General features: G+C 39.3%; 1 long non-coding RNA gene, 5 pseudogenes and 3 gene segments (V, D, J or C); 5 read left to right on the forward strand and 4 right to left on the reverse strand.

Annotated features, from left to right (window-relative positions):
* Nucleotides 1–4,840: 4,840 nt before the first annotated feature.
* LOC134318041 (uncharacterized) lies at nt 4,841–5,157 on the reverse strand. The gene is made up of 2 exons (XR_010013322.1): nt 5,093–5,157; nt 4,841–4,992 (listed from the first exon to the last, which is right to left on the reverse strand). It is a non-coding gene; the product is annotated as an uncharacterized LOC134318041 (long non-coding RNA).
* Nucleotides 5,158–11,655: 6,498 nt separating this feature from the next.
* Nucleotides 11,656–13,415, reverse strand: LOC134325481 (uncharacterized; annotated as a pseudogene).
* Nucleotides 13,416–15,440: 2,025 nt separating this feature from the next.
* On the forward strand, nt 15,441–19,303 carry LOC134325488 (uncharacterized; annotated as a pseudogene).
* An 11,335-nt stretch (nt 19,304–30,638) lies between these two features.
* LOC134317677 (Ig kappa chain V region 3381-like) lies at nt 30,639–31,191 on the forward strand. The segment is given in 2 exon segments: nt 30,639–30,729; nt 30,836–31,191. Coding segments are annotated over 2 exon segments (408 nt in total).
* Nucleotides 31,192–32,873: 1,682 nt separating this feature from the next.
* On the forward strand, nt 32,874–118,249 carry LOC134317429 (Ig kappa chain V-III region MOPC 63-like). The segment is given in 5 exon segments: nt 32,874–32,922; nt 33,050–33,361; nt 49,362–49,370; nt 116,493–116,531; nt 117,789–118,249. Coding segments are annotated over 5 exon segments (729 nt in total).
* LOC134317413 (Ig kappa chain V-III region MOPC 63-like) lies at nt 50,216–116,257 on the reverse strand. The segment is given in 4 exon segments: nt 50,216–50,596; nt 51,850–51,884; nt 115,769–116,081; nt 116,209–116,257. Coding segments are annotated over 4 exon segments (717 nt in total).
* LOC134318098 (NLR family CARD domain-containing protein 3-like) lies at nt 62,857–67,999 on the forward strand (annotated as a pseudogene).
* A 15,457-nt stretch (nt 118,250–133,706) lies between the features above and the next one.
* Nucleotides 133,707–135,466, reverse strand: LOC134325497 (uncharacterized; annotated as a pseudogene).
* A 2,025-nt stretch (nt 135,467–137,491) lies between these two features.
* LOC134325506 (uncharacterized) lies at nt 137,492–141,036 on the forward strand (annotated as a pseudogene).
* The last annotated feature ends 3,143 nt before the right edge of the window (nt 141,037–144,179 follow it).

The following is a 144,179-nucleotide window of genomic DNA, read 5'->3' on the forward strand; positions in this document are numbered from 1 at the left end:
GGACCTTGAAATGCTTTTTATGGAGCCACTCCTTCGTTGCCCGAGCGGTGTGTTTGGGATCATTGTCATGCTGGAAGACCCAGCCACGTTCCATCTTCAATGCTCTCACTGATGGAAGGAGGTTTTGGCTTAAAATATCACGATACATGGCCCCGTTCATTCTTCCCTTAACACGGATCAGTCGTCCTGTCCCCTTTGCAGAAAAACAGCCCCAAAGCATGATGTTTCCACCCCCATGCTTCACAGTAGGTATGGTGTTCTTGGGATGCAACTCAGCATTCTTCTTCCTTCAAACACGAAAGTTCCATTTTGGTTTCATCTGACCACATGATATTCTCCCAATCCTGTTCTGGATCATCCATATGCTCTCTGGCAAACTTCAGACAGGCCTGGACATGTACTGGCTTAAGCAGGGGGACACGCCTGGCACTGCAGGATTTGAGTCCCTCTCGGCGTAGTGTGTTACTGATGGTAGCCTTTGTTACTTTGGTCACAGCTCTCTGCAGGTCATTCATCAGGTCCCTCCGTGTAGTTCTGGGATTTTTTCTTACAATTGCTACCACAGTTGATTTATTCACACCAACCTGCTTGCCTATTGTAGTCACTCTTCCCAGCCTGGTGCAGGTCTACAAATTTCTTCCTGGTGTCCTGCGAAAGCTCGTTGGTCTTGGCCATGGTTGAGTTTGGAGTCTGACTGTTTGAGGCTGTGGACAGGTGTCTTTTATACAGATAACGAGGTCAAACAGGTGCCATTAATACAGGTAACGAGTGGAGGACAGAAGAGCTTCTTAAAGAAGAAGTTACAGGTCTGTGAGAGCCAGAAATCTTGCTTGTTTGTGGGTGACCAAATACTTATTTTCCACCATAATTTACAAATAAATTCTTTAAAAATCCTACAATGTGATTTCATGGATTTTTTTTTTCTCATTTTGTCTCTCATAGTTTAAGTGTAGCTATGATGAAAATTACAGACCTCTCTCATCTTTCTAAGTAGGAGAACTTGCACAATCAGTGACTGACTAAATACTTTTTGGCCCCACTGTAAACTATTTTGTTCACAGAGGAAACATCCATCAAAGCTGAAGGCCTTTAGTGACCTTGTGACAACACGGAAGCGAACCCAGGAACCACCAGACACCCCATGCAAGCAAGCAAAAATAAATGATGTGATGGCAGTGGGTGCAAACAGACACGTGCTACAGGCAAAGGTTGACAGGCTCATTATTTACTTTATTTGTGAGGGTCTTCATCCATTTTCTGTGGTTGAACAACCTGCTCTTAAAGAACTTATATTGACACTGAACCTGCAATGCAAGGTCATTTCCAGACCCACTGTCCGGACCAGAACAGAGGAAGCTGCCCAGTAGATGAGGAAGACTTTGATGTCACACCTTAGTAAAGTCAGCTATGTCGCCACCACTACAGATTGTTGGTCAGCACACCAGCAAAGTTCCATAGGGGTCACAACTCGCTGGATAGATGAGGAAACCTTGGAGAGGAAATCTGCTGCACTTGCTTGCAAGAGGTTGAAAGGGTCCCACACATTTGATGTCTTAGCAAGTGCCCTTAATGACATTCATTGCCAATACGAAATAAGGGGGAAAGTGGTAAGAACCACAACAGACAGTGGCTCAAACTTCATTAAAGCATTTAGTGTGTTTGGTGAGCAAAGCCAACCTGAGGAAGCAGAGTCAGACCAAGACTCTTCTTCTGAGGAGTCCAAAGCTGAATACATGGACGCATTCAGCATCCTGGAACAAGACAACGGTCTTGAGTACCAGCTTCCTCCACATCAAAGATGTGCCTGCCACCTGTTAAACTTAGTTGCGACTACAGATGCTGCCATGGCAGAAGAGAAGAATGATACATACAAACGGCTATCACGTGCAGCCTTTGCGAAATGCCAAGCAATCTGGAACAAATCGGGTCAGTCATACATGGCAGCAGAATTTGTGGAAGATAATTGCAAGCTCCATCTCATTCGGCCATGTCCAACTCGGTGGAACTCTCCATACATGGCTGTGGAGAGAATCATACGTATCATAGAAGAGAAGGGGGAGGATGCTATTTGACTAGACATTCCACATCTATTCCTGCAGGAAATTTACTACAAGTTGTCTACATTTGCTTTATGTCATACAGGTTGAGTCCAGTTGAAGTCGCTTTCCTGACTGAGTACTGTCCTGTGATGAAGCCTGTGGTGCAGGCTTTAAACATCCTTCAGTCTGAAACCAACACGCACATGGGTTGGCTCCTGCCAGTGATCATCCAGCTACAAGCAAAACTCAGCAGACTGGAGACATCCTCCAAGATGTGCCCACCACTCATCAGAGCTATTCAGGGTGGTGTCCAAAAGCACTTTGGTGGGATGATGGAAGACCCTGAACTGATTGCTGCAGCAATTCTTTTGCCAAAGTTCAAGACCACCTGGACTGAGAGGGCTGATATCAGAGAAGCAGGTATGATTTTTTTTATTAATCCTTGTCCTGTCCACTTTGTTTCTTTTGTAATAAATGCATCTAGTCTTTCTGCACAAGTTGTAGTTATTATAATTTCTGTATTATGACAAACTCTTGTTGCCACATTAATCAACTTAATTGTCAGAACTCTTCAGTGTGTGGTGTTGTGTGTTCGTCACTCAACAGCTCTGGTCTATGTGAGACAACACCTTGACCAGATGGCAGAGGCTGTGTTGGAGCAAGTCAGGCAAAATTCATCAGATGAAGATGATTTTTTCTTCTTCTCATTAAAGTCCAAAAAGTCACAAGGTACAGGAGAACTGGATGGGTACCTTGCCTGTACCTCAAATAAGATAGATCTGCTAAATTCATTTCCACACATCAAAAAGCTTTCTCTAAAACTCAACACTGGTCTGCCTGCCTCAGCCGCCTGTGAGCGTCTCTTCAGCTGTGCTGGACTACTGTTCACTGAAAAGCCAACAAGGATAAACTCGACTAACTTTGAAAATCGACTACTGCTCAAATTTAACACGAATTTCAGAGAGTAGTTCTCTAAAGATGGACACAAATAAAGGAGCAGTAATCTAGTTGTCAACCATATAACATCTGTCCTACCTCCATCACTTGATCCTTTTCAGTTTGCCTACCGCCCTTGCCGGTCTACTGATGACGCAATTTCAACTGCTCTTCATCTAAGCCTGGAGCACCTGGAGAAAAGGAACTCACATGTACGGATGCTGTTTGTCGACTTCAGTTCGGCTTTTAACACAATAATCCCCCAGCATCTGGCCAGCAAACTGGTCACACTGGGACTAAACACCACACTGTGCAATTGGATTCTGGATTTTCTCACAGACAGACATCAGTTTGTGCATGTAGGCAACAACACATCAACCACGGTCTCACTGTCTACTGGATCTCCACAAGGATGTGTGCTGAGCCCTCTACTGTTTACTCTGATGACCCATGACTGTCGTGCTAAGTCCAACACAAATCACATAATAAAGTATGCAGATGACACAACAGTTGTGGGACTCATTCTGGACAACAACGAGACTGCATACAGAAAGGAGGTGAGACTCTTTGTGGAATGGTGCAGCAATAACAACCTGGTCCTGAATGTTGATAAAACCAAAGAGATGGTGATTGACTTCAGGAAAAAACAGCCCATTCACACCCCGACCTACATCAATGGCACGCCGGTTGAAATTGTCCAGAACACGAAGTTCTTAGGGGTTCACGTTACGGACAACCTGACCTGGTCCTTGCACACCTCCTCTCTGGTCAAAAAGGCTCACCAGCGATTGCATTTCTTACGCCGATTGAGGAGGGCCCATCTCAGTCCACCCATCCTCACTACTTTCTACAGAGGCACAATAGAGAGTGTTTTAACCAGCAGCATCTCTCTCTGGTATGAGAGTTGTAACATCTCAGAAAAAAAGGCCCTCAGGAGAGTGGTTAGGACAGCAGAAAAGACCATAGGGGCCAGACTTCCACCTATTGAGGATCTGGCTCAAAAGCACCTCTTGTCAAAAGCCAGGAGCATCATTAGTGACTCCACTCACCCCTGTCACAGACTGTTTACCCTTTAGCCCTCGGGTAAAAGGTACAGTAGTCTACGCTGCAACACGGACCGGTTCAGAAGAAGTTTCTACCCAACTGCCATCAGACTTCTGAACAGAACAAATTAACCCAAATCTGATAAATATTTTCATCTATGGGTATAACATGTGCAATATCCTTAAATCTTAACAAGCAGTAACAAAATGTGCAATAACAAAATGTGCAATAATTATCATTATGTATAACCACTGTGAATTTTTCTGCATGTGCAATACTTTAACTACAATGTGCAATTTTCGTAATGTCAGTATTATTATTAGTAGTATTATTTAACTTTACTATTCTATTACTATTCTATATATATTTCTTATTTTTTAAACCTGTGGTGTTTTTAACGTGAACCAATGCACGTAATCTCGTTTTTTCTGTACACTTCGGTGTACAGTAAAATGACAATAAAGTAAATCTTGAATCTCTTGAATCTTGAATATGTTTTTGTTTTTTATTATTATATTTTAATTAAAAACATTTATTGTGAGATGTATATCCACTTGTCTTGTTTGCATTACACATGAGACACCCCCCATCCCCCCGCGCTGTTAAAAAAAAGTAACGAAGTAACGTTTACTCTGAGTACATTTTAAATGAGTTACTTTTTACTTAAGTTGATTTTTAGTCTAATAACTTTACTCGTACTTAAGTAAGAATTCATCCAAGTAATAGTACTTTCACTATTTTACTTTACTCTTTCCACCTCTGCTATTTAGTTGGTTTAACCCTCAATACCCAACGTACACAAAATCAAACCAACCAACATGTTCATGAAGGCACTTTATTGTTATTTTGATGTTGGAAAAGTCGGCGTGTGATTGGATGATCTCCGGATCGTCACCACCTCAGCTTCAGACGTTGAAGAACTGGAACCGTTTGGTTCTCAGGCTGGTTCTCCTCGACTTCGGCATCGGGACACCTACACAGCAACACAGAGCCGACATGCACACGTGTTAGAGGAAACTCCAGCGTTACTCCACCTAGCGTGTATAACGTGTATTTCTGAATCTAAACCAGACCTTCATCTTCACACGCGGTCTCAATCAGAGCCCCGGACTCTTCAGGTTGGGCTTCGGCGATGGGAACAGCAACACAGAGCCGAGTTTTTTATTTAACTCTACACAAGATATAACCTACACTGGGTTAGTGTTAAAATAACACTGTAGTTTTTTATTTAACTCTACACAAGATATAACCTACACTGGGTTAGTGTTAAAATAACACTGTAGTTTTTTATTTAACTCTACACAAGATATAACCTACACTGGGTCAGTGTTAAAATAACACTGTAGTTTTTATTTAACTCTACACAAGATATAACCTACACTGGGTTAGTGTTAAAATAACACTGTAGTTTTTTATTTAACTCTACACAAGATATAACCTACACTGGGTTAGTGTTAAAATAACACTGTAGTTTTTATTTAACTCTACACAAGATATAACCTACACTGGGTTAGTGTTAAAATAACACTGTAGTTTTTTATTTAACTTTACACAAGATATAACCTACACTGGGTTAGTGTTAAAATAACTCTGTAGTTTGTTAGTTAACTCTACACAAGATATAACCTACACTGGGTTAGTGTTAAAATAACACTGTAGTTTGTTAGTTAACTCTACACAATATATAACCTACACTGGGTTAGTGTTAAAATAACACTGTAGTTTGTTAGTTAACTCCACACAATATATAACCGACACTGGGTTAGTGTTAAAATAACACTGTAGTTTGTTAGTTAACTCCACACAATATATAACTGTCACGCTTTGAGCCTTTGTGGCTATGGAGCTCCTGTGTGCCACGCCCCCTCCTCGTGTGCACACTCAGTCTCCTGCCACGCCCTCGTTTATAATTGGTCTCTTTAGCTGATTAGCTCCAGCTGCCTCCTATTTAAGGAGAGCGCTGGATGACTGTGTTGGAGATTATTTTCCCCTGTAACTCAGACCATTAGTACTGGCTTGTTGACTTGCTTGTTTAACTCTGTTTGTCTGTCCGTCAGTCTGTCTGTCAGCCATTTCCTTAGTAAGTTTTGTTTATGTCTAGTTTGTTTATGTCCCTTGCTGTTTAGTCTTGTTTAGAGTTTAAGATTCTGTCTTGTTTAGTCTGTTTAGTCTCTGTTTAGTTTAGTTAGCATGTTTAACTCATTAGCCTGTTTGTAAGCCCTGTTTAAACTTTGTTTAGTATTGTTTAGTCTGTTTACCCTATTTAGCCTTTTTGTTATTCTGTTTAGCCTGTTTAGTTAGTTTAGCTCTGTTTAGTTTTGTTTAGTTCTGTCTTGTTAGGGGTTAGGTTCCTGTTCAGTGTTAGCATTTAGCTTAGCTTAGGTCTTGTGGGTTTGTCTTGTTTTGTGTGATTTGTTTTGTCTTTAATATTATTTATATATATTATTTATATATATATATATATATATATATATATATATATATATATATATATATATTGTAGCGTCAGTGGGAGGAGCCGGCAAGGGCTATACCCAGAAAGCCTTGCGGCCGTGGTATCCAGGCTTACCGTCAGCGTGTATCCCAGTGTGGGAGACTGGGTGGCTGCGGTGAGAGCTGGATAGGTAGCTTATATGTTTGTCTGTTGTATGAATGTACAGGGGTTGGACAAAATAACTGAAACACCTGTCATTTTAGTGTGGGAGGTTTCATGGCTAAATTGGACCAGTCTGGTGGCCAATCTTCATTAATTGCACATTGCACCAGTAAGAGCAGAGTGTGAAGGTTCAATTAGCAGGGTAAGAGCACAGTTTTGCTCAAAATATTGCAATGCACACAACATTATGGGTGACATACCAGAGTTCAAAAGAGGACAAATTGTTGGTGCACGTCTTGCTGGCGCATCTGTGACCAAGACAGCAAGTCTTTGTGATGTATCAAGAGCCACGGTATCCAGGGTAATGTCAGCATACCACCAAGAAGGACAAACCACATCCAACAGGATTAACTGTGGACGCAAGAGGAAGCTGTCTGAAAGGGATGTTCGGGTGCTAACCCGGATTGTATCCAAAAAACATAAAACCACGGCTGCCCAAATCACGGCAGAATTAAATGTGCACCTCGACTCTCCTGTTTCCACCAGAACTGTCCGTCGGGAGCTCCACAGGGTCAATATACACGGCCGGGCTGCTATAGCCAAACCTTTGGTCACTCGTGCCAATGCCAAACGTCGGTTTCAATGGTGCAAGGAGCGCAAATCTTGGGCTGTGGACAATGTGAAACATGTATTGTTCTCTGATGAGTCCACCTTTACTGTTTTCCCCACATCCGGGAGAGTTACGGTGTGGAGAAGCCCCAAAGAAGCGTACCACCCAGACTGTTGCATGCCCAGAGTGAAGCATGGGGGTGGATCAGTGATGGTTTGGGCTGCCATATCATGGCATTCCCTTGGCTCAATACTTGTGCTAGATGGGCGCGTCACTGCCAAGGACTACCGAACCATTCTGGAGGACCATGTGCATCCAATGGCGGTGCCGTGTATCAGGATGACAATGCACCAAAACACACAGCAAGACTGGTGAAAGATTGGTTTGATGAACATGAAAGTGAAGTTGAACATCTCCCATGGCCTGCACAGTCACCAGATCTAAATATTATTGAGCCACTTTGGGGTGTTTTGGAGAAGCGAGTCAGGAAACGTTTTCCTCCACCAGCATCACGTAGTGACCTGGCCACTATCCTGCAAGAAGAATGACTTAAAATCCCTCTGACCACTGTGCAGGACTTGTATATGTCATTTCCAAGACCAATTGATGCTGTATTGGCCGCAAAAGGAGGCCCTACACCATACTAATAAATTATTGTGGTCTAAAACCAGGTGTTTCAGTTATTTTGTCCAACCCCTGTATATATATATATATATATATATATATATATATATATATATATATATGTATATATACGGTATGTATATGTATATGTATATACAGCTGAAAAAATCATTGGTGCTCCTCTGCCCTCTATCCAGGACTTGTATACTTCAAGAACCAAGAAACGGGCAGAGAAAATTATCACTGACTCCTCACACCCTGGACATTACTTTATCCAACCCCTCCCCTCCGGCAGGCGCTATAGATCCATCCACATTAAAACCACCAGATTTAAAAGCAGTTTCTTCCCACAGGCCATCTCCCTCCTAAATAAATAAATGACTGATAATACATAACACGTAAGCGTAAAAATATTCATCTGCTGCCAAACTGACTACACTGTAGTACCCATTCTACATGTTGTGCACTTTACTGTTTTGTAAATATTCAGATGCTGCTAAATTACATATCTGTATATTGTGTGTATATAATCTTATAGTTTGGATAATCTTTGTGATTTTGTGTTTAATGTTTAATGTATACGTTGCTTGTACACAGTATCGTACCATTACTAGAGAGATACCATCAGCCGGAAACAAATTCCTTGTGTGTATCCACATACCTGGCCAATAAATCTGATTCTGATTCTGATTCTGATTCTGATGTATATGTATATGTATCTATACATATGTATATATATACATATACATACACACACACTATGAGTCATGATTTATGACAGTCATAGCCTAGTTGTTAAGGTACTGGACTAGTAATCAGAAGGTCGCTGGTTCAAGCCCCACCACTGCCAGACCAATTGCTCAGACTGGATACTGTAATAGAAGAAGAAACACAATAAAAACGAATATTACAACTGTAAATTGAAAACTGTCAGATTAAAAAAAAAAACCTTTGTAATGGTTTAGAGCTCTATCATTTTTTTTAAAGGTACTATTTTGTTGTTATTGGGACAGCAAGAGTAGCCACATTCTCAGTATAGGCTTACTTGTTTAGCTTATACCTTAACTGTTACCATACTCATAAATAAAGCAGTACTGATTGTATGACTAAAAAGGGTGTTGACATTTTTTTACAGGTCAATATACATTGCAGATTTCATTGGAGGCAAGCTTACTCCTAGTCGAATGGTCATAATCAGGTTCATGGAGAGTGAAGCAACAGTTCAGGGGATCATTGGCAAAGTTCAGGAGGCACTTAACAATTACGATCCCATAATACTAACTGACACACAGGGCAGTGAAATTTTGGAGTCAGAAGGAACAAAGGGTAGGAAATGATATTCAGTTAGCTTGTATCTTATAGAATAGAAGGCTTGTCATTTTCTTTCTGTTTAGGATATTTTACTACAGATGGAACACTCATGATTTTGATGGCTGATTTTGATTTCTTTACAGCCTAATTGGTTGATGGCTGTAAAAAAAAAAATTTGGTGGATTTATTTTAAAATAAAAGTTTAAAATGGCTAACAAAGTAGTTATATTTGCTTCTAACTGGCGTTGTAAAGTTTTACTGAAAAATCAGTTGCCTATTTTAATATGTAGGTGGCTGCAGACACAATGAGTCACATAATTATGCTGCAACACTGTAGTACAGGCATAGTAGAAATATTCAAATGTAGCACGAGTGCTCTTGCATCCCTCAGGTTATTTAACTCATAAAGCGACAGCACAGATCAGCCCAAATCAAAATAACTAACTGGTTGATTGCATATTTGGAACAACAACTCTCTTAATTCTGATTTTGGTCAATTTACTTTTTTGATCCTTATGTTTTATTTGTTATTTAATATAAGCATTGTCGTTTTAAGGGTCTCAGTACTGGAGACAGAACGCTAGGAAGATCTTAGCGGTGAATGAACAAGACTTCCGTAATTTTCAGGGAGCAAAAAGAAAAAGACTGAGGTAACAAACCATTTCATTCTGCATATGGATTGTCATTTCTGGTAAATGATACACTGATGTAATATCTTTTAACAGCCGAAAAGACGAGGGTGCCTCAGCCTTAAGTGATGTGAGTGAGAAAATTGAGGAATTGTTGCTGGCATCTCAAAGTTTAGACGCTGTAACAGCTACAATTCGGGAGTTATCAGAGGTGGCCCTGACCAACAGCAGCATGGTTTTCCTAACATCCACCCAGTCCAAAAAAATAAAGGAATCCCTAAGCTGTATGGTGTGTAAGGGTAAGTGGGTATTCAATTTGAAGAGAGAATTTTGAAATTTGTTGAAATTTGTAAAATAACAGGTTAAAATAATAATACATGTCTTTAATCTTGCAGGATTTATTGTTGTCCCCATGTTTGCTGTTTGCTGCCAGACCCTAATTGGCTGCAAAACGTGCATTGAAGAGTGGATACGAACATCCACGTACTGTCTTATGTGTAGAGAGGAGAACTTTACCCACCATGTTCATGTGGTTCGGGGCTTGTGTGAGGCATTATCTACCATCAAAGAAGTGATTGGAGATGACTAATGTTTTTCTCAGATGAAGTTTTCCTGGCAATGTAAAAGTACACTATCCGTCAAAAAAGAATTGCTCACATGCTCCACTACAGTAATGTTTAGCCACTGTTTTGGTGTTTTTATCCTGTGTTCACTTAAAGGAGAAAAAGAAACATTAAAGATTAGGCACAGAAGTTTTTATCATGTATTTATTTATTAGGATTCGTCATGTTTTACACTTTGGTTACATTCATGACAGGACAGGTAATTACTGCTTACACAAGATTTATCAGTTCCAAGTTTAATGTCAAACACAGTCATGGACAATTTTGTATCTCCATTTCACCTCACTTGCATGTCTTTGTACTGTGGGAAGAAACCCACACAGACACGGGGAGAACATGCAAACTACACACAGACAGGACCCCCTGGGACTTGAACCCAAGATCTCCTTGCTGTGAGGTGACAGTGCTACCCACTGAGCCGCCCCAGAATTTCATTGAAAAAGCTTTATTGTGGTGTGAGGTTGTCTTTGAGACTAGAGGAGCTATAGTGTCCTCATAAATACTACAGTGTCAAAAATAACTGCCCAAATATTTTTGTAGTGGGTAGCACTGTTGCCTCACAGCAAGAAGGTCCTGGGTTCGATTCCCAGGTGGAGTGGTCTGGGTCCTTTTTGTGTGGAATTTGGTATGTTCTCCTTGTGTCTGTGTGGGTTTCCTCTGGGAGCTCTGGTTTCTTCTCACAGTTCAAAAAAATGCAGTCAGGTTATTTAGAGATACTAAAATGTCCATGACTGTGTTTAATATTAAACTTGAACTGATGAATGTAATGAGTAACTACCGTTACTGTCATGAATATAACCAAAGTGTGTAAAACATGATGTTAAAATCCTAATAAATAAATATAAATGTTTTTGAAATAATGACTGATACACCAAACATGAAGCCAAACTAAGAATCACACACTAACAGTTTGTAGTGTTTTCAACAGTCTGTGTGTCTTCTAGTCTTGAGATCAACCTCATACCGCTTCTTTACACTTTCCTAAAGTTTTAAGGACTTGTTTCCCACACTGCTGTCCACAAAATATCCATATTGATAGTTTTCTTCTCCACATGTTTGCCAATATAGTCACAGATGATCTTAATTAATTTTTTTACATCACACCTTCAAGTAAACAGGCAGGATAAATGCATCAAAAACTGTTACTTAACTTTATTTATTGTATGGCAATTAAGGTGTTATTTTTTGCCAGTGTTGCAAGTTTCAATTAGGGCCAATGTTGGAGTTTGATTGATGTTTTATTTCATGCAAATCTTTTAGTTACATGGATCAGATGTAGCAATGCATCTTTAAACATGGTTGGGTCATTGTTTACAGCACTTTCCAATAAAAGATAAATGTTTGGATAGGTCTCTGCAAATGTATTCTCTACTCTTGTCTTGTCATCTGTTGTTGAGAATGGGTCCGTCCCAAATACAGAATCTCTTGTTAGAGAGGATCTCAGTTGCTCTCTGTACAGGTCCGCTGCCTGTGATGCATGTGGCAGTAGCTCATCTGCTATTTGTTTAGGACACCCACTTGCAGCTAAGACATTTGGAACACCCTTCCCTGTTGTAAGCATAAAGAATGTGTTGATTAGTGGGATTTTAGGTCACATAATATTGTTGCTGTCCAACAAATAGCTTGTATCTATTGGAATTCAACATGGAATTTGTTTTAAATAAAAAGCAGCTAGTAACAAGTAATATCAAATAAGATAACATTAATATGCATTATCAACTGAGTGATAGGAGTTACATCACTTTTTATTACCTGGAATCCTGTGTGCATTCCAGCTGTCTACAACTCTGCTAACACCGATCTGGGACAGCCTGCAGGTGAGGTTGGATACACAGTATTGCACTACTCTGTCGTCCATGTCTATTGCTTCCTGATCCACCAACTGTATAAGAGCGGTTTTAAGTGGATAGTTGATGCGTCCATTTATCTCTGGCCAAATGCGTTCCACAATGTGGTTCTGAGTTAGAAAAATATATTGCTATATATGTGAACAGTCCACCAGGGTCTGAAAAAACTGATAAAAAAATTAGGTACTTTTTATACCCTAGTTGACGGGGTTTGCAGGTAGGCCATCCTTTTGATGTTATGCCGGAATGATGACAAAATCTCCTGAATGAACAATGTCAAATAAAACTCCTTGCCATGATCAACTCTGATCTGATCCCACATGCCATAAGCAAGGACTGCAGGTCTGTTAAGCATAAACAAAATGTAAAAAGGGTCACCATGAATAGTAAAGATCAAAATGCATTATATATCATTTCATTATATATCATACGTGATCTTGTACCTGTACACTTCCTCATAAATTATTAGATTGTTTTTTACTGGCATAGTGGAATGGGAAACTATCTTTCGGCTGAAACCATCAACTGCCACAACGTGAGTGACCCCAAACATTGCTAGTTTTTCGTTCTGATCCATGTGAAGTTTGTGACCCACATATTCCGCATGATATGGAACAGGGTTAAGGTTACGTGCCCCCTTGAAAAACAAAGTGAAACAATTTAGATAGGACTATGTCTATTTAAACAGCAAGAAATTGTGAACAAAAACAAGCCCTGCATTATGTTTTTTTTGCTTTACTTGGCGCCTGGCTTCATGGTAGGGTGGATGTGTTGTTCTCAGTAATTCCCCAACACGTCGTTCTGCAACGTGGATTCCTTTTGTCAACAGATAGCCTGTCATCATCTTACGTCAAATGTTGGTCCTGTCTTGAAAGTGTACACTATATAAGCAGTCCATTCAATTATTTAATAGTTATCAATTTTGTACATTTATGTCCATTCTGCTAACAGACCATACTGACTCTGTGCTACTGTCTTATCCATCACGAACCTCATTAACAGATCTGGCCATCTCCAGTTCCAAATGACAATCCGACAGTCGACTTGTACGGAAAAATCCACATTCCACACAAAACTTTCTGACATTCCTGGCCGAAAACCCTCTCTGAACCCCAAACTGATAAGTAAGCACATCGCTGATTTCAATGGATGACATGCCTTTTTTTGCCATATCCAAAATAAACTCGGCATAAATCTGCAAAACCATTTTATTGTGCCTGTTCTGACTATTTCGGCGGCAAACTGGATTAAAAGTGCGCAAACTCCTTTGCACAGTGGCGGCACCTTCTATGGGGTGTGTTTAGGATGAGAATACCTCATATCTCCAGTACCTCAGATGCCAGTACGGGAATCCCATCTACATATTTTTGGACTTTTGCTGATAGATCAAATCTAATGGTGTTAAATATCTCAATTTGCTAAACATATTATTTAATGTAATAAGCCTGTGTTTTACGCATCAGTCACACTGTCTTCATAGTGACACCCCGCGCTGAGATCCAAAGGGCTAAAAAAGCCCGAGGACCCAGGAAATATCACCACATTGGCGTCATTTGTTAAATATAAGGACGGAGTTGAAACCTGTAAAAAAAAAAATATAGACCTTACACTCGTTACTTTAACGTGGCACAATGTTTAGTTTTACTGCATCTAGATTGTCTTATGAACCAGTATATTAGCTGGCTATGCTACTGACTTAAGTAAAAACTACGCAGCTAACACTAGTTTATACCGCTTATGCGTTTACTTCCGGTTGAAATGATAGGAAATATTAAAATTAGGTAAATGAAAAACGACCCGTTATTCAATTTTGTTTGTTGTTGTTTTTATCTTCTGACCTTGAAACGAAAAACGATAAACAGCCCGTTTTCCCGTTTTTCAGTAATATGTATTAAAAATAAATAGCGAATGGTGAAAATAAAATACGACCCGTTTTTCAATTTCTGTTTGCTTGTTATTTGATATTTGATCTTAAAACGAAAAACGAATAACGCCCCGTTTTCTTGTTTTTCAACGTTGGGATTTAAAGTGAAAAACGAATTACCAAAGGTACACGGACCTATTAAAAGCAAATAAGTAATCTGGCCCTGAAATGTAAAAAAACAAAATCTTTAATAGCGTGTAAAGTGAGACCACATCGGTCGTTGTGAGTTTATAATGTGAAGTGTGGTACTGCCTACACGATCAAATGAGCCCGAACTCGCATCATTAAAGTAGGAGCTCAGTATTACATTTCGGTATTTTTCGAGTTTTAGTGGATATTACGGAAATGCCCGTAGTCATACGGCTATGATTGGTTGAGCTATGAAATACCCGCTCAGCAACCAAAATGCATTTTAATTGGGTAATTTTGGACCAATAGCTTCGAACAAACTATCCTCAGAATGGAACGTCAGTATTCGAACACCTGCTGGCAAACAAGCAACGGTGTTTTCGTACACTGCATGTATTTCAGCCGTGGTGAATATTTGTAATTTTTATTTTAAAACGTGAGTTTTAAACCGCGTTTTTAACTTTTAATGGAGGTTCATGTAAATGAATTGCTATGTAAAACTTTTCTTCATTTATGATGATACTGTTAAAGTAGACAGGAAGTATGTACAACAACTTAGAATCTTAGAAAAAATAAACAGTCACATTTATTGAGCAACAGATAAAATCCACTGCAGTTATAGTCTGTTTTAATAGTTTTAATTGTCATAAATATCCTACCTGTTTACTGAATGGGCACTAATGGGATTCACTTCGTGGCAACTTTACACGGAATCGAATCGGTTCGATAATGATTCCATATTAAAATGACATAGTTGAACGTTACACTCAAAGAACCGATTCAGTAAAATAAACGGTAACGAGTCGAATTAATTTAAATGTTTACTGAAATAGTAGTAAAGAATTGGTTCTCTAGAATGAATCGATTCAATACGTCAGCACTGAATCTGTGTGTTCAGAATCGCACCTCTACTGTGTTTGGCAGACTCTGGAACTGCAGCTGACCCAGGAACGCAGTTTTCTGACCATTCAGCTCAATCAGTCTACGTTACTCCCTTTGATTTATTATGAAAACCTGTTTGAATGAGGATACAGTGAGCCAGAACTGACACTTATGTGGTGTCAGAAAAAAAATAAATACTTTTTTATTGCCTATAACAGTATTTATATTATCTTCCAGATGTAAATTATGCTGGTGAAAGTTAAATTTGAGAACTCAAAAAAATTCATCAAGCTTCAGGATGGATTTACTTATGCTGACTTCATTTCTGAGGGTAAATTTCACTTAGATTCTACTTTATTTTTTGTTTTTCAACATTATTTTAATTTGCATGTGTTATGTTCAGTTCAGAATAAGTTTGGGCTTCCTACGGAGACACTTTTATGCCTTTATGATGACTCGGAAACTGAGATTGATGAGGATATTTTGCTAGATTTACTTCTTGCAAAACCTGACATGATGCTATTGATCAGAGACAGCAATAAAGGTATCATTTTATTTTTTTCCTTAAAGCAGTAGTTGTCAGTGCTGGAGGCCTGAACTATTCTGTGCCTTAAAGCTTGTCTGACACATTTACTTGAAATAGCAGGGCTAGATTTTACAACCACTACTACTAAGTTAATCTTCTGTTTCAGTGTCTGGGCCTTCACATGCAGAGAGCAGTTCTTGTACAGACACTTTGTCTAGATCAAGCTCGTCGAGTGATGTAGACCGAACACCAGAGCATTCTGCAAAATCTAAAACAGTAGAAGAATCAGCAGATGTGGCAAAAATGGTACTATAAAATATGTTTGTGTGTTTGTAAAACGTACTTTAAATTACTTGTTTTGCTTAGTGTTATTGTTTTTGTTTTAAAGGAGGTCTATGATGCTTTAACACAGAAAGCAGGTGGAGACGCAGTTCTTGCTGAATATGGCTCAAATAATACACTATCAAGTGAGACTAGAAGAGTTCTTGTCAACATAGTGGTTGGACATATGATAGAGGTGCATGGGTAAGTCTTAATAGGTTTGGTTTTGATTTTTAGTTAATGGTTTTTACCTATAAGTTACATTATTTGCATATTTAAAAACTGATGTAATTTGTGAAACAAATAATGTTGCAGAAACAATACCCCTAAACATAAACACAATCTGACCGGTTGGTTACGCAGCTCCATACACTTAGCGCTCCAAGCACTACATGTTCTTAAATATTCCTCCTGTAGTCAGCATTAAACATTTGGCAATTGGCAAATGTAAGAATCTGAGCTGCTTTGACAAGTGCCAAATAGTGATGGTTAGACAACTGGGTCAGAGCATCTTCCAAACAGCAAGGCTCGTTGGGTGCTCCTGGTTAGCAGTGGTCAGAAGACGAGAACAAACCATCAAATGGCAACAAGGTGTTGGGTGCCAAGAATCAATGCATGAGTGTAAAGAAGGTTATATTGTCTGGTAGAATTAAAAAGCACAAATTCACCACTGTACTTGCACACACAGGAATTTAACCTCCACATTTAACCCATTTGTGCAGGTAAATACACACACACACACACACACACACACACACAAATGAAAACTAGGGACACTTCAGTCATGTCCTGCCAGGGGATTGATCCAGTTCCCTAACCACCAGGCCATGGCTGCCCCTGGTATTGTGGTATTAATGTTTTGTGTCTTTGGTATTTGTATGTATAAACCGTATCTATACACTGTTGCATATAAACATGAATTCAGCATCTGTACTTGTTTTTGCTATTCAAGGAGGATTCCCACACGTAAACAGAAAGAGCAATATGCTCTTGGTATTGTGACGCTTTTTCCATCACTGCGTGATCCATTCTCAAAGAAAGGCTACGTAAGTTGATTACATATTTGTATAGACCACTGAAGTCATGTGTCATTTTGTAGTCTTTCTTATGCCCATATTTGGTATTGGGTTTAAGCCCGATTTTTAATTGCAAAAATGAATGGGGTTTTCAAAAAATCAGCTCGTTCAGAACCCTATATGCTTTCTCCTGTGTATTGGAAAAGAGGCGTCAGTCTGCCTCTGTTTTTAAGTGTAACTGTTTAACTCATCAGCTGGAAATATTACAATGAGCTAATCTTTTTGTCTTTAAATGCTACAGGAACATTTCTATGATGCTGATAGTGGAACAGGCTATCTTGCATGGCGCCTGAAGACTGTACAGAGAAACATGTCTCATCGTCTTGGCAAGAGGCATGATACTGACTTTGGCTTAGGAGGAGGTCCATCCTTCAAGAGATCAACCAACCCTGAAAAGCAGCTTGATGAAGATGGCATAAGAGAGGCCATTGCCTTTCTCACCCATACTTCAGACGAAGCTCAGATATTCCTGAAGATGAAGGAAACTTTTCATCATAGATATGAACTTGTCCACAACCTAGATACAACAACTGATGTTCTTCAAACCTTTCCACGTTTTTTAGACACCAAAGGACTAGTAAGTAGACAAGAAGCTAACTATTACAGGTGCTCTTACTAAGCATAGTTGTCTAATTTCTTTATCTGTTTTTTTTTTTTAAGGTGAACCAAGATTTCACCCTTCTGTTCAATGCTGAAACAGCCTCCAAGATGTTGGAAAGATGGGACACTGCCTTAAAAACAAAAATCATTGAAGAAGCTGGGAGCCTGACGTTGACTCCTCCTGTGCGCTCCCTTCTGTTGTCAGCAAGAAAAGAAACCGATACTGACGATCACTCCAGTAAGAATAAATTGCTTTTTGTACCGAAAAAAGCACAGTCATTCTGCTATCAGTCAATGGCATTTTAATGTAAACTTGCTTTATGTATTGCTGTTTTATGCCAATTCATTTTTTTATTCTCTTCAGCCTGTATAATTAATTTTACATTTGTAGCTAGGTCTGTCAGGATAATTGTTATCGACTTCTTGTACAATATATGGACATAGCGTCAATAATAGAACACTTTCACATTCATTACTACTAAAAATGTCTAAAATTTGTCAGGTGCACCACATCAGCTGCAATGATTACAACATGGTTAAAAATAATTTTGTAGGTGATCCAGAGAGCTCTCTGAGGCCTTTAGATCATATACTTTAGATGCAGATAAAGCTGTAAAGGGATTTTAAAAGATCTCAGAGCAATTATAATCAGCCATTCTAGTCTGCTAAATCATTTAAAAGTAAAACGACTGCAAACAAGCACAAGAGCAAACCACACGATAAGTAAAGAAGTCTCCAACAATCTTACAACGTCATCACAGGACCTACAGGTAGTTCTTGCAACAGTGGATGTCAAAGTACCTGTAGGTCCCATGATGACGTTGTAAGATTGTTGGAGACTTCTTTACGTATCATGTGGTTTGCTCTTGTGCTGAACTTGCTAGGATGGTCAGACATGGACATGTTGGCACTTGTTTCCCTTTGTAAATTATTTTGCGGACAGTGGAACAGCTTATTTCTAATTGCCCTGATCCACTCTAATGGGGGTGTGCTAACTTTTTCCTCACAAATTTTTTTTTTCTATTAATTAGATTTTACAAATGATTTTTTGCTCATCCTCAGACTGGGACAGTGACATGGCCACTCTGCTTTTGCTTATTCATCTGCTTCCACCTCCACCTGGGGGAAAGAAAGCTGTGAAAATTAGTGCTACAGATGCTGCTGACAGACTTGTGGTGTATCATAAGGTAAGTGTAAGAAGAGAAAGCTCTACATTTTTGTGCTCTGGTCTTGGTTGAATGTGATTGGAATGGTTTTTTTCCCCTTTAAGTCTTGCAACAGTATTGAAGAACATCTTCGACAAAAAGAAGAACGACAGCCAAACCTTCTTGCTGTAGGACGAAGCCGAGGTCAGATAAACAGTTACTATGTAGCCCTTGACAAGAAGCTCATCCCATGTCAGACTGCTGGTTCTCTTGGTGCATTTGATGAGCTTTTCAAAGCTCATTTTGTTTTTAATTTGACATATGATGGTGCGCTTTGTAACTTCTACACTTTCATTCAAACAACTGTCTACCTTATTGATGTTGGAAAAACAAGAGTCACCAAGAGTAAAGGAGCTACGTGCAAAACTGTTGAACAACTAGAGAAAACTACAACTTGAGGATGTTGTCTTGCTTTAGATGCAATGCATTATATACAACTAGTCAAGCCCTCATAAGTCACTTAAGATTAGGCCATGGCTTTTATCCTAACTTAAATTTTAAATTGGAATGTGCACAAGACACATGTAGAAGTATGTTTTCCACATATTCTGGGTTTAGAAAACATTTAGATACCAATCATCAGTTCCACAGTGATGCTGACAGTAGTTCTTCTTTGAGGTGTGGTTTATTGGCACTTCCTTCAGGAATCTTATCATCCACTTCAGTACCAAATGTATGTACACAGTCTCGGGTGGAAACAGGAGATTTTCAGGAGAGTGGGTCTGTGCTTTCTTCCGACTATATGAAAAGCATGTGTGCATCGGTCGTTGCTAAACTACAAGGAAGTGGTGCTCCCACTAGTGTAGTCTCTTCTATTGTTTGTGATCTCGAAGAATTTACAAATGAGGTGCATTCACATATAAAGCATCAAGTTCTCTCAGTAGTTCCTGAAACAGTTCCTATAAGGTCAGTTGTAGAACAAAACTTGGAAGATTTTGAAAACCCCTTTGCATGTTTTAATTCTGATACCAAAAGGGAGAAGTTCTTTACTGAGAAGTGGGGAATTGTTGAGCCAGTGGAAATTGTTTTGGGGGTTAGGTATGATAGTAGACGGGACAAGAAAACTGGTACTTACAGTCAAATGCCAGTGAATGACACCTTCATTTATATTCCTATTTTGGAAAGTTTGAAATTTATGTTCAGAAATTCAGAGATTTGTGATGTGGTCAAAGCACATACCTCATCTCCTGGAAGTGTGTACAAGGACTTCAGTGATGGAAGTTACTTTAAGAACCATCCTCTGTTCTCTAAGTTTACAAATGCCTTGCAAATCCAGCTCTATTATGACGACTTTGAGACAGCCAATCCTCTTGGCTCAAAACATGGCATTCACAAGATAGGCTGCCTTTATTTTGTGTTACGAAACCTGCCTCCAAAATTCAATTCTGCAGTGTTGAATATACATTTAGTGTCTCTGTTTCATTGCCAAGACTTAAAGAAATATGGATTTGATCTGATTCTGCAACCTTTGATTTTAGACCTTAAAACACTCGAAAGTGAGGGAATATATTTGCCTATATCCACTGAAAAAGTTTATGGCACAATCAGCCAAATTACAGGAGATAATTTGGCAATGCATGCTATTCTTGGTTTTACAGAGTCCTTCAGTGGGCAGTATTTCTGCCGTTTATGCTTGATCGATAAGGCTGATGCCCAGAATGTTTATTGTGAGGATGACCGTAAAGTTATAATGCGTGAAAAGGCAAGTTTTGAAATGCATTTTGAAACTCTCCAGTCAAACCCACAACTTAACTCTGTGTATGGCATCAAAAGATGTTCGTCATTGAACACACTGCAGTTTTTTCATGTGTGCAACAATTTTTCATTTGATATCATGCATGATGTTCTCGAAGGAGTGGCTCAGTATGAACTTAAGTTGTTGTTTGGTTATTTGACTGAGAACTTTATCTCAAAGCAAGATCTGCTTTCGCGAATCTATTCATTTGACTATGGATACTTGGAACGTAAAAACTGCCCAACAAATGTAAATTTAGAGAACAGTGGAAACAATTTGGGACTGAATTCCGTTCAAACTCTGTGCCTTGTCAGAAACACTCCTTTGCTCTTTGGAGATGTGGTTCCACCTGAGAATCGAAATTGGAACCTTCTGCTTCTTTTGTTGCAAATAATGAACATAATTTTTTCACCAAATCTCACTTATGGCATGACTGTAGCACTTAAACACTTAATTTGTGAACACCACCAGCTTTTTACACTACTGTACCCCGATCGAAATTTAATACCAAAGCATCATTTTATGATACACTACCCTTCGTGTATTAGGAAGATTGGCCCTCTCTTACACACCTGGAGTATGAGGTTTGAAGCAAAGCATAAACTGTTTAAGAACACGCTGAAGAACTTTAAGAATGTCACAAAATCTCTAGCCAAAAAACACCAAATGTCCATTGGATATCACTGGGACACCTTAAGGTTGCAGCATAAAGAATGTGGCCCAATGTCTTTGTTTTCTCTTTCAGATTATTATTGTGGTAAAGAGCTAGCCAACTCACTTGAAATTCCTGTAGATGAAAGTGTCTATTTCACTAACTGGGTTAGGATTGATGGCACAGAATACAGAGTAGGGCTTATTGTTTGCAATGAAATAAAGCATGAGGTTCCAGTCTTCTTGAAAATCACCAAGATTCTTTTAGTACATGAATGTATTTATTTTACAGTTAATACACTGGTGACAGAGTATTTCAGTGAGCATTACCATGCATTTAGAGTGTCTGAGGGGGATGATAGAGAAACTGTTGTTAAAGTTAGTGGTTTGCACTTTTATAAGCCGTTTGATCTTCAGTGTGCTTATGGACCAGATGATGGCATGTATGTGGTGCTGTTGCATTGTTTGTTTTAGTCTGTATGACTTAACATAAGCCGAGTATTATCTGAATAGGAGTGGTAGGAGAAGCCATGGGAGGCTATGACCTTACCCTGAGAGTGGGTGTAGATAGAGAAAAGAAGTGGACCAAGTACAGAGCCCTGAGGAACACCGGTTGAGAGAGTGCATGGAGGGGATATAATTGAATTCCAATCTATTTACACTATCTTCTTAGCCACCCATGAATGATGGGTCCCTGTTGAGTATAGTGGAGTTTGGTTCAAGGTTTCTTTCTTGTAATATTTAAAAAGGTTTTTTCCTGCCTTTGTTGCACTTGATCATTTGGGTTCATTGGTCCTGAAATTGACTACGCTAAATTAGGTTCTTGGCCTTTTGGCTAAGATCAAATGTAGTATCTGGCCTGGTAGTCGGAAGTGGGGCATGCTTCATCCGCTCCACGCATCGACCAGGTGTTGTAATCAGAAGGTCGCTGGTTCAGGCCCCATCACTGCCAGGTTGTCACTGTTGGGCCCTTGAGCAAGGCCCTTAACCCTCAATTGCTTAGGCTGTATGCTGTCCCAGTAATGTAAGTTGATTTGGATAAAGGCGTCTGCTAAATGGTGACTGCTAAAAGGATTAATGTATTAATGAATGCATGAATAACTAGTAAGATAAATGTATAAATGACTGTTGTTTTGGGTAAATGAATTAATAAATGAATTAATCTGTTCTACAGGAGTCTCCACCCTCATACCTCTCGCCCAGCATAAATACTATCTGATCCAGCAGAATAAAACATGGTACGATGCTCAGACTTACTGCAGAGCTACGTACACCGACCTGGCTACCATCAGCAGTGATGCTGACATGGCAAGACTTCAAACTGAAGCTCAGATGAACCAGTTCACTTCTGATGCTTGGGTTGGTTTGTACAAAGAATCACATGAATGGCGCTGGTCCTACAGAAATGAGAGTCTAGGAGCTGTAACGTTTTGGTATTTTGATCAGCCGGACAATACTGGAAAGAAACAGGAGTGTGCTCGTTTTAGATACGATGGTACTTGGCATGACAGAGAATGCACTGATGTGTTTTCCTTTGTGTGCTATGATGGTAAGTGGGCTTGTTATAGTGTTTGATGTAATAATTCATTGCTCATTTGCTCATCTCAATGTACTTTTATGCATTAATGCTGCCATCACAGAAGTGTAAATGACCTTTACCAAGGGCACTCATTAGCAACAAGTCCATAAGTCTTTCACGGCATGGGGCCATGTCACAGTCTGGATGATCCTTTTCGTCTTTGGTCCGGAGCAAACGGCGTACATATTTTCCAAAAAAAGACCTGGAATGCTGATTTATCTAATGACAATACACGTTTCCACTGTGTGATGGTCCAGCCTAGATGCCTCTGAGCCCAGAGAAGTCGACGCCGCTTCTGGACATGGTTAACATAAGACTTCTTTTTTGCACAGTAAAGGTTTAAGTATCATTTGTGCAGTAACTCTGTATTGTAGTGCTTGATAAAGGTTTGATAAACTAATCCCTCACCCATGTGGTTATATCAGCTAGTGAGTGGTGGTTCTTGATGCCGCCTGAGGGATGGAAGATCACGAGCGTTCAGATTAAGCTTGTGCTCTTGGTCTTTACACACTGAAATTCCTCCTGATTCCTTGAATGGTTTAATGATATTCTGCACTGTGGAGGGAGAAATATGCAAATCCTTAACATCACCTATTTAAACTTGCACCAATTATATTTTTTTTAACCTCATTACTAGCCCTAAACAACACCATGTGTTGCAGGTCTGAAGTGCAGGAATGGATGTTTATTAATAAATGAAATGAAGTTGAGCAGATAAAACATGAAATATCTCAGGTTCATCCTGTCTGACATCAAATAAAATTAAAAGTAAATGTATTAAAAAAGAAAGTTACAGGTTATAAAACTATTCTACTTCACTATGTTAATCATCTAAGTTGTTGTCTGTATATTTTTTATTCTTTTGGAATGATGTGTTTTTAAATCTCACAGAGAGGAACACTGGGATTAGCAGGTACGTTTACATCTCTAACAGTAAGAGCTGGTTTGAAGCTCAGCGTTACTGCAGACTGCATCACACCGACCTGACCAGTGTGAGAGATTAAACTGAAACCTCTGTTGTACGTGGTATGATATCTTTTTGGACTTGGATTGGTCTGTCCAGGATCACCTGGAAGTGGTCAGATCAGACCAGCCTGGGCAACATTACCTGGATTCCGGGAGAACCTAAAACTGATGTAGCGTATAAAGATTGCGGTTATTTATCTAATTTTCGGGCCGCTGATGCTCTGTGCTCGAACCTCAAACCGTTCTTCTGCCACAGGGGTAAGATGAAGTTGTTTTCAATGTCATATGTACAACAATGTTGATTGTTTTATCATTTCAGTTTCATCTTTGTCTGAACAGATGTAGGACACAAACAGATCCTGAGATTGAAGGTTCAGTCGAATCAGAACATGAACGATTCTGCAGTACAGGCAGCGCTCCTGGAGAAGGTGGGTCTCATTCTCTACAAGGTTCTACTGATAATGTACAGTTTAAGTTACAAGTTTGTCATTTGTACAAATGTTAGCAGCAATTGTACATTTGGAACCAAGCCTCCCAACACGATAAGGTAATAAAAATAGAAGAAATACAAAAGACAATAAAAAAGCTTAGAAACAAGCTGTTTGTGTGAAGGTTTCTACTGTAATTTAGGAATAATACTGCAGGAGAGGTTCTAGTCCCAACTGTAGTTTGAAGTGATGTGATAGTGTTACTGCACATGCCCAGTATGTGAGTGTGTATGTGTGTGGGTGTACGTTATGTGAGTTTTGGTTGAGAAGAAGGTGAGTTATATATTGTTCAGTATTCTGATGGCCTGCAGGAAGAGGCTGTTCCTCAGCTTGCTAGTCCCAGATTTTATGCTGCGGTAGCGTCTGCCTGATGTGAACAGTCCATCTAAGGTCATTTTTGAACATTGGCTGTGGTAGATGTCCTGTGAGGCTAGAAGCTTGTGACCAATGATGAGCTCAGCTGCTCTCTGACTGTCTGGAAAGCCTTGTAGGTTGCTGGTGCTGCACCATTGAGGTAGCTCTCTGACCTTTTCTCTATAGTCCATGTGATGAGGCCTGTGATGGTGCAATCGTCAGCAAACTTGAGTATGATGCTGGAGCTGTGTTTAGCAACTCAGTCGTGAGTAAGAAGAATGTACATGAGAATTCGGAAAGAATTGTATGTTGATGTTCTTTGTGCACATGCTAATGTAGTCTGTGACAGAGTTTGTGTATTCGTTCCTGTGTAAGCTTTTGTTTGTAGGCAGGTAGAAAAAGAATGGTGGTGTGTTCGGCTTTACCAAATGCAGGGCGGGAAGGCCTTTGTAGCTGTCTTTGATTGCAGTGTAGCAGTGGTCCAGAGTCTGGTCTGCCCAAGTTGTAAATGTAACATGTTGAGAGGATTTGGGCAGAACCTTCCTTAGACTGGCCCTTTTACAGTCCTACTACATTAAAAAAACAGCGTAAGTTTGTAAGTAAGTTCTCCAAACCATTAGGAAGTCCAGTCCACAGTTTTCATTTGCTTGGGAAGGGATGTAAGTTACAGTTAGATGACTGAGCTGACTTTGTGAGGAAGGAAAGAGGTTCATATCTTAACTGTAATGAGTTCAGCACCGGGAGAGCAATAGTTAGCGGCTACCGAAACATCCGTTCCTCAACGTGAGTTCACCAAAACCAGGGTCTGTTGTTCTGTCCTGGCGATGAATGGTGAAACCAGGTGGTGTTATTCTGGAACCACTGTTAGGAATGCACCACAAAACAATCAAACAATTGGTTTGGCTGAAGAACAAGGTGAGGCAACAGGTGAACAGCACACAGCCTTTCAAATCTGCCTCTTCTTCACGTCCTCAAGGTAGCTCTTTTATCTCTGAAGCGCTTCCTCTCATAGCCAATCAGAAAGGCTATGGAAAACCTGGAAATTAAGGACAGGGAGAGACAGAAGAAAAGGAAACACACACAAAAAAACTAACAACCTCTAGGGTTGTAACACCATCACGTCAAGCCATGTTTCTGTTAGAGCTAGCACACAGCAGTTACTAATGTCGCACTGGAGTTGGATCTGAGTGTTAAGTTCATCCATTTTGTTCATAAGTGACTGAACGGTTGCAAGCAAAATACTTGGAAGAGGGTTAAAGTTTTGTATCCCCAGCATGGCTGCCTCTTTTACGCTTCTTCCTCCTGCGTCGTTTTAAGTGTAAACAAAGAGGCGGATGCGAAATACGTTTTTATCAATGCACCGATGTCCAAGAGTGTCAGGCGATCAAACTAAATAATTGAGTATGAAAGGTTAACAAAAAGACTGGCGGGATCTTTGGTTTCTCTTTATTTAAGCAGCAGGAACCTCAATGTTCATTAAGCTCTGATCCACAGACTGTTCTATAATCATCATCATCATCTGCTGCTGGATTCAGTTCTTCTACCAGTGTTACTCTAATCACAACACATCAGTTCCATCATCCTGCCTGAGTTCCTAATAAATCCATCTTCTTCTCTCCAGATCCAGCAGAAACTGAAGGAGCATGGAATGGAACAGAACATCAAGCTGAAATGGAGGAACTTGGGGAGGTTTTCCAAAAGACGATGATTGATATACAGTAGTAAATTAAGCAGCACGAAAACGCTAAAATTAAAAGCTTCTCTTTTACATTTTTCACTGATGACCTGCAGACTAGCAGAATTCATTTAGCTGCAATGCTACTCTACTTCTTCAAATGTGGACACAACCTAAACTCAAGAACATCATGATTAAATAGTTCTGAAAGTTCTGGATGCAGATTTAGATCAAATCTGTTTTTACATTTTTATATAAAACTTTTTATGTAATTAAAAAAGTAATAATAATAATTAATAACATTTAGAAAGTTTAACATACTGTAGTTAATAAAGGAAACATTACCACAAAGATCCACAAAAGGAAACTTTATTAACCCTAATACAACAATCCTATATCACCCCCTAACACCCTTCCATCTACCACTCTTAAACCTCACCTGGCCAGAACTAAACTACCATAAAGAAATGATTATGGACCCTAATACAAAGAGCCTGTCACCCCCAACCCCCTACACCCTGCTCCACCTGGCAGGTTTACACTATCTTAAACAAAACGTTACCAGATCGATCCTAGCACAAAGATCCAGTCACCTCCTCACACCCTTCCCCCTGCTTCTAGGGAACAAGGGGAACAAAGGGAACAAACGTGAACATGTTCATTTTCTGCTAATATTTACTGCTTCATGTCTTAGAAAATAAAATATCAAGTTTCAAAACGTTTGCACGTCAGATTTTATTTCTTTATCTCAGGTGATAATACAAGTGTAAATTTTTGTCATCCCAATAAAGCATCAGAGATACAGAGATGTTCTAGATAGATGTATAGATGGATGGATGGATGGATGGATTCAACTTTATTGTAATTGCTCAGTACAATATACATGCCTCTCAACAATAACTGATATAACCACATGGGTGAGGGATTAGTTTATCCAACCTTTATCAAGCTCCACAATACAGAGTTACTGCACAAATGATACTTAACACTTTACTGTGCAAAAAAGAAGCCTTATGTTAACCATGTCCAGAAGTGGCTTCAACTTCTCTGGGCTCGGAGGCAACTAGGATGGACCATCGCACAAAGGAAACATCTTTTAAGTGGTGAAAAAAGGCCAATAGTACAAAGTGGTAAATGCTTTACTGTCCCAATTTCATTTTGGAATGTGTTGCAGGCCTGAAATGCAGAAATGGATGTTTATTAATAAATAAAGTTGAGCAGATAAAACATGAAATATCTCAGCTTCATCCTGTCTGACATCAAATAAAAGTCAAAGTAAATATTTTTCTGATTTGGGATTGTATAGAATTCAGGACATGTGGACTCTTTGTGAATTCACTAAAATGATTCACTGAGTTTCTTATTTACACTCCATTTTAATGATTGGTTTTAAAATGCATTATCTTGCATGGTCAGGTGTTCACATACTTTTGGTAATATATTATGTTTTTAGTTTTTTTTTCATGTAAATCTTCCACGTGTTTTAGCTGACAGTTCTATCGACACAAGGTGGCAGTAGTACATCTACTTATGACATTCTGTGTTTTCATCATTCTAATAAAGCATTAAAATAAAACAATAAAGATCGAAGACTTTTGGTAAATGCATTTTTGAAAGCTGTTTAAAATTTTTTGACACCTCAGTCAGAAGTGTGGATTTATAAAAATGGAGGAGCATGAATTAGTTTGAAGTGGTAATCTGAAATAAACAGCTGTATATACTGTATAAAAAAGAAATAAAATAGTGTTGGTTTTACGTGCGTTTCCTCTAAGGCTTCGTATTTCCTCCCGAAGGTAAACCTAGTTAATAAGTAAATGAATGTGTGTATGTGTGTAAACCTTCAGTGCTTCATTTTTTAAGGTTTATTTCAGGGTGGCAGAATGTTGCAACAGAAACAGGTGCATCGTTAATTATTAAAAGTGCAACCAGCCCCTAATTATAATGAGTAGAAGCTAAAGTGAGAGAACATGGGGGGTGAAAGTGAGATTTGCATGAAGACGGCTGAGTGATCTGCTTTCTCCCAGAATAGAGCAGCACTTTCACCAGATGTTTAACTTCCTTCATCCAAACTCACTGAAGCACAACACACAGCACTGAATCTCCAGCTAAAGATCTTCTCTCCTAACACTCATCATGATGATGAACTAGAAGAAAAGACCAGACAATGTCCAAAATCAAGCTTTATTTCAGCACAGCAAAACTACAGGAAGAGCAACAGGACACTGAACAGAGGAAAGACAGAAATGCAGCATTGTGTAGAACTGAAACTCCATTGTAGAAGCATGTGGAAGTGTCTCCATGTTCAGTTCTATCTGGGAGCTGCTAGCCTTCACACTGGTTCTTTCTGAATATGTTGAGATGATCGACGCCATTGTGAGAGACCTGACAGCCAAACTCCTCCCCCTTTTCCCACTGTGCTTTGCTGAGGGTCAGGGTGCTGCCACGCCTCCAACTGCCCCCTTTCAGTTCTTCTGCTCCGGTCACCACCCCGTCCTGCAGCACTGTGCCGTCCACCGTCCAGCTCACCAGCGCCCCCTGTGGAGAGTAACCAGACAGCAGGCAGAGCAGCGAGGCCGATCCCTCAGACAGCTGCAGAGAGGAGGGAGGGAGCAGAGACACGGACGGCTTCACCGTGGGACCGGCTGTACAGGAGAAACAGAACAAAAAGTCCCATTTAGAAACGTTTCCACATCATTTCCTCCTTACTGCTTATTAAGCATCCAGACTGGAAACCTTCATCTGTGTTCAATCATCAATGCAGTGCTGCTGCACACTGTTCTCACATCACTGCAGTTCAGTAGAAACATCTGCAAGCTTCTGTTAGCACATATTCAATATCTACTCTTATTACTTTGGCATTGAACACCAGATGTACAGTCATGTGAAAAAGTTAGGACACCCCATGAGAATTTTTTTTTTAACATATTTAAACATATTGACATTTGAGCTTCATTTAAACAGTACTGAGAGATTGAGCTCATATCATTAAACAAAACTGAAAAAATACTTTTAAACACAAGCTGTCAATGTAATAAAAAAATGAATATTATTGTAAGGAAAAAGTAAGGACACCACTACATTTATTACTACTTAAAATGTCTAAAATGAGAATCAGGTCACCACATCAGCTGTAATGATTAGACCATTGTTAGAGGACACCGGAGTTTTATTTAAAGCTCAGACATTAGATCTCACCATGGTGATAACACTCACTTCAACAATCAAGAGCAAACCAATATAAAGAGCTCTCTGAGGCCTTCAGAAAGAAACTTGTAGATGCATATGAGTCTGTGAAGTGATTTAAAAAGATCTCAATACAATTAGAAAATAATTACAAGTGGTGAACATTTAACAACTTTGCAGCAGCAGGGTCTGTCAAGCTCTCCATTATATAATCCACAATGAATTTAGAGGGTGCTTGAGGAAAATGTAAGACCATCTGTCCAAAAACTGAAGCTGAAGCGTAGGTGGATCATGCAACATGACAACAACCCCAAACATTCCGGTAAATCCACCAAAGAATGGCTCAAAAGTAAGAAATGAAGAGTTCTGGAATGGCCAAGTTAAAGCCCGGATCTTAATCCTATTGAGATGCTGTGGGGTGATTTAAAATGGGCTGTGCATGCAAGAAACCCCTCAAACCTCACACAGCTGAATATATTCTGCATGGAGGAGCGGGGAAGACTTTCTCCCAGTCGATGTCAGAGACGGTAGATGGTTATAGGAAACATCTAACTGAGGTTATTTCAGACAAAGAGGGAAATACCAGCTATTAGGACATGAGGTGTCCTAACTTTTTCACATGACTGTAGCTGATTACAGAAATATTCACTGTTTAGCACAAACACACAGCAGCATTCGTCTGGATTTTACATCAGCACCAGTCACTCGTACCAGTTTACACCAAACTTCATCAACCAGAGACCAGCTTTATATTTACCATCAAAAACACCTGCACATTTATTCAGTCTTTAATACTCAGCCGTCAATAGACATAAACAATTACTAAATATTAGTTACTGTATATTTATTGTTATTAATAATTAAAAATGTTTTTCATTTAAAAGAAATAAAACTACTTACTGATGCTGAGTTTGGTTCCTCCACCAAAAGTGTAGCACAGTGATACATTCCAATGAAGCCGTCGTACAAAAACCTCTGTTCCACTCCAGTGATTCCACACACACACACACACACACACACACACACACACACACTCACACACACACACACACAGACACACTATAAGAGCTGTAGTTCTGATCAGACTGGGTTCAGGACTTTCAGAGTCACTGAGACGCAGCACAATGATGAAGGTTCTGATTCTACTGCTGAATACACTCGGCCTCCTCACTCAACGTGAGATTCACTGTTTATTTACTATCTTCATATCAGTCCTCCAACATCAGCGCTCACCATCACCGTCTCTTTATCACCTTCAACTTTTCTTTCTTCTTCTCTTTAGAGTCGTTTGGAGAAATCATCATGACTCAGACTCCAGGATCTCACTCGGTTTCTCCAGGACAAACTGTTACCATCAACTGCAGAGCCAGTCAGGGCATTAGCTATTGGCTTGCCTGGTACCAGCAGAAACCTGGAGAAGCTCCGAAACTCCTGATTTATAATGCAAATAATCTTCAGTCTGGGATTCCTGGACGTTTTAGTGGAAGTTACTCTGGTACAGAATATACTCTAAAAATCACTGGAGTCCAGGCTGAAGATGCAGGAGATTATTACTGTCAGCAGTATAGCAGCTATCCCATCACACAGTGTTATTTACTGGTACAAAAACCTCCCTCAGCTGTAGAGGAAGTTCTCTGAAACACACACTGATCTGAGAACATCTGCAGAGCTGCTAAAGCTGCACTCCACTGAACATCATCATCTACAAAGCACTACAGTACTGAGCATGTTCCTCTCTTTGTGGTGTTCTCCTCACTGTGGAACAAGGATTCTCATCAGCACATGGAACATCTCACTAGTAGAATGAAGGTTTGAGATGAAGCAGCAGTGCTAGAAGAGATGATATGAATGAAACCATCATGACATGTTCAGTACATTCAGATAGATGTGATTACAGTGAATGTAAAATACACTATAGGGCCAAAAAGTATGTGGACACCTAAGCATGTGCTTGTTGGACATCCCAGTCTAAATCCATGTTCCCCAAAAAAACACCCCCTACTTTGCAGTTCTAACAGCCTTCACTCTTCTGGAAAGTTTTTCACAAGACGTCAGGTTCTGATGCTGGACATGAAAACCTGCCTCACATTTGATGTTTCAATTCAGTCCAAAGGTGATCAATAGGGTTTAGATCAGGACACTAGAGTTCCTCGTCATATCACGTCTTTATGGACCTTGCTTTGTGCACAGGGACATAGTCATGCTCAAAAAGGAAGGGGCCTTCCCTAAACTGTTGCCATAAAGCTATAAGCATATCATTTATATAACTGGTTTTATACACTTGTTTGCAATGAGTGTGGCTGAAACACATGAACCTAATAATTAGGAGGGGTGTCCACATACTTTTGGTCATATAGTGTTCGGTCTGATCAATTCAAGTATCAGTTCATACAAACAATAAAATGTGCTGAGAACGATTCATCACTTAGATCAAATCTCCTGATTGGTCGTTTCATGATTGAATCGATTCCTTTCTACCCCATAAATCACTGAACACGTAACACTGTGCAGAATTACAGATGAGCTACAGTCAGTAACAGTATACCTACAATGTAAACATATGGTAGATTCACCTAATAGTGGATATGAGGAGGAGGAGGAGGAGGATCTTCATCTACACTCTCTGTACTCTGAAAATAAAAGCTGATCATCATTTGATGTGGTTTTAAACATAACCAGTTCTCACCAATATAAAATGAGAGCTGATGATCAGATGATCATGAGGATTCTACAGAATATTTAAGATGAAATACTGACTGGTTCCAGTTTCTGCTGTTGATGGTTAAAATGGTCTGTTTGTTCCACAGACCAGCATCTCAGTTCCAGCTCAGTTCAGCTAAACCTTGTAACTCTTTCTGATCATTTATTACAACTTTTATATCAAACTATCATCTGTCTTTATTTAGATCATATGGAGTATTTTGAATGATGTGGACACCCCTCCTAAATACTGAGTACATGAGTGCAGGCCACAATTACTATAGTAAATAAAGGGAGAATAAGAGACAGTACAGGAGATACTTCCATATGTAGCAGCTGATTGTTCTTTCACCATAAGGTGGCAGTATTGCATCTCTGAGTGACACATTCACACTGTTCCACTCCAGTGATTCCACACACACACACACACACACACACACACACACACACACACACACACACACACACACACACACACACACACACACACACACACACACACACACACACACACACACACACACACTACATGCTTCAGTGCTCTGTCAGTGTTTAAAGCTCTGTGAGTTTAACACTTCATGACTGAGAGCTGCTGACCAGCATCTTCACCCACATCAACCATGACCTTCATCTCCATCTTCATCTGCACACTGGCTCTCTGCACTCAAGGTAACACGATGCTTTATGTTCTACTGGTGAGGAGGCTCTGCCATGTGGAGAAGATCCACTAGATGAACTTCAAACTCCACTTGGTTCTTCATGTAGTGAACATCTTTATTCTTCTTATTGTTTTCAGGATCCAGAGGTCAGGTGACTGTGACTCAGAGTCCTGCAGTAAAACATGTTGATCCAGGAGCTTCAGTCACCATTAACTGTAAAACCAGTTCTGATGTTTATCGAGATAGTGATGGAGATGATTGTTTACACTGGTATCAGCAGAAACCTGGAGAAGCTCCTAAACTCCTGATCTACTGGGCTAACAGCAGAGAATCAGGTATTCCAGATCGTTTCAGTGGCAGTGGATCTGGATCTGACTTCACTCTGACCATCAGTAGAACTGAGACTGGAGATGCAGGAGATTATTACTGTCAGAGTTACCATGAGATCAGTGGTAGTGGTGTCTTCACACAGTGTTATATGGTGGTACAAAAACCTGGGTGAGTGGAAGTGTACAGTAACTGCACTGCTGCAGCTGGGACCGACTGCAGGTGCTGAGGGGGAGGATGTGATACAGTACAATCATTCACTCTGTACAGGAAACACCTCACTAACTCACTACTTCTCCTAAATACAAGCTTTATTATTATTAATATAATAACAACCACTTAATCCTGATCAGGGTCACAGTGGTGTAAAGCTGGTGTAGATCACAGACACATTTACTTACTAATTTAGTCCCAGGAGGATGCATTTAGAGCAGCCAATCCACCTTTTGCATTGCAGAAGGTCGGGTTTATTAGGGTTTATTTAGTTCATGTTCATTAAAGATGTTCCAACACTGAGAGGACTTGAGTTTAGAAGAACTCTTAAAAGAGAATTGAACTGACAGCAAGTTCCAAGATGAAGCAATAAACCAGAAGTTGGTTCAGTTTAATCATACTGCATACTATAGTACACACTACTATAGGATTAGTATGCAGTATATACTGGGGCAGTAGGACATTTTGAACAGAGCTGCTGGCTTTGGTTGTGATTGGGGGCGGGTCTGGAGGTGGTAACTCCTGCATTGATTGGTGCACACCTTCATACCCAACCAATAGGATTGAACTTCACCTTATTACAGCTAACAATCAGCAGCTGGAGCTCATCTAGTAGAAACTACTTTATCTCCATGTGCTGTTTGCTTCAGTTGGTTTGTGACTTGCTGCTGAATTGAGGAGCTACAAGTTACAACCACATTAAAAAAGAAACAAAATAAAAAAGAGAAAAAAAATATAATTTATTTAGTTTTGAACGTGTGATTTTGTTGTTTTTCTCTCTCAGAAGCTGGTTTATGATGTTAGTTTTGGTCTCTACAGAGTTAGTAGTTTGGAGGTTTTGCTCAGATGTGAATAACATGAATCTTTATAGATTTAGTGCTGATTATTCTGAGCCTAAAATCTCATGAGAGTAAATAAGGAGGTTCAGTTTATTCTCCACCATTTGCTTCATTATTGTGTGTACTGGTTTTACTGGTTGTGTTGGAGCTGAGGTACAACTGCTAAAAACTCAATCTTACATTATCAGCTCTATTCTCTCATATTTGTGAAGTGTTGCATAATCACACATTCTTCTTCTTTCATTTAGAATAAGTGCTCCGAAGGCCATCGTGAAGCCTGTGTTTAATTTTAAAACAATGGAGGGTAGAGTAACACATTTTGACATTTATTTCTGTACGATTGAGACTTTTATTTTAAGAGATTTAACAGAATTTTTAAGTGACTATTACAAGAGCTTTTCCCAAAATGAACACCGTTTAACAGGTTGTGAAGATAATCTGATTATATAATATAACACAAAATAATGAATTTAGTTTTACACATTTAGTAGAAGCTCACAAAGATCAAGGCACGTTTATTTGTATAGCACCTTTCATACACAGTGGCAAGTACTTTACATGAGGAAAAAATTAAACGCATTAAAATATTCCTAAGATCTTAAACCTAAAAAAGGCAACAATTAGTTACAATTAAAATAACATGACGTTAAATCAAGAGAGATAAAGTGCTCTCAAAAAATTAAGTGGGGGGTAAAGGGGAGGAGAGGAAGGGGAGAGGGGGTAGATTATAAAGTCATAAACCTGTTAATGCATAATCTACTGTACTATTATCAAGAGGTGAGCAGAACATGTACCTTCCTAATGAGTCCCCTCGTGTTCTACCATTGACGATGTACAGACCTAAAGTTCGACAGAGCTGCAGGAGGTCTTTGCCGTTTTTGTTAATAACTCGTGATTGCTTCTGTGGTTTAGGGTGGAATTAGTATTAAGAATTTAGTTGTTATCGATGAATCTGTTTCCCTGATCATTTATAATATCAGGTTGGGTTCCTGTTCTGGCGTTCAGGTCTCCACAGACGAGCACGTTTCCCTGGGCTTGGAAATGGCAGGTCTCTCTCTCCAGCTCTGAGAACATATCTTCAGAGTAGTATGGAGACTCTGACGGAGGAATATAAATGGCACAGAGAAACAGATCCTTCTGTGATGATAGTATAGTTTTGTTTATTTTCAGCCAAATGTGGTATTTTCCAATTTTCATAATGTTTATTACCGTGTGTAGGTGTGATTTGTACCAGATTATAAGACCTCCTGAATCTCCGCCTTGGCACACTGTGCTAAGTTTTTGGGAGGGTAATATGATTTCTCTGTAGTCACGGGAACAGTGAGTGACCGTGTCGGCCTTGCACCATGTTTCCTGTAGGATGATGATGTCAAGGTTTTTAATGTGTGTGTGAAAATCAGTGTGTACGCTTTTTAGTCTGAAGGCTGAGGAGCTCATGTTAAAATGAGATACACTTTATAATATATATACAGTGTATCACAAAAGTGAGTACACCCCTCACATTTCTGCAGATATTTAAGTATATCTTTTCATGGGACAACACTGACAAAATGACACTTTGACACAATGAAAAGTAGTCTGTGTGCAGCTTATATAACAGTGTAAATTTATTCTTCCCTCAAAATAACTCAATATACAGCCATTAATGTCTAAACCACCGGCAACAAAAGTGAGTACACCCCTAAGAGACTACACCCCTAAATGTCCAAATTGAGCACTGCTTGTCATTTTCCCTCCAAAATGTCATGTGATTTGTTAGTGTTACTAGGTCTCAGGTGTGCATAGGGAGCAGGTGTGTTCAATTTAGTAGTACAGCTCTCACACTCTCTCATACTGGTCACTGAAAGTTCCAACATGGCACCTCATGGCAAAGAACTCTCTGAGGATCTTAAAAGACGAATTGTTGCGCTACATGAAGATGGCCAAGGCTACAAGAAGATTGCCAACACCCTGAAACTGAGCTGCAGCACAGCGGCCAAAATCATCCAGCGTTTTAAAAGAGCAGGGTCCACTCAGAACAGACCTCGCGTTAGTCGTCCAAAGAAGCTGAGTGCACGTGCTCAGCGTCACATCCAACTGCTGTCTTTGAAAGATAGGCGCAGGAGTGCTGTCAGCATTGCTGCAGAGATTGAAAAGGTGGGGGGTCAGCCTGTCAGTGCTCAGACCATACGCCGCACACTACATCAAATTAGTCTGCATGGCTTTCACCCCAGAAGGAAGCCTCTTCTGAAGTCTCTACACAAGAAAGCCCGCAAACAGTTTGCTGAAGACATGTCAACAAAGGACATGGATTACTGGAACCATGTCCTATGGTCTGATGAGACCAAGATTAATTTATTTGGTTCAGATGGTCTCAAGCATGTGTGGCGGCAATCAGGTGAGGAGTACAAAGATAAGTGTGTCATGCCTACAGTCAAGCATGGTGGTGGGAATGCCATGGTCTGGGGCTGCATGAGTGCAGCAGGTGTTGGGGTGTTACATTTCATTGAGGGACACATGAACTCCAATATGTACTGTGAAATACTGAAGCAGAGCATGATCCCCTCCCTCCGGAAACTGGGTCGCAGGGCAGTGTTCCAGCATGATAATGACCCCAAACACACCTCTAAGACGACCACTGCTTTATTGAAGAGGCTGAGGGTAAAGGTGATGGACTGGCCAAGCATGTCTCCAGACCTAAACCCAATAGAACATCTTTGGGGCATCCTCAAGCGGAAGGTGGAGGAGCGCAAAGTCTCGAATATCCGCCAGCTCCGTGATGTCGTCATGGAGGAGTGGAAAAGCATTCCAGTGGCAACCTGTGAAGCTCTGGTAAACTCCATGCCCAGGAGAGTTAAGGCAGTTCTGGGAAATAATGGTGGCCACACAAAATATTGACACTTCAGGAACTTTCACTAAGGGGTGTACTCACTTTTGTTGCCGGTGGTTTAGACATTAATGGCTGTATATTGAGTTATTTTGAGGGAAGAATAAATGTACACTGTTATATAAGCTGCACACAGACTACTTTTCATTGTGTCAAAGTGTAATTTTGTCAGTGTTGTCCCATGAAAAGATATAATGAAATATTTGCAGAAATGTGAGGGGTGTACTCACTTTTGTGATACACTGTATATATTTATATATATATATATATATATATATATATATATATATACATACATATATATATATATATATATATATATATATAATTATTCGACAAATGCAACTATATTTACATAAATACATTAAGAAGTCCATTAAGAACTACATTATTAAAGATTTTACATTTTAAATGTTTGTACACCAAGATTACCGTCCAAAACTACCGTCCTTTAACGGCATCGTCACCAGGAACTACGCTTCTAACCACACATCTACAGGTGTAGTTGGAACTACACAACTTTACCACAGTAGTTACGATTGTTCGTTGGAACTATGCTTTTGAGAAACACCTGTGTCGCCTTACGATGTTTTGAACTATGCAACTTACCAACGTAGTTACCACTGTAGTTTGAACTATGGTTTCGGGAAACACTTGCATCACAGCTGCATTGTTCCAACTATGTAAGTTGCTACCATAGTTAGCAACGATGCTTTTGGGGAAACGCACCCCTGTACAGGATGTGAATGAGAAAATAAAACTGTGCAGGATTCAGACATCATGACGAGTGAGAAACTGTAGAAAAGGTTTTAATCACAAGAAGAAAGTGTTTATGATGCTGAATAGATTGTTATTATGATCAGACTCTGGAGACACAGCGCTCGTCCTGTACATTCAACATCTAATTCACTCAGATCAGTCACAGATTCATCTGATATTATTAAACCACATTCTGATTTTAATCATGTGTACAGTTATATACATGAAATCATTATTTATTATTGATTTGTATTGAATCCTGGTGTATATTAATGTGTATAAAACAATAAAACTTTATTATATCAGCATGTGTTGTTTGTATGTTGTATAAAGTGTGAAGCACAAATGTATGGACACGTTTTGTGTTGGAAATGTTCCTGATGAGCTGAATTCTAGAGAACAATAATCCATTAAACATGAGTAAGAGAGGCGACCAAGAGACCAGAAGGAGGAACAAGACAGTAAAGAACTGTAGCACAAGATTATTATTATTATTATTATTATTATTATATCCAGCTGTAACAAAGTGTTTATATTTAATATAACAGATTATTATTATTATTATTATTATTATTATTATTATTATATCCAGCTGTAACAAAGTGTTTATATTTAATATAACAGATTATTATTATTATTATTATTATTATTATATCCAGCTGTAACAAAGTGTTTATATTTAATATAACAGATTATTATTATTATTATTACTATTATTATTATTATTATTATTATTATTATATCCAGCTATAACAAAGTGTTTATATTTAATATAACAGATTATTAGAGCTTTACAAACACAAACACGTAGCTACAAACCTACAAGATCAACATTTCATTACACTGAACATTTTTATTAATAGCTGATATTGACTCATTAAATACATTTTAGATTTAAATCTCTGTAATGTGTTTATATATTTATTCTAATCATACTGTAAGTGTTTTAATACTTTAAATGTTCTAATATTGTGTTTGTTTTATCACTGATGGATTTAATAGTTTATACTTTAACTTACTGTTCCATATTTCACATTTTTAATGATTGTTTTAATGGTAGAAAAAGAAAAGATGAAATGAAACTGAATGTTTTTACCTGGTTGGTTCATGTTGCTGCTCACAGCTTCAGGTGAACTGGTTCAGTTAAAAAGAGTAAATCAAATCTTACCTGTTAGTTGCTTCTCAGATCTGCTAAAAGAGCCAAAAATAACATTTAATTCATTAAATAACACAATTCACTTTGTGATTTACTGTGTATTTCCTTTATATAGTCTAATTATAGTGAACAAGTTACCGAAATGTGAGCTAATGCTAATGGTTCTTACATGGGAGTCGATTGTCTGATCTCAAACACTGGAAACATCAAGAATCGATTCCTAAAAGAGTCGATTCTAATGAGTTGACTAATTTTTCACGCGTTGGAAAGCAAGGGAGTCGATTCCAGACGGAAATTGATTCATTTTACACATGATATAAAGTGAGTTGAAGTTGTTAGTGAGTAATATCGGTGTTTCCTGGTGTGATTACTGAGGATGAAGCAGTAAAGTCAGTAAAAAATCAAACTGATGGTAAAAAAATCATCTGACAGGAATTAATTTTATCTAAATTTTTATCATAAATCATGATAAATCCTCACAAATACTAGAGCTTATACACTTTTATATATAAACAGAGTAAAAATAAATACCTCACCTTCCATTCCTTCTACATCCTGAAGTACAAATGTAAATAAACTGAGGTAATAAGTTTATAATTTGTTAAGTTTTCAGTTTCCTCGCGATCCATGTTTATATTCAAGATATTAGTATCGTCCATACATGTGGATAATAAAATTCACTCAAGAAGCTTGAAGTCGTATTTATTGTTTTTATATATTCCATAAAACTGAGGCGCATCTACATCCGTGGCGGCATAAAACTTTTCCCGCTATACAACTCAGCTCAACACAGTCACATGTAATAATAATTCCAGCTAATACAGAGCAAAGTAAAAGTCCCACAGAGATATGTCACTTTACTAAGGACAAAAATAATAAGAGGAATTATAATACAAACAGTATGATAGATGAGAACATATAACTCAACATAATTAATGAACAAAATTATTACATTTGATTTAATTATACATTATCTTTTTAATCCTCTGGTAAAGCAGAGTAGTTTATCACAAATTAGTTATTTTAAGTGATAAGATTTAATAACAAATTAGTTATTTTAAGTGATAAGATTTAATAACACTGCAGCCGTTGATCTCTCACATCGAAAAGCTTTGGAGTCGAATTGATCCCAAAATGAATCGATTCGCGAATCAAACACCTGAAAAAGACAAGGAGTCGATTCCTTAATTAGTCGATTCACCTATATTACACTTAAAAAGATCGGGAGTCGATTCCAGAGAGTCGTTTTAAAGCTTCTAGTGCTGAACTGTACAGCTGTTCGTCCCAACAAGTCAGAATAATGTGTGAATATTTTACATTAAATTCTGATAATAAATCCTAATAAATGAAGATACAGAGACATGAGTATCCAAGTTTTAATCATGTCAGACTTGATGTCTGTAACCAGATTAAAAATTTATTTTTATTTAGTTTTCTTGTTAAAATTCTACCAAAGTAAAACAATAAAAATGATAAATGTTATAATTGTGAACAACCCTGAATAACGTTATGAGTAACTTTGTGGAGAACGACAGAATTAATTTTGTCTGATATTAAAATTGTTATTCACGTAACCTGTGAGTGTTTAAGGCTAGCAGTGAATGCAAGCTGATGATATTGTGTTAGCTAGCTTACTAGCTAGTTAGCCAGCCAAGCTAATACTCAAGAAATGTTTGTTTTCCAATCCGCTTGTTAAGTGTGATGTCACGCGCGACGTTAGGACCATTTCCGGGGCCAAACGCAACTTTAATCCCAAACGCAAACAACTATGGCTGAACCTGTGAACCTTTTTACCATTACTTCTTTCTTTAGTGAGGCACCATTGAGGGTTAAAAAAGGTCTAAACTCTTTTAACTCAAATAGAGTGATAAGTGTAACTGTTATTCCAGGTGGTATATCCAAGGGTAGAGTCCAGGCATCCATGAAAAACCTGATTTACGAGGTTGAGGTGAGTTAGAAGGTAGGAGGGTTAGCCAGGTTCACTAATTAGCATTTAAAGATGATATGTCATGTTCTGACTGAGGTATTTGTATAATAAATGCACAGGACTGCTATAACTTTGGACGTAAATGATGAAAACCTGAATATAAAGGCTTTTGTGGGATTAGTGAAGTTATGTTAGCTGGCTAGCGAATAGCTAATGATCTGCCACTTCGTAGCTAGGAAGTGCTAGCGCTACGGAAATATTTTTAGGCTGCTATTTTAAATACAGCACTGATAAGGTCTTGAAGATGTGTTAGGGACAGCGAGGATTAAATCTTGTTCAATATAGGTGCACGTTGAGGGTCAGTCAGTGAGGTACAGCACCTGCGGGTGCCCAATTGGCACAGACAAGTGCCCTCATATGGCAGCCTTGTTGATTTGGGTTGAGAAAAACGTGTCCCGCACTGACGTGGAATGCTCGTGGAAGAGGGCGAAGACATCAAAAACGGACGAAATTGCAGCTAAGCGGGTGTCTGAGATGACACCATCCACAACACGAGGTTAGTAATTAATTTGCAAGTGATGCTGATGTTGCGTGGTTTATTTGCTTAACACCAGGTGGATTAAAGTGTTTTCCCTAACCCGGTCCTAGAGGACCCCTTGCCCCTCACATTTTAGTTTTTACCTTGCTCCCAACACGCCTGATCCAGCTAATCAGCTGATTAACAAATCCCTTTCGGAGACGAAGCTGGTGTGGTAGAGCAAGAAACTACTAAAATGTGCAGGGGTCCTCCAAGACCACTGGGTTAAAGCCATTATAGTATTTATTAAACAATGCTAACACAGTCACATTGTTCTGTGGTACTACTGAACAATCATGAATTTAAGCTTTATCTTCATAGTGAAATTTTAGTTGGCCAGACAGAGATCTTTTCTGAATCCTTAAAATATTGTTAATCTGATATACTGCATGAAGAGTGTGGTGTACACTGTGAGTTTAAAAGACGGTTGGTAGTATTACTTATTTTATTTCAGCTGGAATCAAAAGACCTGTCACACAGGAGGACAAAGAATGGGCACTGGCATCTTTGTCACAACTTGGGCGTTTCACTGGAATAGGGTGGATTTTGAGTCCTGAACCGCCTCAGGTACGACTTCTGTCTCTTGCAGTTTGATTTGCCCACCATGTTTCCAGAAACATCACATATGCTATGTTAAGTCATTATCGATTCGGTCATTATGCAATTTAGTACAATGCCAAAAAGAAATCATTTCAACTAGAGATGTAGTTGTACTGTAAACAGTTGTACCGTGTAGTAAAAATGAACATGGCACAGTTTATACCCATGACAGATTTAAACTTAAACCTTTTTTACTTGAAAGGAAATGAGCATTTGTTATATAAGACATTTGATGGGTTAGTGACCAGCCCAGGTTCTGCCCAAGCTGAGGACAAGGCTCTTTATGTGCGGTCATCGCTTGCTGTCACAGATGATGAGAAGCAGCAGATCGAGGCAGCAACAGTTGGGCAAGCAAAGAACCCTTTATGGTAAGAAAGTGCATTAATAAAAACTGCTGTGGCCCTGGGAACTCAATGCACTGCAACATACAATGTATGCAGATAGACAAAACACAAATTAAGAATATATTAATTTGACAACCTATGCACTTCATTTAGAAAACATGCTGCAAATTCATATGTTGTGATGTGTTGTCTGAATTTGCTGCAGATTTTCTAAATGCTTTGTATGGGCTGTCGGGTAGATGTTTTCTTGATTTGCTTGCATTTTTTGTCTAAAGTATTTGCATGTTTTTCTTAAGTCATAATGCATTGAGCTCTTAGCATCATTGTACAAAATAAGATACAAGCTGAAATAATACAAAACTAGTAATTGCAACTTTTTTTTAAATAACAAGTCGGCATTTCGCAAGAAACGGCAATCAACTTTGGTGTGGTCTTGGCAGCAGTCAAGCGGAAGTCTTACCCCCTTCCTTATTCAAAACCCTGCTTGGCCATTGCAATGTCAAAGGCGGATCTAAAGTAAGAAGTGGATAAGTGATTTAACTTATCAGTGTATCTAAGATTAAGTGAAATTTTTTGTGTGTTTATTAAAGGCATGTGCTTGGGGAATCCTCAATGAGCCGAATGCAAAGCAGCAGTACACAGAGCGCACTGGTGTCGATATTCAGGAGAAGGGACTGTTCCTGTCTGATAGCGGCCTGCTTGGTGGATCTCCAGATGGGACAGTATCTGGTGATTGCATTATTGAGGTGAAATGTCCATGGTCAGCCAGAACCAAGAGTATTCTGCAGGCAGCAGAGAGTCAGGACTTTTTTCTGGAGTTGGAGGAGGTGACTGGTTCCCTAACACTAAAACCAACTCACCACTATTGGCATCAGATCCAGGGCAACCTACACCTGACTAGAGCTAACTGTTGTCATCTGCTTGTATGGACTCCTTTTGACTTTGTGATTCTGCCAGTGCTCATAGACCCAACATGGGTGGTTAACATTGACATCCTGGAAACATTTTATAAAGACTGTTTCCTACCACACATTCTGTCACAGACTTAATTAATTTGCATTTGTAATTTATTGGATGAATTGATTAATTTATAATTAATAATTAATTATATATTATATAATTTATATATGTTTTATATATATTATTATAATTATAATACTTAATAAATATAATTTAGCACTTTAAATAAATAATACTTAATAAATAGAGAGGAGAAACATTTTTATCTGGTTTTACTTTTTTTAATACAAACTGGCCTGAATTATTCAAAACTAACATTGAAAAGACCAGAAAGACACAATTCGTTAATTTATTGAATTTCACAGAGAATGGGTGTTTGCACATTTGTAAGACACACACATACTTTCAGTATCTTGTTGATGTTTTTTCTAAACTGATATGGGATATGGTCCAAAATGCTAAACGACTTCAGCCTCTGAATGGACCGATCCACATGTATCCTTGCACTGGAGATGAGTCTGTTATTGTTGACTGGGATGTTAAGAATAACTCCCTCTGGTGAAATATCCTGAATTGTGAAGCCCTTGTCTGCCATAACCAAATCACCTGGTTGTAGATGTTGGAGAAGTCCACAGTCCGCTGTTATTGCTTTGTCTGAGGCACTCCCACCGTACAGGTCACTGGCATAGATAATCACTCCATTAGGAGACACACCAATTAGAGCCTTCAGCGTGGTCCTTCCTTTATAATGGCTGTACAAATGACTTTGTGTGTCCGGCCTCTCTGTGTTCGAGTCAGCAACCTCTGTGCAGTCAAGCACTATCCTACAGTTTGGAAAAGGTCAGAAACACACAGTGATGTCTGATTCTTGGCTGTGGAGGGGATGTTGTTTTCAAGTAGACCGACATACAAAATGTCCTACAGTGCACTAAGGATAGTGCTAAAGATGTTAGTTACTGTGGCTGTGCTACAATTAAACCTTGTTGCAAGGTCTACATGGCCACAATTCAATTTAAGCTTCATTAAGGTAAGGAGTAATTGATCAGTTAGGGGCATAATATGGACAGTCCAATCAGAATTATATTGTAGCTCAAATCTAGAAAGGAGCGCTTCCAAAAAAAAAGGACAGTGGCAGCATCGGGCAATCCAGTGTAATATTGGACCTTGTCAGGATGTGAGGAAATCTGACTGAAAGAAAATGTTTGCTTCTGTTTCTCCAATTATTTTTTCAATTTCTCATTCTCTTCTCTCAGCATGTCATTCTCAACCTCAAGCATCACAAGACTCTATGAAGTACTAGGGGCCTGTACAGTTGCAATGTTAGCTGTGGATACTATATCTGTTCTTCCTTCATTCTCAGCACTGGTAGGGACCACTTGTTTCTTCCACTTAGGGGGAATGTTGGGGTGATTGGGAAATTGGAAAATTAGTTCCTTGTTCCATGCAAATCGCGATGGCCCAGCAGCTTTGCCAAAGGGGAAATGCCAACTGCAAACCCTGGAGTTGCAGTTTGGGGTGAAGTGTTCACGCCTGTAAAAAAAATAAAATTAACCATTACATTAACCATTTTATATATATATATATATATATATATATATATATATATATATATATATATAGATATATAGATAGATAGATAGATAGATAGATAGATAGATAGATAGAATTAGAAACACGATAAAATAGAAGTAAAAATAACACAAGATGTGCAGTACATTAGTGCACTTCAGGTAATCAGAATATCATAAATGTTCATATAATCATTTTATTTTAAGAGGCAAGTGGTTATGTTTTTTATTCATTACAAGAAAACTGACATTTCTAACTGTTTGGTTTTACTTTTAATGAGTATAGCTTATGCTTTTAAGAGTATAGCTTATGGAAATCAGAAATCCACAATCTCACATTTTATGAAATTAACCAAAAAAGCTTAAAACACTTGTAATTACGGTTAAAACACTAACGTAGTCACTGGCCCTTTGCATGAGAGGCACAGAGGCTGGGTGGGTGCTAACGTTAGCTAGCTACACTAGCTAACATTCGCGCCTAAGTTGTCTAACGCTATATTTGCTTTAACTGAGCAGTAAAGTAAACAAAAGAAACACTGAAATGTGTTATATAGCAAGAAGCACCCTATAAAATATAAATATGTCGAGGGTATCTGCAAAGGGGCAGTTGGGTGCTGTGGGGGCCAACGTTAGCAAGGTAAGCTAGCTAGTGCTAGGTAGTTAGAAACCATGGACGAAAGGTTTATTATTTATTTATTTACAAGAAATGTAACTTATCATTTGCAGCCATATTTTTTCTCTTTCTCATCGCAAGGAAAGTGGTAGAAAGACAGTTGAGTCTTTTTCGACTCGGACCTGTTGAAGCAACACGGGACACAGCACTGTGGCATATTGAAAATACGAGGGACTCAGCCAACCTGGACCCGGATGTGACGTTTCATAAGGTCAATACATCACATCTTAACAAGCTCATATGCTAGGATTAAACTTAAAAAGGTTTTAATTTAAAAAGGTTTAAATTGTGTCTAAAATCAAAGGAAAAATAAATAAAAATCTTTAATAGTTAAAATCATAACAGTAACGTACGGTCTCGAGTGGCTTATTGCTTTTATAAAACGGCGGTCAACATAAAATACAATAAATACAACAATGTTTAATCATAAATGTATTTATTGTGTATAAACTTACAATAAAGCATTCTTCCGCAATGCAAGGTAATCCGAGTAACAGTGTTGCTAGGCAACATGAGGGCGAAAATAACATTACATTTTTCTATTAAGTGGCGTATTAATATGGAATGATGTGAGGTGGTCCTAGGTGTGCGTTTATCGGGGATTTTACAACGGCTTCGAACGCGGCTCAGCCAATCAGATTTTAGGACCGGAACTATCCGTTTTATAATATTAGTTTTATTAGTGCACACATTGATCTTCAGTATTTACCCACAACACCTTTCTGAGGTCGACGTGGAGCTTTTTCACGTTTACAGTAAAAAGCACCTGGTTCTGTTCTTCTGATTTTGCGGCCGCGATCTTGAGTGCTTTGTGTGATCTTCTTCTCTAGCATTGTGTCCTCTGGGTCACCTCGACCTATCAGCTGCTTTCTTTCATCATCCAGAGGTTGGTCATGTTTCAGCACAACAGAACGCTCTCCTCAGACTCAATCAGGCTGGTCTTCTCCAGGTTCTTTAGGGCTTCAGCCTCAGCCTCGAGCTCTCTGACAGGCAGAAGCATATCAGCAACATCCCCAGTTTCATTCAGGCTGGTGTTAACCAGGGCTTCAGGCTCAGCTTTGATCTCTCTGACAGGCAGAAGCATCTCAGCATCACCCGTGTTCTCATCCAGGCTGACATCCATGGTCTCATTCAGGCTCAGAGTCGAGCTCTTCCTCAGGCAAGAGCATGTCAGTATCACTCCTGGTCTCATCCAGGATGACGTCCCTGGTCTCATCCAGGCTGATGTTTGTCAGTGATTCGGCCTCAGCTTTGAGCTCTTTCTCAGCCAGGAGCCCCTGGTCTCATCCAGGCTGTAATGTAGCTCCAGACCCTCATCCCTTTTTGGCTGCTGGAGCACTTGGCCCTCCAAAGCCTTTGGGCTTACGGTTCCTCTTGAAGATGTTCTTCCACTTTTTCTTTCCCTTTATCTTGTCTGCAGAAGAAAGATCATCATTCCAGGGTTTATCCAGGCTGATATCACTGGGCTTATCCAGGGGGATGTATATCAGAGAATCGGCCTCAGAGTCGAGCTCTTCCTCAATCAAGAGCATGTAAATATTGTGCCTGGTCTTATCCAGGCTGGAGCATAGCTCCAGACCCTCATCCCCTTCTGGCTGCTGGGGCACTTGGCCCTCCAGAGCCTCCTTCAGCATCTTTTCTGCTTTGGGCTTACGGTTCCTCTTGAAGATATTCTTCCACTTTTTTTTCTAAATAATTAATTAGCATTTTATTGCATGAAACAAGTATTTGATACAATGGAAAAACAGAAGTTAATATTTGGTACAGAAACCTTTACAGAGGTCAAACATTTCCTGTAGTTCTTGATCAAGTTTGCACACACTGCAGCAGGGATTTTGGCCCACTCCTCCATACAGATCTTCTCCAGATCTTTCAGGTTTCGGGGCTGTCGCTGGGCAACATTGAGTTTCAGCTTCCTCCAAAGATTTTCTTATGGGGCCACTTCTTAGTTGCCCTGGCTGTGTGTTTCAGGTCATTGTCATGCTGGAACACCCAGCCACGACCCATCTTCAATGCTCTTACTGAGGGAAGGAGGTTGTTGGCCAAAATCTCACTATACATGACCCCATCCATCCTCCCTTCAATACGGTGCAGTCGTCCTGTTCCCTTTGCAGAAAAGCACCCCCAAAGTATGATGTTTCCACCCCCATGCTCCACGGTTGGGACGGGTTGTACTTATCCTTCTTCTTCCTCCAAACACGGCGAGTGGAGTTGATACTAAAAAGCTCTATTTTGGTCTCATCTGACCACATGACCTTCTCCCATGCCTCCTCTGGATCATCCAGAAGGTCATTGGTGATCTTCAAACGGGCCTGGACATGTGCTGGCGTGAGCAGGGGGACCTTGTGTGCCCTGCAGGATTTTAACCCATGGCGTCGTAGTGTGTTACTAACGGTAATCTTTGAGACTGTGGTTCCAGCTCTTCAGGTCATTGACCAGGTCCTCCCGTGTGGTTCTGGGCTGATTCCTGACCTTTCTCAGGATCATCCTTACCCCACGAGGTGAGATCTTGCATGGAGATGCAGGCAGAGGAAGATTGACAGTCATCTTGAGTTTCTTCCATTGTCTAATAATTGCACCAACAGTTGTTGCCTTCTCACCAAGCTGCTTGCTATTGTCCTGTAGCCCATCCCAGCCTTGTGCAGGTCTACAATTTTGTCCCTGGTGCCCTTAGACAGCTCTTTGGTCTTGGCCATAGTGGAGAGGTAGGAGTGTGATTGATTGAGTGTGTGGACAGGTGTCTTTTATACAGGTTACGAGTTCAAACAGGTGCAATAAATAATTTGCAATAATAATTGCAATAATTCATGCAATAAAATGCTAATTAATTATTTAAAAATCATACAATGTGATTATCTGGATTTTTTTTAGATTCTGTCTCTCACAGTTGAAGTGTAACTACGATAAAAATTACAGGCCTCTCCATTCTTTGTAGGTGGGAAAACTTTCAAAATTGGCAGTGTATCAAATACTTATTTTTCTCACTGCGTACTAAAGAGAAACGTTGCATACACACTTCAAAATAGGAGGAAGTAGCTCCAAGTTACTGCACATGGCCCAAAGTATGTGGACTTCTGACCATAAGCTCTCCATTCCAAAGCCATGTGGTGTAACAGAAACAATAATATTTATGCAACCTTAAATAAATCTGGTCTGCACCGCCGTACTGATCTCACTGTCAGCACAAAGCATTTCTATAATAGGAGCTTCATGGTAGGCTCTGTTACAACTGCTCAGCATCTCCTGATAGTTCTAGGAAGCATCCCAGCACACTTCACCTCTTTGTTCACCTCCAGATGTTTAACCTCACAGCTGGAACATTTGCTGTGAATCCATCAGATTCTTTCTAACACATCTGATCTAAATCTGGCTCATTTATGAAACAATATCATCTTGTGTTTAGTGTTTTGTGTTCATTTTTTTACTACTGTATATTTGCTTTGTATATGTTAAATTGATTTGGTAATTGTTCAAGCTTACAAACTAGATAGTTCTATGACCACAAGGTGGCAGTATTACATCTATCGGTGACATTCAGATAATTCATCATTTTAATAAAACCATTGACAAAATTAATAAAGATAAAATGTGTTTGATGGCTGCATTTTTGAAGGATTTTTAAATGTTCCTGATGCCTCAGACAATAAAAATGAATGAAGGAGCATAAATATGTGGACGTGGTTGGTGTTGAAAGGTCTGAAATAACTCCTTCACAAAACCTTCATATTGCTGTTTGAGAGTGGAATCACCTCTGAACTTTATCTTCATATTTTTGGTCATGTTGTATGTTTTTAGTTTTTCTTCATGTAAATCTAAATATGTGGACATGGTTGGTGTTGAGAGGAAAAATCTAAAATAACTCCTTCACAACACCTTCATATTGCTGTTTGAGAGGGGAATGACCTCTGAACTTTAACTTCTGGGTTGGAGAAAATATCTAGTGTTGGTACTACTGATGTTCTCCTTATTCACATGTATTTACTCTGAGGTCTGATATTTCCTCCTGAAGGTGAATAAAATAACGTGTGTATGTGTGATGACCTTCAATGCTTCATTACTTCATGATTTCTCAGTGTTACAGCAAGTAGTGTTTATTCACATTTCTAAAGGGGTGCAGCATTAATTTAAGAAGTGGAACCAGCCCCCCAACAACCAACCAAAATCAGCTAATTATAATGAGTAGAAGCTAAAGTGAGAGAACATGGGGGTGAAAGTGAGATTTGCATGAAGACGGCTGAGTGATCTGCTTTCTCCCAGAATAGAGCAGCACTTTCACCAGATGTTCAACTTCCTTCATCCAAACTCACTGAAGCACAACACACAGCACTGAATCTCCAGCTAAAGATCTTCTCTCCTAACACTCATCATGATGATGAACTAGAAGAAAAGACCAGACAATGTCCAAAATCAAGCTTTATTTCAGCACAGCAAAACTACAGGAAGAGCAACAGGACACTGAACAGAGGAAAGACAGAAATGCAGCATTGTGTAGAACTGAAACTCCATTGTAGAAGCATGTGGAAGTGTCTCCATGTTCAGTTCTATCTGGGAGCTGCTAGCCTTCACACTGGTTCTTTCTGAATATGACGGGATGATCGACGCCACCGTGAGAGACCTTACAGCCAAACTCCTCCCCCTTTTCCCACTGTGCTTTGCTGAGGGTCAGGGTGCTGCCACGCCTCCAACTGCCCCCTTTCAGTTCTTCTGCTTCGGTCACCACCCCGTCCTGCAGCACTGTGCCGTCCACCGTCCAGCTCACCAGCGCCCCCTGTGGAGAGTAACCAGACAGCAGGCAGAGCAGCGAGGCCGATCCCTCAGACAGCTGCAGAGAGGAGGGAGGGAGCAGAGACATGGACGGCTTCACCGTGGGACCGGCTGTACAGGAGAAACAGAACAAAAAGTCCCATTTAGAAACGTTTCCACATCATTTCCTCCTTACTGCTTATTAAGCATCCAGACTGGAAACCTTCATCTGTGTTCATTCATCAGTGCAGTGCTGCTGCACACTGTTCTCACATCACTGCAGTTCAGTAGAAACATCTGCAAGCTTCTGTTAGCACAGATTCAATATCAACTCTTATTACTTTAGCATTCAACACAACTGACTGCAGCACATCCAGATGTAGCTGATTACAGAAATATTCATTGTTTAGCACAAACACACAGCAGCATTCGTCTGGATTTTACATCAGCACCAGTCACTCGTACCAGTTTACACCAAACTTCATCAACCAGTGACCAGCTTTATATTTACCATCAAAAACACCTGCACATTTATTCAGTCTTTAATATTCAGAAACTGTAAGTATTTAGTAACAGGTAAATATTTAGTAATTGTATATAGTGGTACCTTAACTTAATGTCATTTGGTTCTGGGCGTGGCACTGAGTTTAAGGTATTTTTCCCATAAGGATGTTTGTGAAACCTGTTAATGTGTTTCATGGTTCTGTGGAACTGCATATATTTCATTATGTGAATATTTTATTATATATATTAAAAATAATAATATAATATTATATTCCATTACCAACAATTTATTCCTGTAGCAAATGTTGTTTACAATCACCATATTACATTTTTAGCTTCTAACTAATTCTGATCTGGAGTTATAGAAGTAAAAAGAGTCCATGTTGGTCTCCAAAAGTCTCCAAGAAGAAAAACAAGTGGATTAAATCCCTGATGTAACAACACACTGATGTAGATTTGGTCTCAATGTGAAGAAGAGAAGCTCAGGTAAGCAGCGGTTATGATTTTATGATGCTCTGTGGTTGATCTGAGTCGCGGTGCTGCTGTTTATTGTGCACTTTCCTTTTGCAATGATAACAAAGCATTATCATCATCACGGACAGCATTAATGTGAACAAAGCGACAGTCCCACACAGTTCGAGTTTAAGCTAAAAGTCGAGTTTAAAGGTACAAATTTCTCCACGAAGGGCGTCAAGTTTCAAAGATTTCAAGTTTAGGGGACGTCGAGTTACAAGGTACCACAGTATTTATTGAAGGTTTAATATTCAGTTACTGTTTATTTATTGTTATTAATACTTATTTTTTCTCTTGTTTATATGAAGATTAATAAATGATATTAAAAATAAAAAAGTTTTTAATGTAGAAGAAATAAAACAACTTACTGACACTGAGTTTCGTTCCTCCACCAAAAGTGTAGCACAGTGATACATTCCAATGAAGCCGCCGTACAAAAACCTCTGTTCCACTCCAGTGATTCCACACACACACACACATTTTATACTTTATTTGTTTCCATATACAATATATAACATCAGCAGGAAACAAAATATTTCTAAAAAACATCCAACATGGCATACAGTTCATTTCTCAATAACATCCCCAAGTTTAAGGATAAAGAAAACAGCGACTTTTCCAAATATGCAAACTTCCAATGATTGCTGAGATAGAGCAATATTTCACCACCTGTTTTGCTTTTGCTCTACTAAACCCCCCAAGACCAAGACCACACACTGCAAGTCTGTGCACATGTCCAAGACTTCCAAACACCAGGACTATCAGTTGACATCTAAATCCTAAATTTTCGATGATATTAACTAGTGTTTGGTACTTTATCATTTTTGAAGTATAAGACTCCTCCAGATACAAATCAAATGCACATGAAATTTCATACAGTACCACCCTCTTCTGACTCTGGGAAATACAAACAATATCTGGTTTATTGGAGATTCCTAAAAAGGTCCCAGACGTCGCATTAAACCACTCAGGTCTAATTTTAGAGTGCTTGAAGATTAATTGATTCTTTACATATGGAAGCCGAGCTGTTATCAGGTCCACGAGTCTATCATGCCGTGCAGTGTACAGACCTTTAAGAGAACTACAACCATTCAGAATGTGTGCCACAGACTCCAACTGCTGAGTGGAGCCATGCAGCAGACAGAAAGGTAGATGAATGGATGGATACCACAGTGAGAGGTTATATTTAGTTGGCAGAATCTGTAAGCGTGCTTTCACACAGAATATAAGAACCTCCTTACCGATTACAGCATTTCTAAATATTGTGTGTGATACTGAGTGATCAGCAGATGCCAGTTTAGTTAGCTTTCCCTGAAGCTTCAGACTAGACCAATATTGCTGCTGCTTTGCTCTTTGAGCCTCCAGCAGCATTTTTCTTGATGTTTTACACTGCAGTTGGTAAGATGTTCCGTCAACGTCAACACAAGCCTCAACAACAACTGACGGATCCCTCACCACCACTTCCGAAACATTTATAGATTCCTGACTTAATGTTGTCCATTTTAATTCTGTATTCGTTCTCCTACATAGATCATTCAGATCTGGCCAATCAGATGAAACGCCAAATCCCTGAGCCTGTACATCCAATTTCCCATTATCCTTTCTTCTAAATCCTAAGAAATTATCCTCACCAGATGATGCTAGTGGGATTTTTCGTCGTCTAAAGTCCAAAAATAATGAAGCTCTCGCCATTTCCCGCACAAATGTATCATCACTATTCAGCATGTTAATAAGATGTGATTGTCGGGTGGCAGTATATAACCAAGTGTAATTTGGAACACCCAAGCCCCCATCTTTTCGGCTTTGAAATATAAAGCACCTGGTTGACCGTGTGTTTAAATTAAGCCACTTTCTTACGACTTGCACAATCCTAGTATCCATTTCTTGAAGAACATTTTGAGGTAAATGAACATTAGCAAACAAATGCTGAATTTTAGCCACTACAATTTCTCTTATTGCTTCTAACTCCATCACAATTGGGAGAGGAGAAGTATCAATCATCTCCAATCTAAAATTGAACTGGTTTATCATTTGTTCCACCTGCTGACTCCAATCTCCTGCTATATTAAATTTGTGGACCAGGTAGCTGTAAGTCTCATGTCTGTTATAAACTCTAACTGGCTGGTCAAGAATTGAAAAGATAGGAGGCTTGTCCGTCTTAGATTTATACCAACGATTTCCTCCACTTCTCCTTTCATAAAAAACTGCACACTTAGTATGCTTTACCTCTAGACCAGACCATCTTAGAAATATATCAGTACGTGAAAGCATGTTCTTAATTACAGTTTCATCTCTAGATGCAAGTACAACATCATCAGCATAACCTTGAACAGGGTTAGGAGATAGAACATGAGATGGTACATACATACATAACCACTTAATCCAGTAATTAATAGCCAGGATAAAATTTACAGCACTCCAGGGACACCCTGTTTTAATTCCTATTCCCAAGGGTATAGGTTTTGTAATGTCTTTACCACAAATAACCTGCAGGAAGGAATCAGTATATACATCTTTCACTATGTCTACAAAAACTTTAGGGAGGTGTATTTCTTCCAATGCATTAAGCATGATGTTATGTGGCAATGTCCCAAATGCATCTCTAAAGTCCAGGAAGACTGTAAACAGCTTAGAGGATACATGTTTGAAGTCATCAATGCCAGTCTTTAAGCAGAAAACATGCTCATTCATTCCTTGGCGCTCAATATAGGCTTTTTGTTTGCTTGACAGTATTCCTGTATCAACAAGCCAAGGGAGTATTCTACAGAGCAAACATTTCATAAAGACTTTATACACGGTTGGTAAAAGAGAAATGTCCCTCCATGTGGATGGATCCTCTGGTATATTGTCTTTTTTTGGAATCCTATAGACTAAAGCACCTTTCCATGATGTGGGCACTTTTCTGTTGCACAAACAGGTGTTAAAAATATTTGCCAAAACTGAAGCAGTTTGTTGTTTTGTAGCTTTCAGATTTTCATATGTAACTCCATCGGCACCACTGGCTTTATTATTAGGTAAACTCATAATCACTTTTTCAATTTCATAAGGAGTAAATTGTGATGTTGATAGTAAATAATCTGGATCATTTACTTTTATTTCATCGCTCCAGGGTGGCAGTTCAGTTATGATAGATGTTGTAGACTTGCATTTCTCCAAATAATAATTATACACCTGTTCAACATTACCAGAACTATCTGGTGAACTCGGATACATGCTGTTATTTAAAATAATCTCGATTGCTCTTGTTCTGCGATGTTGCCACAGGTAGCTGAGTTTATTTCGTCCTACCTTCTGAGATGTTTTATGCCGCTGTGTCCCACTTACAAGTGTTGGCTGAATAACATCACGCACATACCGCAACTGTTTTTCAATCCATTCTGACAAACTCACAGATGTCACTTCACTTGGTGGAGTTTGTACCACAGGGAGCGTTTTTAATATTCGGGCCACATACTTAAGCAGCGCTAATCCAAACTGTCGTCCGTCTACATGTGACACTGAGAATATTCCATTCTTAAAGAAAACTCCGTTCAGAATCGCCACCAGCCGCATCCATTTCTGCGAACCACCGGTAAGTGTAAACTTTTGTTTCTCGTGTAGCCGCTTTATGTCAAGGCTTTTCCTAAAAAGTATTTCGTCCCGCTGAAAATCACGCCATTCACTTTCCTGCAGAGGTCTTTGGTACTTGGAGAAATCACTGAGTTCAGTGTAGCAGTCAGTCAGTCGTTGTAGTTCTGGATCATAGGTGAGCTGCCGTAGTTGTTGTTTACGGATCTTCCCGCTCTGTATAGCTTGTTTAAAAGCCACTTTTAGTGATGTAATAAGGCACATAGTGAGCACGAACATGTAGAAACTCATGCTAGACGTTTTCTCTACTTTATCGACGGCAGTTACGACGGGTGCGTTATGATGTTCTAAATATGTGGACATGGTTGGTGTTGAGAGGAAAAATCTAAAATAACTCCTTCACAACACCTTCATATTGCTGTTTGAGAGGGGAATGACCTCTGAACTTTAACTTCTGGGTTGGAGAAAATATCTAGTGTTGGTACTACTGATGTTCTCCTTATTCACATGTATTTACTCTGAGGTCTGATCTTTCCTCCTGAAGGTGAATAAAAGAACGTGTGTATGTGTGATGACCTTCAATGCTTCATTACTTCATGATTTCTCAGTGTTACAGCAAGACATCTTTATTCACATTTCTAAAGGGGTGCAGCATAAATTTTAAGAAGTGGAACCAGCCCCCCAACAACCAACCAAAATCAGCTAATTATAATGAGTAGAAGCTAAAGTGAGAGAACATGGGGGTGAAAGTGAGATTTGCATGAAGACGGCTGAGTGATCTGCTTTCTCCCAGAATAGAGCAGCACTTTCACCAGATGTTCAACTTCCTTCATCCAAACTCACTGAAGCACAACACACAGCACTGAATCTCCAGCTAAAGATCTTCTCTCCTAACTTTCATCATGATGATGAACTAGAAGAAAAGACCAGACAATGTCCAAAATCAAGCTTTATTTCAGCACAGCAAAACTACAGGAAGAGCAACAGGACACTAAACAGAGGAAAGACAGAAATGCAGCATTGTGTAGAACTGAAACTCCATTGTAGAAGCATGTGGAAGTGTCTCCATGTTCAGTTCTATCTGGGAGCTGCTAGCCTTCACACTGGTTCTTTCTGAATACGACGGGATGATCGACGCCCTGGTGAGAGACCTTACAGCCAAACTCCTCCCCCTTTTCCCACTGTGCTTTGCTGAGAGTCAGGGTGCTGCCACGCCTCCAACTGCCCCCTTTCAGTTCTTCTGCTCCGGTCACCACCCCGTCCTATGCCGTCCACCGTCCAGCTCACCAGCGCCCCCTGTGGAGAGTAACCAGACAGCAGGCAGAGCAGCGAGGCCGATCCCTCAGACAGCTGCAGAGAGGAGGGAGGGAGCAGAGACACGGACGGCTTCACCGTGGGACCGGCTGTACAGGAGAAACAGAACAAAAAGTCCCATTTAGAAACGTTTCCACATCATTTCCTCCTTACTGCTTATTAAGCATCCAGACTGGAAACCTTCATCTGTGTTCAATCATCAATGCAGTGCTGCTGCACACTGTTCTCACATCACTGCAGTTCAGTAGAAACATCTGCAAGCTTCTGTTAGCACATATTCAATATCAACTCTTATTACTTTAGCATTCAACACAACTGACTGCAGCACATCCAGATGTAGCTGATTACAGAAATATTCATTGTTAAGCACAAACACACAGCAGCATTCATCTGGATTTTACATCAGCACCAGTCACTCGTACCAATTTACACCAAACTTCATCAACCAGAGACCAGCTTTATATTTACCATCAAAAACACCTGCACATTTATTCAGTCTTTAATATTCAGAAACTGTAAGTATTTAGTAAAGGTTGAATATTTAGTAATTGTATATACAGTGGTACCTTAACTTAATGTCAATTGGTTCTGGGCGTGGCACTGAGTTTCAAGGTATTTTTTTTCATGAGGATGTTTGTGAAACCTGTTAATGTGTTTCATGGTTCTGTGGAACTGCATATAATTCATAATGTGAATATTTTATTATGAGTGTGTGTGTATATATGAGTGTGTGTGTATATATGAGTATGTGTGTATATATTAGTGTGTGTGTATATATGAGTGTGTGTGACAAAGTAAAACTTCATCCCCAGTGTGTGTGTATATGAGTAAGTGTGTATACAGTGGTGCTTGAAAGTTTGTGAACCCTTTAGAATTTTTTATATTTCTGCATAAATATGACCTAAAAAATCATGAGAAAGTAGATAGAGAGAACCCAGTTAAACAAATGAGACAAAAATATTGTACTTGGTCATTTATTTTTTGAGGAAAATGATCCAATATTACATATTTGTGAGTGGTAAAAGTACACAAGTTTACCGATATCCGTACTTCAAGATGTTGTGAACGTTCGCCGGTCCACAACTTTCACATGTCCCGAAAACCCACCGATGTAAATCAGTGTTTCTAATTTCCCACTAGGGATGTAACGATACACTCTACCCACGATGCGATTCACAATATAATTTTTTCCCCAATTTTTTTTTTTACTGAAATTGAGGACAAATTATGACAAAGTTTCCTTTTATTATTTCCTATAAAAAAAGAAATAAAAATAGTGTAAGTTCAATTTAGCAACCAGGTGAATAGCGCCAGTGACGTCAACCAGGCGATGTGAATAGCGCCAGCGCCTTCTGCTGTTTAAAGTGAATATCGATTAATTTTACATGTCAAATCAATTTGAATCGTGGAATTTTTGAATCAGTTATTAACTGTATTGTGGTGAATCGTTACATCCCTAGTTCCCACTCAAACTAACTGGTGATACAGCAGGAGAAACCTCATACAACCTTGTCCATTACATCACTGGATTTCAGCACTACCATTTATTTTTCTTTAAAATGTTATTTTTATCCCTTTTTTTAACATTTAGTTTGGAAAAAAACTCTGTGTCCTCTTTCCTTCAATAACGTGGCGATCTCTCCTCTAGCTCTGTGCCTTCCTTCTCACCCCAAAAGTATCTGAGCTCCGACACAATAGTGATTACAATTTCAAATTTATAGTCCACAACTGAATAACAAACAAGTCTCTTCAAAGAAAACACAAACACATTTACAGTAGTATGTGGCAATATACGTAATTATGTTTACACTACTAACACTTACTCAACTTGTATTTTCAACCTATTGTATTCAAACACATAAGCAACAATGTAAACTAAACTGTCAACTCAATTTGGTTCATTTTACATCTGGTTCTATTTAATCAATGAAACCAAGCATCTACATTTTATGAGGGCTACACATACTACACTCATTATTATAAATAAATGTACATTTATTAAAGTAACCATATAATTAATAATAATTAATAACCATATAATGTATTACTGTAGTGATACTGTAGGACATTTATTCTGTTATACAGGTGTAGTGTTGTTAGGTAAGCACTACAACCTTTAACACAGTTTAAACATCTCTTCTGGTTCATGCACTTGTTAGACGCTCACTGAGAAGCTGAACTCAGATGAAGCTCTGATGGAAGAACAGCGTTAACTCAGAATGAACGGAGGAGATCACTAAGAACTGATATTTTAAATCAAATATATCCTGTTACATAAAATAGATATGAAAGGTGTGTCAGTAAGTTTTCTTTGGGTTCCTGCTCATGTTGAGTTAGAGGGGAATGAACAGGTGGATAAAACAGCAAAACAAACTTTAAAACACAGACACATAGATTTGCTAATTCCACTAAACAAAACAGAGGCAAAGGTTTACATTCAAAAGTACAGCAAAACAGCCTGGCAGGAATATTGGGATAGAAGTTTAACAGGAAGACATTTATACAGAATACAAGATTCAGGTGGAAGGACAGGTAGGAGCCGGATGGAGGAAACCATAATAACGCGTCTAAGATAAGTGCACTCAGGTCTAAATCACACAATAAAGATAATAAATAAACATAGTACAGGAAATTACATACACTGTACACAGGAAGAAACTGTAGAACATGTTCTACTACATTGTAAAAAATATAAACAAGAAAGAAATAATCTTTTTCAATCTTTGGAAATGGCTCAACATTACAGTTTTACACTAGCTGGATTATCAGGGAAAACATCTAGTTATATATACACTCAAAAAAAAAAATTTGTTGGCTGAACTTAATTGAATTATGGAAAGTATTTCCACACAATTGTATTTATTTCTTTGGACATAAAGCAATTTTGTTTATCCAACACAATTTATTTAAGTTGTCTAAACTTAATTTGATCTGTTAAATTTAACTCAACTCATTAAGGTAATCTGGACAAGATTTTCTAGTCCAACTTATTTTCCTTAAGTTGATGCAACTTATTTCATTTTTGTTCCAAACCTAATGTACCATGTTGATTTAACTTATTTTACTTATGTTGGTTCTACTAATTGTATTAAATTTGATGTAACAATTGAGTTAATTTTGTTGATTTAACTTGTGATTTTAAAACATTAAGTTATTACACATAAATGGCAAGTTGATTAAACTCTTTTTTTTGTTATACCAACTGCTTTTCCCAATAATTCTACTTATCTTGAGCTCAATTAAAAAAAATAGTTAAAAATAGTTTGTTAAATACATTTTAAATATCAATTAGAAATGTTTATTTATAGAAAAACAGACAATCATAAAATTCTTCTCTTTTTTATTTCACTTCAGAAGTATTTACTTAAAATACAACATGTCAAGGAAACATTAAAAACTGTACAGACTGTATGAAAGCACAAACAGCTCTTTACAGTAATCATGAACCTGTACTGTTTCACACGGCGAGCTGATTTCTTAACGTTTGGCTGGCAGCTCTCTAAAACAAAACAAAGAAACAAGAAACAAAAATATTAATATCAACATTAATAGCGTTCATTTAAGGATTACAATAAAACAAGCCAGCACACTCTTTGCTTCGTATGAAGGCTAGCATGCTAGCATGTAGTCTAACATCGGCAAATAAAGCAGCGCTGTTTGATTATTTATTTAGTGTCAACATTAAGATCATTTATTTTAAACAAAATTGTTAAGTAAAGTACAACACTTACCAACATTAGACTGGAGTTGGGTTAACGGATGAAAGATGAAAAAGCTCCGTCAGGCTGGTGTACATGCTACTCAAACACAGCACAGTCGGGGGAATAAAGTTCGTCGACTTAGTTTAACAAAGGTTCTACTTTCCAAAAGATATTCGAGAAAGACAAGTTTACTTTTACAAAAAGCCTTAAATGAAAAGTAAAAAGTAATTTGAACACAAGAAAAAATGGCTACACTAAGACAAGAAAATCAGCTGAAAAGGGGCGGACTTACACGTTTATGGGAGGGTTTTCTGTTCAATTACTTAACTTTTTTTAAGTTAATCAAAAGTAATTTTTTTTTGTTTAATGAACTTAAAACCTCGCGAGAGTTGGATAAACTCAATTTATTCTCTTTTATTTCAGTTGATTGATTTAGGTCAATTTAACAATTAGGATAATTACGTTGTATTAACACAGATATTTTAAGTACATTTTAAAAATGGGTCAAATCAATTAATATTAATTTAATTTGTTTGCTTAACAAGAACGAATGCCAATACTTTGTTTTTTGAGTGTATCATTTAAGTTTATTATTCAATTATTAAGTTTTTAAAAGAACAAGAAATATACAAAATAATCTAGTTTTTTTATTTCCCGATATCTCGTGTTACACACCACAGTCCAGTCGGTGGTGGTAATGCACCTTTATGTTGGTTTTCCAACCGCCATTAAATCAAAAGTAGAAGAAGAATTAAGGGAGGAACTTTTCATCATAGATTTGATCTGATTTTCTTCCTTCTTCACTACAGAGTGAGTTCATGTCATTTTATTTATTGATGAAGTTTAATAACTCAGAAGGAGAAGAAAGAAGTTGAGGAGAAAGTGGGATACTAATAGAAGGATTTAGTGTGTTTTTCTCTAAACGTTTCCGTGTGTGAGCTGAACACACACACACACACACACACTCTCACACACACACACTACATGCTTCAATGCTCCGTCAGAATACGAATATTTAATAGATCTATTGAGAAAACCTTTAAATACTGTTGTGCAGAAACAAGACTGAGAAATATTGTTCTAAATTACCATTTAATACCTATAAATACCTGAAACAGTCAAGTTACCAGACATTATCTTTACTTTGTAAATCAAGTTATTGACTAAGTTATTGTAGCTATAAAAAAGTTCAATTGTGTTAATTAATACAGTCCATGTAAACGCTTAGTCCATATAAATATCAGATACAAACTACAAACATCACAAATATAAATCATGTTTATAACCATGTGATTGAATAACCTGAATAAACTGTAGAGATGAAACATCACACAGCAAACGAGTTTTACTTCTTTCTCTAACAGTACAGGAGGGGAAGGAGGAGGAGATACATGGTTTTCATGGACAGATCTAACAAACAGTGGAGATACTCGTTACAGAGATTACGTAATTCTTCATCTTTTCATTGGTCATTCTGATATTCGCTGCTATGGACAGACAGAGATTTATACCCACAATAAACACGTAAAAAAGTGAAAACCACTAAAAGTGGAAATTCGTGTTTTTCATCGGACAGCAACGATAATTTATTATTTTTTTCTGTTTGACTGTGCTGGTGGGCAACAAGTAATGCAATTTAGAACAGAAGATGTGGGCCATATAAAATCCGACGTGCCGGACATTGAACATCCTGCTCTAAACGTTTCCGTGTGTGAGCTAAACTAGCACACACACACACACACACACACACTCACACACACACACACACGCACACACCTGTACATGTTTGTTCCTGATAGTGAAAGTGTTTGGAGCGTCCACACCTTCACACAGAACATTAAAATCATTCAAATCTTTTATTTCTACCTGAGAGAACATGTTAAATATTCCACTGATCACTACAGGTGAGATTTATTTCTTACAGTAAACGATCTTTAATATAAATATAAATCTAAGAGAAATAATGAAAAGCTTCTCAGTATCAGAGCAGAACTCTGGTATCGTTCCGTCTTTAGTACCGTCAGTTTCTTCTCTACATTTTACTTTAAATCATCATTAAGCTTTTTATTTTAGTACAATTACATTATTACTGAATGTGTTTATATGTAGTTTTTGTAAATGAAAGTACTTTTGATCTTTAAATAAAATTATTATTAGGTATTATAGTTTACATTAAAATGACTATATATTATTTATATCTTTTAAATATTGTAGCAGACATACAGTAGATCTAATGATACTTTACATTCATTCCAAACCCTGTGTGTAATAAATGTAATAAAGTGTATTAATAAAGAGCATTAGCTGGAGTAACTAGATAAAGTTATTCAGCAGGGCTGTTTATGCTCATGATTAATAATAGTTCAGTTTCATTCTATTTTATTATTTTACTATAAATGTAGACATAAACGTTTGTAAACGTTCACTTACCCACAACGCACCTGTTCAGTTTGATTAAGATTATAAAATAAAATAATTCAGTGATTGTACATTTGAACTGTTAAAATACAGAATTATTTTATAGTTTGTATTTGAACTTTAATGTTTGTAGTAAATTTATTTTAATAAGTAATAATCTTATAACTGTTCTAGATTTTATTTATTACATTTTTATCTTTATTAATAATAAAATTTCCCTGGATAATAAATTGATGATTTGTTTATTCAGTAAATATTCAGATTGTGACAGAAATAAATATTAATGTGAAGCTAAAACTGCATCTTTATTCAGATCTACAGAATCTGGATGTTCATGACCAGTGATCTTCTCAAATAATCCACTAATGTTTAAACATGGAGCTTCACCAAGATGAACGTTCCACACCGCTCCAGCAGAGGTGAGATACCATCTTCTGGGTTCTTTTCTAACTTCTGGATAAGTCGTATATGCACTCTTGAATGAATGTTGATAGTTTAGCTACTTCAGGATTCACCACAGTTCCCAATGTATGTATATATACAGGGGTTGGACAAAATAACTGAAACACCTGGTTTTAGACCACAATAATTTATTAGTATGGTGTAGGGCCTCCTTTTGCGGCCAATACAGCGTCAATTCGTCTTGGAAATGACATATACAAGTCCTGCACAGTGGTCAGAGGGATTTTAAGCGATTCTTCTTGCAGGATAGTGGCCAGGTCACTACGTGATGCTGGTGGAGGAAAACGTTTCCTGACTCGCTTCTCCAAAACACCCCAAAGTGGCTCAATAATATTTAGATCTGGTGACTGTGCAGGCCATGGGAGATGTTCAACTTCACTTTCATGTTCATCAAACCAATCTTTCACCAGTCTTGCTGTGTGTATTGGTGCATTGTCATCCTGATACACGGCACCGCCATTGGATGCACATGGTCCTCCAGAATGGTTCGGTAGTCCTTGGCAGTGACGCGCCCATCTAGCACAAGTATTGGGCCAAGGGAATGCCATGATATGGCAGCCCAAACCATCACTGATCCACCCCCATGCTTCACTCTGGGCATGCAACAGTCTGGGTGGTACGCTTCTTTGGGGCTTCTCCACACCGTAACTCTCCCGGATGTGGGGAAAACAGTAAAGGTGGACTCATCAGAGAACAATACATGTTTCACATTGTCCACAGCCCAAGATTTGCGCTCCTTGCACCATTGAAACCGACGTTTGGCATCGGCACGAGTGACCAAAGGTTTGGCTATAGCAGCCCGGCCGTGTATATCGACCCTGTGGAGCTCCCGACGGACAGTTCTGGTGGAAACAGGAGAGTTGAGGTGCACATTTAATTCTGCCGTGATTTGGGCAGCCGTGGTTTTATGTTTTTTGGATACAATCCGGGTTAGCACCCGAACATCCCTTTCAGACAGCTTCCTCTTGCGTCCACAGTTAATCCTGTTGGATGTGGTTTGTCCTTCTTGGTGGTATGCTGACATTACCCTGGATACCGTGGCTCTTGATACATCACAAAGACTTGCTGTCTTGGTCACAGATGCGCCAGCAAGACGTGCACCAACAATTTGTCCTCTTTTGAACTCTGGTATGTCACCCATAATGTTGTGTGCATTGCAATATTTTGAGCAAAACTGTGCTCTTACCCTGCTAATTGAACCTTCACACTCTGCTCTTACTGGTGCAATGTGCAATTAATGAAGATTGGCCACCAGACTGGTCCAATTTAGCCATGAAACCTCCCACACTAAAATGACAGGTGTTTCAGTTATTTTGTCCAACCCCTGTATATATATATATATATATATATATATATATATATATATATATATATATATATATATATATATATATATATATATATACAGTATATTAACACAGTATTACACAGGATGTATTTGTTTATAGGTTTTAATCTAAAACATTTGAAACAAAATTGCAGTAATGAAGATATCATGAGGGGGCAAATACTTTTTCACAGCCCAGTAATACATGAAATCATTTAAATTCTTACTGTCTCTCAGACTAATTGTACTGTGTTTTATTTATCAGTCCAATCTCAGTACAGAGATCAGATTCTCCAGTACCCAGCTGTGTCTCCATGAAGAGTGATGAGTCTATGAAGGATCCTCCTTTGAAGTTTAGAGATGGAGACTCAGGACGAAGGTAAGAGCTCCTCACAGTTCAGTGTATAATGTATATTGTGTGCGTATATGGTGTATCAGCCTCGGGAAAACAGAAGTGTTGTTCCAGCCCAGCCCTTCCTCAACAGACTTAACAGCCTGACGCCCATCCATCTCCATCGAGGGAACAGAGCTGACGACTGTGGAGGAATTTAAGTACCTCTGCAGTGTCATTTCCAGTGATGGCTCCCTCGACAAAGAGATCATGCCAGGATTTGCAAGGCAATCCAAGCCCTGGGCAGACTGCGAGGACATCCAGCAGTCCACCAAACTCAAGATCTACAAGTCAGTTGTTCTCACCAGCCTCCTCTACGGATGTGAGACTTGGACCTTGTACAGAAGACACCTTAAACTGCTGGAGCACTTTCACATGCGAAGCTTGTGCTCAATCATGGGCATTAAATGGCAGGACAGGATCACAAATCTTGAGGTCCTAGACCAAGCAAAGACCACCAGCATTGAAGCTATGATCCTGATGGCCCAGCTCAGATGAACGGAGCATGTCATCCGTACCTGTGATGTATCAGTACTAGGTGATGCTGTGTGTTCCACCCCGGTGGGAATCAGACGAGGCTGTGTGATACCGTCTGGCCCATAGTACTAGAAAAGGTGACGCTGTGTGTTCCACCTGACCCGTAGTTTAAGGATAAACAGTAAAGACGTCTGGGACGCCTGTCTATGTAAGACAGAGATATCACCATGGACGAAATCGCTATAGGAGCGTCATTGTGTGGCAGTAGAACTGGAACACTGTACTATTGGTGACGACCGGTAGTATAAGTTACTTTGTCCGCTGTCAGTCTGTGGGATAGTCTTAGTATTTAGTATTGTAATTTCCCTGTTAATATGTATAATTAATCCCTTATAATAACATGTATCTCTCTTGTTTTAATTTTATATTCTCTAAATTGTAGGGTATATTTTACTATATTTTCTTTTAGTTTTTCATGTTCTTAATTTTTTATCTCTCTTGTTTTAATTTTATGATCTCTTAATTGTAACTAAATGTTTGCAAGAAGTCTTTCTAGAGGTTCTAGATCTCAGGAATGTTTTAATGCTTTTAATTAATTTTTATGTAAAGCACTTTGAATTGCCACTTTGTATGAAAGGTGCTATACAAATAAACTTACCTTGCCTTGCCTTGCCTTTAGACCCTGGTGTTGTACTGAACACACTCTACCTGCTGCAGCAACATACTGCCCAAGTTAATGCACTATATGGCCAAAAGCATGTGGACACTCCTCCTAATTATTGCGTTCAGGTGTTTCAGCCACAACCAGTGCTAAAGGATGTATGAAATCAATTATACAAAAGTAATTATGTGCTTCTAACTGTGCTGAAAGGCCCTTTTCTGGTCCAGCATGAATGGACCTCTGTGCACAAGGAAAAGTCTATAAAGACATGGTTTTCTTCACATAGACTTGACCTAAAACCCACCAATGTTTATAGTTACTAATGCAATACTAAAAGAAAATGGCTGTGATTTTCTGTATTGTGAACAAAGTATGAGACGATGTAGAAATGTAGTTATTGGGGCTACAATAAGCACAGGGTCACCAAAACTACTTACTTACAACTCCAAATCAGAAAAAGTTGGGACAGTATGGAAAATGCAATTCAAATAAAAACACAGAGTTTCTTACATTTACTTAGATTTTTATTTGATGTCAGACAGGATGAACCTGAGATATTTCATGTTTTATCTGCTCAACTTCATTTCATTTATTAATAAACATACATTCCTGCATTTCAGGCCTGCAACACATTCCAAAAAAGCTGGGACAGAGGCAATTTAGGGCTAATAATGAGGTGAAAAAACTAAATAATGATGTGAGTCTTTGATGAGTAAAGATGATCAGAGGATCCACTTTGTCAACAAATGTGTGAGAAAATGATTGAAATGTTTAAAAACAATGAACCTCAAAGAAAGATTGGAAGGGATTTGCATATTTATCCCTCTACAGTGCAGAATATCATTAAAAGATGTAAGGAATCAGGAGGAATTTCAGGAGAGCACACACACATCATTAACATTAAAACCACCTCCTTGTTTCTACACTCACTGTCCATTTTATCAGCTCCACTTACCATATAGAAGCACTTTGTAGTTCTACAATTACTGACTGTAGTCCATCTGTTTCTCTGCATGCTTTGTTAGTGCCCTTTTACCCTGTTCTTTAATGGTCAGGACCCCCACAGGACCACCACAGAGCAGGTATTATTTAGGTGGTGGATCATTCTCAGCACTGCAGTGACACTGACATGGTGGTGGTGTGTTAGTGTGTGTTGTGCTGGTATGAGTGGATCAAACACACCAGCGCTGCTGGAGTTTTTAAATACCTCACTGTCACTGCTGGACTAAGAATAGTCCACCAACCAAAAACATCCAGCCAACAGCGCCCCGTGTGCAGCGTCCTGTGACCACTGATGAAGGTCTAGAAGATGACCGACTCAAACAGCAGCAATAGATGAGCGATCGTCTCTGACTTTACATCTACAAGGTGGACCAAATAGGTAGGAGTGTCTAATAGAGTGGACAGGTCTATATCACAGGTCTGACTACATATCTGCTGGAACTGAAGTCCAGAAGAAGCTCAAATTAAACCTGATAAAGAAGTTTCAGTGTGTAAATGAAGTGATCACAAAGCAGGGAAACCCAACACTTCTGAATGAGATCTACACCGAGCTCTATATCACAGCGGCAGAAAGTGGAAAAGTCAATAATGAACATGAGGTGAGGCAGATCGAGGCAGCATCCAGGAGAGCAGCAACAGAGGACATGCCCATCAAATGTAACAACATCTTTGAACCTTTATCAGACCAAGATAAACCCATCAGAACTGTCCTGACTAAGGGCGTTGCTGGCATCGGAAAAACCGTCTCTGTACAGAAGTTCATTCTGGATTGGGCTGAAGGGAAAGAGAATCAGGACGTCCACCTCATATTTCCACTTCCTTTCAGAGAGCTGAATTTGATGAAGGACCACAAACTGAGTCTGATGGGTCTCCTTCACTTCTATTTTCAGGAGATAAAAGAAACTGACATTTCCAGCTTGTACAAAGTTCTGTTTATTTTTGATGGGTTGGATGAGTATCGTTTACCTCTAGATCTCCAGAACTCAGTGAGATTGAGTGATGTAAATGAATCAGCATCAGTTCATGAGCTGCTAATGAACCTTATCAAAGGGAATCTGCTTCCTTCCGCTCTGATCTGGATCACCTCCCGCCCAGCAGCAGCTGATCAGATCCCCTCTGAGTGTATCGATCGAGTGATGGAGGTACGAGGATTCACTGATCCACAGAAGGAGGAGTACTTCAGGAAGAGGGTCAGTGATCAGAGTCTTGTCAGTAGAATCATCTCACACCTGAAGTCATTAAGAAGCCTCTACATCATGTGTCACATTCCGGTCTTCTGCTGGATTACAGCCACAGTTCTAGAGAGAATGTTTGGTGAAACAGAGAGGAGAGAGATCCCCAAAACTCTGACTCAAATGTACACCCACTTCCTCATCATTCAGACCAACGTCATCAGAAAAAAGTACATGAAGAATCAGGAGGAAGAAGGAGAAATTACCCTCAAACTGGGAAAACTGGCTTTTAAGCAGCTGATGAAAGGAAACCTGATCTTCTATGAGGAAGACCTGATGGAGTGTGGAATTGATGTTCGAGAAGCCTCAGTGTACTCAGGTGTGTGTACACAGATCTTCAGAGAGCAGTTTGGACTTCACCAGAGTAAAGTTTACTGCTTTGTTCATCTGAGCATTCAGGAACATCTCGCAGCTCTATATGTGCACCTGACCTTCATGAACGAAAAGAAAAATGTTTTTCAACAGAGTGAGTCCTTAAAACTAAAGATAAAACGAATCTCAGATCTACACAAGAGTGCTGTAGATCAGGCATTAAAGAGTAAGAATGGACATCTGGATCTTTTTCTTCGCTTTCTTCTGGGTCTCTCACTGAAGTCCAACCAAAAACTCTTACAAGCCTTAGTGACACAAACAGGAAGTGACTCTCACAACAAAGAGGAACAGTTCAGTACATTAAGAAGAAGATCAGTGAGAATCCCTCAACAAAGAAATCCATCAATCTGTTCCACTGTCTGAAAACAAAAACAAACCAAACTCTCTGATTCTCAGTGGTCAGCTCTGGTCTTCATCTTACTGACATCATCAGAGGAGCTGCATATGTTTAACCTGAGTGATTATACCAATCACTACATCTCGTCAGAGAAGGTTCTTCTGAAACTGATGCCGGTGATTGCAGCATCCAAAGCAGTTCAGTGAGTAATACTGAAGATTTCTGTTAGATATTTAGCCACACTGTGCTGGGTGTGCGGAGTGAAAACAGAGACACTCTGTTTCTTTAGACAGAAACATATTAAATAATAACACTATAAAAAACAGATCATTCATTTTACATCATTGTTGGGCAGTAAAGTTTGTTTCTACTGAAGTTTTGGCTCTTACATTTTTGTAGTTATCATTATTTAAGCATGAAAAAAATAACCATAATATTTAGCTGTTTTTTTCTGCAACTTTTAGAATATTATTAAATTGTAGAATTTTATGGTTCATTTGATTGTTTGAACTTGTTTCTTCTTGTCTTGATTAGTTTGTAAACTTTTTACTTTGGGTGAAGTATAGTGGAGCTTACACACATTAAAATGTGGTAACTTTTGTTACTTTGTGTTTTGTAGCTTCTATCTTGTTTAAACCAAGCCTGTTAATTTTGTTATTATTTATTATGGATCTGCACATGTACAGTCAAATATACCTAAAAATGTCGAGAATTCTTCCTTGTGTTCTTTTATTCTGGTGGAATTAACATATATAATTTTTATTAGACTTTTTTATCAGCTCTAGGCTTTATTCTATAACAGAAGTTATTATGGTAAACGTGTACATTACATGATGCTTTTATTACAATTCTCATGTGTACTAAATTATCACGTATAAGAAACAATATATAGTGGATTTTAAAAGCAAGCATTTTAAAAATGTGTTTTACAACAATAATTTCAATCATAAGTAAATGTAGTTTTCACAATAGTGCACTTATAGAACGTATAAAATCATGATCTGAAGCACAATATGTTTTAGTAGAATTTAGTAGAAAGTTGGTACCTTAGTTACTATATTTATAACAGTTACAATCAAGTCTAAATTTATTTTAGTACATTTAATCCACCAGATGTACTGTAGTTATTAGATCAATAGATCGTCTGCACTAATGTTAGTGAATCAATAGCTGCTCTTTTTTATTTTAAAACCTTAATATATTACAACTTTCTTATTAGTTGATAATAATGAACTCATAACCAGTACATGAGCAGATTTAAGTTAAGTCAGCTGCTCTGTTCAACCCCTTCTCAACAAGGGTTTTTGGTCTGTCGATCCTGGATTCTGTAAAGTTGTTTAAGACAGTAACCGGGTTTCCATCCAAACGTTTCGCAAGTGTAATGCGCATTTATGAAATATCGGCAGAAAAAAAAGCAGAAAATGTTGCGTTTCCATCAACTACAGTTATGCGAAAAAACCTTTACAGAACAATGGCCCGTCTAATGTGGGCTCAAATCTCCGTGCCACGGCTACGTTCACCTCACATCTGGGAACGTAAACGCACTAAACTATTTTGGGAGCACATCGTGCAGAACCATTTTTCAAACAAGCTTTGGATCAAGAATTTCAGAATGTCAAAATCAGCCTTTGATGAGCTATGCACCATGATCGGGTCATCTGTAGAGCCAAAAGTTTACAGTCACCGGCCACCCGTGCCAACTGAAAAGAGGATCGCTGTTGCCTTGTACAAGTTGTAGTGGACGAGACGTTCGGCGTGAGCGTAACAACAGTTCACTGTAGTGTATACGCTGTATGCCAAGCAATAACATCAAAACTAATTAAACATTACGTCGCATTACCAAAAGCGCAGGAAGCAGAAGAAATAGCGCAGCATAATTACGCAGCGCACCACATACCACAGCTGAACGATGCACTGGATGGTACACACATTCCAATCCTCCCTCCAGCAGTCGGGTACAGGGACTATGTAAATCGGGATGGCCATCAATTGTTTTTCAGGCACTTGTGGATGACCAGTTGTTGATTCGCGATGTATGTGTTGGCTCTCTCGGCAGCGCACATGATGCAGCAGTGTTTAAAACATCACACCTCTTCCGGTACACTACACACGTTGACAGTATGCATGTGTGTGTTACTTAGAGCTTGCAACATCATAGTTTATTCGCAAAACCCGTTTCCATCCCCTTTTTTCGCATTTCGGAGATGTGATATTCTAACTTTTCCAGCTCGTTCAAGCATGAAAACTTTTTTTCTGATATTTGGGTCTTTTTTTTTCGAATTTTGAGCTTTTCCATCCAGGTTTTTTAATGCACATTTTCAAAATTCGCAAAAAGTTGGTGGATGGAAAACCGTCTAGTGTCTATTGTAAAAAGAGCTATACAAATAAATTTGACTTGACTTGTTCAAATTTGTAGATGAATTTAGTACAATTATATACAGTATAAACCAGAAGACATGATAAAACATGTATTACATTTTAATGAATATGAAACTATCTCACCATCTGGAGTACTCATCTCTAATCATGAACTATAAACCAGACAAAAAATACATTTATTAACATTTAGTAAATAAAATAGTATCTTATCAATACCAAGTATGATCTAAATGATCAAGTATTTACAGTTAGTTCAGAGTGTAAAAGAAAGTACTGTGGTGGAAATAGAAGGTGAAATGATAAAATAAAGATTACAGTTGACTGGATTGGAGAATTTATTGGAACGATTGTGGGTTCTTACAGTCGTGGAATAGCTGAAGAACCAGGTACAGAAGTGTTGGCCTGTCTTTATACTGCTCTAGTCACATCCCATTGGGTGTTAGACCTCCATTCCAAGCAACATAATACTAATATCCAAGTGATATTAAACATATTATTAAATTTTTCCACAACAGTAACAAGCACAATTCTACACAAACAAACTTTTAAATTTCACATCATTGTTTTACAGATCGATCATAAACCTGCATTTCTGATTAAAACAGCAAATTTACACAAAAAGAAAAATGTAGTTTATATTCAATAAAATAATCAGAACCCTGTAAATAAAGCAGCACCAAAACACAACCACACCCTCATTATTACCATTTTATACCTAGTAATAAGAAGTGTGAAAGATCTTAAAGAAACCAGAGACCTGAGATCAGCCACATTTTCTTATTTTATTTGTACTTTGTTAATTTTACTGTTTCACAGAGATTCATCCACACTGATTGTAGACTGTAGTGACTTTGTAGATGATGAAGTTCCTCTAGAACTGAGAGAATGAAGAGTGGATCATTGTTCTCTCTGCAGGTTGAAATATTGTGGTGTATCAGATGAAGGTTGTTCTGCTCTGGCTTCACACCTGAGAGAACTCGATCTGTCTCATAATAATCTAGGAGATTCAGGAGTGAAGCGTCTCTGTGCTGTACTGGTGAATCCTCACTGTAAACTGGAGATGCTGAGGTAAGATCATCTCTCTGAGAATCACACATGAACTGCTCCTCACTAACTCATCTTCTCTAATAGTGAGACTGAAACAGAGGATTTAGGTTTGAAGGAATTACTTCTGATTCATGTTCTACTGCTATTACACCAGATCAGAACATCTCTAATATATAATAACTAACTAAAACATAAATATTAATAAAAAAACAGAACTGTGTACATCACACTACAGTGGTAGCGCCGCCAACTTGTAAAGACGAACGTAAAAGAACAAGGAGCTCTGGAAAACGTAGTCGGTAATAAAATTGTAATTGTATGAATGAATGAATGAATGAATCCTTTATTGTCATTGCACATTGTACTTGTACACTCGAGCAACAAAATTGAAGTACAACCCCCCCCAGTGCAAGAAAACAACAACAGCAAACAATAATAATAGTACTATATACAAATATAAATCAACACTTAAACAAAACAAAAGCTGAACAGTAGCTATTGCACATGTCCCACTGAAATTTTTTAATTTAAGTTATAAGTTGCACATTGGCCCATTAAAAGGGAAATATGAAATTGCACTAGACCTGTTGAAATGACACATGATGTGTCACATGTTTGTGTTTAACAGAGCTATAGCCCTGTTGTAAAAACTGTCTCTCAATCTATTAGTCCTTGTTTTAATTTGCCTGTAACGTCCACCAGAGGGCAGCAGTTCAAACATCCGGTACCCTGGGTGTGTAATGTCTTTTTTTTATTTTGTGTGCCCTCCTGAGACAGCGGGTGTTGTAGAGCTCCTTTAGTGATGGGAGAGGGTGCCCAATGATTTTCTGGGCGGTGTTGATGACCCTCTGTATGGCCTTCTTGTGCGCTGTGGTGCAGCTGGAGAACCACACTGAGATGCAATAGGTCAGCACACTCTCCACGGAGCAGCGGTAGAAAACAGTCAGCAGGTCTTTCCTCAGGTTGAACCTCCTTAGGATCCTCAGAAAGTGGAGATGCTGCTGGGCCCTTTTCACTCCCGCCGAGGTGTTAGAGCACCATTGGAGGTCTGCGTCCATATGCACCCCCAGGAACTTGAAGCTGTGTATCCTCTCCACACACTCCCCATTAATACAAATTGGTTGCAGATCAGACTTCCTCCTCCTGAAGTCTACAATCAGTTCTTTGGTCTTGGAGATGTTGATGACCAAGTTGTTATCTGCACACCACCCCACTAGCCTTTGGACCTCCTCCTTATGCCGTTTCATCGCCATTAGAGATAAGCTCGACCAGGGTGGTGTCATCTGCAAACTTAATTGTGACATTGTCTGCATGGCTACTGACATATGTGTATAGGGTATGGATTAGTGGACTCAGCACACAGCCCTATGGAGACCCAGTGTTGAGTCTGAGGGCTGTGGAGAGATGTGAGCCGACTCTAACTCTCTGTGTACGGTCTGAGAGGAAGTCTCTTATCCAGCAGCAGATGTTGGTTGGAAGTCCAATGTCCATTAACTTAACAGTTAGTTTTTCCGGGAGAATGGTATTGAAGGCTGAACTAAAGTCGACAAAGAGCAGCCTGGCATAGTGTACCTGCAATTCCAGGTGGGAGATGGTTGTGTGGAGCACTGTTATTATGGCATTCTCTGTAGATCTGTTATCTCTGTACGTGAACTGAAGTGGGTCAAGGGTGGGTGGGAGGCAGGACATGATGTGACGTTTCACCAGTTTCTCGAAGCACTTCATGACAATCGATGTCAGAGCAACTGGTCGGTACTCATTGAGGCTGCTGATGCTGGTCTTTTTCAGCAGTGGTATGATTGTGGCCTCCTTCAGACATGGTGGGATGAAGGGCTGGAACAGTGATGCATTGAAGATCTTGGTAAAAATCCCAGCTAACTGATCTGCACACTCTTTGGACCCTCCCGGTCATTCCGTCTGGTCCAGCAGCCTTTCTGGGGTTCACCGCCCTCAGTGTGCACCTCACCTCATGTTCCTGCACCACGAGGCTGTAGCTGCTGAAGTCGGAAGGTGGGTCTGCTGCTGCCTCTGAACTCTTCATCTCGAAGCATGCAAAGAAGTGGATCAGTTCCTCCGCAAGCGCCGGGTAATCCTCAGCCATCGTGATGTTGCTGGACTTGTAGTGGGTGAGATGCTGGACTCCCTGCCACACTTGCCTAGTGTTGTTGTGTTGGTCTCGAAATGGTTCTCGATCTCCCTTTTGTACTCTATCTTGGCCTTCCTGATGCCTCTCTTCAGGTCAGCTCTGGCGGCTCTGTACTGAGCACCATCACCAGACCTGAAAGCGATGTCACGTTGTCTCAGCAGGACCTGTACTTCTTTGGTCATCCAGGGTTTTTGGTTGGAATATGCCCTTAGATGTTTGTCCAGTGACATTTTCAACGCAGAAGTTGATATAAGAGAGTACAGTCGTGGTGTATACCTCCAGGTCCTGATGTTCAAAAACGCTCCAATCTGTGCTCTCAAAACAGTCCTGCAGCTGATGTGATGCCCCCTCTGGCCATGTTTTTACAGTCCTTGTGGCTGGTGGAATTCTCTTCCTGCAGGGTGTGTATGCAGGGATCAACAGCATGGAAATATGGTCTGACAGACCCAGATGTGGTAAGGGGTTTGTCCTATAGCCTTTCCTGATGTTACTGTAGACTTTGTTTAGTGTGTTTCCCCCCCTAGTTGCACACTTAATGTGCTGCTCAAATTTTGGGAGTACTGTTTTTAATTCGGCATGGTTAAATTCCCGCAGCTACTATGTGCACTGTGTCAGGATATGAGTTCTGTTGGTTACTTAATGTGTTGTGCAGCTCACCCGGAGCCCGGTTAGCATTAGCATCGGGTGGTATGTATACGGCCATTACCATAGCAACAGTGAACTCACGAGGTAGATAGAAGGATCTGAATTTGACAGTTAAATATTCCAAATCCGGGGAACAATGGCTGTCTACAGTCTTTGCATCTTTGCACCAGCTGTTGTTTATGTAGATGCATAACCCCCCTCCTCCTCTGCTCTTACCGGAGTCCCCGTTTCTGTCGTAGCAGTGAGCCGTGTAGCATGCTAACTCGATAGCCGAGTCTGGTATGGTGGGCTGCAGCCAGGTCTCTGTAATGATCGCAACGCTGCAGTTCCGAAGACAGTTATTATCAGCAAACTGTAGCCTCAGTTCGTCGATCTTGTTTATTATGGATCTGGCATTTGAGAGGAAAATGCTGGGAAGCGGCAGTTTAAATGGTTGTTTCTTTAGCCGTGCTAGCGGACCGGCCCTGCAGCCACGCTTGTGTTTCCTTTGTTTACGTTTCTTCCTGGGCTTACCGCTGGGTAAAACTATCCATGGAGACCCCGGAGTCCTGACTATTTCTCCCGGTATATCGTGAAAGCTGTGATAGTCCGATGAAATAATCCTTTCACAGCGGAATCCCAGGTCCAGGAGATCCTGACGACTATAAGCCCAACAAACTGTAATATTTACAATAAAAAAATACAATAAATACAATAAAAAAAGCGCCGAGAGTGGAGAGCTGCGAGCCTCTGCGTCTATGCGCGCCGCCATCTTGCCATTGACAAAGAAGATAGAGAGCAGCTCAATCTGTCAGATTTCGAATTGATCAGATTTCTGCCAGGTTGCCGCTGTTGGGTCCTTGAGCAAGGCCCTTAACCCTCGATTGCTTAGACTGTATACTGTCACTTATGATAAAAACGTCTCCTAAATGCTGAAAATGTGAATGTAAATGTAGTTTGTAAATAGAAACGCATCTAAAATTGGTTTGGGTGTCAGCGGTACAGTCAAAAAAAGTTGGGACGGGGCAAATTAAGAGTGAAAAGTTTATAATATTCCAGTTCCAGTGTTTTGGAACGTTCCACAATAAGCAGGAGAACTGGTAAACAAGCAGTGATGAATCACGGTTCACCACGTCGTACTAAACTATAGGAAAGAATTGACACTAAATGTAAAAATAATATTTCTTAATGCTACATTACAGACAGTCTTTTACCATCTACTGCTTATAATATTGGGTGTGTTTCAAAAACCTAGTGAGAACCCTAGTGAGCCTCTGAGAAAAAGGCTGAATTCTTAGACGCCTTAAAATGCTTCCTAGTAAACCTTAAATGTAAATAGTATTTTGACTGAATAACGAGGGAGCATCCGATGCTGCCTTATGCCTAGTTCACACAACACGATTTTTGCCCTGACTGGTCAGCGCTAGATTTGCCCGACTGGCAATGAGTGCTGTGTCGAAAACACAGTAGGTGTTAAAGGACTCGTACTCTCTTGGTTTAAATACTATTTGAATGACGCTCCCTGTTTGTCCATGTAAATGATAAATGCTCAGAAAGTACAAAAGTATCGACTTTCAGCTCCCAATTTATCCACATACACCGATCAGCCATAACATTAAAACCACCTCCTTGTTTCTACACTCACTGTCCATTTTATCAGCTCCACTTACCATATAGAAGCACTTTGTAGTTCTACAATTACTGACTGTACTCCATCTGTTTCTTTGCATGTTTTGTTACCCCCTTTCATGCTGTTCTTCGATGGTCAGAGCAGGTATTATTTAGGTGGTGGATCATTCTCAGCACTGCAGTGACACTGACATGGGGTTGGTGTGTTATTGTGTGTTGTGCTGGTATGAGTGGATCAGACACAGCATCGCTGCTGGAGTTATTAAACACCTCACTGTCACTGCTGGACTTAGAATAGTCCACCAACCAAAAACATCCAGCCAACAGCGCCCCGTGGGCAGCATCCTGTGACCACTAATAAAGGTCTAGAAGATGACCAACTCAAACAGCAGCAATAGATGAGCGATCGTCTCTGACTTTACATCTACAAGGTGGACCAACTAGGTATGAGTGTCTAATAGAGTGGACAGTGAGTGGACACGGTGTTTAAAAACTCCAGCAGTGCTGCTGTGTGTGATCCACTCATACCAGCACAACACACACTAACACACCACCACCATGTTAGTGTCACTGCAGTGCTGAGAATCATCCACCACCTAAATAATACCTGCTCTGTGGTGGTCCTGACCATTAAATAACAGGGTGAAAACAGGTTAAAAGTATGTAGAGAAACAGATGGACTACAGTCAGTAATTGTAGAACTACAATGTGCTTCTATATGGTAAGTGGAGCTGATAAAATGGACAGTGAGTGTAGAAACAAGGAGGTGGTTTTAATGTTATGGCTGATTAGTGTATATAGCACAGGGTCAGGCATTATATGGTGCCCCTGAAACTGTGAATGACTGCAGTTAAACTAGCCTTATTTATATGAACACCAGAATTAAACAGATGTAGTTTATCAAGCTTTTCTTTTTAAGGAAGGTGGAACTACACTCGAGGAGATAACGTACAGTGTAACTTTAGCTCTGGAGAAACAGGATCAGATTGTCTACCGGACTAAAATAATAAATGTTAATATTTAATGATGTGATTTTAAATCTCACAGAGAGGAACACTGGGACCAGCAGGTACGTTTACTTCTCTACCAGTATGAGCTGGTTGGAAGCTCAGCGTTACTGCAGACTGTATCACACCAACCTGACCAGTGTGAGAGATGCAACTGAAGACTCTCTTGTATCTGGCATGACCCTTGATTTTATTTGGATCGGTCTGTCCATGATCACCTGGAAGTGGTCAGATCAGACCAGCCTGGGCAACATTACCTGGAAGCTGGAAGAACCTAAAACTGATATAGCGTATAAAGATTGTGGTTATTTATCTAATTTTCAGGCTGCTGGTGCTCTGTGCTCAAACCTCAAACGGTTCTTCTGCCACAGGGGTAAGATGAAGTTGTTTTCAGTGTCGAATTTAATTCAGAGTCATTTTAATTAATGTTATAAGTTCAGTTTCATCTCTGTGTGAGCAGATGTAACAGGACACAAACAGATCTTGAGGTTCAGGGTTCAGTCGGATCAGAACATGAACGATCCTGCAGTACAGGCAGCGCTCCTGGAGAAGGTGGGTCACAGCAGGAACCTCAGTGTTCATCAAGCTCTGATCCACAGGCTGGATTCAGTTCTTCTATCTTTTTACACCATCACATCAGCACGAGCCCCTAATAAAATCATCTTATGTTCTACAGATCCAGCAGAAGCTTAAGGAGAGAGGGGTGGAGGGAAACATCAAGCTGAAATGGAGGGAACAACCTGGTGGAGAGGTGTTCCAGATGATGAAAGATAATTACAAAAATTCCCAAGAACATCGTGTTTTAATAGACCACCAATTATATATCGTCGCTGTCCTATGAAAAACACGTATCTCCAAAAACAGGAGAAGGAAAAAACTGCAAACAAACCACAGATGGCGCAATTTAGATACTAACTTAGATGGCTAACTCAGAATTTTAAGCATCAATAAAGCATCAAAACACAGATACGATTATTTCATAGATCTATTAAGAAAAGCTTTTAATACTGTAATGTGCAGAAACATGACGGGGAAATACTGTTCTAAATGACCATTTAATACCTATAAATATCTGAAACAAGACTAGACAATATCTTTACTTATTGACTGTAGCTATAAAAATGTGCAATTGTGTTAATAAATACAGTTTATGTACACGCTTAGTCCATATAAATATCATATACAGATGTGTTTTTAAAAAACTACAAACATCACAAATATAAATCATGTTTACAACCGTGTGATTGATTAACTTGAACAAACTGTAGACAAGTTTCGGCTCTTTATCAAACAGTACAGGAGGAGATAAGTGGTTTTGATGGACAGGTCTAGCAGCCAATGGAAATACTCGTTAAAGAAACTGCGTGATTTTTCCATCTTTTCATTGGTCATTCTGATATTCGCTGCTATGGACAGACGAATATTTATACCCACAATCAACACGTGTAAAAAAGTGAAAACTGCTGTTGTGAAAACGTAAGTGGAGATACGTGTTTTTCATCGGACAGCGACGATATATTACAATCTTATACAATCAACAACAAAACCAGGGGTGTACACAAAATGTTTCTGCTAATAATAACCGCTCTAAATCTTCTATATTAAGATGTTTCATTCCTCTGTCATGTACATTCCTCTTTCAGAGTCTCCATACCTGGTAAATGTGCTCATCTGTGGAGACCTCCTACTCACTCACTCTCTTAACCGCTTAGCCATTTAGGGTTGTTTGGGGGGGAGGGGTGGTACTGCTGGAGCCTATCCCAGCTTTTCAAAGGGCGCAAGGCACACAGTAACACCCTGGACGGGGCACCAGTCCATCGCAGGGCATCTGTGGAGACCTAAACACCATGCAGTATATATACATTTACATTTTCAGCATTTAGCGGACGCATTTATGACTGAACACAATTTTTGAGCAATTGAGGGTTAAGGGCCTTGCTCAGGGGCCCAACAGTGGCAACTTGGCGGTGGTGGGGCTTGAACCGGCAACCTTCTGATTACCTGCCTTTGTATCTGTACTATATATGTACTGAAGGTTAAATATTATGGGGAGGGCCTAGTGGTTAAGGTACTGAACTAGTAATCAAAAGGTCGCTGGTTCAAGCCCCACCTCTGCCAGGTTGCTGCTGTTGGACCCTTAAGCAAGGCCCCTCAGTTGCTCAGTACTGTAAGCTGCTTTGGATAAAAGTGTCCACTAAATGCTGAAAATGTAAATATCAGTAAAACACATCAGTAAAATGTCAGTAGTTGTATATCTGTACTGAAGGTTGAATATTCAGTAATTGTATATTCATTGACAGATAAATATTCAGTAATTGAAACCTGTTAAACTAATCTTGTATCTCTGTAGTATCAGGAAGGTCTGTTGATGTTCAGATAGATGTGATGTAAATACATGTAAAATATGATCTGATAGATTCAAGTATTAAATCATATAATCAATAAAAGTTTGTTCTCTGGAGCAATGTGAGGCACCACCACCACCAATACTGTTACTACCACCACCACCACTACTGTTACTACTAATACTATTACTTCTAGCACCACCACCACTACTATTACTACCACTACCACCACCACCAATGCTATTACTACCACTACCACCAACACCACTACTGTTACTAGCACCACCACAACTAATACTATTACTACCAGCACCACCACCACTACTATTACTGCCAGCATCACCACCACTACTATTACTACCACTACCACCACCACCAATACTATTACTACCAGCACCACCACCACCATACTATTACTACTAGCACCACCACTAATACTATTACTACCAGCACCACCACCACTACTATTACTACCACCACCACCACCACTACTACTACCACTACCAGCTCCACCACCAGTACAATTACTACCAGCCCCACTACCACCAATATTATTACTACCAGCTCCCCCACCAGTACTATTACTACCACCACCACTACTATTATTACCAGCACCACCACCAATACTATAACTACCAGCATCACTATACTGTTAGTACCAGCACCACCACCACCACTACTGTTACTACCAGCACAACCACCAATACTATTACTACCAGCACCACCACCACCAGTACATTTACTACCAGCCCCACTACCACCAATATTATTACTACCAGCTCCCCCACCAGTACTATTACTACCACCACCAATACTATTACTACCAGCATCACTATACTGTTAGTACCAGCATCACCACCACCACTACTATTACTACCAGCACAACCACCACTACTATTACTACCAGCACCACCACCATACTATTACTACCACCACCAATAGTATTACTAACACCCCCACCACCACTACTATTACTACCAGCACCATACTATTATTACCACCACCACCACCAATAGTTACTTTTACTATCACTTCAATCACTTTTTTTTGCTTCAGAAATGAAGAATGATTCCTCCTGCTCCTCGTCTCCACTTTCCTTTACAGCCCAAAATCAGCTCCACAACCACATCAAGAGCTGCAGTGATGATAAATATGATGATGCGCTGGTGAAATCTGAGACTGAACATGAGGATCTGACGCCCACCAGAAGCTCCAGTAATTAGCAAACGTCCTCTGATCCTGTCAGCATTAACACGTCTCACCAGGGAAAACAACAAGAAGGAAACGTCTGCTCACATTGTGGGAAGAGCTTTAGGCCCACAAGTGCTCCCAAAACACACCAGCGCATTCACACTGGAGATAAACCATATCAGTGTGTATTAAAACTCTTTTTACACTGTAAGCACTGATATGGTTTATCTCCAGTGTGAATGCGCTAGTGTGTTTTGAAAGCACTCTGTGTATTAAAACTCTTTTTACACTGTAAGCAGAGTGCGTTCAAAACCCACCAGCGCATTCACACTTGAGATAAACCATATCAGTGCTCACAGTGTGGGAAGTATTTTATACGACAGGGTACTCTCAAAATACACCACCGCATTCACACTGGAGAGAAACCGTATCAGTGCTCACAGTGTGGAAAGAGGTTTACTCAACATTGTAATCTTAAAGAAGACCAGTGCATTCACACTGGAGAAAAACTTTATCAGTGCTCACAGTGTGGTAAGGGTTTCAGTCAAGCACATTCACACTGGAGAGAAACCCTATCAGTGCTTACAGTGTGGAAAGAGTTTTAATCAACAGAGTGCTTTCAAAACACACCAGCGCATTCAGACTGGAGAGAAACCATATGAGTGCTCACAGTGTGGAAAGAGTTTTATTACACAGAGTAATCTCAAGATCCACCAGCGCATTCACACTGGAGAGAAACCATATCAGTGCTCACAGTGTGGGAAGTATTTAGCTGATTCATCAACCCTTAAGAAACACAAGTGTGACACATTCTACCAAATAAATTAACTAGTTGGCGAGTTGGGTGGTTGAACCCATGGTTGGTAGAGCAATGTCCACACATAATTTTATGTAGTCTGTTACACAAGTGTCCTCACGTTTTGCTTAAACAGAACTAGTATCAAGCAAAATCGTAAGTAACATCTGTGTCAATATGTAAAAAACTAGTTTCATAAGTGGGTCAGAAGTTTTAGTTTTTAAGACCAGATTAAAAATATATTTATTTACTCTGTTTTTTTTAATAAGTCAAGTCAACTTTATTTATATAGCGCTTTTTACAATAGACATTGTCTCAAAGCAACTTTTCAAAATCCAGGACCAACAGATAGAAAAACCCCTGTTGAGCAAGCCGACGGCGAATGTGGCAGGAAAAACTCCCTGAAAATTACAGGAAGAAACCTTGAGAGGAACCAGACTCAGCAGGGCCCATCCTTCTTGGGTGGCCTGGAGGATACTTTAAATAAATAGGATTTACACAAATCATACAAACACAGAATTAAATGAACTAAAAAATATAACTGGCAATATATAAATAAATAAATAAATAAATAAATAATAATAGAGTTATTATTTGGTCTAGTCTTCAGTAAAATCTGTAGTGAGTTCTTGTCATTCTCCACACCTCGACCAAGAGCTCCTTTTGAAGGCATTCATTGCTTACAAAAATACTATTATTAGTTTATTAGGATTTTAACGTCATGTTTTACACTTTTGTGTCCATATGCATTGATGGTCTTATCTCAAAGTGAATTATGAAATTACGAAAGGAAAATATGATCTGACATGGTGCCTTTTTAAACATCGAACGAGGTCATGATCATGGGGTGATGATTTTGACGTTCTTAGGAAATAAGAATAAAAAATAAATGAGCATTTTTATAAGACAAGTGTTATGACCAGGCTCACTAGGGCAACATACTAAAGTTTGTTTTCATACATCTGCTTTATATTAACAAAACTCATTTCCAGATTAATAAAATAAAATGAGCTGAGCTACAAAGCTACTGGTGCTAAAATTATCTCATCCCAAATGTCCAGATCTTCACTACCACATGTGGTTCCTTCCTAACTTTTTCACCTTTCATTACATTATATTAAATCTTCCATCTGAGAAATAGTATCTACTAGACTACAGAGGTACACAATCTGAGAAAGAGATGAATATTTATGGATCCCCTTGAGTTGTTCATTTAGTTCAGCTTGTGGAACATCACTCCATCTGATCGCTCCATCCATTTCAGTGTGACGTTCTGTTCCATTCCGTGTTCCTGAAGTTTCTGCTGGATCTGAAAAACAGATGATTTTACTAGGAACTGATGAGTGATGAGTTTAAAAATATTTAGAGAAACTAATTCCAGCAGAACCGTTCCCAAAATTAAACCCACCATCTCCAAGATTGCATCCATTACTGCGGGATTGTTCACATCCTGATCCGACTGAAACTTCATCCTGATGATCTGCTGCTGTTTAGTCACGTCTGCATATAGAAGCACGTAAAATATTATTATTATTACATTTTGAAAGCATTTTAAAGTGTAAAGAATATAAGATAAAATATATTAAATATACGTATGAACCTCTGTGACAGAAGAAAGGCAAAATATTTGAACATAGTCCATCAGCGGCCTGGTAATTAGTTATTAAACCACAATTCTCATCTACTAAGTAATTATCAGGTTGTCCAGCCAGCCATGGAAGGTTGGTCATGTCAGTCTGGTCCACCCACTTCCAGGGGTCTCTGAACAGGCCGATCCAGGTCTCACCGCTGATCTTTCCCATCACATCAGAATGTTCAGTTAAACTTCTAACACTGGCCAGGTCTGTGTGATTCTGCCTGCAGAAGCTCAGAGCATTGAACCACGTCTTTGCAGTAGTGTAGAAGATGTACCTGTCAGTGCTGGTTTTACTGTCTGGAAGAAATATGTAGACATGGTCAAAATAGAAAAACAGAGATATGTGTCTGCTTACAGGACCTGAACTGTTGGTCTGTTGTACTGATCAAGACACTGTTCAAGGACAAGAACAACAATGATGATCCTTTTTAAGTTCATTTCAACAGTTAGACGCTAACTTATCGGCGCTGTCCGATGAAATACACGTATCTCCAAAAAACACACTGCTGCCTACTCACGTGTACAGCCCTCCTCTTCTCGTAGGGTCCTTCAGCGTATGAAGACCCAGCCACCCACACATAGTCCGGTCCCCACCCTGCAGACACGGTGGCCAAATAGTATCTGCTGCGGAATATACCGCTGCGCTACCTGGGCGCAGATACACAATTTCAATACAATACGGTACATTTACCAATGCACATTACTTTTTGCGTAAACTCTCGTTTTCCTATGATAAGTTAAGTGAACTAGTTAGTTTTGGTAAGTTAGCTGGCTAAAGTTAGCTGGCTAGTCAATATGCAAGCTAATCTTAAAGTAAACATGTAATTAGAACCACTCATATGAACGTGAGCTCACACGATTGTGACAAATAAAAGCGTATTTTAGAAACCAAAGTGCTTATTTAAGTTTAATTTCTACCTTGAAGGCTCGAACTACCCAGACGCAGCAAACAAGTTTCACCTCTTTCAACTCAACTCGAACGTAGCTTTATTGGCATGACAAAATATGAGCATTCGTATCGCCAAAGCTTAGGTACATATTTAGAAAATACAATTACAAAATAAAGTAAAAATAAGGAAAACAGTACCGGAGGGAAAGGAGGAGATACATAGTTTTGATGGACAGGTCCAGCAGCCAATGGAGATACTTGTTAAAGAGATTGTGTGATTTTTCATCTGTTTATTGGTCATTTTGATATTCGCTGCTATGGACAGACGGAGATTTATACCCACAATCAACACATGTAAAAGTGGAGATACGTGTTTTGCATCGGGCAGCAACGATATATTACAAGTAGATTCATTTTGGGCAAATAGGTCATGATACTGACTGTAACAATGCTGAAGCAACTAAGCAGATCACTGATGCTTTTTTTAAGCCAATAGGTTGATTTGGCAAATCAGTCCACACACCAAGAAATTATGGGGTTAACATATCAAATATGTAGATTGTTCAGAAAATTCAGTTTGGTAAAGAAGGGTTATAACAAGGTCCCCAACCTTCTTTTACACAATGGAGCGGTTTCATATAAGATATAATATAATAGAATAACTATAAAATGGAAAATCTGTGTGAATCCTGGTGCTGCAACGAGACGCTGCTCCCACCTAGTGGTGATTGGAGACAAAAACACCTGAAGAGTTTTGGAAATGTAATTGCTAGCGATCGGTAATAAATGCAGACATACCAAGTCTCCCGGAAGTTCTGATATACAATCTAGTGCACTGTGTAGGGAACACAAATCAATTGTCTAATATACTATCTATTGCACTATGCACTATGAACATAAATCATCATCTAGTTATACTTTCTAGTGCACTATGTAGTGAACATTAATGTGTTATCTCATACACTATCTAGTGCACTATGTAGGGAACATAAATCCGTTATCTAATATACAATCTAGTGCACTACGTAGGGAACATAAATTCATATCTAAAATACTATCTAGTGCACTATGTAAGGAACACAAATCATCATCTAGTTATACTTTCTAGTGCACTATGTAGTGAACATTAATGTGTTATCTCATACACTATCTGGTGCACTATGTAGGGAACATAAATCTGTGATCTGATCTACAATCTAGTGCACTACGTAGGGAACATAAATTCATATCTAAAATACTATCTAGTGCACTATGTAAGGAACACAAATCATCATCTAGTTATACTTTCTAGTGCACTATGTAGTGAACATTAATGTGTTATTTCATACACTATCTAGTGCACTATGTAGAGAACATAAATCCGTTATCTAATATACAATCTAGCACACTGTGTAGGGAACATAATTGTCTAATACACTATCTAGTGCACTATGTAAGGAACATAAATCCATGATCTGATCTACAATCTAGTGCACTGTGTAGGGAACATAAACCAATTGTCAAATTTACTATTTAGTGCACTACGTAGGGAACATAAATTCATATCCAAAATACTATCTAGTGCACTATGTAGGGAACCTTAATCCATTATCTGATATACAATTTAGTACACTATGTAGGGAACCTAAATCCATTAACTAATACGCTACCTAAAGCATTATGTAAGAAACATAAGTCTATTATCTAGTACACTATCTAGTGCACTAAGAAAGGACCATAAATTATTTTCTAATATACAATCTAGTGCACTTTGTGTGTGTGTGTGTGTGTGTGTGTACACCTCCCTGAAATGAGTTTTTGCAACTTGGGATGTCTGTAAATGACCCACAAACCAGTGACGATCCACAGCCTGGTGGTCGGGGACAACTGATTTAGTAGACCCTTTTGTTTACATACAATGCTGCAAGCAATTGCATTTTGGGGTCTTCCCAGGGGCCCAACAGCGGTAACTTAGTGGTAGAGGGGTCTTAACCAGCCATCTAATTAAACCATCTTTTTTATTATTGTTTTTTTTTTTTTTTTTGAGGTGGCAGCACGGTGGCTAAGTGGGTAGCACTGTCGCCTCACAGCTGTGTCTGTGTGGGTTTCCTCCGGGTGCTCCGGTTTCCTCCCACAGTCCAAAAACATGCAGCCAGGCTAATTGGAGACACTGAATTGTCATATAGATACCTATCAGCTAGGATGCATAAACCAGTACATTGTAGTGCATTGTAGGGAGGGTTGTGTTGGGAGGGGCATCCGGCGTAAAAAAGGCGTCCAATTGCACGATTGCGTCTGATTTAGGAGAACAACGCTAACCCACACCCCCTCCGACACGTGGGCAGTTTTCTTTGAATGGAGTAGCATTTAGCAGATGCTTTTATCCAAAGCAGCTTACAGTTACACACATATACAATTCTAGCATTAAAGGCCTTGAGGGCTCAGCATTGGCAACCTGGCAGTGCTGGGGCTTGAACCAAGGACCTTGCAATTTCTAGTTTAGTACATAAACCATACTACCACTGCTCTTTTATTTGTAGAATTGCATTTACACCGAGTAGGCATAACATTATGACCAGTGACAGGTGAAGTGAATAACACTGAGGATAAAATCTTCACTTGCTGCCTAATAAACTAACAGGTGCCGTGATGAAGAGATGATCAAAGTTGATGTTAGAAGCAGGAAAAATGGGCGAGCGTGATCTGAGTCAGTTTGATGAGGGCTTAATCGTAAAGTGTAGACGACTGGGTCAGAGCGTCTCCAAAACTGCAGCTCTTGTGGGGTGTGTCCCGGTCTGCAGTGGTCAGTATCTATCAAAAGTGCTCCAAGGAAGGAACAGTGGTAAACCGGCTACAGGGTCATGGGCGACCAAGGCTCATTGATGCAAGTGGGGAGCGAAGGCTGGCCCGTGTGATCCGATCCAACATATGAGCTACTGATAGAAGGTGTCAGAATACACAGAGCATCACAGTTTGTTGCGTATGGGGCTGCAAAAGGGGGACCAACACAATATTAGGAAGGTGGTCATAATGTTATGCCTGATCAGTGTACACAGATATGTGACCGTTAATTTTTCTTTAAACAACACAGCAAAGTAAAGAATATTTCACTCACCATCATAGCAGACGAACGCTCGTAGCGAATTACATGGCATATTATACCACACCCCTGCATATACCCAAACACAGTGTTGATTTCCACCTGCGTTGTTGGGCCGTCCTGGAGCCCATCTGTTGAAACTTCCCAGCGACTCGTTTCCGTTGGACCACAGGAAGCAATAAGGCTTAAGGTACATTCCAATCCATGCCTGTGAGGTATATTTGCTCTGTGCTTCACTTTGAAGTCGGGCCAGGTTGGCAGCACTGTCGATGATAGCCAGGTCATTGTGGTTCGCTTGGCAGTAAGCTCGGGCATCACTCCATGATTTATCAGGCTGAATCAGATAGTACTTACGAGGGACGGATGAGATGACCAGAACCAATCCTGTGGGCCATATAAAACAGTTTACTCTCTAGTGATCTATGAGTGCTGCAGAGATGGGTGTCTGTCCAATAGGTTCCACAATCTTCAATAATAAAGCAACTTCAATAATTTTCTTTGGGATAAATAAAGTATCTATCTATCTATCCATCCATTCATCCATCTATCTCTGCACAGGGCTTTTCTGACTTTTCCTACTTCCCTGACCGAACAACTCTAGGATGTGTGCGCTGTTAACCAGGGTCCTTACACAGCATTTGAAGACCCCATCCACTTAATAGCCCGGTCTTTTAACGGCACTGCCGATTGCCTGCTAAAAGGCGCCCAGCAGATGGGTAGCAGAGCTGAGATCGAAAGGTTCCACAATGAGCGGGTGAGTCGGTAACAGGTGAGGGAATCCTGATCGGCTATAAAAGGATGATCCACCCACCAAAGGATCAAGCAATGATGGCTCATGACGGATCAAGCAATGATGGCTCGTTCTGGGTGCAAATTTGTACCTCCAGTTAACCTGACTGCATGTCTTTGGACTGTGGGAGGAAACCCAGGAGACACAGCTCCACACCTGGGATTGTTGCTGTGTGGTTTATCATTTATTCATTCATTTATTTATTAACCATCCATCTGTCAGCATCTATACCTCACACTTTTAACCATGTACTGATGTACACCGATTAGGCATAACATTATGACCACCTTCCTAATGTTGTTTTGGCCCCCCTTTTGCTTCCAAAACAGCCCTGACCCGTCGAGATCTTGACTCCACTAGCACTAAGATGTCAGCAGCAGATCCTTTAACTCCTGTAAGTTGTGAGGTGGGGCCTCCATGGATCGGACTGGTTTGTCCAGCACGTCCCACAGACGCTCGATCGGATTGAGATCTGGAGAATTTGGAGGTCGAGTCAACACCTCAAACTGGTTGTTGTGCTCCTCAAACCGTTCCTGAAGCATTGTTATCCTGCTGAAAGAGGCCACAGATATCAGGGAAGCTTCTCCATGAAAGGGTGAACATGGTCTGTAACGATGCTTAGGTAGGTGCTACGTGTCAAAATAACGTCCACAAGGCTGGCAGGACCCAAGGTTTCCCAGCAGAATGTTGCCCAAAGCGTCACACTGTTTCCGCCGGCTCGCCTTCTTCCCATAGTGCATCCTGGTGCCGTGTGTTCCCCAGGTAAGCGATGCACACGCACCCGGACATCCACGTGATGTAAAAGAACCTGATTCATCAGACCAGGCCTCCTTCTACCATTGCTCCGTGGTCTAGTTCTGATGCTCACGTGCCCAGGGGTCAGCATGGGAACCCTGACTGGTCTGCAGCTCAACACAACAAACTGCGCTGCTCTGTGTATTCTGACAACTTTCTATCAGAACCAGCATGAAATTCTTCAGCAGTTTGAGCTACAGGAGCTCGTCTGTTGGATCGGATCACACGGGCCATCAATGAGCCTTGGCCGCCCATGACCCTGTCGCCGGTTTACCACTGTTCCCTCCTTGGAGCACTTTTGATAGATACTGACCTCTGCAGACCGGGACACACCCCACAAGAGCTGCAGTTTTAGAGATGCTCTGACCCAGTCGTGTCAAACTGGCTCAGATCCTCACGCTCGCCCATTTTTCCTGCTTCTAACATCAACTTTGAGGATAAAATGTTCACTTGCTGCCTGATATATCCCCCCCACTAACAGGTGCCGTGATGAAGAGATGATCAGTGTTATTTCCTTCACCTGTCAGTGCTCAGAATGTTATACCTGCTCGGTGTACATTACACTGCAGACAAAATGACACTTACCTGTGAGGAACAGGAGAACTGTCAGTATCTGCTTCATCACTGATGTGTTACTAGATCCCAGTACTTCCAGCAGTTCCACCTGAAATAAAGTGGAATTTAGCAGCTACATTAATAATCCCACCTACCTACAATTAAATGAACAGAAGATGGAACTAAATATAAACAAACAGGTACCAAACAATCAATTTCAGGAACCTAATGAAAGTAGAATCACTGATTGGTTGGAGAAAAGCTTTAATCCTAGAGTGAATAATGTATTAACAAAGTGAACATGGTCCTGTACATCTCCTCAAGTACATCAGTAATCACACATATTCACTTCATCATCTCCTCTTATTACATCTAACACTGTATATATATATTTTTCTTTTTTCTACTTACTTTGAAGTTAAGTATTAATCCACCACAGAAAGTGAAGCTTTGAGGTTCCTGTTATGATTTCTCATGTACACTCGACGCCTTTCTCGATCACAGGAGTGGATGTTTTCTGAAGCCCTCAGTCCATTTGGTGAAGATAGATTTGAATTTTGATTTTCATAGTGTCACCGTCAAATTTGAATCCTGATTTACATGTGTCACTGTTCAACCTGTGGAAGTGTTGACGTTCTTCCTGCAAACACGTCTTAAGATGAGCAGCAGTACGGGGTAGGGTTGGGCGATATTGCCGATTTTCATACCGTCATACCGTCTTCAGGAAATACCGCGGTATACGGTATTACCGCCTGGGATGGGGGGGCGGGGGGGGGGGGGGGGGGGGGGTGTCGCAGACAAACTTTACAGTGTACACACTTAAACTTTTGAGTGTAATTACAATATTTCAATGATTTATTATAAAAAGATTTAACAATCTGAACGTCAAACATTGCTTATCTTATCTGATCTATAATAAATACGCATAAGTATAAATGCATGTGTATCAATTACACTTTAACACAAACATTAACACATAACATTTTGGCATTGTAATCTCTCTCTGCCCACACAAAACAGAATAATAGCAGCTACACACTTCAATATATTTCAAAAGTTAACTGCTTAGTTTATAGTTACAGATATTTCTTAAAAGTGTATGAACGTGTACGATTAGTTATGCCTGTAATCCAGAATTAAGTTCTATACCGTAACAAAAAATATGAATGTAAATGTTCATCTTGCGATGACGGTGATGTAAAATAATGTTAAAATAATTCAAAGTCCAAACATTTGAGTGGTTAACGAGAACGCTACTTTACATGTCACACAAGCTCCGTGCAAAACACGAACACGGAAACGGTACAAATCCGATCTCTTCCCTACACACCAGACAATATATTTTACAATTCAAATTACACGACAGGTGAGACGTTCTTTTTTCTTAATATAGCGCTTTTATTTAGGAAAAAATAGTTCTTACATAGGCAGGAAAATCTATGGCAGACAAGAGTCAGAACAGCGGATTGGGCGTAACATTATTATTACTGTTTGCTCCTTTTTCTCAACACTTGTGCTTGATTTACACTGAAGATATATTTAGTAAATAAGTACGTGTCCGCGCATGCACGCGCTTGTGTTCATTTCCGGTTGAACTGATAAAAAATGTTGATTTTGAAAAATTAAAAGATGAGCTGTTTTTCAGTTTCTGCTTGTTAGCTCACAGCTAACGCTAGCCAGTGTGGCTTTTCACTCGTCTCTCTGTGTTATCACCAGTGATACACAGTGAGCACCCCACAGCCAATCAGCGAGCTACAACCGCCTACCCCTCCCACCCCTCCCTCACTGTGGATGCGCGCATGTCCTAAAGTCTCCGTTTTCAAGGTAAACCTGAAGCAGAAATTTGGCACTTCACATTTAAAAAATACCGTCACCATTTTTGAATACCGTCACCATTTTTGAATACCGCGGTATACGGTAATATCGTCATACCGCCCAACCCTAGTACGGGGGGTCATCGTCGTTTCAAGATCCTCCACACGTTCTCTATTGGGGACAGGTCAGGAATGCAGGCAGGCCAGTTGAGTACCCGTACCCTCTTCTTCCTCAGCCACACCTTTGTAATGAGTGCAGCAGGTGGATTTGCATCGTCTTGCTGGACGTCCCTGGAAAAGACGACGTCTTGAAGGCAGCACATGTTGCTCTAAGATCTCGATGTACTTTTCTGCATTAATGCTGCATCACAGAGTGTAAATGACCTTTACCAACGGCACTGACACGCCCCATACCAGGACACACCCTGGTACTGACACCACATACCATGACAGACCCTGGCACTGACACACCCCCATACCATGACAGACCCTGGTACTGACACACTACCATACCATGACAGACCCTGGTACTGATACACCCTCATACCATGACAGACCCTGGCACTGACACACCCCCATACCATGACAGACCCTGGCACTGACACACCCCCATACCATGACAGACCCTGGTACTGACACACCCCCATACCATGACAGACCCTGGTACTGACACACCCCCATACCATGACAGACCCTGGTACTGACACACCCGCATACCATGACAGACCCTGGTACTGACACCACATACCATGACAGACCCTGGTACTGACACCACATACCATGACAGACCCTGGTACTGACACACCCCCATACCATGACAGACCCTGGCACTGACACGCCCCCATAACATGATAGACCCTGGCACTGACACGCCACGTCATCTGATGTGGCCCGCGAGAGCTTAAACGACTGTATGATTGTTGTTTTGGTTCAAGTCGTTACAGAGACGCACTTATTATTTAATGGGACTCCTGCGCCTTTAAATGGCAACCGTGACATTGTGGTCATGGCAACTAACTTTGACCTCGCCGAGTAGCCATGTGACTTTTACTGCAAAAGAACGCGGGGTAGCGTAGCCAGTAATGTAAACAATAATAAATAAATACAGATAATTATCTTGCAGTATAATACAGAAGCATCGTCTGTAAGTAGTGGCGTTTATATTCTCAGTTGTTTGTAAATGTTTAGTGAGTATATCACAGCACTTTAGTTACAAATTTATCGTAATTAAATACAATTGTTACAGTTACTATAGCAATTAGTATCTTTACACACAATGCTAACTCGTTAGCGCTATTTTACGTTTGGTTAAATCTCATATTGTACCAGATGTAACACTTGACTACAGCTGTGTGCTTTTACTGTATTAAGTTCTTTATTGTTTTTATTGTTTGTATTTTTACTTCATTTTGATGCACACATTGTATTACACAGCTGGGAAGCAAATAAACCGACTGTATTCTGAATGGAGCTGTCTGTCTGTGTCTGTCTGTCTGTCTGTGTGTCTAGCTGAGAAAGGGGGATAAACTATTAGTGAGGGCAGAATGATTGTCTTAAAAATACACTGTAAAATCCTAAATAAACTGCATCTTTCAAAATGCAGGCTGATTTCTGACCTGGAAAGTGACACATCCCACCAGTAGATGATGTTAAGAAATATTTACACATAATCCTAAAATGTACAAGAAGATAATTAAGGAAATTAAGCATGAGGAGGAAATGTAATGAAAGTGAAAACAAGTTTGTGCTTCAGGAACAGAAACCGGTGCGTCTCTTGTGTTATGAGGCCGTGTCTGTGGTAAAGGAGGACAGTATAAATGCAGAATGCAGCCTCCAAGAAAAACAGCAGACTGCAATCACAGCAGGATACGTTACAATCGGCCCTTTGAGGGCCACCATAATGCTGATGTGGCCCTCGGTGAATATGAGTTTGACACCCCTGGTCTAGAAGATGAGCGACTCAAACAGCAGCAATAGATGAGCGATCGTCTCTGACTTTACATCTACAAGGTGGACCGACTAGGTAGGAGTGTCTAATAGAGTGGACAGTGAGTGGACACGGTGTTTAAAAACTCCAGCAGTGCTGCTGTGTGTGATCCACTCATACCAGCACAACACACACTAACACACCACCACCATGTCAGTGTCACTGCAGTGCTGAGAATGATCCACCACCTAAATAATACCTGCTCTGTGGTGGAGCTAACAAAGCATGTAGAGAAACAGACGGACTACAGTCAGTAATTGTAGAACAGTGAGTGTGGAAACAAGGAGCTGGTTTTAACGTTATGGCTGATCAGTGTATAATGTTATTAAAAATATTATAAATAAAATCATGTACAACACATGAATAATACATTTATTTATTTGTTTCTGTTACAACAAGCTACAAGATTAATTACTTACGATTATTACAATGATTTCATCTGTATAATATATAAATGATATACAGTAGAACCCATAATATAATATAGAACCCTACACCACTACTATTATATAGAATATTAAATAATAAATGTTTGTATTAATTAAAACCATAACATCTCTAATAGTCTAAAGTATAATGAATAAATAATAAATAAATGATTATATTATATAGAACCCAGCGCCACTAATAATCTATAGAATGTTTATATTGTGTAGAACCCTAACAGCATTTTAATAATCTAAATCACTAGTCTAGTGTCCAGACCTGTGCAAGTCTAGTCCTGGCTAGCCTGGGTTTAAGAGGGACAGACTGAAAGGGATTAGAAAATGATTTTGTCTTTTACATCTTTATAGTCAGATTAAAACATCCAGAAGTTCCAGGAACACGATGTTCTTGAGTTATAGTCTCGTCCCCATTCGAAAAAGTAGAGTGTAGCATTGTAGCTAGATGAATGATGCTAACCTACATAATTTAATAATCAATCAATGTTATTTTTACAATTCCACTTAAACATTTCCACTTCATCATCTTAAATCTTGTGGAACACCTCTCCACTTGGTTGCTCCCTCCACTTCAGCGTGATGTTCTGTTCCATCCCGTGCTCCTTCAGTTTCTGCTGGATCTGAAGAACAGAAGATGATTTTGTCATTAACTCATGCTAGATGATGGATCTGATGGTAGATCCAGCCTGAGGATCAGAGCTTGATGGACACTGAGGTTCTTCATCATCACCATCGTCCCCCACAGACTGACGTGCAAACTGCTGGATCTGGGTTTGCCTTAGGACCCCATACCTCTACATCCATCAGCTTCGGCACAGTCCCCTGCTCTACACCCTGTATACTTATGACTGTACCACCATCATTAAATTCGCCGGGGCTGATCTCAGGAGATGATGAGAGCGCCTACTAGTGGTGGTGTAAGGACAACAATCTGCTTCTAAAAACGAAGGAGCTGGTCATTGATTTTAGGAGGGTGAGGAGGGTCATTCAACCCATAACCATTTACATTTTCAGCATTTAGCAGACGCTTTTATCCAAAGCGACTTACACAGTGAGCGGAACACAATGAGCAATTGAGGGTTAAGGGCCTTGCTCAGGGACCCAACAGTGGCAACTTGGTGGTGGCGGGGCTTGAACCGGCAACCTTCTGTTTAATAGCCCAGTACCTTAACCACTGAGCTATCACTGGCCCCATTGATGGGGAGTGTGTGGAAAGAGTCACAGATTTTCGCTTCTTGGGTATTTAAATCGAGGAGGACCTAACCTGGGGCGTACACATTGCAGAACTAAACTCTACTGATCCGAGACTGCTGGTGTCCTTCTACCGTTCCACCACAGAGAGCATCCTTACCCACGACCTCTGTGATTGGTTCTCCAGTTGCACCACGGCACAAAAAAGAACTACAAAGGATCGTAAGGTCTGCGGAGAAGATCATCGGGTGCTCTCTACCCACCCTGGAGGACCTACACAGGTCTTGTTATGGACAAGTCTCACCCCGGCCACCATCTGTTTAAGTTGGTACCGTCAGGCAGACGGTATAGAACTATCAAAACAAGGACAAACCGGCTCAAAAATAGCTTTTACCCCACCGCAGTACCAGTACCAACCCTAAATACCCCTATATAAGGTGATTTCACTCATGTGGTGAATGAGACCCACCTTCTCCAGGAGCGCTGCCTCTACTGCAGGATCATTCATGCCCTGATCCGACTGAACCTTGAACCTCAGGATCTGGATCTGGCCTGTTACAACTGTTCACACACACAAACAGACACAAATTAAACTGATATTATTAAAATCAATCTAAATACAAGACTGAAAAGTAAGTAAAGTTTATTTATATAACATCGAGCTACAATGTACTTTACAGTAAATAAATAAAAATAAAAACAACCCTAGACATTAAACACACATCCACTTGAACATGATCTAGGGTCACTCGAAAAGCATTTTTGTATTCAGAGAGTCTGATATCGTCTCCCATTTGCTCTGGTCTGGTACAATGAGAAGCCCTTTAATAGCAGATTTCAGTGATATAGAACTAAAACAGGAAACTAAGAATTCACAAATGCTGAAGAGCGACTAGCACCGAGCCAACATGATCGATCTCTACGTCCAGTTTCCGTTAAAAGTCGAGCAGCTGCATTTTGAACCGACTGAAGTCCTGCCAAAGCTCCATGACTGAGGCAAGTATAAAAGGAATTGCAGTTGTCCAAACAGGAAGGAGAATACTAACTCCTGAAAAGAGCAAATCTGTTTAATCTTTGCAAAACTCCTTACTTAATAATAACAAGCATCTTAATATGCACTGAAACTTTTGATGTCACGAGAACTACCTGCAAATCCACAGGAATGTTGTCTAGACCAACAACTAGAACCTCAGTCTTGTGTTCGTTCTTGTAACTTTAGTACACTTGGTTAAAACTGCAACTCTGCTTAAGTCAGCATTTCTCAAAGTGTGTGGCACCCCCTCCTCCCCCCCCCCCGAGGCATGACAGAGGGGGGCGTGTCTGATTGGCGGGGAAATGAAGCACGAAACCAAAGTTTTAATGTCGGAATCTTTTTCAAAGTGGACATTCTAACAGAGAGTCTAGATTTACAGAATGGAGAGGTATTTAACAGGGACAAAACAAGTGACGGTAATCAACCAAAAACCAAGTCAAGAAAATATGACAAAGCCTATCTTGCTCTTGGGTTCACAGTGAATGTAGTGGGAGAGGAGGAGAGACCAGTTTGTATTTTATGTCTAAAACTATGGCAGCTAGTATGAGACCCAACAAATTAAGAAGACACTAAGAGACATCACACCCCGGTCACATCAATAAGCCACTCGAGTTCTTTCTTCTTTCAGTGAAAACTTGGTGAATATCGTCAGCAGGAACTTCGCTTCGTAAAAGCTGCGTCAGTGAACAACAAAGCACTAATGGCTTCATACAAATTGCCCAGTGCAAAAAAAACCACACACAATAGCAGTGGAGCTCATACTCCCCGCAGCTGTATGCTTGATAATACAAGAACTGCAAAATTAAAGACTGTCCCTCTGTCCAGCAACACAATTGCTAGACGTATATGCGATTTTTCAAATCATCTTGAAGAACAGCTCACTGAAAAACTAAAAGACAAACTGTGGGAATGCTGAGACATGTAAGCTGTCTCCTCTGTTTGTAGAGTGGTGGTATGGAGGATAGAGTTCGCCATGAAAAGATCTGGTCGGACTCCAAAATGGATTTTATACCCCAACGGGATGTTTTATTAGCACCAACATACACACAAAAAAAGAAAACTAAACAAATTAAAATCAACAAATGCACTTCGGGGTTATGACAGCTGATTTAGCCCCATTAGCAATCCATTTTAAGGTTATTGGACTCAATAGCAGTCAAGTTTAATGTAGTAGCCCCCTGGCCACTCTCACACAACATGCATTATCCACCATTTTCAAACTGTTCCACTTTCCCTCCATTTAACCCCTAAACCCCGCCCCTACTTCGCTGGACTGAACCATTCTGAGGCTGGTGGGATTACATAGATATATCAGTATATATAAAAAAAACAAAAACACAAACACAATACACATACAATTCACCATATAACCACACCCCATCTACCTAAATATATTCTGATCTGGATATCCCATACTTAACCTCTTATTGGTTCTACTTTGCAGACCCCTGCCTGCTACCCTCCCCCCTTTCTACTCCATGGCCGTGGGCTCTCTCGGCCAGTATAAGGGAAGCCCTGGAATGTGCCGGCTCTTTCCCTAAGAAGCTGTATAGCAGACAATCTAAGGTAAGTAGCTTAGGTTAGTAACTGTGCACACTCTTATACATATACAGTGTATCACAAAAGTGAGTACACCCCTCACATTTCTGCAAATATTTTATTATATCTTTTCATGGGACAACTCTATAGAAATAAAACTTGGATATAAGTTAGAGTAGTCAGTGTACAACTTGTATAGCAGTGTAGATTTACTGTCTTCTGAAAATAACTCAACACACAGCCATTAATGTCTAAATAGCTGCAACATAAGTGAGTACACCCCACAGTGAACATGTCCAAATTGTGCCCAAATGTGTCAATATTTTGTGTGACCACCATTATTATCCAGCACTGCCTTAACCCTCCTGGGCATGGAATTCACCAGAGCTGCACAGGTTGCTACTGGAATCCTCTTCCACTCCTCCATGATGACATCACGGAGCTGGTGGATGTTAGACACCTTGAACTCCTCCACCTTCCACTTGAGGATGCGCCACAGGTGCTCAATTGGGTTTAGTCCATTACCTTTACCTTCAGCTTCCTCAGCAAGGCAGTTGTCATCTTGGAGGTTGTGTTTGGGGTCGTTATCCTGTTGGAAAACTGCCATGAGGCCCAGTTTTCGAAGGGAGGGGATCATGCTCTGTTTCAGAATGTCACAGTACATGTTGGAATTCATGTTTCCCTCAATGAACTGCAGCTCCCCAGTGCCAGCAACACTCATGCAGCCCAAGACCATGATGCTACCACCACCATGCTTGACTGTAGGCAAGATACAGTTGTCTTGGTACTTCTCACCAGGGCGCCACCACACATGCTGGACACCATCTGAGCCAAACAAGTTTATCTTGGTCTCGTCAGACCACAGGGCATTCCAGTAATCCATGTTCTTGGACTGCTTGTCTTCAGCAAACTGTTTGCGGGCTTTCTTGTGCGTCAGCTTCCTTCTGGGATGACGACCATGCAGACCGAGTTGATGCAGTGTGCGGCGTATGGTCTGAGCACTGACAGGCTGACCTCCCACGTCTTCAACCTCTGCAGCAATGCTGGCAGCACTCATGTGTCTATTTTTTAAAGCCAACCTCTAGATATGACGCCGAACACGTGGACTCAACTTCTTTGGTCGACCCTGGCGAAGCCTGTTCCGAGTGGAACCTGTCCTGGAAAACCGCTGTATGACCTTGGCCACCATGCTGTAGCTCAGTTTCAGGGTGTTAGCAATCTTCTTATAGCCCAGGCCATCTTTGTGGAGAGCAACAATTCTATTTCTCACATCCTCAGAGAGTTCTTTGCCATGAGGTGCCATGTTGAATATCCAGTGGCCAGTATGAGAGAATTGTACCCAAAACACCAAATTTAACAGCCCTGCTCCCCATTTACACCTGGGACCTTGACACATGACACCAGGGAGGGACAACGACACATTTGGGCACAATTTGGACATGTTCACTGTGGGGTGTACTCACTTATGTTGCCAGCTATTTAGACATTAATGGCTGTGTGTTGAGTTATTTTCAGAAGACAGTAAATCTACACTGCTATACAAGTTGTACACTGACTACTCTAAGTTATATCCAAGTTTTATTTCTATAGTGTTGTCCCATGAAAAGATATAATGAAATATTTGCAGAAATGTGAGGGGTGTACTCACTTTTGTGATACACTGTATACAGTACCAGTCAAAAGTTTGGACACACCTTCTCATTCAGTGGTTTTTCTTGATTTTTTTTTTAATTTTCTACATTGTAGATTAATACTAAAGACATCCAAATTATGAAGGAACACATATGGAATTATGTAGTAAACAAAAAGTGTTAAACAAACCAGAATAACTTTTATATTTTAGATTCTTCATAGTAGCCCTCTTTTGCTTTGATGACAGCTTTGAACTCTCTAGCCATTCTTTCAATTGTGTGTATATATGTGAGTGTATATATGAGTACACATTCACTCCATCATCTACTACATCTAACACTGTACATATTCACTCCATCATCTACTACATCTAACACTGTACATATTCACTCCATCATCTACTACATCTAACACTGTACACATTCACTCCATCATCTACTACATCTAACACTGTACACATTCACTCCATCATCTACTACATCTAACACTGTACATATTCACTCCATCATCTACTACATCTAACACTGTACACATTCACTCCATCATCTACTACATCTAACACAGTACATATTCACTCCATCATCTACTACATCTAACACTGTACACATTCACTCCATCATCTACTACATCTAACACTGTACATATTCACTCCATCATCTACTACATCTAACACTGTACATATTCACTCCATCATCTACTACATCTAACACTGTACACAATCACTCCATCATCTACTACATCTAACACTGTACATATTCACTCCATCATCTACTACATCTAACACTGTACACATTCACTCCATCATCTACTACATCTAACACAGTACATATTCACTCCATCATCTACTACATCTAACACTGTACACATTCACTCCATCATCTACTACATCTAACACTGTACATATTCACTCCATCATCTACTACATCTAACACTGTACATATTCACTCCATCATCTACTACATCTAACACAGTACATATTCACTCCATCATCTACTACATCTAACACTGTACACATTCACTCCATCATCTACTACATCTAACACAGTACATATTCACTCCATCATCTACTACATCTAACACTGTACACATTCACTCCATCATCTACTACATCTAACACAGTACATATTCACTCCATCATCTACTACATCTAACACTGTACATATTCACTCCATCATCTACTACATCTAACACTGTACATATTCACTCCATCATCTACTACATCTAACACAGTACATATTCACTCCATCATCTACTACATCTAACACAGTACATATTCACTCCATCATCTACTACATCTAACACTGTACACATTCACTCCATCATCTACTACATCTAACACTGTACATATTCACTCCATAATCTACTACATCTAACACTGTACATATTCACTCCATCATCTACTACATCTAACACAGTACATATTCACTCCATCATCTACTACATCTAACACAGTACATATTCACTCCATCATCTACTACATCTAACACTGTACACATTCACTCCATCATCTACTACATCTAACACTGTACACATTCACTCCATCATCTACTACATCTAACACTGTACATATTCACTTCATCACCTACTACATCTAACACTGTACATATTCACTCCATCATCTACTACATCTAACACTGTACATATTCACTCCATCATCTACTACATCTAACACTGTACATATTCACTCCATCATCTACTACATCTAACACAGTACATATTCACTTCATCATCTACTACATCTAACACTGTACATATTCACTCCATCATCTACTACATCTAACACAGTACATATTCACTCCATCATCTACTACATCTAACACAGTACATATTCACTCCATCATCTACTACATCTAACACTGTACACATTCACTCCATCATCTACTACATCTAACACTGTACACATTCACTCCATCATCTACTACATCTAACACTGTACATATTCACTTCATCATCTACTACATCTAACACAGTACATATTCACTCCATCATCTACTACATCTAACACAGTACATATTCACTTCATCATCTACTACATCTAACACTGTACATATTCACTCCATCATCTACTACATCTAACACAGTACATATTCACTCCATCATCTACTACATCTAACACAGTACATATTCACTCCATCATCTACTACATCTAACACTGTACACATTCACTCCATCATCTACTACATCTAACACTGTACACATTCACTCCATCATCTACTACATCTAACACTGTACACATTCACTCCATCATCTACTACATCTAACACTGTACATATTCACTTCATCATCTACTACATCTAACACAGTACATATTCACTCCATCATCTACTACATCTAACACAGTACATATTCACTTCATCATCTACTACATCTAACACTGTACATATTCACTCCATCATCTACTACATCTAACACAGTACATATTCACTCCATCATCTACTACATTTAACACAGTACATATTCACTCCATCATCTACTACATCTAACACTGTACACATTCACTCCATCATCTACTACATCTAACACTGTACACATTCACTCCATCATCTACTACATCTAACACTGTACATATTCACTCCATCATCTACTACATCTAACACTGTACATATTCACTCCATCATCTCACATCTAACACTGTACATATTCACTTCATCATCTACTACATCTAACACTGTACATATTCACTTCATCATCTACTACATCTAACACTGTACATATTCACTCCATCATCTACTACATCTAACACTGTACATATTCACTTCATCATCTACTACATCTCACACTGTACATATTCACTCCATCATCTACTACATCTAACACTGTACATATTCACTCCATCATCGACTACATCTAACACAGTACATATTCACTCCATCATCTACTACATCTAACACTGTACACATTCACTCCATCATCTACTACATCTAACACTGTACATATTCACTCCATCATCTCACTACATCTAACACTGTACACATTCACTCCATCATCTACTACATCTAACACTGTACACATTCACTCCATCATCTACTACATCTAACACTGTACATATTCACTCCATCATCTCACTACATCTAACACTGTACACATTCACTCCATCATCTACTACATCTAACACTGTACACAATCACTCCATCATCTACTACATCTAACACTGTACATATTCACTCCATCATCTACTACATCTAACACTGTACATATTCACTCCATCATCTACTACATCTAACACTGTACACATTCACTCCATCATCTACTACATCTAACACTGTACACATTCACTCCATCATCTACTACATCTAACACTGTACATATTCACTCCATCATCTACTACATCTAACACTGTACACATTCACTCCATCATCTACTACATCTAACACAGTACATATTCACTCCATCATCTACTACATCTAACACTGTACACATTCACTCCATCATCTACTACATCTAACACTGTACATATTCACTCCATCATCTACTACATCTAACACAGTACATATTCACTCCATCATCTACTACATCTAACACAGTACATATTCACTCCATCATCTACTACATCTAACACTGTACACATTCACTCCATCATCTACTACATCTAACACTGTACATATTCACTCCATCATCTCACTACATCTAACACTGTACACATTCACTCCATCATCTACTACATCTAACACTGTACACATTCACTCCATCATCTACTACATCTAACACTGTACATATTCACTCCATCATCTCACTACATCTAACACTGTACACATTCACTCCATCATCTACTACATCTAACACTGTACACAATCACTCCATCATCTACTACATCTAACACTGTACATATTCACTCCATCATCTACTACATCTAACACTGTACATATTCACTCCATCATCTACTACATCTAACACTGTACACATTCACTCCATCATCTACTACATCTAACACTGTACACATTCACTCCATCATCTACTACATCTAACACTGTACATATTCACTCCATCATCTACTACATCTAACACTGTACACATTCACTCCATCATCTACTACATCTAACACAGTACATATTCACTCCATCATCTACTACATCTAACACTGTACACATTCACTCCATCATCTACTACATCTAACACTGTACATATTCACTCCATCATCTACTACATCTAACACTGTACATATTCACTCCATCATCTACTACATCTAACACAGTACATATTCACTCCATCATCTACTACATCTAACACTGTACACATTCACTCCATCATCTACTACATCTAACACTGTACATATTCACTCCATCATCTACTACATCTAACACTGTACATATTCACTCCATCATCTACTACATCTAACACAGTACATATTCACTCCATCATCTACTACATCTAACACTGTACACATTCACTCCATCATCTACTACATCTAACACAGTACATATTCACTCCATCATCTACTACATCTAACACTGTACACATTCACTCCATCATCTACTACATCTAACACAGTACATATTCACTCCATCATCTACTACATCTAACACTGTACATATTCACTCCATCATCTACTACATCTAACACTGTACATATTCACTCCATCATCTACTACATCTAACACAGTACATATTCACTCCATCATCTACTACATCTAACACAGTACATATTCACTCCATCATCTACTACATCTAACACTGTACACATTCACTCCATCATCTACTACATCTAACACTGTACATATTCACTCCATAATCTACTACATCTAACACTGTACATATTCACTCCATCATCTACTACATCTAACACAGTACATATTCACTCCATCATCTACTACATCTAACACAGTACATATTCACTCCATCATCTACTACATCTAACACTGTACACATTCACTCCATCATCTACTACATCTAACACTGTACACATTCACTCCATCATCTACTACATCTAACACTGTACATATTCACTTCATCATCTACTACATCTAACACTGTACATATTCACTCCATCATCTACTACATCTAACACTGTACATATTCACTCCATCATCTACTACATCTAACACTGTACATATTCACTCCATCATCTACTACATCTAACACAGTACATATTCACTTCATCATCTACTACATCTAACACTGTACATATTCACTCCATCATCTACTACATCTAACACAGTACATATTCACTCCATCATCTACTACATCTAACACAGTACATATTCACTCCATCATCTACTACATCTAACACTGTACACATTCACTCCATCATCTACTACATCTAACACTGTACACATTCACTCCATCATCTACTACATCTAACACTGTACATATTCACTTCATCATCTACTACATCTAACACAGTACATATTCACTCCATCATCTACTACATCTAACACAGTACATATTCACTTCATCATCTACTACATCTAACACTGTACATATTCACTCCATCATCTACTACATCTAACACAGTACATATTCACTCCATCATCTACTACATCTAACACAGTACATATTCACTCCATCATCTACTACATCTAACACTGTACACATTCACTCCATCATCTACTACATCTAACACTGTACACATTCACTCCATCATCTACTACATCTAACACTGTACACATTCACTCCATCATCTACTACATCTAACACTGTACATATTCACTTCATCATCTACTACATCTAACACAGTACATATTCACTCCATCATCTACTACATCTAACACAGTACATATTCACTTCATCATCTACTACATCTAACACTGTACATATTCACTCCATCATCTACTACATCTAACACAGTACATATTCACTCCATCATCTACTACATTTAACACAGTACATATTCACTCCATCATCTACTACATCTAACACTGTACACATTCACTCCATCATCTACTACATCTAACACTGTACACATTCACTCCATCATCTACTACATCTAACACTGTACATATTCACTCCATCATCTACTACATCTAACACTGTACATATTCACTCCATCATCTCACATCTAACACTGTACATATTCACTTCATCATCTACTACATCTAACACTGTACATATTCACTTCATCATCTACTACATCTAACACTGTACATATTCACTCCATCATCTACTACATCTAACACTGTACATATTCACTTCATCATCTACTACATCTAACACTGTACATATTCACTCCATCATCTACTACATCTAACACTGTACATATTCACGCCATCATCGACTACATCTAACACAGTACATATTCACTCCATCATCTACTACATCTAACACTGTACACATTCACTCCATCATCTACTACATCTAACACTGTACATATTCACTCCATCATCTCACTACATCTAACACTGTACACATTCACTCCATCATCTACTACATCTAACACTGTACACATTCACTCCATCATCTACTACATCTAACACTGTACATATTCACTCCATCATCTCACTACATCTAACACTGTACACATTCACTCCATCATCTACTACATCTAACACTGTACACAATCACTCCATCATCTACTACATCTAACACTGTACATATTCACTCCATCATCTACTACATCTAACACTGTACACATTCACTCCATCATCTACTACATCTAACACTGTACACATTCACTCCATCATCTACTACATCTAACACTGTACACATTCACTCCATCATCTACTACATCTAACACTGTACACATTCACTCCATCATCTACTACATCTAACACTGTACATATTCACTTCATCATCTACTACATCTAACACAGTACATATTCACTCCATCATCTACTACATCTAACACAGTACATATTCACTTCATCATCTACTACATCTAACACTGTACATATTCACTCCATCATCTACTACATCTAACACTGTACACATTCACTCCATCATCTACTACATCTAACACTGTACACATTCACTCCATCATCTACTACATCTAACACAGTACATATTCACTCCATCATCTACTACATCTAACACAGTACATATTCACTCCATCATCTACTACATCTAACACAGTACATATTCACTCCATCATCTACTACATCTAACACTGTACACATTCACTCCATCATCTACTACATCTAACACTGTACACATTCACTCCATCATCTACTACATCTAACACTGTACACATTCACTCCATCATCTACTACATCTAACACTGTACACATTCACTCCATCATCTACTACATCTAACACAGTACATATTCACTCCATCATCTACTACATCTAACACTGTACATATTCACTCCATCATCTACTACATCTAACACTGTACATATTCACTCCATCATCTACTACATCTAACACAGTACATATTCACTCCATCATCTACTACATCTAACACTGTACACATTCACTCCATCATCTACTACATCTAACACTGTACACATTCACTCCATCATCTACTACATCTAACACTGTACATATTCACTCCATCATCTACTACATCTAACACTGTACACATTCACTCCATCATCTACTACATCTAACACTGTACACAATCACTCCATCATCTACTACATCTAACACTGTACACATTCACTCCATCATCTACTACATCTAACACTGTACACATTCACTCCATCATCTACTACATCTAACACTGTACACATTCACTCCATCATCTACTACATCTAACACTGTACACATTCACTCCATCATCTACTACATCTAACACTGTACACATTCACTCCATCATCTACTACATCTAACACTGTACATATTCACTTCATCATCTACTACATCTAACACAGTACATATTCACTCCATCATCTACTACATCTAACACAGTACATATTCACTTCATCATCTACTACATCTAACACTGTACATATTCACTCCATCATCTACTACATCTAACACAGTACATATTCACTCCATCATCTACTACATTTAACACAGTACATATTCACTCCATCATCTACTACATCTAACACTGTACACATTCACTCCATCATCTACTACATCTAACACTGTACACATTCACTCCATCATCTACTACATCTAACACTGTACATATTCACTCCATCATCTACTACATCTAACACTGTACATATTCACTCCATCATCTCACATCTAACACTGTACATATTCACTTCATCATCTACTACATCTAACACTGTACATATTCACTTCATCATCTACTACATCTAACACTGTACATATTCACTCCATCATCTACTACATCTAACACTGTACATATTCACTTCATCATCTACTACATCTAACACTGTACATATTCACTCCATCATCTACTACATCTAACACTGTACATATTCACTCCATCATCGACTACATCTAACACAGTACATATTCACTCCATCATCTACTACATCTAACACTGTACACATTCACTCCATCATCTACTACATCTAACACTGTACATATTCACTCCATCATCTCACTACATCTAACACTGTACACATTCACTCCATCATCTACTACATCTAACACTGTACACATTCACTCCATCATCTACTACATCTAACACTGTACATATTCACTCCATCATCTCACTACATCTAACACTGTACACATTCACTCCATCATCTACTACATCTAACACTGTACACAATCACTCCATCATCTACTACATCTAACACTGTACATATTCACTCCATCATCTACTACATCTAACACTGTACACATTCACTCCATCATCTACTACATCTAACACTGTACACATTCACTCCATCATCTACTACATCTAACACTGTACACATTCACTCCATCATCTACTACATCTAACACTGTACACATTCACTCCATCATCTACTACATCTAACACTGTACATATTCACTTCATCATCTACTACATCTAACACAGTACATATTCACTCCATCATCTACTACATCTAACACAGTACATATTCACTTCATCATCTACTACATCTAACACTGTACATATTCACTCCATCATCTACTACATCTAACACTGTACACATTCACTCCATCATCTACTACATCTAACACTGTACACATTCACTCCATCATCTACTACATCTAACACAGTACATATTCACTCCATCATCTACTACATCTAACACAGTACATATTCACTCCATCATCTACTACATCTAACACAGTACATATTCACTCCATCATCTACTACATCTAACACTGTACACATTCACTCCATCATCTACTACATCTAACACTGTACACATTCACTCCATCATCTACTACATCTAACACTGTACACATTCACTCCATCATCTACTACATCTAACACTGTACACATTCACTCCATCATCTACTACATCTAACACAGTACATATTCACTCCATCATCTACTACATCTAACACTGTACATATTCACTCCATCATCTACTACATCTAACACAGTACATATTCACTCCATCATCTACTACATCTAACACAGTACATATTCACTCCATCATCTACTACATCTAACACTGTACACATTCACTCCATCATCTACTACATCTAACACTGTACACATTCACTCCATCATCTACTACATCTAACACAGTACATATTCACTCCATCATCTACTACATCTAACACAGTACATATTCACTCCATCATCTACTACATCTAACACTGTACATATTCACTCCATCATCTACTACATCTAACACTGTACACATTCACTCCATCATCTACTACATCTAACACTGTACACAATCACTCCATCATCTACTACATCTAACACTGTACATATTCACTCCATCATCTACTACATCTAACACTGTACACATTCACTCCATCATCTACTACATCTAACACAGTACATATTCACTCCATCATCTACTACATCTAACACAGTACATATTCACTCCATCATCTACTACATCTAACACTGTACATATTCACTCCATCATCTACTACATCTAACACTGTACACATTCACTCCATCATCTACTACATCTAACACTGTACACAATCACTCCATCATCTACTACATCTAACACTGTACATATTCACTCCATCATCTACTACATCTAACACTGTACACATTCACTCCATCATCTACTACATCTAACACTGTACACATTCACTCCATCATCTACTACATCTAACACTGTACACATTCACTCCATCATCTACTACATCTAACACTGTACATATTCACTTCATCATCTACTACATAGTACATATTCACTTCATCATCTACTACATCTAACACTGTACACATTCACTCCATCATCTACTACATCTAACACTGTACATATTCACTCCATCATCTACTACATCTAACACAGTACATATTCACTCCATCATCTACTACATCTAACACTGTACACATTCACTCCATCATCTACTACATCTAACACTGTACATATTCACTTCATCATCTACTACATAGTACATATTCACTTCATCATCTACTACATCTAACACTGTACACATTCACTCCATCATCTACTACATCTAACACTGTACATATTCACTCCATCATCTACTACATCTAACACTGTACACATTCACTCCATCATCTACTACATCTAACACTGTACACATTCACTCCATCATCTACTACATCTAACACTGTACATATTCACTTCATCATCTACTACATCTAACACAGTACATATTCACTCCATCATCTACTACATCTAACACTGTACATAATTACTCCATCATCTACTACATCTAACACTGTACACATTCACTCCATCATCTACTACATCTAACACTGTACACATTTACTCCATCATCTACTACATCTAACACTGTACATATTCACTCCATCATCTACTACATCTAACACAGTACATATTCACTCCATCATCTACTACATCTAACACAGTACATATTCACTCCATCATCTACTACATCTAACACTGTACACATTCACTCCATCATCTACTACATCTAACACTGTACACATTCACTCCATCATCTACTACATCTAACACTGTACATATTCACTCCATCATCTACTACATCTAACACTGTACACATTCACTCCATCATCTACTACATCTAACACTGTACACATTCACTCCATCATCTACTACATCTAACACTGTACATATTCACTTCATCATCTACTACATCTAACACTGTACACATTCACTCCATCATCTACTACATCCAACACTGTACACATTCACTCCATCATCTACTACATCTAACACTGTACACATTCACTCCATCATCTACTACATCTAACACTGTACATATTCACTTCATCATCTACTACATCTAACACAGTACATATTCACTCCATCATCTACTACATCTAACACTGTACATAATTACTCCATCATCTACTACATCTAACACTGTACACATTCACTCCATCATCTACTACATCTAACACTGTACAATGTAAAAATAAAAAGATAATTGCAGTTTGAATAACTGAACAGAGGTCCTTTGCAGTGGATTAAGTTTGTGACAGAGACATGGTTTATGTACAGTGGGGTCAAAAAGTATTTAGTCAGCCACTGATTGTGCAGGTTCTCCTACTTAGAAATATGAGAGAGGTCTGTAATTTTCATCATAGCTACACTTCAACTATGAGAGACAAAATGAGAAAAAAAAATCCAGGAAATCACATTGTAGGATTTTTAAAGAATTTATTTGTAAATTATGGTGGAAAATAAGTATTTGGTCAATAACAAAAGTTCAACTCAATACTTTGTAACATAACCTTTGTTGGCAATGACAGAGGTCAAACGTTTCCTGTAAGTCTTCACCAGGTTTGTACACTGTAGCTGGTATTTTGGCCCATTCCTCCATGCAGATCTCCTCTAGAGCAGTGATGTTTTGGGGCTGTCGCTGGGCAACACAGACTCCACAAATTTTCTATGGGGTTGAGGTCTGGAGACTGGCTAGGCCACTCCAGGACGTTGAAATGCTTTTTACGGAGCCACTCCTTCGTTGCCCGAGCGGTGTGTTTGGGATCATCGTCATGCTGGAAGACCCAGCCACGTTCCATCTTCAATGCTCTCACTGATGGAAGGAGGTTTTGGCTTAAAATCTCACGATACATGGCCCCGTTCATTCTTCCCTTAACACGGATCAGTCGTCCTGTCCCCTTTGCAGAAAAACAGCCCCAAAGCATGATGTTTCCACCCCCATGCTTCACAGTAGGTATGGTGTTCTTGGGATGCAACTCAGCATTCTTCTTCTTCTTCCTTCAAACACGACAAGTTGAGTTTTTACCAAAAAGTTCCATTTTGGTTTCATCTGACCACATGGTATTCTCCCAATCCTCTTCTGGATCATCCATATGCTCTCTGGCAAACTTCAGATGGGCCTGGACATGTACTGGCTTAAGGAGGGGGACACGCCTGGCACTGCAGGATTTGAGTCCCTCTCGGCGTAGTGTGTTACTGATGGTAGCCTTTGTTACTTTGGTCCCAGCTCTCTGCAGGTCATTCATCAGGTCCCTCCGTGTAGTTCTGGGATTTTTGCTCACCGTTCTCATGATCATTTTGACCCCACGGGATGAGATCTTGCGTGGGGCCCCAGATCGAGGGAGATTATCAATGGTCTTGCATGTCTTCCATTTTCTTACAATTGCTCCCACAGTTGATTTATTCACACCAACCTGCTTGACTATTGTAGATTTACTCTTCCCAGCCTGGTGCAGGTCTACAATTTTCTTCCTGGTGTCCTTCGACAGCTCTTTGGTCTTGGCCATGGTTGAGTTTGGAGTCTGACTGTTTGAGGCTGTGGACAGGTGTCTTTTATACAGATAACGATGTCAAACAGGTGCCATTAATACAGGTAACGAGTGGAGGACAGAAGAGCTTCTTAAAGAAGAAGTTACAGGTCTCTGAGAGCCAGAAATCTTGCTTGTTTGTTATTGACCAAATACTTATTTTCCACCATAATTTACGAATAAATTCTTTAAAAATCCTACAATGTGATTTCCTGGATTTTTTTTTTGCGTTTTGTCTCTCATAGTTGAAGTGTAGCTATGATGAAAATTACAGACCTCTCTCATCTTTCTAAGTAGGAGAACTTGCACAATCAGTGGCTAAATACTTTTTGACCCCACTGTACATCCCCCCAGACGCTAATGCCAGGTTAGCACTGGAAAAGCTACATGACAGTATTAATAACCAGCTGACTGCGCACCCGGACGGTGTTATTATTGTAGCAGGGGATTTCAATCATGCATATCTAAAATCAGTGATGCCCAAATTCCACAGGAATGTACATTTCCCGACGAGAGAGAACAAAACCCTGGACCAAGTGTACACGAACATCTCAGGGATGTTTAAAGCCTCTCCATCTGCACATCTAGGACAGTGGGATCATATTTCTCTTACTCTGATCCCAGCTTACAGACCAGAGATCTGCAGAACAAAACCAAATATCAGGACAGTACAAGTGTGGTCTGAGGAAACCACCTCAATGCTACAGGACTGCTTTGATAGCACAAATTGGGACTTGTTTGCAGAGGGGACAGACTTGGAAGAAAACACTGCTTCAGTTCTAGGATACATAAACTTTTGTACAGAAAATGTGCTAACACAAGTTCCCCAATCAAAAACCATGGATAAATGGCATGGTGAGGACACTACTTAAGGAACATGATGCAGCATTCAGGTCAGGTGACAAACAAACCTACAGTGAAGCACGAGGGAATCTTAAAAAAGGCATCAGGGAGGTAAAACATAAATACAAACAGCGCATTGAGGACCATTTCAACAACAACAATGCACACAGCATGTGGAATGGTATAAAGGCACTGTCCGACTATAACACCACCAATGTCCTGCCTAATGATGATCTGACACTGCCCGATGCTCTGAACCAATTCTTTGGCCGCTTTGACACTCAGAATGTGGCTCTGTCCATCCCACCACTCACCAACCCAACTGCTGGAGGACCAACACTGGTTCTAAACCACCACCAGGTGAGAACCACCCTGAGAAAAGTCAATGCAAGCAAAGCGGCAGGTCCAGAGTTCCCGGCCAGGTGCTGAAAGCATGTGCTGACCAGCTTACAGAGGTGTTTACCAGCATATTCAACCTCTCACTTCAACAAGCTGCTGTCCCAACATGTCTCAAATCCTCCACCATCATTCCAGTACCCAAGAAATCAGCTTCATCATGCCTGAATGACTATCGTCCAGTGGTTCTAACACCCATAGTCATGAAATGCTTTGAGAAGCTGCTGCTTTCACACATCAGAACAGTCATCCCACCTGGCCTGGACATGTATCAGTTTGCCTACCGACCAAATCGCTCCACAAAGGACGCCATCACAACAGCACTCCACACCGCGCTGACACATTTGGAGGAACCTGACAGCTATGTAAGGATTTTATTTGTGGACTTTAGCTCTGCATTTAACACTATCATCCCCAATAAACTGATCAGCAAACTGGTGAACCTGGGCCTGAATTCCTCATTGTGTACCTGGATTATGGATTTTCTCACTGGACGTCCACAAAAGGTCAGAATTGGCAACCACACCTCCGCCACCCTCATTCTAAACACAGGAACTCCGCAGGGTTGTGTGTTAAGCCCTATGCTTTTCACACTTTTTACACAGGACTGTACCCCCATTCACAATTCCAACAGAATAATTAAATTTGCAGGTGACACAACAATAGTCGGACTGATTTCTAACAATCAGGAGATGGCCTACAGGCAGGAGGGTAGCTCACTTGTCTGATTGGTGTAGATACAACAACCTGGCTCTTAACACCTCTAAGACAAAGGAGATCATCATTGACTTTCGAAGAACAAAGAACATAGACCACCTCCCCCTTCACATACATAGAGAAGAAGTGGAGATGGTGAAAAGCCTGAAGTTCCTCTGAGTCTACGTGTCTGACCAGCTGACATGGACGTTAACACCTCACATCTGGTTTAGGAGGCTCAACAAAGACTCTTCTTTTCCAGAAAGCTGAAAAAGGCCAAACTAACGCAGAAACTACTGGGAACTTTTACAGGAGCACAATAGAAAGGATTCCTACTTCTTGTTAAATCATCTTGTAAAAGAAGGAGTGACGCCAAGCATCATAGCTCAAGGTGGCAAAATTCGATCTTTTCATGATAAAGAATTCAATCAAACTTTCATAGATAGTTTCTTATTCTTACTGATAAAGCTTAGTTTTATTTCTAAAGCTACAAGATATTTCCCTAGTTTCTTTAACACACTCACGACTCAGCGGTACACAGGTAAGTAACACCATCCTAAGTTTTACAGTGTTGAAACCATGATGTCCAAAGAAAGGGACGAGTTTAAAGCTAAATGGATGGAGATCCTTACACTTGATCCTTTTCATCCAAACACCAGTCATACAAAACTCTCCATTTTTCCTGAACGTAGCTAGCATTACTAGCATTGCTGTTGTTAGCAGGTGTAATGTGTTAGGAAGAAGAAGATTGTGTGATTATGCAACACTTCACAAATATGAAAGAATAGAGCTGATAATGTAAGATTTAGTTTTTAGCAGTTGTGCCTCAGCTCCAACACAACCAGTGAAACCAGTACACACAATAATTAAGTAAATGGTGGAGAACAAACTGAACCTCCTTATTTACTCTCATGAGATTTTAGGCTCAGAATAATCAGCACTAAATCTATAAAGATTCATGTTATTCACATCTGAGCAAAACCTCCAAACTACTAACTCTGTAGAGACCAAAACTAACATCATAAACCAGCTTCTGAGAGAGAAAACAACAAAATTCAATGTTTGAAACAAAATTAAATAACATATAATTTTTCTCTTTTTTATTAATTTTGTTTCTTTTTAGTGTTGTTGTAACTTGTAGATCCTCAATTCACCAAATTCCAGCAAACAGCACATGGAGATAAAGTAGTTTCTACTAGATGAGCTCCAGCTGCTGATTGTTAGCTGTAATCAGGTGAAGTTCAATCCTATTGGTTTGGTATGAAGGTGTGCACCAATCAATGCAGGAGTTACCACCTCCAGACCTGCCCCCCAATCCCAACCAAAGCCAGCAGCTCTGTTCAAAATGTCCTACTGCCCCAGTATATACTGCATACTAATCCTATAGTAGTGTGTACTATAGTATGCAGTATGATTAAACTGAACCATCTTCTGGTTTACTGCTTTATCTTGGAACTTGCTGTCAGTTCAGTTCTCTTTTAAGAGTTCTTCTATACTCAAGTCCTCTCAGTGTTGGAACATCTTTAATTAACATGAGCTAAATAAATAATAAAAGGTTTTTTCTTCCTCGTACCCGTTTCAACATAATGTTTAGTATTTCATTATAGAAGCTGTATGGTGGTGCAGCTAGTATTGTGGAGACCTGGGTTCAATTCTCACCTTCTGATGGTGGTACTTTGATCAGTTTGGCATGTTCTCTTCATATTTGGCTTCCTCTGTATTAGTTTAATAATAATAAAGCTTGTATTTAGGAGAAGTAGTGAGTGAGTGAGGTGTTTCCTGTACAGAGTGAATGATTGTACTGTATCACATCCTCCCCCTCAGCACCTGCAGTCGGTCCCAGCTGCAGCAGTGCAGTTACTGTACACTTCCACTCACCCAGGTTTTTGTACCACCATATAACACTGTGTGAAGATCGGGCCACTATGGTAACTCTGACAGTAATAATCTCCTGCATCTCCAGTCTCAAATCTACTGATGGTCAGAGTGAAGTCAGATCCAGATCCACTGCCACCGAAACGATCTGGAATACCTGATGCTCTTCTGTTAGTGTAGTAGATCAGGAGTTTAGGAGCTTCTCCAGGTTTCTGCTGATACCAGTGTAACCAATCTCCATCACTATCTCGATAAACATCAGTACTGGTTTTACAGTTGATGGTGACTGAAGCTCCTGGATCAACATGTTTTACTGCAGGGCTCTGAGTCACAGTCACCTGACCTCTGGATCCTGAAAACAATAAGAAGAATAAAGACGTTCACTACATGAAGAAGCATGTGGAGTTTGAAGATCATCTAGTGGATCTTCTCCACATGGCAGAGCCTCCTCACCAGTAGAACATAAAGCATCATGTTACCTTGAGTGCAGAGAGCCAGTGTGCAGATGAAGATGGAGATGAAGGTCATGGTTGATGTGGGTGAAGATGCTGGTCAGCAGCTCTCAGTCATGAAGTGTTGAACTCACAGAGCTTTAAACCCTGACAGAGCACTGAAGCATGTAGTGTGTGTGTGTGTGTGTGTGTGTGTGTGTGTGTGTGTGTGTGTGTGTGTGTGTGTGTGTGTGTGTGTGTGTGTGTGTGTGTGTGGAATCACTGGAGTGGAACAGAGGTTTTTGTACGACGGCTTCATTGGAATGTATCACTGTGCTACACTTTTGGTGGAGGAACCAAACTCAGCGTCAGTAAGTAGTTTTATTTCTTCTACATTAAAAACATTTTTATTTTTAAAATCATTTATTAATCTTCATAAAAACAAGAGAAAAAATAAGTATTAATAACAATAAATAAACAGTAACTGAATATTAAACCTTCAATAAATACTGTGGTACCTTGTAACTCGACGTCCCCTAAACTTGAAATCTTTGAAACTTGACGCCGTTCGTGGAGAAATTTGTAGCTTTAAACTCGACTTTTAGCTTAAACTCGAACTGTGTGGGACTGTCGCTTTGTTCACATTAATGCTGTCCGTGATCATGATAATGCTTTGCTATCAATGCAAAAGGAAAGTGCACAATAAACAGCAGCACTGCGACCCAGATCAACCACAGAGCATCATAAAATCATAACCGCTGCTTACCTGAGCTTCTCTTCTTCAAATTGAGACCAAATCTACATCAGTGTGTTGTTACATCAGGGATTTAATCCACTTGTTTTTCTTCTTGGAGACTTTTGGAGACCAACATGGACTATTTTTACTTCTATAACTACAGATCAGAATTAGTTAGAAGCTAAAAATGTAATATGGTGATTGTAAACAACATTTGCTACAGGAATAAATTGTTGGTAATTTAATATAATATTATAATATTATTTTTAATATATATAATAAAATATTCACATAATGAAATATATGCAGTTCCACAGAACCATGAAACACATTAACAGGTTTCACAAACATCCTTATGAGGAAAAATACCTTGAAACTCAGTGCCACGCCCAGAACCAAATGATATTAAGTTAAGGTACCACAGTATATACAATTACTAAATATTTAACCTTTACTAAATACTTACAGTTTCTGAATATTAAAGACTGAATAAATGTGCAGGTGTTTTTGATGGTAAATATAAAGCTGGTCTCTGGTTGATGAAGTTTGGTGTAAACTGGTACGAGTGACTGGTGCTGATGTAAAATCCAGACGAATGCTGCTGTGTGTTTGTGCTAAACAATGAATATTTCTGTAATCAGCTACATCTGGATGTGCTGCAGTCAGTTGTGTTGAATGCTAAAGTAATAAGAGCTGATATTGAATATGTGCTAACAGAAGCTTGCAGATGTTTCTACTGAACTGCAGTGATGTGAGAACAGTGTGCAGCAGCACTGCATTGATGATTGAACACAGATGAAGGTTTCCAGTCTGGATGCTTAATAAGCAGTAAGGAGGAAATGATGTGGAAACGTTTCTAAATGGGACTTTTTGTTCTGTTTCTCCTGTACAGCCGGTCCCACGGTGAAGCCGTCCGTGTCTCTGCTCCCTCCCTCCTCTCTGCAGCTGTCTGAGGGATCGGCCTCGCTGCTCTGTCTGCTGTCTGGTTACTCTCCACAGGGGGCGCTGGTGAGCTGGACGGTGGACAGGAAAGTGGTGCAGGACGGGGTGGTGACCGGAGCAGAAGAACTGAAAGGGGGCAGTTGGAGGCGTGGCAGCACCCTGACCCTCAGCAAAGCACAGTGGGAAAAGGGGGAGGAGTTTGGCTGTAAGGTCTCTCACGGTGGCGTCGATCATCCCGTCGTATTCAGAAAGAACCAGTGTGAAGGCTAGCAGCTCCCAGATAGAACTGAACATGGAGACACTTCCACATGCTTCTACAATGGAGTTTCAGTTCTACACAATGCTGCATTTCTGTCTTTCCTCTGTTCAGTGTCCTGTTGCTCTTCCTGTAGTTTTGCTGTGCTGAAATAAAGCTTGATTTTGGACATTGTCTGGTCTTTTCTTCTAGTTCATCATCATGATGAGTGTTAGGAGAGAAGATCTTTAGCTGGAGATTCAGTGCTGTGTGTTGTGCTTCAGTGAGTTTGGATGAAGGAAGTTGAACATCTGGTGAAAGTGCTGCTCTATTCTGGGAGAAAGCAGATCACTCAGCCGTCTTCATGCAAATCTCACTTTCACCCCCCATGTTCTCTCACTTTAGCTTCTACTCATTATAATTAGCTGATTTTGGTTTGTTGTTTGGGGGGCTGGTTTCACTTCTTAAAATTAATGCTGCACCCCTTTAGAAATGTGAATAAACACTTATCCTCCACCTATAAATAAATCATGAAAAACCATCACACAAACACACACGTACTAATGAGTCACACAATGATGTAATACTGCCACCTTGTGGATGAGATCTTGCATGGAGCTCCAGAGCGAGGGTGATTGACTGTGATCTTGTATTTCTTCCATTTTCGAATGATCGCACCAACAGTGCTCTCTTTCTCACCAAGCTTCTTGCTGATGGTCTTGTAGCCCATTCCAGCCTTGTGCAGGTCTACAATCTTGTCCCTGACGTCCTTTGATAGCTCTTTGGTCTTGCCCATGGTGGTCGAGAGATTTGAATGGAAGAAACTGATTCTGTGACAGTAGTCTTTTATACAGGGACAGGACTAATTTGTGTGCCTTTTGTGCACATAACCGGTCTGTGGGGGTCAGAATTCTTGCTGGTTGGTAGGGGATCAAATACTTATTTCCCCTAATTAAACACAAATTAATTTATAACTTTTATTTAATGTTTTTTTTCTGGATTTTTTGTTGATATTCTGTCTCTCTCTGTTAAAATAAACCTTCCATAAAAATTATAGACTGTTCAAGTCTTTGTAAGGGGGTAAACTTACAAAATCAGCAGGGGATCAAATACTTATTTCCCCCACTGTGTATATACAGTGCCTTGCAAAAGTATTCAGCCCCCTTGAACTTTTCAACCTTTTGCCACATTTCAGGCTTCAAACATAACGATATGAAATTGTAATTTTTTGTGAAGAATCAACAACAAGTGGGACACAATCGTGAAGTGGAACGAAATTTATTGGATATTTTAAACTTTTTTTAGAAATAAAAAACTGAAAAGTGGGGCGTGCAATATTATTCAGCCCCCTTGCGTTAATACTTTGTAGCGCCACCTTTTGCTGCGATTACAGCTGCAAGTCGCTTGGGGTATGTCTCTATCAGTTTTGCACATCGAGAGACAGAAATGTTTGCCCATTCTTCCTTGCAAAACAGCTCGAGCTCAGTGAGGTTGGATGGAGAGCGTTTGTGAACAGCAGTTTTCAGCTCTTTCCACAGATTCTCGATGGGATTCAGGTCTGGACTTTGACTTGGCCATTCTAACACCTGGATACGTTTATTTGTGAACCATTCCATTGTAGATTTTGCTTTATGTTTTGGATCATTGTCTTGTTGGAAGATAAATCTCCGTCCCAGTCTCAGGTCTTTTGCAGACTGCAACAGGTTTTCTTCCAGAATAGTCCTGTATTTGGCTCCATCCATCTTCCCATCAATTTTAACCATCTTCCCTGTCCCTGCTGAAGAAAAGCAGGCCCAAACCATGATGCTGCCACCACCATGTTTGACAGTGGGGATGGTGTGTTCAGGGTGATGAGCTGTGTTGCTTTTACGCCAAACATAACGTTTTGCGTTGTGGCCAAAAAGTTCGATTTTGGTTTCATCTGACCAGAGCACCTTCTTCCACATGTTTGGTGTGTCTCCCAGGTGACTTTTTATAGATATCTTTGAGAAATGGCTTTCTTCTTGCCACTCTTCCATAAAGGCCAGATTTGTACAGTGTACGACTGATTGTGTCCTATGGACAGAGTCTCCCACCTCAGCTGTAGATCTCTGCAGTTCATTCAGAGTGATCATGGGCCTCTTGGCTGCATCTCTGATCAGTTTTCTCCTTGTTTGAGCTGAAAGTTTAGAGGGACGGCCGGGTCTTGGTAGATTTGCAGTGGTCTGATACTCCTTCCATTTCAATATGATCGCTTGCACAGTGCTCCTTGAGATGTTTAAAGCTTGGGAAATCTTTTTGTATCCAAATCCGGCTTTAAACTTCTCCACAACAGTATCTCGGACCTGCCTGGTGTGTTCCTTGGTCTTCATGATGCTCTCTGTGCTTTAAACAGAACTCTGAGACTGTCACAGAGCAGGTGCATTTATACGGAGACTTGATTACACACAGGTGGATTCTATTTATCACCATCAGTCATTTAGGTCAACATTGGATCATTCAGAGATCCTCACTGAACTTCTGGAGTGAGTTTGCTGCACTGAAAGTAAAGGGGCTGAATAATATTGCACGCCCCACTTTTTAGTTTTTTATTTTTAAAAAAAGTTTAAAATATCCAATAAATTTCGTTCCACTTCACGATTGTGTCCCACTTGTTGTTGATTCTTCACAAAAAATTACAATTTCATATCGTTATGTTTGAAGCCTGAAATGTGGCAAAAGGTTGAAAAGTTCAAGGGGGCTGAATACTTTTGCAAGGCACTGTATATATATATATACTTATAACTCATAATCTGCACTGCCACTTTAAATGCCTAAGTTTTAATATTGGGACTTGGGACTATTTCTAAAATTTTTCAAGTGATCTTTTTTACTTCTATATTTTCATATGTGTCAGTGTATATATATTTGTGCTTCAGTGTGTGTTTATTCTTATTCTATTTTTATATTCTTTTATTTTAGGTTTATGTTAATTAATGTTTAATGTTGCACCATGGGTCAGGGAGTAACACAATTTCAATCCTTTGTATGTCCTGTACATATTGAAGTTTTGACAATAAAGCAACTTTGACTTGAAAAACTGGAAAAATCTGTAAAAAAAAAAATGTTTATTTTTTACAGTGTACTGTTTAGTTTGTTTAATTCTGTTTAGCAGAGGTGGAAAGTAACGAATTACATTTACTCGCGTTACTGTAATTGAGTAATTTTTTTGTGTACTTTTTAAAGTAGATTTTACAGCCTGTAATTTGACTTTTACTTAAGTATGTTTTGTATTAAGAATTGTAATTCGCTACAGTTTAAATAACATCCGTTACGAATTCTGGGATGGAAAATAAACTGGGGCTGAAATCTCAAGATGGCAACAGACTTGTCAGACACCTTCTGAATCCGAAGTTGAACCCCGAAGTGAAGCGAACCCCTGACCATATTTGAGGGACTGCTTTGGGTTGAAGTGTAATAAAGGGAACAGCTGTATTATGCAGTGTAAGCTGTGTTTGCCCAGAGAGACTGAACTGGCAGCTTATAAAAACTCCACATCAAACCTGCACAAACATGTAGAGGTAAGTTCAATAATATTTGTATATAGTATAGTTGCTCAAATTAGCCATTAGAAATCAATGCCTGCCATTGCTAAGACATTGCTAATGTTAGTTGGCACTATTGACCTGAACTAAGTTAGTTAGCGTCCAACAAGCTATAAAATAATGCTAAAGTTATACAGCGATTTATTGAGAATAAACAGAAATAATGCTGTTTTGAATTGATAACAGCAGTTGCAGTCTGTTAGGTGTGTAGAGTGGCTAAATCCACACATGAACCGCTAATATGCTGCATGGCTGGTGAGCTGTGTGTAGAGTCTGCTGTATCATTCATCTGTTAACTTCTGTTGGAAAATAATGTCCCAATAAAATTACCACCTTTTGAATGTATATGAGGTCATATCCCTATTTTCAGTTGCATCAAAATGAATAGTGTCATAATTCAGTTGGGCAGCACGGTTGCGTAGCACTTACAGCAAGAATGTCCCGAGTTCAATCCCCAGGTGGGGCAACCTGGGTCCTTTCTGTGTGGAGTTTGCATGTTCTCCTCGTGTTCATATGGGTTTCCTCTGGGTACTCCGGTTTCCTCCCACATTGCAACGACTCGGATAAGCGGAATAGATGATGAATGAATGAATAGTTCAGTTGTTTTGAAGTAGGGTTGTATGAGAGGGAGCGACACTGCTGAGCACACCACCACAACAAGTGAGACTTATTTTAGGAGGATATAATAGCCTTGAACTGTCCCTTTAATAGGAATATGACAATAGTATAGGAATTACTTTCACTATTTTTAATAGTCACGTATAATAGTCATAGCTTTAGCCATCTGTGTGAGAAAGAATTGTGCATTATAAAATGTAAAAGACAAAAAAATGTATTGTGTATTGTATGTATTGTAGAAAACCTTATAAATGCAAATATTTAAAATTCAGTGTGTTTAAATGTACACAATGTTGATTCAGAACTTATATTGACACTGAACCCGCAATGCAAGGTCATTTCCAGACCCACTGTCCGGACCAGAACAGAGGAAGCTGCCCATCAGATGAGGAAGACTTTGATGTCACACCTCAGTAAAGTCAGCTATGTCGCCACCACTACAGATTGTTGGACAGCACACCAGCAAAGTTCCATAGGGGTCACAACTCGCTGGATAGATGAGGAAACCTTGGAGAGGAAATCTGCTGCACTTGCTTGCAAGAGTTTGAAAGGGTCCCACACATTTGATGTCTTAGCAAGTGCCCTTGATGACATTCATTGCCAATACGAAATAAGGGGGAAAGTGGTAAGAACCACAACAGACAGTGGCTCAAACTTCATTAAAGCATTCAGTGTGTTTGGTGAGCAAAGCCAGCCTGAGGAAGCAGAGTCAGACCAAGACTCTTCTTCTGAGGAGCCCAAAGCTGAATACATGGACGCATTCAGCATCCTGGAACAAGACAACGGTCTTGAGTACCAGCTTCCTCCACATCAAAGATGTGCCTGCCACCTGTTAAACTTAGTTGCGACTACAGATGCTGCCATGGCAGAGGAGAAGAATGATACATACAAACGGCTATCACGTGCAGCCTTTGCGAAATGCCAAGCAATCTGGAACAAATCGAGTCGGTCATACATGGCAGCAGAATTTGTGGAAGATAATTGCAAGCTCCATCTCATTCGGCCATGTCCAACTCGGTGGAACTCGCCATACATGGCTGTGGAGAGAATCATATACGTATCATAGAAGAGATGGGGGAGGATGCTATTTGACTAGACATTCCACATCTATTCCTGCAGGAAATTTACTACAAGTTGTCTACATTTGCTTTATGTCATACAGGTTGAGTCCGGTTGAAGTCGCTTTCCTGACTGAGTACTGTCCTGTGATGAAGCCTGTGGTGCAGGCTTTAAACATCCTTCAGTCTGAAACCAACACGCACATGGGTTTGCTCCTGCCAGTGATCATCCAGCTACAAGCAAAACTCAGCAGACTGGAGACATCCTCCAAGATGTGCCCACCACTCATCAGAGCTATTCAGGGTGGTGTCCAAAAGCACTTTGGTGGGATGATGGAAGACCCTGAACTGATTGCTGCAGCAATTTTTTTGCCAAAGTTCAAGACCACCTGGACTGAGAGGGCTGATATCAGAGAAGCAGATATGATTTTTTTTTATTAATCCTAGTCCTGTCCACTTTGTTTCTTTTGTAATAAATGCATCTAGTCTTTCTGCACAAGTTGTAGTTATTATAATTTCTGTATTATGACGAACTCTTGATGCCACATTAATCAACTTAATTGTCAGAACTTTTCAGTGTGTGGTGTTGTGTGTTTGTCACTCAACAGCTCTGGTCTATGTGAGACAACACCTTGACCAGATGGTAGAGGCTGTGTTGGAGCAAGTCAGGCAAAATTCATCAGATGAAGCTGATTTTTTCTTCTCATTAAAGTCCAAAAAGTCACAAGGTACAGGAGAACTGGATGGGTACCTTGCCTGTACCTCAAATAAGATAGATCTGCTAAATTCATTTCCACACATCAAAAAGCTTTCTCTAAAACTCAACACTGGTCTGCCTGCCTCAGCCGCCTGTGAGCGTCTCTTCAGCTGTGCTGGACTACTGTTCACTGAAAAGCCAACAAGGATAAACTCGACTAACTTTGAAAATCGACTACTGCTCAAATTTAACACGAATTTCAGAGAGTAGTTCTCTAAAGATGGACACAAATAAAGGAGCAGTAATCTAGTTGTCAACCATATAACATCTGTCCTACCTCCATCACTTGATCCTTTTCAGTTTGCCTACCGCCCTTGCCGGTCTACTGATGACGCAATTTCAACTGCTCTTCATCTAAGCCTGGAGCACCTGGAGAAAAGGAACTCACATGTACGGATGCTGTTTGTCGACTTCAGTTCGGCTTTTAACACAATAATCCCCCAGCATCTGGCCAGCAAACTGGTCACACTGGGACTAAACACCACACTGTGCAATTGGATTCTGGATTTTCTCACAGACAGACATCAGTTTGTGCATGTAGGCAACAACACATCAACCACGGTCTCACTGTCTACTGGATCTCCACAAGGATGTGTGCTGAGCCCTCTACTGTTTACTCTGATGACCCATGACTGTCGTGCTAAGTCCAACACAAATCACATAATAAAGTATGCAGATGACACAACAGTTGTGGGACTCATTCTGGACAACAACGAGACTGCATACAGAAAGGAGGTGAGACTCTTTGTGGAATGGTGCAGCAATAACAACCTGGTCCTGAATGTTGATAAAACCAAAGAGATGGTGATTGACTTCAGGAAAAAACAGCCCATTCACACCCCGACCTACATCAATGGCACGCCGGTTGAAATTGTCCAGAACACGAAGTTCTTAGGGGTTCACGTTACGGACAACCTGACCTGGTCCTTGCACACCTCCTCTCTGGTCAAAAAGGCTCACCAGCGATTGCATTTCTTACGCCGATTGAGGAGGGCCCATCTCAGTCCACCCATCCTCACTACTTTCTACAGAGGCACAATAGAGAGTGTTTTAACCAGCAGCATCTCTCTCTGGTATGAGAGTTGTAACATCTCAGAAAAAAAGGCCCTCAGGAGAGTGGTTAGGACAGCAGAAAAGACCATAGGGGCCAGACTTCCACCTATTGAGGATCTGGCTCAAAAGCACCTCTTGTCAAAAGCCAGGAGCATCATTAGTGACTCCACTCACCCCTGTCACAGACTGTTTACCCTTTAGCCCTCGGGTAAAAGGTACAGTAGTCTACGCTGCAACACGGACCGGTTCAGAAGAAGTTTCTACCCAACTGCCATCAGACTTCTGAACAGAACAAATTAACCCAAATCTGATAAATATTTTCATCTATGGGTATAACATGTGCAATATCCTTAAATCTTAACAAGCAGTAACAAAATGTGCAATAACAAAATGTGCAATAATTATCATTATGTATAACCACTGTGAATTTTTCTGCATGTGCAATACTTTAACTACAATGTGCAATTTTCGTAATGTCAGTATTATTATTAGTAGTATTATTTAACTTTACTATTCTATTACTATTCTATATATATTTCTTATTTTTTAAACCTGTGGTGTTTTTAACGTGAACCAATGCACGTAATCTCGTTTTTTCTGTACACTTCGGTGTACAGTAAAATGACAATAAAGTAAATCTTGAATCTCTTGAATCTTGAATATGTTTTTGTTTTTTATTATTATATTTTAATTAAAAACATTTATTGTGAGATGTATATCCACTTGTCTTGTTTGCATTACACATGAGACACCCCCCATCCCCCCGCGCTGTTAAAAAAAAGTAACGAAGTAACGTTTACTCTGAGTACATTTTAAATGAGTTACTTTTTACTTAAGTTGATTTTTAGTCTAATAACTTCACTCGTACTTAAGTAAGAATTCATCCAAGTAATAGTACTTTCACTATTTTACTTTACTCTTTCCACCTCTGCTATTTAGTTGGTTTAACCCTCAATACCCAACGTACACAAAATCAAACCAACCAACATGTTCATGAAGGCACTTTATTGTTATTTTGATGTTGGAAAAGTCGGCGTGTGATTGGATGATCTCCGAATCGTCACCACCTCAGCTTCAGACGTTGAAGAACTGGAACCGTTTGGTTCTCAGGCTGGTTCTCCTCGACTTGGGCATCGGGACACCTACACAGCAACACAGAGCCGACATGCACACGTGTTAGAGGAAACTCCAGCGTTACTCCACCTAGCGTGTATAACGTGTATTTCTATATCTAAACCAGACCTTCATCTTCACACGCGCTCTCCATCAGAGCCCCGGACTCTTCAGGTTGGGCTTCGGCGATGGGAACAGCAACACAGAGCCGAGTTTTTTATTTAACTCTACACAAGATATAACCTACACTGGGTTAGTGTTAAAATAACACTGTAGTTTTTTATTTAACTCTACACAAGATATAACCTACACTGGGTTAGTGTTAAAATAACACTGTAGTTTTTTTATTTAACTCTACACAAGATATAACCTACACTGGGTTAGTGTTAAAATAACACTGTAGTTTTTTATTTAACTTTACACAAGATATAACCTACACTGGGTTAGTGTTAAAATAACACTGTAGTTTTTTATTTCACTCTACACAAGATATAACCTACACTGGGTTAGTGTTAAAATAACACTGTAGTTTTTTATTTAACTCTACACAAGATATAACCTACACTGGGTCAGTGTTAAAATAACACTGTAGTTTTTATTTAACTCTACACAAGATATAACCTACACTGGGTTAGTGTTAAAATAACACTGTAGTTTTTTATTTAACTTTACACAAGATATAACCTACACTGGGTTAGTGTTAAAATAACACTGTAGTTTTTTATTTAACTCTACACAAGATATAACCTACACTGGGTCAGTGTTAAAATAACACTGTAGTTTTTATTTAACTCTACACAAGATATAACTACACTGGGTTAGTGTTAAAATAACACTGTAGTTTTTTATTTAACTCTACACAAGTTATAACCTGCACTGGGTTAGTGTTAAAATAACACTGTAGTTTTTTATTTAACTCTACACAATATATAACCTACACTGGGTTAGTGTTAAAATAACACTGTAGTTTTTTATTTAACTCTACACAAGATATAACCTACACTGGGTTAGTGTTAAAATAACACTGTAGTTTTTTATTTAACTTTACACAAGATATAACCTACACTGGGTTAGTGTTAAAATAACACTGTAGTTTTTTATTTAACTCTACACAAGATATAACCTACACTGGGTTAGTGTTAAAATAACACTGTAGTTTTTTATTTAACTTTACACAAGATATAACCTACACTGGGTTAGTGTTAAAATAACACTGTAGTTTTTTATTTAACTCTACACAAGATATAACCTACACTGGGTTAGTGTTAAAATAACACTGTAGTTTTTTATTTAACTCTACACAAGATATAACCTACACTGGGTTAGTGTTAAAATAACACTGTAGTTTTTTATTTAACTCTACACAAGATATCACCTACACTGGGTTAGTGTTAAAATAACACTGTAGTTTTTTATTTAACTTTACACAAGATATAACCTACACTGGGTTAGTGTTAAAATAACTCTGTAGTTTGTTAGTTAACTCTACACAAGATATAACCTACACTGGGTTAGTGTTAAAATAACACTGTAGTTTGTTAGTTAACTCTACACAAGATATAACCTACACTGGGTTAGTGTTAAAATAACACTGTAGTTTGTTAGTTAACTCCACACAATATATAACTGTCACGCTTTGAGCCTTTGTGGCTATGGAGCTCCTGTGTGCCACGCCCCCTCCTCGTGTGCACACTCAGTCTCCTGCCACGCCCTCGTTTATAATTGGTCTCTTTAGCTGATTAGCTCCAGCTGCCTCCTATTTAAGGAGAGCGCTGGATGACTGTGTTGGAGATTATTTTCCCCTGTAACTCAGACCATTAGTACTGGCTTGTTGACTTGCTTGTTTAACTCTGTTTGTCTGTCCGTCAGTCTGTCTGTCAGCCATTTCCTTAGTAAGTTTTGTTTATGTCTAGTTTGTTTATGTCCCTTGCTGTTTAGTCTTGTTTAGAGTTTAAGATTCTGTCTTGTTTAGTCTGTTTAGTCTCTGTTTAGTTTAGTTAGCATGTTTAACTCATTAGCCTGTTTGTAAGCCCTGTTTAAACTTTGTTTAGTATTGTTTAGTCTGTTTACCCTATTTAGCCTTTTTGTTATTCTGTTTAGCCTGTCTAGTTAGTTTAGCTCTGTTTAGTTTTGTTTAGTTCTGTCTTGTTAGGGGTTAGGTTCCTGTTCAGTGTTAGCATTTAGCTTAGCTTAGGTCTTGTGGGTTTGTCTTGTTTTGTGTGATTTGTTTTGTCTTTAATATTATTTATATATATTATTTATATATATATATATATATATATATATATATATATATATATATATATATATATATATTGTAGCGTCAGTGGGAGGAGCCGGCAAGGGCTATACCCAGAAAGCCTTGCGGCCGTGGTATCCAGGCTTGCCGTCAGCGTGTATCCCAGTGTGGGAGACTGGGTGGCTGCGGTGAGAGCTGGATAGGTAGCTTATATGTCTGTCTGTTGTATGAATGTACAGGGGTTGGACAAAATAACTGAAACACCTGTCATTTTAGTGTGGGAGGTTTCATGGCTAAATTGGACCAGTCTGGTGGCCAATCTTCATTAATTGCACATTGCACCAGTAAGAGCAGAGTGTGAAGGTTCAATTAGCAGGGTAAGAGCACAGTTTTGCTCAAAATATTGCAATGCACACAACATTATGGGTGACATACCAGAGTTCAAAAGAGGACAAATTGTTGGTGCACGTCTTGCTGGCGCATCTGTGACCAAGACAGCAAGTCTTTGTGATGTATCAAGAGCCACGGTATCCAGGGTAATGTCAGCATACCACCAAGAAGGACAAACCACATCCAACAGGATTAACTGTGGACGCAAGAGGAAGCTGTCTGAAAGGGATGTTCGGGTGCTAACCCGGATTGTATCCAAAAAACATAAAACCACGGCTGCCCAAATCACGGCAGAATTAAATGTGCACCTCGACTCTCCTGTTTCCACCAGAACTGTCCGTCGGGAGCTCCACAGGGTCAATATACACGGCCGGGCTGCTATAGCCAAACCTTTGGTCACTCGTGCCAATGCCAAACGTCAGTTTCAATGGTGCAAGGAGCGCAAATCTTGGGCTGTGGACAATGTGAAACATGTATTGTTCTCTGATGAGTCCACCTTTACTGTTTTCCCCACATCCGGGAGAGTTACGGTGTGGAGAAGCCCCAAAGAAGCGTACCACCCAGACTGTTGCATGCCCAGAGTGAAGCATGGGGGTGGATCAGTGATGGTTTGGGCTGCCATATCATGGCATTCCCTTGGCTCAATACTTGTGCTAGATGGGCGCGTCACTGCCAAGGACTACCGAACCATTCTGGAGGACCATGTGCATCCAATGGCGGTGCAGTGTATCAGGATGACAATGCACCAAAACACACAGCAAGACTGGTGAAAGATTGGTTTGATGAACATGAAAGTGAAGTTGAACATCTCCCATGGCCTGCACAGTCACCAGATCTAAATATTATTGAGCCACTTTGGGGTGTTTTGGAGAAGCGAGTCAGGAAACGTTTTCCTCCACCAGCATCACAGTAGTGACCTGACCACTATCCTGCAAGAAGAATGGCTTAAAATCCCTCGGACCACTGTGCAGGACTTGTATATGTCATTTCCAAGACGAATTGACGCTGTATTGGCCGCAAAAGGAGGCCCTACACCATACTAATAAATTATTGTGGTCTAAAACCAGGTGTTTCAGTTATTTTGTCCAACCCCTGTACATCTTCTGTTGTTTTACCCCGAGGTGGTTCTGAAGGAAACCTGTTTACCCTCTCGAGGTTGAATCCTGCAAGTCGAGACTGCAGTGCCAACAATGCTGCTCCTACTATATGTGACGGACACCTGGTGTGTTTGCATCAAAATGTCCAGAACTTACAACAGACTTTATCACAGACTGGACTGTACAATGAAGAACTTTTTCCTTGCCACTGTCAGCCCTCGGCTTGCTCAACAGGGTTTTATTTGTCTGTTGGTCCTGGATGCTGTAAAGTTGCTTTGAGACAATGTCCATTGTAAAAAGCACTATACAAATAAATTTGACTTGACTTCTTTCTACTTTTGTCAGTTGCGTAAAAATATTCATCTGCTGCCAAACTGACTACACTGTAGTACCCATTCTACATGTTGTGCACTTTACTGTTTTGTAAATATTCAGATGCTGCTAAATTACATATCTGTATATTGTGTGTATATAATCTTATAGTTTGGATAATCTTTGTGATTTTGTGTTTAATGTTTAATGTATACGTTGCTTGTACACAGTATCGTACCATTACTAGAGAGATACCATCAGCCGGAAACAAATTCCTTGTGTGTATCCACATACCTGGCCAATAAATCTGATTCTGATTCTGATTCTGATTCTGATGTATATGTATATGTATCAATACATATGTATATATATACATACACACACACTATGAGTCATGATTTATGACAGTCATAGCCTAGTTGTTAAGGTACTGGACTAGTAATCAGAAGGTCGCTGGTTCAAGCCCCACCACTGCCAGACCAATTGCTCAGACTGGATACTGTAATAGAAGAAGAAACACAATAAAAACGAATATTACAACTGTAAATTGAAAACTGTCAGATTAAAAAAAAAAACCTTTGTAATGGTTTAGAGCTCTATCATTTTTTTTAAAGGTACTATTTTGTTGTTATTGGGACAGCAAGAGTAGCCACATTCTCAGTATAGGCTTACTTGTTTAGCTTATACCTTAACTGTTACCATACTCATAAATAAAGCAGTACTGATTGTATGACTAAAAAGGGTGTTGACATTTTTTTACAGGTCAATATACATTGCAGATTTCATTGGAGGCAAGCTTACTCCTAGTCGAATGGTCATAATCAGGTTCATGGAGAGTGAAGCAACAGTTCAGGGGATCATTGGCAAAGTTCAGGAGGCACTTAACAATTACGATCCCATAATACTAACTGACACACAGGGCAGTGAAATTTTGGAGTCAGAAGGAACAAAGGGTAGGAAATGATATTCAGTTAGCTTGTATCTTATAGAATAGAAGGCTTGTCATTTTCTTTCTGTTTAGGATATTTTACTACAGATGGAACACTCATGATTTTGATGGCTGATTTTGATTTCTTTACAGCCTAATTGGTTGATGGCTGTAAAAAAAAAAAATTGGTGGATTTATTTTAAAATAAAAGTTTAAAATGGCTAACAAAGTAGTTATATTTGCTTCTAACTGGCGTTGTAAAGTTTTACTGAAAAATCAGTTGCCTATTTTAATATGTAGGTGGCTGCAGACACAATGAGTCACATAATTATGCTGCAACACTGTAGTACAGGCATAGTAGAAATATTCAAATGTAGCACGAGTGCTCTTGCATCCCTCAGGTTATTTAACTCATAAAGCGACAGCACAGATCAGCCCAAATCAAAATAACTAACTGGTTGATTGCATATTTGGAACAACAACTCTCTTAATTCTGATTTTGGTCAATTTACTTTTTTGATCCTTATGTTTTATTTGTTATTTAATATAAGCATTGTCGTTTTAAGGGTCTCAGTACTGGAGACAGAACGCTAGGAAGATCTTAGCGGTGAATGAACAAGACTTCCGTAATTTTCAGGGAGCAAAAAGAAAAAGACTGAGGTAACAAACCATTTCATTCTGCATATGGATTGTCATTTCTGGTAAATGATACACTGATGTAATATCTTTTAACAGCCGAAAAGACGAGGGTGCCTCAGCCTTAAGTGATGTGAGTGAGAAAATTGAGGAATTGTTGCTGGCATCTCAAAGTTTAGACGCTGTAACAGCTACAATTCGGGAGTTATCAGAGGTGGCCCTGACCAACAGCAGCATGGTTTTCCTAACATCCACCCAGTCCAAAAAAATAAAGGAATCCCTAAGCTGTATGGTGTGTAAGGGTAAGTGGGTATTCAATTTGAAGAGAGAATTTTGAAATTTGTTGAAATTTGTAAAATAACAGGTTAAAATAATAATACATGTCTTTAATCTTGCAGGATTTATTGTTGTCCCCATGTTTGCTGTTTGCTGCCAGACCCTAATTGGCTGCAAAACGTGCATTGAAGAGTGGATACGAACATCCACGTACTGTCTTATGTGTAGAGAGGAGAACTTTACCCACCATGTTCATGTGGTTCGGGGCTTGTGTGAGGCATTATCTACCATCAAAGAAGTGATTGGAGATGACTAATGTTTTTCTCAGATGAAGTTTTCCTGGCAATGTAAAAGTACACTATCCGTCAAAAAAGAATTGCTCACATGCTCCACTACAGTAATGTTTAGCCACTGTTTTGGTGTTTTTATCCTGTGTTCACTTAAAGGAGAAAAAGAAACATTAAAGATTAGGCACAGAAGTTTTTATCATGTATTTATTTATTAGGATTCGTCATGTTTTACACTTTGGTTACATTCATGACAGGACAGGTAATTACTGCTTACACAAGATTCATCAGTTCCAAGTTTAATGTCAAACACAGTCATGGACAATTTTGTATCTCCATTTCACCTCACTTGCATGTCTTTGTACTGTGGGAAGAAACCCACACAGACACGGGGAGAACATGCAAACTACACACAGACAGGACCCCCTGGGACTTGAACCCAAGATCTCCTTGCTGTGAGGTGACAGTGCTACCCACTGAGCCGCCCCAGAATTTCATTGAAAAAGCTTTATTGTGGTGTGAGGTTGTCTTTGAGACTAGAGGAGCTATAGTGTCCTCATAAATACTACAGTGTCAAAAATAACTGCCCAAATATTTTTGTAGTGGGTAGCACTGTTGCCTCACAGCAAGAAGGTCCTGGGTTCGATTCCCAGGTGGAGTGGTCTGGGTCCTTTTTGTGTGGAATTTGGTATGTTCTCCTTGTGTCTGTGTGGGTTTCCTCTGGGAGCTCTGGTTTCCTCTCACAGTTCAAAAAAATGCAGTCAGGTTATTTAGAGATACTAAAATGTCCATGACTGTGTTTAATATTAAACTTGAACTGATGAATGTAATGAGTAACTACCGTTACTGTCATGAATATAACCAAAGTGTGTAAAACATGATGTTAAAATCCTAATAAATAAATATAAATGTTTTTGAAATAATGACTGATACACCAAACATGAAGCCAAACTAAGAATCACACACTAACAGTTTGTAGTGTTTTCAACAGTCTGTGTGTCTTCTAGTCTTGAGATCAACCTCATACCGCTTCTTTACACTTTCCTAAAGTTTTAAGGACTTGTTTCCCACACTGCTGTCCACAAAATATCCATATTGATAGTTTTCTTCTCCACATGTTTGCCAATATAGTCACAGATGATCTTAATTAATTTTTTTACATCACACCTTCAAGTAAACAGGCAGGATAAATGCATCAAAAACTGTTACTTAACTTTATTTATTGTATGGCAATTAAGGTGTTATTTTTTGCCAGTGTTGCAAGTTTCAATTAGGGCCAATGTTGGAGTTTGATTGATGTTTTATTTCATGCAAATCTTTTAGTTACATGGATCAGATGTAGCAATGCATCTTTAAACATGGTTGGGTCATTGTTTACAGCACTTTCCAATAAAAGATAAATGTTTGGATAGGTCTCTGCAAATGTATTCTCTACTCTTGTCTTGTCATCTGTTGTTGAGAATGGGTCCGTCCCAAATACAGAATCTCTTGTTAGAGAGGATCTCAGTTGCTCTCTGTACAGGTCCGCTGCCTGTGATGCATGTGGCAGTAGCTCATCTGCTATTTGTTTAGGACACCCACTTGCAGCTAAGACATTTGGAACACCCTTCCCTGTTGTAAGCATAAAGAATGTGTTGATTAGTGGGATTTTAGGTCACATAATATTGTTGCTGTCCAACAAATAGCTTGTATCTATTGGAATTCAACATGGAATTTGTTTTAAATAAAAAGCAGCTAGTAACAAGTAATATCAAATAAGATAACATTAATATGCATTATCAACTGAGTGATAGGAGTTACATCACTTTTTATTACCTGGAATCCTGTGTGCATTCCAGCTGTCTACAACTCTGCTAACACCGATCTGGGACAGCCTGCAGGTGAGGTTGGATACACAGTATTGCACTACTCTGTCGTCCATGTCTATTGCTTCCTGATCCACCAACTGTATAAGAGCGGTTTTAAGTGGATAGTTGATGCGTCCATTTATCTCTGGCCAAATGCGTTCCACAATGTGGTTCTGAGTTAGAAAAATATATTGCTATATATGTGAACAGTCCACCAGGGTCTGAAAAAACTGATAAAAAAATTAGGTACTTTTTATACCCTAGTTGACGGGGTTTGCAGGTAGGCCATCCTTTTGATGTTATGCCGGAATGATGACAAAATCTCCTGAATGAACAATGTCAAATAAAACTCCTTGCCATGATCAACTCTGATCTGATCCCACATGCCATAAGCAAGGACTGCAGGTCTGTTAAGCATAAACAAAATGTAAAAAGGGTCACCATGAATAGTAAAGATCAAAATGCATTATATATCATTTCATTATATATCATACGTGATCTTGTACCTGTACACTTCCTCATAAATTATTAGATTGTTTTTTACTGGCATAGTGGAATGGGAAACTATCTTTCGGCTGAAACCATCAACTGCCACAACGTGAGTGACCCCAAACATTGCTAGTTTTTCGTTCTGATCCATGTGAAGTTTGTGACCCACATATTCCGCATGATATGGAACAGGGTTAAGGTTACGTGCCCCCTTGAAAAACAAAGTGAAACAATTTAGATAGGACTATGTCTATTTAAACAGCAAGAAATTGTGAACAAAAACAAGCCCTGCATTATGTTTTTTTTGCTTTACTTGGCGCCTGGCTTCATGGTAGGGTGGATGTGTTGTTCTCAGTAATTCCCCAACACGTCGTTCTGCAACGTGGATTCCTTTTGTCAACAGATAGCCTGTCATCATCTTACGTCAAATGTTGGTCCTGTCTTGAAAGTGTACACTATATAAGCAGTCCATTCAATTATTTAATAGTTATCAATTTTGTACATTTATGTCCATTCTGCTAACAGACCATACTGACTCTGTGCTACTGTCTTATCCATCACGAACCTCATTAACAGATCTGGCCATCTCCAGTTCCAAATGACAATCCGACAGTCGACTTGTACGGAAAAATCCACATTCCACACAAAACTTTCTGACATTCCTGGCCGAAAACCCTTTCTGAACCCCAAACTGATAAGTAAGCACATCGCTGATTTCAATGGATGACATGCCTTTTTTTGCCATATCCAAAATAAACTCGGCATAAATCTGCAAAACCATTTTATTGTGCCTGTTCTGACTATTTCGGCGGCAAACTGGATTAAAAGTGCGCAAACTCCTTTGCACAGTGGCGGCACCTTCTATGGGGTGTGTTTAGGATGAGAATACCTCATATCTCCAGTACCTCAGATGCCAGTACGGGAATCCCATCTACATATTTTTGGACTTTTGCTGATAGATCAAATCTAATGGTGTTAAATATCTCAATTTGCTAAACATATTATTTAATGTAATAAGCCTGTGTTTTATGCATCAGTCACACTGTCTTCATAGTGACACCCCGCGCTGAGATCCAAAGGGCTAAAAAAGCCCGAGGACCCAGGAAATATCACCACATTGGCGTCATTTGTTAAATATAAGGACGGAGTTGAAACCTGTAAAAAAAAAAATATAGACCTTACACTCGTTACTTTAACGTGGCACAATGTTTAGTTTTACTGCATCTAGATTGTCTTATGAACCAGTATATTAGCTGGCTATGCTACTGACTTAAGTAAAAACTACGCAGCTAACACTAGTTTATACCGCTTATGCGTTTACTTCCGGTTGAAATGATAGGAAATATTAAAATTAGGTAAATGAAAAACGACCCGTTATTCAATTTTGTTTGTTGTTGTTTTTATCTTCTGACCTTGAAACGAAAAACGATAAACAGCCCGTTTTCCCGTTTTTCAGTAATATGTATTAAAAATAAATAGCGAATGGTGAAAATAAAATACGACCCGTTTTTCAATTTCTGTTTGCTTGTTATTTGATATTTGATCTTAAAACGAAAAACGAATAACGCCCCGTTTTCTTGTTTTTCAACGTTGGGATTTAAAGTGAAAAACGAATTACCAAAGGTACACGGACCTATTAAAAGCAAATAAGTAATCTGGCCCTGAAATGTAAAAAAACAAAATCTTTAATAGCGTGTAAAGTGAGACCACATCGGTCGTTGTGAGTTTATAATGTGAAGTGTGGTACTGCCTACACGATCAAATGAGCCCGAACTCGCATCATTAAAGTAGGAGCTCAGTATTACATTTCGGTATTTTTCGAGTTTTAGTGGATATTACGGAAATGCCCGTAGTCATACGGCTATGATTGGTTGAGCTATGAAATACCCGCTCAGCAACCAAAATGCATTTTAATTGGGTAATTTTGGACCAATAGCTTCGAACAAACTATCCTCAGAATGGAACGTCAGTATTCGAACACCTGCTGGCAAACAAGCAACGGTGTTTTCGTACACTGCATGTATTTCAGCCGTGGTGAATATTTGTAATTTTTATTTTAAAACGTGAGTTTTAAACCGCGTTTTTAACTTTTAATGGAGGTTCATGTAAATGAATTGCTATGTAAAACTTTTCTTCATTTATGATGATACTGTTAAAGTAGACAGGAAGTATGTACAACAACTTAGAATCTTAGAAAAAATAAACAGTCACATTTATTGAGCAACAGATAAAATCCACTGCAGTTATAGTCTGTTTTAATAGTTTTAATTGTCATAAATATCCTACCTGTTTACTGAATGGGCACTAATGGGATTCACTTCGTGGCAACTTTACACGGAATCGAATCGGTTCGATAATGATTCCATATTAAAATGACATAGTTGAACGTTACACTCAAAGAACCGATTCAGTAAAATAAACGGTAACGAGTCGAATTAATTTAAATGTTTACTGAAATAGTAGTAAAGAATTGGTTCTCTAGAATGAATCGATTCAATACGTCAGCACTGAATCTGTGTGTTCAGAATCGCACCTCTACTGTGTTTGGCAGACTCTGGAACTGCAGCTGACCCAGGAACGCAGTTTTCTGACCATTCAGCTCAATCAGTCTACGTTACTCCCTTTGATTTATTATGAAAACCTGTTTGAATGAGGATACAGTGAGCCAGAACTGACACTTATGTGGTGTCAGAAAAAAAATAAATACTTTTTTATTGCCTATAACAGTATTTATATTATCTTCCAGATGTAAATTATGCTGGTGAAAGTTAAATTTGAGAACTCAAAAAAATTCATCAAGCTTCAGGATGGATTTACTTATGCTGACTTCATTTCTGAGGGTAAATTTCACTTAGATTCTACTTTATTTTTTGTTTTTCAACATTATTTTAATTTGCATGTGTTATGTTCAGTTCAGAATAAGTTTGGGCTTCCTACGGAGACACTTTTATGCCTTTATGATGACTCGGAAACTGAGATTGATGAGGATATTTTGCTAGATTTACTTCTTGCAAAACCTGACATGATGCTATTGATCAGAGACAGCAATAAAGGTATCATTTTATTTTTTTCCTTAAAGCAGTAGTTGTCAGTGCTGGAGGCCTGAACTATTCTGTGCCTTAAAGCTTGTCTGACACATTTACTTGAAATAGCAGGGCTAGATTTTACAACCACTACTACTAAGTTAATCTTCTGTTTCAGTGTCTGGGCCTTCACATGCAGAGAGCAGTTCTTGTACAGACACTTTGTCTAGATCAAGCTCGTCGAGTGATGTAGACCGAACACCAGAGCATTCTGCAAAATCTAAAACAGTAGAAGAATCAGCAGATGTGGCAAAAATGGTACTATAAAATATGTTCGTGTGTTTGTAAAACGTACTTTAAATTACTTGTTTTGCTTAGTGTTATTGTTTTTGTTTTAAAGGAGGTCTATGATGCTTTAACACAGAAAGCAGGTGGAGACGCAGTTCTTGCTGAATATGGCTCAAATAATACACTATCAAGTGAGACTAGAAGAGTTCTTGTCAACATAGTGGTTGGACATATGATAGAGGTGCATGGGTAAGTCTTAATAGGTTTGGTTTTGATTTTTAGTTAATGGTTTTTACCTATAAGTTACATTATTTGCATATTTAAAAACTGATGTAATTTGTGAAACAAATAATGTTGCAGAAACAATACCCCTAAACATAAACACAATCTGACCGGTTGGTTACGCAGCTCCATACACTTAGCGCTCCAAGCACTACATGTTCTTAAATATTCCTCCTGTAGTCAGCATTAAACATTTGGCAATTGGCAAATGTAAGAATCTGAGCTGCTTTGACAAGTGCCAAATAGTGATGGTTAGACAACTGGGTCAGAGCATCTTCCAAACAGCAAGGCTCGTTGGGTGCTCCTGGTTAGCAGTGGTCAGAAGACGAGAACAAACCATCAAATGGCAACAAGGTGTTGGGTGCCAAGAATCAATGCATGAGTGTAAAGAAGGTTATATTGTCTGGTAGAATTAAAAAGCACAAATTCACCACTGTACTTGCACACACAGGAATTTAACCTCCACATTTAACCCATTTGTGCAGGTAAATACACACACACACACACACACACACACACACAAATGAAAACTAGGGACACTTCAGTCATGTCCTGCCAGGGGATTGATCCAGTTCCCTAACCACCAGGCCATGGCTGCCCCTGGTATTGTGGTATTAATGTTTTGTGTCTTTGGTATTTGTATGTATAAACCGTATCTATACACTGTTGCATATAAACATGAATTCAGCATCTGTACTTGTTTTTGCTATTCAAGGAGGATTCCCACACGTAAACAGAAAGAGCAATATGCTCTTGGTATTGTGACGCTTTTTCCATCACTGCGTGATCCATTCTCAAAGAAAGGCTACGTAAGTTCATTACATATTTGTATAGACTGAAGTCATGTGTCATTTTGTAGTCTTTCTTATGCCCATATTTGGTATTGGGTTTAAGCCCGATTTTTAATTGCAAAAATGAATGGGGTTTTCAAAAAATCAGCTCGTTCAGAACCCTATATGCTTTCTCCTGTGTATTGGAAAAGAGGCATCAGTCTGCCTCTGTTTTTAAGTGTAACTGTTTAACTCATCAGCTGGAAATATTACAATGAGCTAATCTTTTTGTCTTTAAATGCTACAGGAACATTTCTATGATGCTGATAGTGGAACAGGCTATCTTGCATGGCGCCTGAAGACTGTACAGAGAAACATGTCTCATCGTCTTGGCAAGAGGCATGATACTGACTTTGGCTTAGGAGGAGGTCCATCCTTCAAGAGATCAACCAACCCTGAAAAGCAGCTTGATGAAGATGGCATAAGAGAGGCCATTGCCTTTCTCACCCATACTTCAGATGAAGCTCAGATATTCCTGAAGATGAAGGAAACTTTTCATCATAGATATGAACTTGTCCACAACCTAGATACAACAACTGATGTTCTTCAAACCTTTCCACGTTTTTTAGACACCAAAGGACTAGTAAGTAGACAAGAAGCTAACTATTACAGGTGCTCTTACTAAGCATAGTTGTCTAATTTCTTTATCTGTTTTTTTTTTTTTAAGGTGAACCAAGATTTCACCCTTCTGTTCAATGCTGAAACAGCCTCCAAGATGTTGGAAAGATGGGACACTGCCTTAAAAACAAAAATCATTGAAGAAGCTGGGAGCCTGACGTTGACTCCTCCTGTGCGCTCCCTTCTGTTGTCAGCAAGAAAAGAAACCGATACTGACGATCACTCCAGTAAGAATAAATTGCTTTTTTTACCGAAAAAAGCACAGTCATTCTGCTATCAGTCAATGGCATTTTAATGTAAACTTGCTTTATGTATTGCTGCTTTATGCCAATTCATTTTTTTATTCTCTTCAGCCTGTATAATTAATTTTACATTTGTAGCTAGGTCTGTCAGGATAATTGTTATCGACTTCTTGTACATTATATGGACATAGCGTCAATAATAGAACACTTTCACATTCATTACTACTAAAAATGTCTAAAATTAGTCAGGTGCACCACATCAGCTGCAATGATTACAACATGGTTAAAAATCATTTTGTAGGTGATCCAGAGAGCTCTGTGAGGCCTTTAGATCAAATACTTTAGATGCAGATAAAGCTGTAAAGGGATTTTAAAAGATTGCGGACAGTGGAACAGCTTATTTCTAATTGCCTTGATCCACTCTAATGGGGGTGTGCTAACTTTTTCCTCACAAAAAATGTATTTCTATTAATTAGATTTTACAAATGATTTTTTGCTCATCCTCAGACTGGGACAGTGACATGGCCACTCTGCTTTTGCTTATTCATCTGCTTCCACCTCCACCTGGGGGAAAGAAAGCTGTGAAAATTAGTGCTACAGATGCTGCTGACAGACTTGTGGTGGATCATAAGGTAAGTGTAAGAAGAGAAAGCTCTACATTTTTGTGCTCTGGCCTTGGTTGAATGTGATTGGAATGGTTTTTTCCCCTTTAAGTCTTGCAACAGTATTGACAAAAAGAAGAACGACAGCCGAACCTTCTTGCTGTAGGACGAAGCCGAGGTCAGATAAACAGTTACTATGTAGCCCTTGACAAGAAGCTCATCCCATGTCAGACTGCTGGTTCTCTTGGTGCATTTGATGAGCTTTTCAAAGCTCATTTTGTTTTTAATTTGACACATGATGGTACGCTTTTTAACTTCTACACTTTCATTCAAACAACTGTCTACCTTATTGATGTTGGAAACACAAGAGTCACCAAGAGTAAAGGAGCTACGTGCAAAACTATTGAACAACTAGAGAAAACTAGAACTTGAGGATGTTGTCTTGCTTTAGATGCAATGCATTATATACAACTAGTCAAGCCCTCATAAGTCACTTAAGATTAGGCCATGGCTTTTATCCTAACTTAAATTTTAAATTGGAATGTGCACAAGACACATGTAGAAGTATGTTTTCCACATATTCTGGGTTTAGAAAACATTTAGATACCAATCATCAGTTCCACAGTGATACTGACAGTAGTTCTTCTTTGAGGTGTGGTTTATTGGCACTTCCTTCAGGAATCTTATCATCCACTTCAGTACCAAATGTATGTACACAGTCTCGGGTGGAAACAGGAGATTTTCAGGAGAGTGGGTCTGTGCTTTCTTCAGACTATATGAAAAGCATGTGTGCATCGGTCGTTGCTAAACTACAAGGAAGTGGTGCTCCCACTAGTGTAGTCTCTTCTATTGTTTGTGATCTCGAAGAATTTACAAATGAGGTGCATTCACATATAAAGCATCAAGTTCTCTCAGTAGTTCCTGAAACAGTTCCTATAAGGTCAGTTGTACAACAAAACTTGGAAGATTTTGAAAACCCCTTTGCATGTTTTAATTCTGATACCAAAAGGGAGAAGTTCTTTACTGAGAAGTGGGGAATTGTTGAGCCAGTGGAAATTGTTTTGGGGGTTAGGTATGATAGTAGACGGGACAAGAAAACTGGTACTTACAGTCAAATGCCAGTGAATGACACCTTCATTTATATTCCTATTTTGGAAAGTTTGAAATTTATGTTCAGAAATTCAGAGATTTGTGATGTGGTCAAAGCACATACCCCATCTCCTGGAAGTGTGTACAAGGACTTCAGTGATGGAAGTTACTTTAAGAACCATCCTCTGTTCTCTAAGTTTACAAATGCCTTGCAAATCCAGCTCTATTATGATGACTTTGAGACAGCCAATCCTCTTGGCTCAAAACATTGCATTCACAAGATAGGCTGCCTTTATTTTGTGTTACGAAACCTGCCTCCAAAATTCAATTCTGCAGTGTTGAATATACATTTAGTGTCTCTGTTTCATTGCCAAGACTTAAAGAAATATGGATTTGATCTGATTCTGCAACCTTTGATTTTAGACCTTAAAACACTCGAAAGTGAGGGAATATATTTGCCTATATCCACTGAAAAAGTTTATGGCACAATCAGCCAAATTACAGGAGATAATTTGGCAATGCATGCTATTCTTGGTTTTACAGAGTCCTTCAGTGGGCAGTATTTCTGCCGTTTATGCTTGATCGATAAGGCTGATGCCCAGAATGTTTATTGTGAGGATGACCGTTAAGTTATAATGCGTGAAAAGGCAAGTTTTGAAATGCATTTTGAAACTCTCCAGTCAAACCCACAACTTAACTCTGTGTATGGCATCAAAAGATGTTCGTCATTGAACACATTGCAGTTTTTTCATGTGTGCAACAATTTTTCATTTGATATCATGCATGATGTTCTCGAAGGAGTGGCTCAGTATGAACTTAAGTTGTTGTTTGGGTATTTGACTGAGAACTTTATCTCAAAGCAAGATCTGCTTTCGCGAATCTATTCATTTGACTATGGATACTTGGAACGTAAAAACCGCCCAACAAATGTAAATTTAGAGAACAGTGGAAACAATTTGGGACTGAATTCCGTTCAAACTCTGTGCCTTGTCAGAAACACTCCTTTGCTCTTTGGAGATGTGGTTCCACCTGAGAATCGAAATTGGAACCTTCTGCTTCTTTTGTTGCAAATAATGAACATAATTTTTTCACCAAATCTGACTTATGGCATGACTGTAGCACTTAAACACTTAATTTGTGAACACCACCAGCTTTTTACACTACTGTACCCCGATCAAAATTTAATACCAAAGCATCATTTTATGATACACTACCCTTCGTGTATTAGGAAGATTGGCCCTCTCTTACACACCTGGAGTATGAGGTTTGAAGCAAAGCATAAACTGTTTAAGAACACGCTGAAGAACTTTAAGAATGTCACAAAATCTCTAGCCAAAAAACACCAAATGTCCATTGGACATCACTGGGACACCTTAAGGTTGCAGCGTAAAGAATGTGGCCCAATGTCTTTGTTTTCTCTTTCGGATTATTATTGTGGTAAAGAGCTAGCCAACTCACTTGAAATTCCTGTAGATGAAAGTGTCTATTTCACTAACTGGGTTAGGATTGATGGCACAGAATACAGAGTAGGGCTTATTGTTTGCAATGAAATAAAGCATGAGGTTCCAGTCTTCTTGAAAATCACCAAGATTCTTTTAGTACATGAATGTATTTATTTTACAGTTAATACACTGGTGACAGAGTATTTCAGTGAGCATTACCATGCATTTAGAGTGTCTGAGGGGGATGATAGAGAAACTGTTGTTAAAGTTAGTGGTTTGCACTTTTATAAGCCGTTTGATCTTCAGTGTGCTTATGGACCAGATGATGGCATGTATGTGGTGCTGTTGCATTGTTTGTTTTAGTCTGTATGACCTTGTAAGAACAGGTTTCGTTTAAGCATTTTTACCAAATATTGTTAACAAAAACCTGTTAACTGTGTTAAGTTTACAGTAATTCTCTCATGTTTTAGATATACACCGATCAGCCATAACATTAAAACCACCTCCATGTTTCTACACTCACTGTCTATTTTATCAGCTCCACTTACCATATAGAAGCACTTTGTAATTCTACAATTACTGACTGTGGTCCATCTGCTTTTTTTTTTTAGCTCCTTTGATGCTGTTCTTCAATGGTCAGGACCCTCACAGGACCACCACAGAGCAGGTATTATTTAGGTGGTGGATGATTCTCAGCACTGACATGGTGCTGGTGTGTTAGTGTGTGTATATAACCTTGTGATCTAATGAACCTTGTGTGAATATAAACTACCATTTCCTGTCATGTATGTAACCAAAAGTGTAAAACATGAAGTTAAAATCCTAATAAACAAACAAACTATATGGTAAGTGGAGCTGATAAAATGGACAGTGAGTGTAGAAACAAGGAGGTGGTTTTAATGTTATGGCTGATCAGTGTATAAATCTGACAATTGTAAACCATACTGCCCATCAGGCTTTCGGGTCAGCACAGCATATTTGTGTATGTATTTTTGCCACATGTTTTTCTACTGCAGAAGATTTAATA

Source organism: Trichomycterus rosablanca, chromosome 1 (genome assembly GCF_030014385.1).
Source record: "Trichomycterus rosablanca isolate fTriRos1 chromosome 1, fTriRos1.hap1, whole genome shotgun sequence".
NCBI classification, from domain to species: domain Eukaryota; kingdom Metazoa; phylum Chordata; class Actinopteri; order Siluriformes; family Trichomycteridae; genus Trichomycterus; species Trichomycterus rosablanca.